Raw genomic sequence first — 121,080 nt, forward strand, 5'->3', positions numbered from 1 at the left:
CTGGTGTGTGTTATAGTCTAAAAGTGAAAGTGGAGATAAAAACACTATTTCTCAACCGCTTACTTGAGTAGTTTCAACTGCTGGCAAAGTTATCTTAAATATATTAATAATGTCTCCTCTGCTTGTAACTCTTAAGCCTCCTAGAAGCCCTCACCCTTTCTCCGAACAGTTTCTCCTCCAGGAGCTTTCTTAATCTTTTACCAAGGGTTTATTCATTAAAGGAGACATATTCCACTCATATTCAGGTTCATAACTTTAATTTGTGTTATTACTTGAAAACAACACATCTCTTTCCGTATATGGTTCATTGCTGCAGCTCCTCTGTTCAGCCTCTGTCTGAAACACTTAATTCAGCTCCTGTCTGTTTAAAGCCCCCCCTCCCGATAAAACCCAGTCTGCTCTAATTGGCCCACTCTGTTGTTATTCAAAGTGTGGGACTCCACTCTGGCTTTGGCCTTGTCAGGGTGGTGTGCCAGAGGAGCTGCTTGGCATGCGTCATGCCAATAAGGGGCATTATCATGTCACATGACATCCCGTTGATACAGAAGTATTGGCCAGACTATCGTAAAGGTAAAAGCTGAAAAAGCATATTATTTCACATTTAAGAGTTGTTTTTTATAAAAAAAATATGTAAAGATAAATAAATGATGATTAGTGGTACAAGGTACCATGTAGCTTAACTACACAATGACAGATAGTACTTGGGTTTCCTTATAAAGGGTTATATTTAAGACAACAGCTATATTTATTGTATTTCATATTCATAGTAAGATGTTTACAGTAGGTATTGTATATTTACTTTGTTTACATTCTTATGCAACAGATTTTCTAACTTTTTTAAGGTGTGTTGATTCAACTTTAGACCGTGTAGTCTGTGTAGTGCTGTTGAATCATATTGTATTTAACTAAGACATGTTTTATTTTGATTCCCTTCAATGACAAAAAATTGAAAGCACATGCTTTATTTAAAGTGAAAGTGTTTTCATTTTTAAAGTAACAATGCTGCGGAATAAGTGGTTCAAATGTGTGTTGGATTAACTCCCCACTTGTAAAAGAAATGATAAATAAAAATAAATACAAAGCAGTGTAGAGATGTTTCCCTCAGCTTCTCGTTTTCTTCTCGAGGACATTTTGACTTCTTACTGTAGGAAAAGCAGAGGTATTGAACTGAAAATGACTCATGATCTATTTGCTGTTACAGTTTCAGGGTCCTGGTGCACACGGGTTCACTAACACACTGAACACTCACAGAACACTCACCAGATGGAACAGCCAGAACCACGGCTCCATTTTCCTACCAGGACAAGTCAAAATGGCTGCTGTGAAAAAGCCCCATGGAAAACATCTGGGACGTTCCCTGACTGGACTTCATCGCTGTGTGAATTTTGTCGATGAGTAATATTTTCTTGAGACATGGTTTCAAGACAAATATTTGACTGAAAAGAAATAAAAAGTCATGATGAAAATATGCAACAATGTCAACAAAAATATACTGAATGAAATTGTGAAAAATAAACCAAACGATAAATGAACTATCCATCCATCCATATCTACACCGCTAATCCTGTTAGGGTCGCAGGGGGGCCAGAGACAATCCCTGCTGACATCGGGCGAGAGGGGGGGTACACCCTGGACCACCCAGGTCGCCAGCGAATCACTGTAACATTCACACCTACAGAGAATTTAAAGTTTCGGGATGGGCTCTAAGGCCATTGGGTAGTGTGCTCAAAGAAATACAGCATGGGGGGGAATCATAATTCTTAAGCTAAATCGCAACTCAAATTCTTGCAGAACTACATTTGAATGTTGAGGTTTTAATGAAGAAGCAGTGGCCATTCTTAATTTCTGCTCATTTAGTCTCTGATGCAGGAATTTTATCTTTGCTCATGTCTTTGCTTTTTATTCGTGTTATCTAAATAACACTAATCATTTGACCCATTGTTTGCCATATTGGAATTGGAAGAATTTATTACAATAAGAATCTATAAACAAAATGATACCCAACCCTGGGCCCGGATCTAGAAGTGGGCAGGGCTGGGCAATGCCCACCCAAATTTCTACTCTACCCACCCAATTGGTCAGAATTTCCTGATTTCGGAATTGCTGGTTGGACATAGGGCTTCATTTCAATAAACTATTACCTGATAAAAATGTATCTTCATTTGAATGATCCGATATTAATTCATAAAAAGGACACTCAGGTCCCATGGGGGAAAGTAAGTTTTATTTTTGGTGCTGCCTTCAGGTTCTAATACAAAGATGACAACCAAGCCAAAATCTCCAGGTGTTCAGTCACAGTTACTAAAGCAAACTGGGCCGTTGAACATGTCTTTTAACATATTTTAAATCAATTACACCTGTAATTAAAAATAATCTTCAGTGTTGTGTTTGATTGCAGTGTCGTCCCATTACAGCTTCCTGAGTGGAACTCATCACCTGCATGTGTGCTACCGCAAGGCTTAAACAAGTTTGATGGAACAAGTCTGTGGTTGGCACATGTAAAAAAACATAATTAAATAATAATATTTATTATTATTAGGTGTCCAATAATAATAATAATAATTATTATTATTATCATACCAGGGCTTGGTTGAATTTCCTATTGTGACACATTCTTTAAAACTTGGAAAAACTTCCACTGTTTGAAAATACAAAAGGTTAATTTAGCTGTTTGAATAACAAGTATTATCTTGTATTCCAGTGACATGGTGTCTAAGGTTAAACTAATGCAACAAAAGAAGAAGCCAAGAAAAAGAAGCAAAAAAACTTGTCAAACTAATGAAAAACAAATCTACTAAATAAAATGTGAGCATAACAATCATATTCACACCTCATCTCATTGTGGGAGAATAGAGGAAAATGTGCTAATACAGTTTTTATATTGTGACTGCTGCTGCAGTGTAAATCCTTCTGGAAACACATCACTGTTGTAACAGTGTAAATTGCCTTTAGGAAGCTCTCGGCCTCATTGAAGGTCTTAAAACAATGGATTAATGTCTGTTCAGAGAATATATCAGAGTTTTGCCAAAAAAACATGAGCCAGCGTAGATGAAGTCTTTTCTCTCAGCCCATAAAATCAGTTAGATTGATGTGGTGGCTGATCTGCCAAGAGGAAGCCAGTCGCTCTAACACTCTCCTCCACAGACTTTAGCTGACCTGACCTGACGTGTCTCTGAGCTGTTGTGCATCCCCTCTACATTCGACCACGGTAACAGAAACAACACATCGTCACAGGAGGGAACAGATGTCGAACAACTTTATTGTCCAATTACTCCGCCATGGCAGGCATCCTGAACGGTGGTCCCAGGGAGATTTATCGAGACAGGCCCATCCACGCTAAACTAAGGAAGTTTAATGAGGAGCAAGGACAGGGGAGTGAGGTGGACACCTGTGTCTTTTGTCTTGTGTCCAAAACAAACAGAAATATTGTGATAACGAGAGATCTGATTCATCGAGAGGAAAGATGGATGTAGACACAGGTACACGCTCTGTGCTTGTTGACCTTACATTTCAGGATCAAACTGACAAGAGGGAAACATTTACTGTAAGTGGCTTTATTCTAAAGGAACATCGCACATCAACAGCCAAGATAATTAATGGCATGTTATTACTAATAATTCTACTATCTTAACTATTCGTGCGCCCTTCAAATTTCCATTTTTCTGAGAACTATCCCTTTAATTAAATGGAAGAATATACTTTACTTCAGACTGGACAGAGGCGGAAGTTGTTCTTCTACTACGACTGCTTCACGATATAACATTGTAAACACAATGCATTCTGATTGGTTAGATGTGTACATGTCGCAAGCAAAACCGTGGAAAAATTTACCTTGGCCTTAAAAAATAGATGCAGCAATATCGCAAAAGTCCCTTGTTGATGTAAAATTGGGGGAAAAAAACATGTCCAGTGTGCAAAGGCTCAACCTTTCTGTTCTGGAACTTGCGATCTCTTAAAGGATGATGCCTCATCCACAGAGATGGAGGGGTCGCTGAAAATGTTGGGGAGTAGCAATATGTCACCTATGGGTGATCTTTGGACTGATATGTAACTATGCAAATGACTGCATTGATCTGGGTGTGTTGCTTTGGAAAGTTATCATAGTGGCATTTATTTCATGCAGCAGTTTGCAGATGAACAGCAGAGCTTTGCCTTTCCTATAACAAAATAATCTGACAGGTTTCTCAGCTTGCATGGATTTGCAGCATTTTTGATGCAAGGAGCCATCTTGAGGCAGGTGCTGATGTGCCAAAGTATTAGTATTACTGTATTTTTAAGATCTTTTCTAAACTACACCTGAACAAGATGCTCCTCATTCCTCATTTTAATGAAGGTATCATTCTGATCTTCTGATCTGATCCTCTAAAATGGCACACAGGCTAAAATTGTGACTTTAAGTCTTGTCAAATTATGACTTTTTCTCGTAAAAATTACGGCTTTATTCTCAAAATCTCAGATTGTTTTTGCTCTGATTCTCTGTAGTACCTCTGCATTGGCACCAGTGCTGCCCTGACAGAATAGCCTCATTCAAATGAATTATAGCACTCACATATCGCGTTGCAGGCTTCAAGGAAAACAGAGTTCATTCACTTTAAATGGGCTGCGGTCAAGCATTCTTGAACTACATAGTGGTTCCAGTGCTTTCCTTTGCTAATGCTGTGTGCAGTAGAGATTGAGAAAAGCGTATCAAACGGCTGTGCAGGCAATCAAATCCTGTTTGCTCGTGTGCAGGTGTTGTATAATGAAATCATGTCAATGCATAACATGAAAGCCAGCTATGTTGTGTGTCCCAAATGGGAAACTGATTAGTTGTTGATTTATGATGATCATGTCAGCATCTGGTGCCAGGCACACCCACTGTCAGGCTTTAAAGCAAGGCATATGTGTGAGTGCTCAGTTCTGGAGCTGCATTTTTTCCAACAAGGCTTATTGTTCTCAACTCAGCATTGCTCGTCACCGCTCTCATCAAAATACAAATATTACATAATATCTTTGGCAAGAAATGTTCATCCCTAAAATAGTCCCACAATTTGACAATAAGACTTAACTCCACACTGACATGGTTTTAGCATTTAGATATTTAAAATCCTCACACTCGATTTTACAGAGGCCACGATATATTAGTAGTGTTCATTTTTAAGTTTATTTTTCAATTAAAAGAAGACTGCTGACAGGACAGGGACACTACAGGGGCCAGTTAGATTTCAGCTGGGGCCGGAGCCCCTCGACGCGCCCCTGGATCCACCCCTGCCAACAGGTATCCACAGGCCTCTTGATGTCAGTTAATGGCAGTCAGCCACTAAAGCTTAAATACATTGTAAAACTTTAACATAAACTGATATATTACATAAGTGTGATTACAAAGATAGGGTCTTATTATTGTACTGTCAAGTCTGGATCAGGGAATAGTAACAAATAATGCACAGGGCTTTGAAGGGTCAGAATGTGTTTGTTTGCATGTTTTTGAAAGAAATGACGCACAAGTGCTGGTATTGAAATGCTATTCTGTCTTGAAGCCATTAACACAGGCTGCAAAGCTGAAAATACAGAACTGCATCCAAGATCAACATAGCATTTGACTTTGTTTTTTAAGTCTTGAGTCCAACAGTATGTGATCCATATGGTGAAAGCTCTCATCTGCTTTTACTAAAATCATATGACTGAAACATTCAAGACACACATAGAGGCATGCTGGGCTTATCTTGGTCAGCTGCCGTCACTGATGTGCTGTCAGTGGGACGTGCCAACAAAGTGCTCTGTAGCACCACGTCTCTTCTTCACTGTACCCTGCTGTTGTCTGTTTTGCCCTTCACTAATTTCTCCATTAAACTCTCAAACAGCTTGATTATCACCTAGGGAAGTGCAAACAGATTAGCTGCCTTATTGTTACTAGTGCACTGCTCGTTTTAAACCTGCCAGTTTGGAATGGACTGTTTGCATCCTAGTTTTCTCTCTGAAACTGTAGAAGTGAGCTGCACTCATTCAGCCATGGCAAGTAAAGACAGGCCTTTGTACTACATCTATACAAATATTTGGGGCATGCGCGTGCCGGTGTTACAAGACATGTGTCCAACTGGACATGTGAATTTCTGCAGATTGTTTGAATAATAGCTTGTCTCCTATGCATATAAACAGTTGTATCATCGCAAAATGCAGAATGCAAATGCACAACAGCTGTTAGCAAAGACAACAGGGTCAGCAACAATTGTAATTGATTATCCATGTTGTACTCTGCACTGGTAGCTGAGCATAATGCTGGCTGTCTTGTCTGGAAGGGGGAAATGTTATAGTAGCCTGAAGAATCGGAACAGGTTATGTTGTGACCGAAAAGACTCAATCCGCAAGCTGTTGTGAGTGTACTGTATATGTCATCATTTCCAAACGCCTCTGTTTCTGCCCATTCAGACCAAAACACATCCCCAGAGTTTTCAAACTAAAACAGGGCCAGCAGCGTTTCCAAACGTCTCCATCTCTGAAACTCTGGAGTAGTGTGGACAGCGAGGTGACGCATGTTCAAATAAAAACATAGTAATTTGTATTTGTATGTAGCCTCTGTCCACAGAACCCTGAAACCCTGCTGCACCTGTTTATCCTAAGTTTAATGAAGGTCGAATCAGTACGCAGCTAGAATCAAGTGTCTTTACTTACCTTGATATGTGCCAGCCACTGCTGCTATACAGTACCGGTTGCCTGTTAATTCAAAATGTATTAATATTGAACATAACACGTGTCCACCAAATTACAAACTGCACTGCCTTGGGTTCTTAACAATGCACATGCCCAGTCTGGAGCTGATAAAAGGAACGGGATGACTGGATTTGGTAGATCGAAGATACTGTGAGTGGTGCAACCATTTTTCACTCTAGACCACTGTACTTTCAAATGGACACACACACACACACACACACATTTAAGCATGTAACCAGAACAAGCTGTTTTCCATTGCTCCTGCACATGCCAGCAGATCATTATTTTGTTTGGATGTTGGCCCTGTCACATGTGTGTCACACTCTTGATGCTTCATCCTCTGCAGCATGAGTTCATGATTCATGATTAATTGCTCCCAGTGCACACAAGGGGTCATTAGGTGTAGGATTAATAAAATATTCGAAGTGGTTTTCGGAACACTAAATCAGCGCTCGGGCTCAGGACGATGGTTGAGAAGGATGCTGAGATATCATCTGGCATATCAACTGGTTTGAATCTCTGGTTTGTGACTGTTTCGTGCAGCCTGGAAGATGAGATTCATGTGGGCAAAACCAAGACCAAGTGAAAGCATATGGATCATGGGAGGACAATGTAATGGTTATTTCTTATGTCTTTCAGTCATATAGTGACAAAAATGCAAGACTACACACAAAAATCAGTTTTTCTCTTCAGCATTTAACTGAAATGAATGAAGAGGTTGGAGGATCAATGTTGATCAATGGGACACATTTTCCTTTCAAAATATCAGAATCTTAATCTTTATATGAATAAAGAATGATCCTCCATTCTGCCTTTAACACTGCATCATGTCACACGGGGCTAAATGTCCCCCTGCTCCTGTGACTCACAGCCTCACAAATTCATGACACTGACGACATCAGTCAACACCCAGTTACTGCTGGTGACACAAGACGTCACTCTGAGAGTCAAAGGTCAAGCAGCAGGAATTAATAATTGCTGACATGTATTAGAGACACGCGGCCGATGACTCGACATCGTTGGCCCTTATGACGTCTATTCATGGGCATGAATCACAGCACAGTGGCACATCATACGCCAGCGGGTCTGGCCTTTGGAGAGCCTGAAATCCTCTTGAGTCCTGGGAACACAAGCAAAGCTGATCATTCATCTTATTGTGAAAATGTAAAAAGCCAATGCTTGCTAGAATTGATGGTAATTAAATGCAACAGGAAACTGTGAGAGTCTAGAGCTCAAACATTGGGGAGCGTTGAGCCAGTGCGTTCACTATGTCCTGTTTGAAAAACTGAGAGGGTTATTTTTGCCATGAATCTCCATTACTGTGTACCAACCCAAACAATGTTGACCGACCAAATGCTTTATAGCTTTAGGTTAAAGAGACACTGGTGTTGGGATAGACAAATACCATCTGCCTGATGGGGTCTGCCTGGGTCTGCCCAATATGCTCTCAGGCAATGTTTTAATAAATAATGATGATGCACATACTTGCGTTTGCATGTGTTTGATACATTAACACATTCCTGCCAATGGTTTCACACTATTGCTCTCATCACATGGCATCATCAGGAGGAAATAAGTGTCTGATTTTTGCAGAATTACTGCAAGTTAGTAAATGGATGTAAATTATCCAGGATTTAAAATATTTAATAAATGCTAAATAAACAGTTTTATGAGGACGGAAATACAAAGAACACTTTTGTTGGACCTCAAGTCAGTGACAGGCACTGAATATGGACTTGACTTTTGTTTGTTTGAAAACTCTTCAGATCATCTTTTATTTTATACAGCATTGCATTTAGTTGGTTTTTGCCAACGTTGGGGCAGCAGCAGAGTCATGAAACGAACAAATCTGTAAAATAATCAGAAATTGTGGAAACATTTAGAGAAATATATGAAGGATGAATAAAGTAGAAATGTATTGCTTTGGCCTTTCCTCAAAGGGCCAAGCTGAGGCTAAGTAATCTGTTTCTGCAGCTTTATTTATGGCAGCTGTGGCTGAGTGGTAGAGCGGTCGTCCCAGTGATCCCAGTCTTCCTCATCTGCATGCCGAACTGTCCTTGGGCAAGATGCTAAACCCCGAATTGCCCCTCATAGAAAAAAGGGCTGCCCAAAGAAGCACTGTATGAATGTGTGTGTGAATGGGTGAATGGCAAACTGTACTGTAAAGTGGTCATCAAGACTGGAAAACCACGATATAAAAACAAACCATGAACCATTTACTTTTACCTTTAACCAGAGGTGAGAGAAGACCTGCCTGTACGGTGCCTATGATGGGTTGAGGTTTGGCAAGAAGAGAGATGAGTGGTTAAAGTCGAGTAAAAACATCAGGGCAGTGAGAAAAAGCAAAGCAATATAAGAAAGAATACGAAAAATAATGGAAACAAATTGAATAAATGACTTTGTATGTATTAAATAAACAACTCATCAAACAGAAGAAAATGTTTAATTTACATGCAAAAAAAAAAAATATATATATTTAAAAATAGATACATGAATATGTACAGAAAAAAGGAACAAATAAACATGAAAATAAATAAAAATGCTTGTAATTATTCTTTCAAATGTTGCTATTAGTTGTTACATGTCCACATGTATTTGCTCTATTATCTATCTTTATCTATATTTCCAGGTGGGGTTGATGAGAACAGGAAGAGTACAACACAATCAGGCTGCAGGCTACAATGATCTGCACGATGCTAAAACAGCTGAGGGTTACTTTCTGTGTTGGGTGATTATTCTCTGTTGGTTGGTCACTATGACCCCTTTCAGACATGGTCATTAGATGAATCGATCCCAAATGTGTTCAGTTCAGCCCTTAAAAATACAACAAGATGAAAAATGAACATCGTAAAAAAAGAATTCGCAGAAAATCTGTTCCGTATGTTGTTAAATCAAAAAGTGTGTATTTTTTTGGGAGAGGCACATTGTGTGAACACAGCTGATAAGAAAAGTGTTAGTTCATATTAAAGTCAAGTAAAACATCATAAATCAATCCTAAGAAATCACAATCTTGTAGTGGGGCTGCATTTATCATGAAAATCCCATTGGAAGTTTGGAATATATGTGTGCGACGAAAAAATTGTCATTACCCTCCACATATGTTCGGTCTGTAAAATCTACAGTGCAACCTTTTTGTTGAACTCCATGGAAAAACATCAATTGTAATGAGGGGTTACATCAGCGCGGGGTGGATGTTTTTTCCTTCACATGGCGACCCAATTTATGGTCGAATTCTGAGGTTAAAATCACAGAGAAAGTGAAGACGCAGCTGTCAGTCCGGTTCAGACAGGACAACATGGATGGAATGAGGAACACACAGGGTGGTATGGCAATTGAGGTTTGACTATAGCGTCGTCTTGGACGGCTGCCTGCATATTTGATCGTACCCGGAGGGCCGGGCTGTGCGAGGTACATTTTGAACAGTGTGAGTGGGAAAAGCTACCGTATGTACGTCAGAGCAGATTATTACATTCAAATAAACGTTTTCTTCTTGTTTGGACCTGCATGCCTCATAACACAAGTACAACATACAGAGGATGTAGCACATAGTTATTGTGTATGGTGAAAACAAGAGAAGTGAGCTATATACATTTTCATATGATACGTATAATCTTGGGGATCTTGGCAATGGGGTGAAATGATAGGGTGCACTTCTGTACAAAAGAGGACGGAAGATGATACCGAAGCCTCTCATATAATGCCGTGCAGTTTTTACTCATCCAGACATCGTGGAAAACGGACGAGCCACAGTCGGCTCTTCGCCACAGATGGATCTTCGCTCCATCTGTGGAGGAAGACACAAAATGGCAGAGTCTCGGGGCGTGGCGGGCTACGTGTAGGTCAGTGTCCACACCAGCAACACATGTGATTATGACTGACCTGAGTAAATATTTGACTTTGCCAAATGGGAATCAAGGATGAAGGCAGGATTAAAAACCAACCATGTGTAATTACATCAATGCCATGCCCTTTGAAGCTGTATTACGGCTGAGGTCACATGAGGACATGTCCTCCTGTAACTACCAGGAAAGCATGCTGCTATTCAAGGTCTCGTAACAGGAAACATACAATAATTTAACTGGGGTAAGGAGTCCACAGAGTCTGCATGCAACACAGTGCAGCAGCATTGGCTGGTGTTCATCTCCGAACATCTGCGAATTAACAACCAGGAGCTACAGCACGGCATTCTGTGTCTGTCGTCCAGATTAATAGAAGTGAAAGATGCAGAAGGGTATTCACCTCCTGTTTGTTCTCATGCATGTTACTACGGTATCAGCAAGAGAAACATATAAAGATTACAATTACAAACTAGTGCTCCCGGGCTATTAACATGCTAAGTGACCACATGACAACAATCCTTCCTGCTCATCCCTGGTTACCTGGGAGTTTTAGAATCAAATTTAAGATTTTACTGCTTGTTTTCAAAGCCTTGAAAGTTCAGACTCTTGCCGTTATCTGTGTATCTGTGATCTTTTGAATCTCTTTTAAGGCCCAATCCCATTTCACCCCTTGACCCTACCCCCTTAGCCCTTCCCCTTCGTTTTGCACATTCACGTGTAGGGGTCGGCTGTCCCAATAACTGTTGGGACGGAGGGGTAGGCCTAAGGCGTAAGGCTCTATACCCCTCCAAACGCTGATTTTTCAGACCCTCACTTCGAACGTAGGGGTACCCAGAATGCCTTGCGAATCACCGGCAAGCTGGGAGAGAGACACACAAATGAAGTATTTTCTCCATTAATAGGGATTAAAAAATTACGACAATGATTGTAATATCTTAGTATATCATTTCAATGTATTATGGTCATTTTTTTCACAACAACCTTAAAACAAAAGATTGCAACTTTTGTAAAGCACTTGCTATAGGTGCTATATAAATAAAGTCATCATCATTATTAATATTGTAATTATTAAGTCTCGTGCACATGATCTGGATTTGGGAAAATGGTTTAATAAAAAAAAAAACTGAAAATCATAAGATTGGAGACTGATTTCACACAAGGGAAGGCCAGTTTAAGAATGTAACAATGAGGATTTGATAATAGAAGTAGATTTTCATGTAATTTATACTTTAGGTCACGGATTTGGCGTCTGTGGTCTGAACTTTCCCCCAGTCCCAGACCTCACAGGTTAATCATCTTGCCAAGAATTTATGTTGAATTGTAGGTTTTTCTCAGGGAGGTTCTCTTCAGTTGACAACTCTACACTCCTCAGCTGCAAGGATCAGATCCTAATCTAAGCTACAAATTCTTACAACCCTACAGCGCTTTCCTGGATCTTACCTGTGCTCTTAATCAGGCCGGCAGCTTTGTATATAGCAGGAATCAATCAGTGGAAACTATGAGAGTTTTCGGGAAGGGAGCCACACATAAATATAAGAAAAGTCGTGGGAAAGAAACGCTATAAAACTAAGTTTTACAGTATGTGGGAATTTTGACTAACTAACTTTTAACATACTGGTAAACAAGTATATTGCTTTTGCAAACAAGAATAATTTTCACTCTCACCACTGACTATATACAAGACACAATGTGATGCCTTGGTTCCAATGTTATTTTACTATCTGTGCTTCTTCCAGCACTTATGGCTATGGCTCACAAGCTAGACTAATATGCACAAGCATTTACCCCCCTCACCATACACACACACACACACACACACACACACACACACACACACACACACACACACACACACACACACACACACACACACACACACACACACACACACACACACACACACACACACACACACGTCATATGGTGACATCGCGAACCGGTGTAACAGGCCATAGTATACCCCCAGTCCGGACTATACCTGGGGTTAAAGGGGCCTAGGCTAGATTATACCCCGGGTATATTATGGCCTAGGCCAATTCATACCCCTCAGGCCAGATTATACCCCCATGATATCAGTAGTGTTGAGTGATATACACAAGAATTACTTAATTTTTCAACATTTTATTGGGGGTTCAGCTTTGTCAGGTAAGTTAAGTAAGAAAGCTAACTGACTTCAATCTTAAAACTCTAAAACATAGACTTTTATTACTTCAACCAGAAAAACAGAAAAAATATTAGACTTCCACAAAGATCAAAGATTACTACGTCCTGAAACTTCAACTTCTAAGACTAGCAAGTCCTCGCTACAATATAAATGTTCAAAGTTAAACACTGATAACAACATCAAAATGATCATGCTTGTTTTCAAGATAAAGTGCATGTTCTGTTGATGACTGCAGATTGAAGCTGGGGTATACTCTGGCCTGGAGGGGTATAGTATGGCCTAGGCTATTTTACACCCCCGGGTATAGTTTGGCCTAGGACAGTTTATCCCCGGGGTATACTCTGGCCTGGGCCAAAGTATACCCAGGTTTAATCTGGGCGGGGGTTAATTTGGCCTGTTACACCTGTATTAGATTGGGAGCAAGTTTTTTTATTTATATATTAATTATCAAAAAATAAAAGCCTACTAAAATGCCTGAGGGGGCTGGACTGGGGCTGCATAGATTTGTGACAGGCCTATAGCCCACCCTCGCCCCGGTGCACGAGCTTGGTTGCACATTCTCAAAGTGTAGCCTGCTCCTGCTAGCTTTTCCAGGATTACCAACCCTAACTCTAAAAGTGCAGCAAACATTCAAATTAAAAAGAAACCTGCAGATCATTCGATGTCATTTTCTTTGATCAAACTGACTAAGCTGTAAGATAAGACACACACTTGGAGGAAGTTTGAAGACAAGTTAAGGACAGAGGAGAGAGTGCATAGATAAAGAGTTGCAGGATAAAAATGTGGAGTGGTTCAGCTGCATTTAGCCATGTTTCAAACAGGGTGTGTAGAGATGAGAAACAGCCCTCAGCTAAAGTAACCCTGGTGAGTGGGTGGATAAGTACATGAATACAAAGAGAAACATAAATACATTGAAAACCAGACAGAGGAGATGGACAGGAGCTATAACAAGAAAGTAAGAATTAAGAAAGTAAGTAAGTAGGAAAAAAATCTAAATAAATCAATGGGTTTTATTCATGGTACACGTGTGAGTTTAGTTAGAAGGAAGCTCAAATAATGGCAGAAACAGTCCACTAGGCAAAAAGGGGGACATTAAATTACTTGCAGATCAAACTGATGATAAAGGTAAAATTAAGTGATGCAGAGAGCAGTGTTGCCAAAAAATAATCTGACCAGAAGTAACTATTGGCTCTCTGAAATGAAGCTGGAAGTCGCTAGATTGCGTAATGAGGTCACATGTTACGTAGATGTGTAGGGCTGCCATAGGATTAGGCATAGACGTTGTAAGGTGTTTTATTAGTGTTTTCTCATAATATTGTAATAGTAGATATATTACTTTACTTTTGTAATGATTGCAAACCCATGCATGAAGTTCACTGAAAAAGCCGGTACAGTACTGAGTGTAAAATACCGAAATGTCGATAGAAGTAGTTACCGGACTGTTGACTAAAATGATTAGTATATGTATGTTTTCCTATATGCCCAATTTTCTCTGTTCATACATATGGGCTGTATGTCCGATGTCCATTCATCCCCTATATAGTGAACAACCGCTAGTCATTCTCTATACAGTGCATGGGGCTGAATGGGCTTTTCGGACATAGCTACAGAGTGCTCGTACAGATTTTGGTTTTAGCCATGTGCACGGTGATAGGCATCATAGCATCACAGGTTTCAGGTCTGTGTCTGCCTGCAATGCACACTGGCCTCCAATCACATCACTGAGAGTGAGGTTAGAGGCACCAAAAAACTTAAATATGGAAAGAGGTTATGCAGCAGGTGAACACTGATAGAGCTTTCATGGCTGACTCCAGACTTAACATGATTTCCAATAAGACAGTGAATAAAGCTATTATGTAAAATAAACAAACTATAAAACTAACTATGAAAACCATGGTCCTGTACAACTGTGGCCCCATATCACAAATCTGTCCAGTAATCAACATCCTCTACCACCCATCAAAATGAACAAATAAATAAAACATTTAAGGATGCAATGCATCGCTGTGTAACGATGTAAAATCCCATTCACAATGACACGAAATAATGATTTGTAAATGTTTGAATTCTTACTCACTCACAAAGGAAGTGATAAATTTTGTTGAGCAAGTTATTGCAACTCACAGCTGTGACGAGGATTTCCTTCTAAGACGTGGCAGCTTCAGTGTGTTGCTGTAATGACAAAGCATCTCATAGGATCTTGCAGCTGTCTCTTTCATTACCTTAACAAAAGGCAATGGTGGAGGAAGTACTCAAAATTTTTATATAACCCTTGTGTTGTCCCTGCTTCCCCCGGCTGTTGGCCCCCTCACATAGCCCACCCCATATTAGGACGCACACGTAGCGCAATAGACAAGTGAGCAGCCCTTGCAGATGTATTTACCTAAATTAAATCTAGGTAAATACAGATACATGAATAATGTACATACTTAAAAACTAAGTAAATTTACATGTGTGACAAAAAGTCCCAATTTGCCATCACGTCCAAAGTGTCCCACATCTTCTGGCCACAGTAGACATAATTGTTTGTCTGTCCTATTGGAGACTTAGCTCTGTCTGTTTGGCTTTATAATGTCCACCCCTCCTCTCAAGCAAGTGAGCATGAGGAGTTCAGCAGGAGATTGTTCACACTGCAGAGGTGATGCTCTGTAATTTAGCAGGGCTAAATAAGGATCTCTTTAAGTCTCCGTTGCATTCTTTAACAGTTGTTTTACAGCCCAAAAAAGAGAGGACATCTGTCCTCTCTTTTTTGGGCTAAGCTGTTTGACTGTGGAAACAGTGGACTTGATGTTATATGTTAAAATCCATATGTCTCTGGAAAGTCTGTTCTACTGCCTGGTTCATTTTCACTCACCATGGATTCTGCATCTCGTGAAGACGGCTTTAGTTTGTTTCATCCCTTGTTTCACTGTATCACACAGCAGGCCAATCTCTGGATAGTTTGACTGGTAGTCCTTGATGACAAGGTAGTCTCTCCCTGCCAGCTGGAAGTGTTCCCACTGTTCTGTTCCCACTGTTCTCAACAGGTTGCTGTAGGCCACAATGCCTGCTGCACACTAGACAATTTTCAACCCATTTTTGATATGCTAATCGTGAGAACGCACACACTAGAGGATCCAGTCGAGGTGCAAGACCACACAAACAACTTCAGAGTAGCGATTCCAGAAACTTGGGAACTCAGAAACTTGCTTGAATTCTGAATTTAAAAAAAACATTGGGGCTGATTGATGGTATCATAGGCTGGTTGCGCTTGTTTGTGCAATGTTTAGCACAACCAACAGGACACCCTGATCAAACACTCATATTATTGCCACAATTCCCCAATTCTGTCCCCCTTTTCCACTGTCCACCTGGTACGTGAAACAAAAGTCTTATTTACAATGACGGAAGCCATTTTTCAATTTCAATCAAGTACACAACATCCGTCTGGAATCACTTCCTGGTCATCTTGCTCTCATCGTTGATTCCAGGTCTCTGCTCACTTTCCCAATTTCTCTACTACACCACTGGGTTGGAGTCTCGCCAATTTTTAATCATTAATATCATATTTACGATAAAAAATTGGGGGATTCCAAACAGATCTGTGACATTATGTTTGTATATTCCTCACACTGCAGGATCATTGGTCAAATAATCGGTGCAGATCAGCGTGGTACTGGCAACACGTGTGACAGGGACCCAAAATAAATGATCCTGTAGTGTCGGACCATTTCAAGAGGCCACTATGGTTATTGGTAACTGACATGACTTGCAGCACTGCATATGTGACTCAATGATTCTGGTCATGTGTGGCCAAAACATCATATCTGTTGCACCTGTCAACTGAGCGCATGGACAATCCATATCACATATCATATGACAATCTATTTATCTTCCATTTGGCCACCGACCAGTCAGTTCCTCTTTCAAGTTCTACAATGGCTGGGTCATCCTCTGGTCTCCTGGTGGGTGAAGTCTTTCTTTTACGAGCTGCAGCTCACGTTGCAGCTGCAACTGCTCCTAGTCCATCTTTTCAAGCGTCTTTTAATAGGAAGGCTGGGTAATTGAATTTCAACACTGGACCTTTAAAGAGACTGTTCTTAAGCTTTTCCTATTCTTTTCCCATTCCGATCACATATTAATGTTTCCTCTGCCACTCAGCTCCACTTTCCAGCAAGCTGCACAATGCCCTTGTGTTCAACGGCATATTGGGAATTAATCATCTCATGTACTTAACGAAGTCTAGCACACGTTTTTTTCTTTGAGTGATGGTATATTTGTCATTGCTCTCATTTATTCAGGGTGTGGCTGTATTGCCGTCCAGGTATTACATTTGACCCACCCCAAACTGGCACTTGCAGTTCCCCAAATGACCACATCATCCAGAAATACCCCCACAACTTCCACAAGACCAAAACGTTCGTACTGCCTTGTGAAAAGCTTCCGGAGCCAAGGCGATTCCAAAAGGCATACAAAGAAAACAATACTTGCCAATAGGAATGTTGAATGTGCACAGTTTTGCACTTTCCGCATCAATTTATTAACAGGAGGTGCTGCCCCTCTGACTTTGTTGGCAGTCTGATGTTCTTTTTCGATCCATTTAGTAAAATCTTGTTTTCCACTACAATGACAAGGCATGGAGTCTTACACTTTTCTTTCATCTTTCAATCTTTTCTCAGACTTTATTTTCGAGCCATTGTAATGTTTGTATAATTGGTTTAGCATTTATTTCAGCTGTATTTTGTACTAGTTTGGTAAGCAGCCGACACCCTGGAGCACATCCTTAGTTTCTTGGAGATGGATCAGGCACCTCTGTCCATGTGTTTTCCAGTAGTGTTTATTACATGAAAACACTCACCTCCCCGTGAACAGGTGGCGCTCATCAGTCTCTAAGGGGCGATTTTTGCGAAGTTTGTGCATTAAACACAGGCTAGAAAATGTTATTTGAAACACTCGTATGAACAAGACTTAAAGAAAAAAGGATAAACGTTTAAATGTTCTTGTGTGAGGTCTAATTGTGCCACTTTACATTCAGGAGGTATTTACTGACCACCAACATTTAATGTTATCTCTGGTGGCTAGATGCAATGGGTGCAATGTAACTGGTAGTAGCGAGCTAGCCAAAGAAGGCATCATTACTTGTAAACGTGGCGGGTTTAGAGGGACCAGACATATTCCTCTTCTTTTGAGTCAGGTAAGAGTGCGCATGGTTTCAGCTTTGGTGCAGCTGTGGCTCAGAAGTTGAAGAGGGTCATCCATTAAACATTGAGAGTCTAAACATATTTCAGGGACTGTACTTGAGCAAGATACTGAACCCCAAATTTCCCCCAACAGCTGTGCTGACAGTGTATGTAATAAAAAAAAGCTCTGTATGAATATGTGTGTAAATGGGTGAATGCGTCTTGTACTGTATAAAGTGCTTTGAACGGTCAATAAGACTAGAAAAGTGATGCATTTTATATTTACCATTTAGCTTCCAAAGAAGTAAAAGGTATTTGGGAATCACTCTTCAAAGTAGTTTAGACTCAAGGGAATCTATTCAACATCTCCTATGCAACCTTAACGCATCAGAGTCAGGTCAAACACAGCGAACAGAAAAAAATGAGATCTACTCATATGAAGACACCACACATCATTACTCTAAAGAAGAGGTAAAAAAAAACATGTGCAACAACTTCTCCCCAACAGAGATTTCACACAATGTTATTCATATGATCTTTCAGTCGAGTCAACATTTGCAAACAGCCTGCTCTCTCTCTCTCTAACATTCCTCTCTATGTATTTGTCCGTTTATTCAGCAGCGCCAACACAAATAAAAGGCATACACAGGAAAAACATAAATACAAAAGATGTAATAGAAATGAGGTGTCCAGTAAATGCACTGACCCATTTTATTTGGTGTTTTTTTTTCAATTCTTTCAACACCCAGATCATTGTACAGGCGAGCCTGGTCCAAACAATTTATCATCTTTCCTGTAGGATCTGAAACAAGCTGTTCTCATTCAAGTGGTATTAATACCAATAAGTCCAACTGGCAGTCATCTCCAGGGAAAGTGAGCCAAGTCTTCGTTTGGGGAAATGTCCCACACCAGAATTATTAGTTCTGTCAGAGTCGTTATAAAGGATTTAAGGACTTTGGTTCCGTTTTTATGTGCTTCTACATTTACATTTTTTATGTTTTTTCAGTGATTGATTTTTTTTTTATTGCAGGATTTTTTAATGATTTTAAACTGCTTTTATGTTTCGCTGTGATGGATTTTATTGCAGGCTTTTAAGTGTGTATTTTATGAGCCTTATTTCCTCCTGCTGGACATCAGACCACTTTCTCATAACTAATTACCTGCACCTGGTTCAGCGTTTACTTTCAATAGACAGGGTTTTAACCTAGGCAGAACGCAGAGTTTTGATGGACCAATGGCGTGGCTGGGAGGGAGGATCAGACCGTTGGAGATGGGAAGAAAATCAGTTGGAGGGAAACACAGGGACCAAGGCCAGAGTGGACATGCCAGTTACCAGAGGAAAGCACCCAGAGCTCCACAGCATGACGACAAAGAGTGGCGCTCTAGCCAGTTGTGTGAGTACTTCTGGGCATAAACAGTACTCTGGTGTGCATACAGGTATATGTGGGCTGGAAACTTAAAAACGCTCCACTATATGTATCCTACTGTCTCCAGGACACGTGGCAATCAGGCAGATTTGCGATAAAAGTCCAGGAAGTTCAGCATTTTTTTTAGACTCCCCGAACTAGATGACATTGTTAGATTATAAAATGACTTTTAACTCCAGGCCCTGATCGAAATACTCTAAGGCGTCAATGAATTCCATAAGTCTGAATCTCAGGAGTAGTTGGAGCAAGTAGTGGACTGGTATACGTGCTACAGCTTAGGCTAGAATGTATATGTTAGTCATCACAGCATATCCAAAATGATTGGCCACGGTGTTGATTAATGATGAGATGATGGCAATCCTAGTTTACATGCAAGTTTACTCGTGATCAGTATGTAAATCTGCTTGTATTAAGCAAAGTTAGCTAAGTTAGTGCTGGTTAAAATACTGTGGTGTAGCTTGCACATTTTAACACCGCAGCATGGTGCTAAAACATCATTAGGTAAAGTACCTCACTGTGAAGCTCAAATTACTGCTGAGTTCATCAGCAGCCAGAAAATGCTAAACAAAGGGACCATAATGGATTATTGACCTAGGGGGCTTTCACAACTACCTTGTTAGGTGTGGACCTTTGGACTTTTCAGTTTAGTTTAGGTGATGGCAACTGCACGTAGGTATCTCATACAAAAGTCTTAAGTCTGCTCCCTAAATTAAAATGTGAAATCAAAAGTAACCAGATCAAATGTAAACAATGTAACAAAGACATGGACCTTGGTTATGGTCTGGACTTTCAGGTGTGAAAACGAGTTACAGTTTGGACAGAAGGAATGATCAGTTAAAGGTTCTCATAGATGTAGTAATACAAATGTATGATTGTACGAGTGTTTCAGGCTTCATTGCTTTTTCACAAAATATTTGCTCTGGGTGTGGGGCTGGTCAGTGGCTGAGTGTCCGGGGCCGTGGCGAGAGAGAGACTAAGAGATGGAGTGTGTCTGTGGCGGGTCAGTGCCTTTGAAGAGAGATCAGAGCGAGTCCTGGACTAATTAACAGCATGTATACACCTACACATCTGGGCCGTGTTGACATCTGCTGCGTGGTGGGAAACAGAGGAGTGTCATGCTAGCAGGTGAGCTTTCACAAATTCACTAAATCATGGTTGAAAACACATGGAGAGCAAGATGTTTGAGGCAGCTGAGTTTTTTAAAGACACAAGACTTCAAATACAGTGTGCCGCTTCCATTTTAATACTGTAATTATAAACAGTCAAGGAAATGACACAGCTTTTGTTTTAAAAACTTTCCACTCTGAAATGGAAGATGAACGATCCGATGACTGAGTTCATCCCTGACAACTCTCTGTGAGAATATTAACCCCTTCTTAAAATTGACAATAAATTATCATATTTTTTTCAGACTCGTAAAGCTCACACAGTATTTTCTTCATTGGTTGGGATGGGACATCATCTTGTGTTTGCGGATCACTCCAGAGACCCTCCCTCTACACATATTTTATGTGTTCAAATATATATATATTTTTATATCCATGTCCGTTTGCAACCAGCAGGTAAACTTGGGTGGACCAAGGCCAAAGATTTCCAGCAAGAATAATGTTGCACTAGCAAGAGGTTTTCAAAGGTCCTCTTACTATAAAACCTAATATAAACATTCATGGTACCCAGGAGATGAATCCTTCTGACTTTGGTAATCCCCTGATTACCATTAGCTTCTCTTGGGTTATGTCTTTGTAAAAGGTCTCAACAACTATTGATAATAATGATAATAATAATAATGGCTTATATTTGTATAGCGCCATTCACGGGACCCAAGGACGCTTTACATATGTTTTGTTAGGACAAAACAGGAGAGAAAAGTAAAAAGTAATAAGACAAATACACAACAGGATAGAATTTAGCAGTAGGGTGGAGCATTGACAGAGCCCGAAGGCCTTTGAAAATGTAGAGTGATTCAGCGTTGCGTAGTTAAGCAGGTAGAGAGTTCCAGAGGGTGGGGGCTGCGACACAGAAGGCTCTGTATCCAAAAGTTGTAATTTGGTGTTGGGGATGGAGAGCAAACCTAAGTTTGAGGGCCGTAGCCTTCTGAGTGGAGTGTAGGGTTGGAGGAGGTTGGTTAGATATGGTGGGGCTAGAGTGTGAAGGCATTTGTAGGTGAGCAGGAGGAGTTTGTGGTTGATGCGGGCCTTTATCGGGAGCCAGTGGAGGTAAATGAGGGTTAGCGTGATGTGCTGCCAGGGTTTAGTGCGGGTGAGAACCCTGGCTGCGGAGTTCTGTACATATTGGAGTCGTTTGAGGATGTTGTCAGGTAAACTAAACAGGACTCCATTGCAGTAATTCAGGCGGGAGGTGATAAAGGCATGGATGAGGGTTTCTGCAACGGAGTCAGAGAGGGAAGGCCAGAGTCTGGAGATAATTTTGAGGTGAAAAAAGGCAGATTTTGTGAAAGATTTGATGTGGGATTTGAAGGAGAGCGTGGACTCGAGAATAACGCCCAGGTTGGGGACCTCTGAGGATATGGCGATGGAGCAGCCGTCGATGTTTAGGAGGAGATCTCCAACCTTCCGGAGCAGAGCCTTGGGGGCCACAACCATGAGCTCTGTCTTATTACTGTTTAGTTTAAGGAGGTTAGATGACATCCAGATTTTGATGATCTAGCTGTTCCAGTAAGGCCGAGGTGTTTGGTAGGCGGTTGAGGAGGATGGTATGGGAGACTGTGTCGAAGGCCGCAGAGAGGTCAAGGGGGATGAGGATACTGATGTGGCCGGAGTCAGCAGCCATGAGAAGGTCGTCGGTGATTTTGATGAGGGCTGCCTCTGTGCTGTGGTGGGGTCTCAAACCGGATTGAAGGGGTTCATAGAGCTCATGGTTCTATGTTGGGCGGCGATGGGTTATGATGACATTTGGTACATGTTGTCTTCACTATTTGTATTACTGCTACTTTGCCGTAGCATAGACCTAATGGGTACGCGTCTCCACTTCCTCCCATTGTACAAAAATTAAGCTAGAATATTGCAGATACAGGTGAAGCCATGTTGGTCTTTTGATGTCATTTGGGGCCAGAATCTGCACAGTAGTGATCGTGGAGTGGAGCTATGGTAAGAGCAAACTTACTGAAAATTTGAAAAGAAATTACAGAAACAATTATTTAAGTTGTACTTTGACGTTTTAGTTTTGTCCGTGTCCCATCTACTAAAATGAAGGTGACATGGTTTATGAGCTATACTGCAGCCAGCCACCAGGGGCGATCAAAATGGTTTGACTTCACTTTTGGGGAGCTGTCCTGTCATCGATCTTTAGTCTATTTCCCGTATTAACAATTCCAGATGGCAACTCTTCAGCATTTGTTTAAGAACTCAGGTGCTGGTTTATTCATGAGCCACATCGCAATGCACACATTTGCATCTCCCTTGAGATAATCGCGTTACTTTGTCTTCACATTTCAAAACCATTCCCAACTATTTCCTATCAGCTATTTCTGGGCTTTGGGTTTAGTTTTGATGAGCACATGTCAGCATGCTAACACACATGCTCAGCATCACAGCGTTGGCCTCCTCTTTGTGAGCCTGCTGACGTTAGCGTTAAAGTCAAAGCTATGATGTGCGTCACTACAGTCTCAGGCAGTTTAAAAAATTTGTGCACATCTGTTTTGGGTAGCCTTTCCAGAAATCTGTCTCAGTGAAGAGCTCTACCACCAACTATCTCCCTTTGTGTTTCCAATCACTTTCTACAGCAGAATAAACCTCAGCAAACCATGCAAATCTGAGGCAGCGAGATAGATGTACTTTGTCACAACATGAGGGATGAACCCGTGTTGACTCCCTGACAAATAGTTACTCATCTTGATTATTTGGCATGATCACCACAAGGTTTACACTGAATGAGCTTAGCAGTCGTTGCTTTCCTCCGGTGTCCTTTGCCGCACCCGCAGAGAACATGATTATATTTTTAGATCTAGTATTTCATGAACTCCTGTAGGAAAATTAAAAAAAGATACTGTATATGACATAATAATAATGAGTGATATGTGGTAAGTCTCTTTTGGTGTGGTGAGCCAAAGCTGGTGGAAATTCATGTGAAACTCCTCGCTGAAGAACAGTGAACTCTTGCAGCCACTGACACATTGTTTCTTTATTTTAACACTCTTATTTCAGTGTGAAATCTAAGACTTCACTTGGACTATAATTTACTTCCATTCAGTTTTCACAAAATAAAATTGATGTGAATTAATTTTACAAATTACAGTGCAGCAGAGTCCCCTTCTGCTTACTCATTTGTGAACCACAAGAGGAGTGAACGTGTTGAGACTTTGATTCAAGTTTCACCTTTTAAAGGAATATCAGCAGGGGGCCATGGGTAACGTCTGTCGGCCGTGCCCCCACTTCCTGCTGCAGCCTGCCTCCATGGAGGAAACAACCCAAAACCGTATTAAGCCACATCTTCCTCTTATCACCACTGCCACAGGGAGACAAACTGTTTGTTCCCAAAATGTCTATTATTACACTTCAAATCACCCGTGTCACCCATGATTAGGGGGAGCAAACACTTCTTTTCAAACTCTTCATTACCATCAGCCACAAAACTCATAATTTAAGCCATGATTTATTTTTATTTATGCAACCAACTGTTGCCAGAATCATTTGCTTAAACTAAATCCTTACCAGATATGGTACCACAGCTATTCCTACAGTGTGTAAAACCCTGCAGTACAACAACCAACTCCCTGTCACTGGAGGAAAATAAACAAGCTTTTAACTTCTGCATGAGCGGCTTGTTTTACAGTATCTCAAATTGAACTGGACCGAGTCAGTGCTGTGAAGACCTTGCCGGCTAGTGGCAGCCATTGTTTCCTCCATTGTTCTCCCTGGTGACTTAAATAAAGACAGTCTCCAAAGCCGCACAGCTCTAAATATGTATTTCTACTGTGCTAATTAGAGACTGTCTGTCACGCAGGCACTGAGCCCAGGACGAGGGATGGCTAAATATACCAAAACAAAAACAAAGCTTCCAAACGGAAAATTATAAACATTTAGACAGAAAGTCAGGGACAAAATTGCAAATGTAACTGGAAAGGTGACTTTTCGTGTGTGTTTGTTTTAGTGAAGGAGGAGCGCAGCAGCGACAGGAGTCACCAGTTTGGTCACAAGCTTTGTGAGTGAAGCCGTTATCATATATGAACGAGGCAACTCCCTTTGTCAGAGCCAGAGTTGCCCTTTCACACTAAAAGCCCACAAGGGGAAATGCTTCCGCCTAATAGTCAGTTCAGTTTAGGCAAGGGATGACGTCTAGGTAGCTGGAGCCCACATACTTGACATTGACCTAGTCTATCTACACATGGGCTTGAGGGAACTGGAAGGGTAAGGTTATTTAAATGATTCAGACATTTGTGTTTTTGTCTTTATTTCCTGTGGGTAATGTCTTGATAAGATCAGGGTTGTTGTGCATGTGGGAAATTAAGAATAATGACAGCGTGCAACAGGAATTATGAGGGATTTTAAAAGGTAATGCAATAAGAGGAAGCAGAGAAATAGGACACAAGCAAGCACTATTGTTTAAAAGTGGTTCAGTTTAAACGGTCAGTATCAGATTTTAGCCACACTAAAACATGACCTGGTTGCGGTTTCATGTAACTTGATTAAAAGATGAAGTCAATTTTCAGTGTGGAAAAAAGTGCAAGAAATATTCATCCATGTCTGTAAATTTGTGTCCCCATGAAGTACCATTGATGTATTTTTTGACAAATGGAGAAACATAGCAAGCTGTATAAACACAATGACATATCCTCACCTTTGCTATTGCAAACGTCTTCAGACACTCAGGTAAAATTGCTTCCATTGAGCATGAGCATTTTTTCAGAGTCACATACCTGATGAGTTTTAGTCCAATATTCAATCTGTGTTTGTTGTACTTTGGTCCCCACTAAATCCTCAGGGAAACGTGAAGCCAACTAGGTGCTCCATTTTCTTGACAAGCTGCTATCTGGATCCTCCCTCATCACGTTTCCTCTCAGTTCATCTTAAACACGGACCTTCCTCTCCACGGTGAGATATATTTAGAGTGCTTTACCTGTCACGGTCCCTGACAGAGGAAAGAATTCCTACATAACACACATGTATTATGAGATATTTCAAAGGGAAATTGTGAGGGAAAGTGGGTCTGTGAAATTCCCTTATGATGGATTTATCACTACAAACCACCGCCAGACTAAATTCAAATGGCACGCCTCGGAGGAAAGTTGGCGCTGTGTGTTAAAAGACATTCTTAGCAGGAGCATACCAAAGTATGTCTGGGGTCTAAAATGTTTTGGTCAAATAAACTTAATCTCCAAACTAACAAATTATTCAACTGAAACAACAAACCATGTAGTTTCCTCTGTGCAAACACTAACAGCCTACGCTAAATATATATGAGTGTCTCTCCTACACGCAAATACAGCAACAATCCTGACATCTCAGACTAGTCTGATGTTTTCTCAAACGGAGTCTTGTTCATTTTGGTCTCTAAATAGTAGCAGAAGGGTAATAATCTAATTTATTCCTCCAGAACAATTGGGTGTCGCAGGTCAGTCCACTGCCATAACTTTTACCGTCATGTCACCAGATCGTCTCCCTCCTGCACCAGTTCCAGCTTGGATAGGAGGGCTCTGACTCAGCCTCCAGGAAGGTGAAATGTTTTACTGTTCACACATTTCCCCCTCGCTGACCTCAATGACTCCGCTCTTCCCTCCCTGCAAAATAAGTGTTCCTTGAGATCCTTCAGCACCGCCGCTCGACGGCTCGTCTGACACATGTGGGAACCAACAGTGGATTTAATGCTTTGTGTCTACAAGGGTTTTCTGCACAGGGAGAGTGTCTCATCGGCTGAAGAATGGAAGACATGCCACAAGTCCCGACTGGCATGTTTGCATAGGGCAAATATGTGACCAGCAGAATGGTATATTTATGAGTTTGACTGGGAGGCTCACCAAGAGACCTGTTGATATCAAGCTGCGGTAATGGATTGGTGCGGTGGCAGTGGCACGCCACTGACTGACTAATCTTATAACGAACTTGCTGCAATAAATTCTATGCAGTGACGAGCGCTGGAAGTCATTTCATTCTCTCATAAAAAAAACAATGGGAGAGTAGCGCTGTCTGCAGAGTCTACAGCAGCACATGCATTACAGCAGATAACATAAAGAAAGATGTTTTGAAGAATAATATAAACTGAACTTCTCCCCCTTTGTAGATAACGTGTGGACTGATTAATGGAAAACTCTGACATGAGTCATGTTCTCCGAGGAAGCTCTTTATCTTGTGGAATGCTGAAAGATGCAGCGTTTGAATTGAAATCTCAGACGTTCAACTGAAATCAAAGCAGCATATTGCAGAGAGTGAGTAGTTTACACTAGTCCTTCTGGGTGGAGCACCACAGACGGACATCAAAGTGTGGGATGGAGATAAAGCACATCCACCCTATTTTTGTTTTTACCTTTCGAACTTTCCTCCGACCAGCTGCTGAGCAGAGTTGATACCAGATGACCACACACAGCAGATCATTTACTGAATGGGACTGTATGCAATGTAAAAGTAAACCATGTGAGACAAGCGCTCAGATGTCAGACGGCAGATGTCCATGCTGTCCGCTCTCATATTCGTATTGATTTAGGAAGCGAATATTTCCAATTATGTTGTGTCAAGTACTTTTAGTGACTTGTTACTTAGTTTTACAATCCGCTTCCTGAACCTCCACACTGGTTAGAGGATGAGGTCATACACTGGGATATACCCCCAATACAAAAGTTGAGCTCATCAATCACTCAGAGCTGAAACGGGGTAAAAAAAAAGCTGCACTATATTTTCTGGGGGAACCACAATCATGTGGTGGCAGTCACCAGCAGGATGGAAAAGAAGAATGCAGGAAAAAGTGATTGTGGCAGTTTCAGATTTAAAGCCACCATGTGTAGAATTTCAAAAATTCCAACTCTGGCTCTGCCCAGTGGTAAAGAAAAAAGATCAGGCCCGGGGAACTGAAATGAAGGGACTTAAAGGGACATACACAGAACCAAATGTCAAGGGGTTGCGTCAATCAGACACAATGAGAACACACTGTGTCTTTATACAGTGTCATTCTGGAGATGCTAAGTTTGAAATTCTTTGACCAGGGGGCCTGTTAAGGTTCAACTACATTTTATTAAATTCAAATTTGAGTTTTAGTTCAACAAGTAACTAACTGGAGGAGGCAAAAATACTAATTTATATTCATGACCTGAACCTACCAGCTGGATCTGCAGTGAGCAGCATAAAGACACTAAATGCTGTCAGCTTAAATGACGACTGTAACCTGCTCACTATTTTTCACAAGCGACTTGTTTTAAATATTTCATGAATTATGGTGCTAACAAGCTAAACAATATTCATACAACAATAATGACATTTTAACTCCAGGAACATTTTCAGGGAGACTGAAACTGGTTCTAGACTGTCAGCAATATTGTTTCAGTTGTCATTACTCTGTTGGTCCTACAAAGTGTTTTCTAAAGTGACATTAAATGAGGGTGGTCACTTTGACCAGTCAGGCCACATTTAGGATTAATGTGACACATCATCATGTCTTTGATGATAAGCATGATGGCGTCTGTAGAGAGAAAAGAAGTAGATGAGGAATGTTGCCATTTCCATGTTAAAATGTAAAGTCGAGCCAGTGTGTCAGTGATGAAAATGGCCAACATCAGGCATCACTACAGCAGCTGAGGACAGAAGCTCTTAGACAACACTCTTTGGTGGTGTGTTGGCTTCCAGCAAGGACCTTGTACAAGACCACATTCAGACAGAGACAATGTCCTGAAGGTAGGTTTTGGGGTGAGCGAGCTGATTGCTAAGAATCTGAAATCTCATTCAGAATGAGAATATGTGAAGGTGTGTGCGTTGTTGCTGCTGCAGAGCTACTAGAACCAGACAAAGCTAAATTGTTCCCAAGTGTGTGTTTGTCTTGAACGACCCCCACCCTGTTGCCTTAGCAACCATGGCACATGATTTTGGAGGAAAAAAAGCACTAAGTAACACTGCAAGAAATTTAAAAAAAATGTCTGTTATTAAACAGAAATGACAAATACAAACCAATCAGCCATTTTTTTGTGAGAAATTACTGCCAAATATGGGAAAGGGAGGCATTAAAGCCATTCCACGATTTGGGTGAAGAAGTGGTTTTGACTAAAAAAAGCTTTTCCCTCATAAACAATGCACTTCCCTTCAGAGAACATCAATATATAAACAGCCAAGTCTCATTTTAGCATTTGTTCAAACTACACATGGAGTTAACAGTGAACTATCTCCTGATTAAAACGGCCAGTGGTCATGTTTGTCATTTCAGTTGGCAAAGGTTGTAGCCAACACTGGCTAAGAATGAGAAGCCCGCTAATATTAACCAAATGTTTAACATTGCTCCTGATCAGTACAAGGAGACAAAAGATTTGATATGAGATTTGTTACCGTAGCAAATTAGAGTTTTTTGCCAACCAAGAACTGGATCCAAAATGGAACAGCCTGCTCCAAAGCATTGCGACATGGCAGCTACATAAACAGACACAGATTCTTAAGCTTGCTGACATATTTTAATATGTTATATTGGAAACTGCTAATACTTCCATAGGCAGTCAAAAATCATACTTATCAGGAACTGAAAAGTAAACTGTGTCCTCTGTGAGCAGACTCTTTGAACCCGAACCAATATTTGAAATTGGCTGTTGGCCGTCTGAAGACTGTTACCAGCTGTTAGCAACAGGTCAAAGTAAAAGTTCGGATTAAAAGCCAGCCGTCAAAGAGAGGCTGGAGACATGATAACTGTTCAAATGAGGACACAGACACATACTGTCAGTCTTTCCTCATAAGTCCAAAGTCCTTATCCTGATTTAGGGCCAATAAGTGACTGGGGACGTAGCTTGAGAGAGAAGTCACAACCTGCTTACTGTCTCATCACATTAACAATTGCTGCAAAAAGTCTTCTAATCCGATTGCCAATGTCACAAAAATTAACAAACATTGTTGCACACCACCACCTCCCTAATTCTGGAAGGTGTGGGGAGGTTTCAGCTGCCTGAGCATACTGAACCCTTTAGTCATGGAGGTAGTAGTCTTGCTTTGTTAATTTTGCTGCAACTGTAATATAATCGTGGTATCTCAACTTCCTGTAATTGGTCTGAAGGTGCAAACAATGAAAAGTGGTTTTAAACTGCATCAATCCAAACTATGGTTCTTTTGATCGAGACCAAATCTTTTGGTTGGACTACATTGTGGTGCGTTGGTCTGGACTGTAGTCTGAGGCCCCTTACACACCAGCTTGTTTGGTTTCAGACCTAACTGAAAAGTCCTTAAGTCCAGAACCAAACCAAACAAGGTGGGTGTGAAAGCGCCCTAAGAGATGGAGTGGGTGAGAATTCAGGGGAAAGCTAAGGCGGCCGAGAGAGCTCCACGCACTGCAAATTAAGAACACACATGCACATACAGAAACGTGCTGCACATAGCGAAAACAACAACGGGGATGTTTCCAGGGGACCCAAAGAAGCAGTCCAATGCTTTGTGAAGATATTGAAGTCTGCTACTCATCAGTGGTGATGAAACCTCATAAAGCATTGAACTACAGCCAGGTTCATCACTTTTTTCTCCTGTAAGTAGTGCACTGTCAAAGGCACATAAATTACGTTCTCCAGAGAACTGGATCTGTTTCCAATGTAAACAAAGCAATGATGACATAATCGCAGCAACAACTACGGTGTTTTCCTCACTAAAAACCTTTTGGTTCTACAAAAGTCACGTCCAAGTTTGAACTTTACAAACATCACGCTCCCTTCAAAGTCAGGCTTGTGCAGATGGTATGCATTTGTGTGGTATCAACTTCCACAGACAGTAATGTGTTGCTCCCACCAAGCTTGAGAATAGAAATGCTTTCCTTGCATAATGGGGAACAAAGTATCATCCCCAACTTAGTAACAGGCTCCCTGCTCTGCCATGGACGGTGTGAGTGTGTGAGTCTGACATGCAACGCTCCTTCAATTGGGGCTGGAAATTAATTCGTTGCCACACAAATTAGGGACACTTACGTCAGATGAGACTGAGCTACCCTCTGTGTCTAACAGGATGGCATTGGTACGCAAACACCCCGTCAAGCTGACAGCCAGGAAAAATGACCTCCGCTGGACCAGGAGTGTTTTTGCCTCTCTCCCCACCCTCTTTCCTTAGCAACCATTAGTCGTCCGCAACAGGCAGAATTAAAACCAAACCTTGTCTGATTTTTTTTTTATTCAGGAGTTAGTTGCGAATGTAGGAAGAGGAATTCATAATATCCAACTCATTTGTGTGTGAGGGGAAGGTCTGATCGTTAGCACAGGCATTCGTACATATGGTTTGTGTTTCAGTGCTTTGTGAGTGCTGTGTTTGAGTTCAAAGAAGTAGTGGACCACAGGTCGGAAACCCAAACAGTATACGCTGTGCAGTGAACTCGCTCTTATGGCATCACTGAACTAATCTACAGTACATGCTTTCTGTGTGACTGTGTGTGTGTGTGTGTGTGTGGGTGAACTCGTGAAAGCACATCGCTTGCAGGTAAATGTTTGATGGGGTAATGAAGCTTTGGATAAACGGAACAAAAACAGCCGGTGTTGTCCAGCCGCCCTCTGTGATTCCAGTTGGTAAACTGGAAAACTGTGTTTTTAAAGGCAGGTTTACATATCTTTTTTTAGAGTAAGAGTTCATAGACAGTAAATTAAAGGTATGCAAGATTTCACAGGGGGTTCACAGAGGTTTTAGTCCTGCCCTCAAGGCTAGAATTTGTATCACTATAGCATCATAATCCTGTTTTATATAAAACACAATGCACAGAATTGGCCACAATACAAGGAAATGATCATAAATTCCCTTTTGTTGGTCCAACAAGGGCTTAGCATCATATCTCCAGGAAGTAATAAAATATGATATCCTGTTTTGCATTAGCGTGCACCAACTCTGTGTTCCACCAACATCTGAAATCAGCAGTGAAGCCAGTGACATCTCCCTGGAAGGATAGACTATCTTCCATCAATATGGATCCATAAACTAAATAAAAAAACTTAAGATATAGCTTAGAATATTTGTTCATGTGTATATTACACATGAAACACAACACAACTGTCGCATCACCAGCTGTTTAACTTCCTGTCATGTTAGCTCTGCAGTAAACGCAATGTAACGGGAACTATACATTCAAATGATGGAAATGATTGACAGGGGAAGAACCAGCAGTCATTACTGCAGGTATGTCCAACACATATTTGGTAATGCAAATCTAAATTGTTAAAAGCTGTGGGTGTGATGTGGCACACAGCTCATTTGCTGTTTCCAGTGAAACAAGCAGTGTTTTTTCTTATCACTGCAAAAGGAACATGGTTCTCAGGAATGAGTTCCTGCTTCAATTACTGCACCAATGTAAGAAAAGGAAAAAACAAGCTTCAGTGACACTGAACTGAAATGAACTGATTCCTTATCCAACAAGCATTTTTCTGTTCACCACATTATTTATTTTACCATCACCATCACTTTCCACTTCGACCACAGTACAAACTATCCCAGACTGTACCTATTATAATTAACTATCAAAGGAAAATATCCAGTGGATGTTGAGTAAATACAATCAAAGCCACCCCAATGTGTAACGATGTTGTAAAACAGGCCCTGGCAACCATTAAAATGCACAGCGGGCCACATTACAGGCTAAATGGTTCTATAATCTTTAGTAATCTCCGGTTGTAGTTTGACATGCACCAGAGCGTCTTCACCCCCCGTAGCTTCGCAGCGTGACCTACCACCCCTGGTTTTTGCGTTTCATGTAAATATAGTGTGTAATGACACACTGTCAGCACACAGATGCTATTATGGCCTTCCTACCAGGCAGAGGTCATCTTTGCCACCCCGCCCAAAGGAGGGGCCGCCTCACCACCGTGGTTAAAGGCCCTGCTTTCACCCAGACCAAAATGACAGACGTGATTTTATCTTTGCATTTTGACCAGTGTTTGTGGTGCAGAGTGCTGAGAATTCTATCCGAAACTTTGTAAGGATTTAGAAGATGCTCGCTGATTAGTGGAATTGTTTCAGTTTAAAAAAAATGAAAGCTTTGGCCCTTAACTGCTGCTTCCAGATGCTGAAACTGCTCAGACGTCACGACAGGTGTCACAATGGTGAAGCCAGAGGGAATACAGCCTGTCTCAGCCGTTATGAGAACCACGGGGAGAGCGTTTGGCTCGAATTCAAGAATCTGTTACGTTTCAGCTTTGAACCAATCCAAGAAGACATTTGCAAATGTCTCCATTTGAAAGTCCACATGGTGATAGGCAGTGCATGCAACTGTCGACAGGGTCTGGTCAATGTCACCCTGAAATATCATAGTTCACTTCCTTCAGCGCTCCAAACATGTTTATTTCTACAAGCCACAAGTCAAAAATACATGCCGCCAAATGGTTTTATTTAGCAGTACAGTGTACTAGATGGATACACAAAGAAACACAAGTGATGCAGTTTTCTTGTAGTGCATACAAATCTGCTCCCATTTCTTTCCCTAATTGTTTACAAAGTGACACATTGGAAGCAGTCCTTCCACAACATGGGGAAATCGAGTGTGCCGTGGCACACATCTCGATGGCTATGAAAATATTTCCAAATACAAAGTAATTGCCAAAAGCACAAACTGAGTTATGCTCGTGATTTTATCAGAAGATTTTCCAGATGGCTATTATATTAAAACCATTGAACTCTCTGGTGCGCAGGTTCGCCTTTAAGCCATTGTGCTAAAGCATTTGTGCTATATTCTTTCTGTCTGTGGCCCGGGAGGAAGGATCGCTCTCCTGAAGTCCACTGATGGGTTGAGTTCTGCACAAATCAAAAGCAAACACTTTGAGGCATGACCTGCCACCCGTCAGTCGAGGTGCTTTGTCCCAACATACTCATGGGACTGGTCTAAAGAGTCTGTAAGAGCCTGAATGTCTGTGTGGCTGGAAGAGTCTGACAAAAGGTGGTATTGGCTTTAATTTCTTGTAACAAAGACATGTAACACTCATTTACCAAAAGCTATGAGGGGAATTAAGAGCCAGTTGAAAGCATTCAAGGGGAAGTCCACCTGGAAATGTCAGAGTTGTTTCAGCATTGGACAGCTTAATCCCATTTGTCAATTTGGAGTCTTAAATTTAGGACAGACTGTGGCCATAATGCAATCCAGACAGAAATGTAGGTTTTCCACAGCCAGCAAGTAACTGACCTGGGAAACAATGATGGCAGATTTTCTGATTCCCTGCTGTAACTTTACAATAAAACTTGGAAGCAGTTGTCATTTGATGGGAGTTTAGCTCCGGTAAACCTCTGTTAAAGCTGTTTTTAGCTTTACAGCCTGCAGCTTTATTCGGATTGTGGTTCCATTAGACAGCATCAGCCCTATTTCCTGTTGCCAGTCACAATGTGCTGATAAACCTATTGTACACGACCTATCCAGCACTGAAAGGACAGACAGGAAATCGACAAGCTGATGAATCGGTATATTGCAGCATTTAGCTACTCAACACTTTTTCCACTCTCAGGCGATTGTAGAGACAATTTTGTTTTTCTGTTCTGGAGATGTATGCAAATTAGTACATATTTAGTTGGATAATGCTTGGTTTATAATGGCTGGTATAGCTCAAGACTGCTGTAATTGATAATAGAATAAAAACAGATTTTTGCATCACTCTTTGACCAAAGCTTGCCACTTGTACACACAGAATATATTAATTGAGGCTTGCCAAGACATTTGCTGAACACATCAGAGGAGGTATTATTATTATTTTAAATGTGTTGATTCACTTTTCTAATGCCTGTCTGAGGTCAAACTGTACAGCCCTCTGTCCCCCTAAAGTCTGTAACTGTCAGTATATAATCATTGCATCTCATTATGGTTCTCTTCTGGAGGTCAACAGTTTTTAAACCTTAGTCTTTTCCCAACACACTTGCATTCCCTGCATACTCTAACTGTATGAGTGGCAGAGCCGTGTTGGATAGCGCCAGCATCTCCTAATGGAGGCACAGGCAGAAGTCCAATGTCTGCGCAAAGACAGAGGGTTCCAACAATGGCCCTGATTGATTCCATGTCTCAATAAAAGTTTTAATGGTAAAAGATAAAGTATAACAAGTAAAAAAATGATTAAAATAGAAAGGTCTTTAAATGTAAAAGCAGGACATAAGTTCAGACAGTGGCCTTGATGTAAAATTCCTCGGCTTTTCTACATTTTTAACAATTTTACATCTTAAATTCAAATTACTGTAACTTAAATGTTGTTTTGTTTTTTTCTCAGGACAGAATAGAGCAAGCAGCTGGCTAAACAATGACCACATAATGCAAAACGTGTGTTCAACAAGCTGTAAAGTAGGCCCTGGCATTGTAAAATCCACATTTTCGTCAAACAATTTAACAAATTTAGACTCTACCAGTTCAGGATATAAAGTAGCCGATTTATCTAAATCATATGAGCAGAAGTGTTGAACTGCTTTTTGCTGCCAAAAGGTCACAGTCAAATCCAAACACATTCAAAGAAATGCAAATCACCAGACCAAATGTTTTCAACAATTCTGATTTCATTTTATTTTACTTAAAAACCACAGGTCCATGGTATTAGTACAATGAGGTTAAGTGGATGTCAAACTAAATAAAGATTAGAGCACATTCAATCAAAAGTAACAGCACAGAAAGGCAGACAGTAACACATACCACCAAATAAGAGTTTCCCACAGTATTGAACTTTTACTTTCGAGGACATTAAATTATGTTGAAGCACACGTGGAGTTTAATAATATAGACCAGATCAAGTCATTTCCGTAGCAACTGAACGAGGTTCCATACTTCAGAGGTACTGTAACAGTCTTTCAGCAGGACACAGAAGGACATGGAGCCCATCTGGATACTGCTTCCTGATTTGATGGTCAACAAAATGTCTTTTCCTGGCTGCTCCCCACTGATTGGATGAATGAAGAGGAAAAGTGGGAGAGCGTGGAGTTCAGGGCTACCAGACGTCGGCTCTGGAAAAGGAGAGAGGTTCCTTAAGTCAAAGCAAATAACTTGGCGATCCACAGTGGAAGGCAGGTGATGAGGAACAGTAGAGCTGGATAGAGATACTGAGCAGTGAGAATAAGAGGGGACGTGATGGATACACTTTATTTTATTTCAGCTTTTTAGTAGTGGCTCCTCCCTCATTCATCAAGGCAACATTTTAGTGGCTGTAACTGATGATAAAAAAAGGATCAAGAGGGGATAATGCAACAGTTCTTGCTTCCCTAACCCTACTGTCCATGAGTCTCACATATTGATTCAGCACCACTGCAACAAATTAAAAACAATAGTCCTACCATCAATGAAATAGCAGCATTAGGTTACACAACACAATTGGCCATATCCATGACATGTAGGCCCTGTTAACACCTGGCACTAGGGGTGTGTGATATTAGGAAAACGTTGTTTAATATCGCAATGACGATATGACTTGCGACAAATTAACATAAAAAGGCCCTGGCTATGGACGCAGAGACCACAGACAGCTCCACAGCAGGGAGAAGGCGCACAGCCCAGTCACAGCGCCACCAAGTCCGGGACAGACTCCAGGGAGCCGTACACAGCTCCACTTAGTCCACTTAGTACACTTACAGTGTTAATGTGGGTCTTTTCTTACATGTTTGGAACGTGAAAAGTACATTTTTTACAGTCTTTAGCGGCTCTGTCAGTAATTGGGTTAGGGTTAGGGGGTTTTGACTCATTAATAAAAGAATCGATCATTATGTGATGATCAATGTTGATATCGTGGCGACAAACAAATCAACTTTTAAACTATAGCAGCAAACATGAGCACTAGAAGTTTCCACAGTATAATTTAGTCGGAGGAGGCGGAGCGACATTTGACGGAGCCGCACCGCTCCGTCAAAACTCTGTTTTCAAATTCTGTTTTCTCTCTATTCCCTTCTTCTTATTTTCTTCCGACAATGATTCACTGACGGAAAAACCCTTCAATGATCTGAATGTCTTTAATTTATCATCTAAAGCGGCCAATTATATATTGACATGCAGAGCGTAAATGCGTGGCGCATGGATCATCATTATCGATAATACTCGATAACATGAGCTCGCACATCGTTAAAACAACAATTAAGATATTATCGTAGACTATATATATATATCGCACACCCCTACCTGGCACTAAAATAAGTTGTAGGTGGTCTGATTACAAATGGCCAGCTTTGAATACAGATGCGAGTACGTCCAAAACCGATGCTTCAGAATCGTCAGAACAATCAAGCGTCACAACGAGGGGCTTTATTGTCAAGGGAGCATGTCCACACAGAGTAAACACACTTGATCACATTAAAAGGCTTTTACTGTTGAGTGATATCAGCATTTTGCTGTTGGGTTTCCAATGCCTGGTGCGGTCTATTGCTAATGTACAGAACAAGAAACAGTCAATCTGCATTGTAAGGACTAATCAACAGGCTTGTTGATGCAACACATGCAAGTGGCTTCAGTGTTTCCAACATCTTTACTGAAAAATCAAAACATTTTGGTAAACGAACCAAAGAAGTGAATCCACAAACTAATCAGCATGTTGATACTGAAGATAAAAGATACAGTGGGAACCTCTTACAGTGATCATGTTTGTGCCAGGCCAAATTGATTACTATAAACAAATTATTTAAACAGCAAATCCCACTGACTGGACCTTTAATGCTCCAGTCATGTTTCAAAACCTGCATCTGGGTAGCAAGCTTGCTAAGCAAAGCAACGTAAACCTTGTCAAACATAAGTGAACCTGGAAAGATTAGTTTGATGGACTATTTGAATATGTGTACATGGGATTTAAAAGGGGCATTCCATGGATTTTATACTTTTTGCTGGTCTTGGTTAGCACCATCATGAAGTTGAGATTTGAAATCTACACACGTGACTTGTGAAGAAAATATTCACGAATCAGAGGTGTGAAGTTTAAAGAATGTGAACATTAGGCGAACAACTTAAGATGTAATCAAGTTGCATTATGGGAAATTAGGGCTCCAGTGTTTTTGGAACTTTACCTACATTTGGGACTACAAGTTGAGAAACCAACCTCTCTCTCTAGTCCACTAACTGCATGTAGTATTTAATTGCTGGAGTGTTGCCTCCATTTCTTTTAGTTTTAAGGCTCCCACACAATATGTAATTTTATGCTTAACACAAATGTACCATGTGAGATAGAAATCTCTCTTGTTTAATAGAGTTTGATTTCAATTAATCGTGATACTTTGTGTTAAAAGGTCCCTTGAATGTGCATTTTTGCCTGTGATGTATATAAGAATAAACTACATGTCTAGTGGTTGGGTAGGAGAAAAAGATTAAATGGAATGATGTTTTCTCTCTAATGACAGTTCTTTGTTACTGACAGAAGGTCATATTTAAGTCACCTTTTCAGGTCTTTATTACTACATGACTGGAATAAATAAAACTGATTATAATCCTGTTGGTGACAGGCTTTAATATACACTAAAGTGAATGAAAAATGACCCTTCAGAAATTAGCTTCAAAAGGAAGCTGTCGGATCTTTGTACCTGACAGGGGTTCAAAAGTTGATCATCTTCTTGATAGCTTCAAAGCACTTCCACTTGTCTGGGATGTAGAAGGGTTCAAAGATGTGGGGGAAGGGCGTGTCATAACCACAAACCCTACTGATGGGAGCCTCCAGGTTAAGGAAGCACTCCTCCTGTAAAGAGAGAAAAAAATAAATAACACAGATGAGCATTAATTCTCTCATTATGCTGTCAGTGCTCAAACATAATTCATTCAGGCAGGGAAGCCATCCTAACATGTTCAGACTGTGACTCTTCTGATACATATTTGGCTGACAGCAGGGACTCTATATGGGCTGTAGCATGTAACACCAGTAATGCGAACGAGTGATCAGGAAAACAGAAACGGTGCAGTCAAAATACGATCTGTAGTCAGAGAAATCTTAACTCAAGGTCCCGTTTTTTGACATTTTTAAGGAGACAAGGAAGACGCATACATAAGTTTGGGGAAAGCTTGCAAGATGTTTTGTGAAATTAATGTTTCCATTAATGTTTCCACGTTCAAGAATGACTTTTCACCCTCTGTAGAATATTAGTCTTTTAATAAATTAGTGATGTAACAGGGTAAAACCAACCAGGTATTGTGTTGGATATGAAGGAAGGAAAATATACAGTGATGAGTGGATAAAAAAAATTATTGCTGTTTGTTTCCGTGCAGATTTAAATTCATCTAAAATTACAGGCCTGCACAGGCTGTTTTGATAAGCCAATTTTGACGAATCACCACAAACTATCACGCACAGACACTTCCTTGGCTCCGTCTTACGAGATCTGTCCCAAAACTAACAACAGCGTTCTTCTTGGCCACCCACAGCAAACCCTCTTACTCACAGAACTACACACAACTAATTCACCCTTTCTCACTGCTTGTGCATACCCTCAGTTTACTAAAACTATTAACAGTGGATATGATATTTACTGCTCAAGTGCAGAATAGTTGTTTTAAAAGTGGCCTAACAGCTTGACAACATTATATTTATTGCCATACCTGATTTATAAGCTGAAAGAAAACATGGTTCATTTAGGCTCCTTGAAGACGGCCAGTGCTCAGGCAATTTGGCCTCAGTGCAAAACAAGCCATGGCACGTGTCTCTATATTGGCTTTTGACCTCTTCCCATGGAGACATAGCAGAATGAAGTTGGCCAAAACACTCCAAATGGGACAAACCCCCCGATGAGTTAAATGAACGCACTTGGACGCATGCACAAAGATTAGCAGAAACAAACCTGAAGTACCCTCTTTCAGATCATGCTGACCTACAAAAAACTCAAGCAACCAAACGTAGCACTGAACCCTCTGTGGGCATTGCCTGTTCATGCATGCATGTCTGACAAAGAACACACTTTCACCTGTTGCCTGTGACACTGACAGCATCACAAACTCAGCCATCCATGTAATCCCACATTATGAACCCACTATTTGGTTGCCAAGGAATAGTATAGCGTTTGGCAGGGCAGGGCTTGCATGTTTCACACTATGTTTTTATTTTTCTTATAAAACATCTGGCAGAGTCCAGGGGACTGTCAGACTTGATGAGGAGGCCTTTTGTGCTTTTATAGCCTGTAAAAATACAACACAACAAGAGAAAACGAGAAAGAGAGAGACTGCAGCAGAAGCCCGCTCCTCTGTATGTCTGAGGAGCTGAAATGGTACAGACAGAGTGCTCCAGCCTGAACGTCAGCTCCTGGATTAATACTCAACTAAAGTGACTGCCAAGTTGAAAGACAAATGCGGAATCATATGAGACTGGACATATGAAGCCTTTAATGTAACAGCTAAACTGGAAAAATATCAAACGTAAGAGATTGAAAATTGGGAATAGTTCTATGGTAACAACGGAAGGACATGGAAGCAGGGTGGAATGACTTGAAGTGATGGCATGATTTATGTTGACCAGTTTTCTACGACAATCAATCAACAGTGGAAATTAACCCAGTCAATGGAACAAGAATTACTTGACAAATTCTACTCTTTTATCCCCATGAATCTTGCTCTCACATTTGTTGTATAAGTTGTCAAGTATGTCTGAATAGCATTTATTATTTAGTACACTGGGGAAAAACAACAAATGCAGAAACCCCCTGTTCAGCTACTTCCGCCAAAAGTGTTTGGATAATTGAATTAAAAGATTAGGGAGGTGATTTTGGAGATAAATGGATTAAAGCTGTCACTTGTTTTTTTTTTATATTTGAACTCCTTTCAAACAAGAGAAAACATTAAATATTAAAACTTAAACAAATAATGCAAATTCAAAATGTACACCCTGAGTGCAAAGTTAAACGTGGGATATGTTTGCAGTAATTCATTTCATTTGAACTTGACTAAACAGCCTTAGAGGAGACCAGTCATCAAGTGTGTTACATCAGTTAGTGAAGCAAAGCCAGCGAATGAGGGTCAGCCCAGCAGTCATGGATTCTATTATTTTGGTGCCAGTAAGAATGAAACCCAAACCCAGGGGAAGTCCCACCTGATTTGCTGCACAGGGCTCAGCGCTACTGGCACTGTTATCTGCCTGGCAGCTTGACCGACTGGCAGTCTGCTCCAACCGCCTAATTAACTGTGATCAGCTTTAATAAATGGCCACTGAATGAAGACATCTCCACTTTATTTCATTGATCTGTTTTCTCATTCCCCCGTAGTATTCAGAATAACCTCAACTCAAAAATTGTATCCAACAGGATCCTGACAACAGTCACTGTACTACTGGTGACGCGAGGGACTAATTGTACTACGCTACATAGGTGCATATGCAATTAAATACTAATCCTATATGCATGAGCTCACTATAACAGTCCAGTCTTGTTTTAAAGATTATTTAAACATCATTAACGCATGCCATAACGGGCACCTAGCTCACAAAGGTAACAGTTTTGTCTTAGGCAAAGTTCAGTCTCATTCAGTGGAAAAGTAAAAACTTGGGAGAGTCACATTTAAACAAGTGTACTTGAATAGACCTGGAGCAGATCTAGATGCAGATGATTTGACTGAGCCACAAGAGGGTTTTCTCTTGTCAGATTTAAATGAACAAAATCAAAGCATTTACATGAATTCTTTCTTTCTTTGCACACTTGACTGAAAAGCTTATTTCCAAGCACTTATTTGACAGCAGATGCCGTGAAGGAGCTTTTGTCAAAGGTATTTATAAAATGGCCCATCTGTGCAGGCACTGAAGAGGTGTGATCCAAAGTGATTCCACATGGTATCTTGCTTTTCTTTTCACCATTCAGTAAATGACAATGTGATTACTCGTGTCAACTGAGATTAGAACCTCAAGCTCTTCTCTCTGCTGAACGTCTGACATGTCAGACAGTACCAGGGAGTTTGCTCTTTTGTCTAGATCCCATCTGTAATCTCCTCTAAATACATTTACTGGAAGCAGAAGGAAAGTACAGTGGTCTGACTGCCTGCCTGCCACCACAGCTGGACAGAGCATGGCCACACAACTCAGATTGCATTCAAATCAATGTTTATCTTTTGGGAAGTGCATCATTATATGTAATACTTGAATGTCAGGATAAAGATATATGGCATGGCAGTAACAAAAATCTTGCATCCTTCAGTTGCTCAGAATTTAAAAATACAGAACAGCGGGGGCTTTGACTCGCAGTGATGATATTGTTTCTCATGTCACACAAAAAAAACTTTGTCAGAAACCCAGCCAGAGGTAGAAAAGTGCCACTAGTACAGTCTACGAACAAGGCCTCCAAACCAGCTTGATTTAAACAGGTAAAAGTAAATTCATGTTTATAGACTATGACAATGGACGGAAAAATGTATTCTAAAATGTAAGCCTACACCAAATTACTAAACAAGTAGGTTGTTCTATCCCAAGTGTATCTTTGTTAACCTGCAAAGGTTCAGCATTAAATATAATCACAGCTGAACCTGACAAAGCTTAGCTAGTTCATCTTTGACGATAGCTGAGCCAAAACTGACAATGTATAGCTGAATCTGATTGTGGAGTCAAGCCTAACAAACCGATGATGCATTGTCCTTAAAGTTACACCAATTTTCTTTCTATTGTCCTAGGAGTGTCTCGCTTGAACTAATGGCTGCACTGGCCCACACAATTTCCAGTGGCACTGCTCCATTTCGTCTGTTTCAGCCTTATCCATAAGCTTCCAGAAGAAATTCTCAAACACTGACGAAATGCAGAGTGTACAGACAGAGCGCTCCATCTGTTTCATATATGTATTTTACTTTGAGCATAAATGAGCCTTGACTGTTTCACAGAAAAGTTAAAGCATCTTGCTTAATTGCAATCAAATAAATTAGCAGTGAGGCTAGCATCAATGAAATAAATGTAGAAACTTAACAATGGATTACATACATACATTGTTTACTTTGAGTCAAGTTTTGTGGATGGCGGACTTAAGCACTTAAAATAAAGACTACCATACAGTGGAATAATCACTGAATGCAAATACATAGGGAAGAGGGAATTAGTGAAAAATACTGACTATGAATTACATCAAATTTAGGGTTGGATTTCAGGAAAAACCTTAATGTAACTTGAAGACAAAGTTGTCTCTTCATTTCTCATACAGTAAATAATCTTTTATGGTTTGTGATGAGCTGTCATGGTGCAGCTAGTGAATAAGTTAAACTGACATTAAAAGTAACAGATGACGTGTCATTGACTTCTAGTGAGAAATGACACCCTGCAGTTATATGAAGGGAAGAAATGGCTAATGAGAGAGTCAGGCTTTAGGCTATTAGACAACTGGTAGGATCGAGCAACAGCATCCTTTTAAAGAAGCCTTCCTGTAAAAACACTGTCCTTTGAAGGTAATTTACTGTATCCTCAAAATGGAGAAAAACACGGGGTGGGTGTATGTGTATGTGTGATGCCCCAGGCCTTGGGACTACCCTGATTTTAATTCAGTAAAGCCTGACAAGTAACCAGTGGTCTAAATCTGATTCAGAGGGCATTTGTGGCAGATAAAGTTTAATCCTACATCCTCAGATAACACCAGCTGGACCTGAGCGGAGTCTGTGGTCCTTGTACCATGTCTCACAACAGTAACACAACTCAGCAGGAAATGCTGGGCAAGATATTTGATTCTGTTGGTTAAGATTACACACAAATAATTGAAAGCACTGCTAGTGGAAGTAGAGGAAGACCATCTAAGGGCCCCACAGGCAATTCTGAGATCCCCTGAGGGACAGTGGTTTATGACTCAATACAGTGTAATGTATAATTGTGTAGAAAATAGATTGTATTCAAGACATCTTTAATACTCCTGAAAAGTTATCTAGACCTGTTTTAACGGTTCATGGCAGACAATAGTTGTTATCATAGACAGTGGTCAAAATTATACATTTCATTATTTCCATCACAACCAGCAGACATAAATATTGAATTTCTCTGAAACCAAATTGATTGATTGTAGTGCAGTTTCTCGTTGCTTGTAGATTTCAGTGAAGAAGAGAGTGATTCACCACTTCTCTCTGTGCATCCAGAAGGTCCGTGAAAGCACTGTCTTTAGTCACATCTCATTTTGCCCTACTCTGTCCTATTCAGTCATGAGCCAAACACTAGGGGAAGGGCCAGCCAATGACACATTACCATGTCATGAAGGCCACAGCCAAAGTTGGATAAAGGAAACTTTGCCAAACTCCCCTCTGCTCTTAATACAAAAGAGAAAATATCATCTTTAAATGGATCTTTCTAGAAGGCCCCGAGGTGGATAGGTAGTCCACTCTCTCCAGAAATAATAGACTGGGCTTTTCACGACACTCCCAGACAAGAGTCTAGACTAAACACCCTTTACTGGGAACCAGTTTATCTTTTTGTCCCTTGATTGCCTACAAGGCCACACTAGTAAACAAGGTGTGGTACAAGTTAAGACCTTAAACATCCACACTGGAGGATGATCTGCACTGGTCTCACTCCAATATCTTGAAAGCCAGGATGTTATTCTACTGGCTGAGGACACGTGACTCAATCTTTCTGCTAAAAGCTGTATTTGTATTTTTAGCAGTTTATCATCTTATTATCAAGACCAAGTAGGACTGTACAGTAATTTAATTAAAATATCCATTTTCTAAAGCCTCATTCTTTCTCATGACAACATTTCATCTGCATTTTAGTCAGAACATTAATGACATCAAACCAAGCACTAATGATTTCACCTCAAGCTACATAAACAAATGAGAATATGGGAATGATAGCACAGATGTTCAGACAAGTTTCTCTGGGACTACATTTGTAGTTTTGCACTTGGTTGTACACACAGTGGGACACGAAGCGGTTCTGTAACAAATGAAAAAAAGAGGGCTCACGAGAGAAGTCCAAATCCAGCTTATGATCCTGCCTTCAATCCTCTTTCTTCGCTTGTCTTTTACTCAAACAATTGCCAAACTAAATAAAAATATAGGTATCATTTCCAGATTGGGGATGACTCTGCAATCATCTAATGATGAGGTAGAGAGTCAAATGGTAGGAGAATGTTCATTGACTTGCGGGACACCTACTTCTCTTACCTTCCCATAAACCTAGGTGTTTTTCTTCAGAAGGCTTAGATATTATAATATTAAGACACTGTTGAAAATGTTTTATATTTATTTTATTGACTCAATTCCGAAGTTAGCTTGTATCAGTTGGTTTGGTAACCTTAAAAAAAAAAAAAAAGATATATACATATGCTGGGAAAAAATTACGAAGGTAGGCGGGAAAGTCATTGGTTTGAATCTAAACATCTCTGCCATCTGTATCAGGTGTGAGCCATACAGAAAGCACAGCTCATCTTGTTGGACTCCAAGCATCCTTTACACACCAAATTTACTTTGCTTCCCTCAGGCCAGAAGTTTGGCATCTCTAGAGGTGACGCAAACAGAAATATGAGTTCTTCTATTCTGTCAGCTATTGGCTTTTTAAAAGGGGACCAATTATGCTTTTCCTTATTTTCTGTTCTAAATATAATATTACAATGTCAGATGTTAATAATAAACATTGCCAAAGTTTCAAATAATGAGGTAAACGTGTGTAAAAGTAATCCTTGTGAGAAAAAAGTTCAGACTTCTCTGTAGGCAAAGTTCCAGTGGTTTTCTGCTACTTTGGCGATGAGCTGAGTTTAGCTCGTCACAGATTTCTTCATAACATCATCCACTCCAAGTAAAGCTCCAACGCAGACCATTGGTCTTCTGAGAAAATGTATTTACATGTTCTGTCTCAGAACAGTGTGCTTGAATAGCACAGTAGGCATTTAATATGCTGCGACATACAAATAAAAGAATGAGGCAGTGCTCAAAAGAACTGGGTGCCCGTTCCATTTGCAGGGCTCCACATGTTCAGCCAAATCAGAAGACAGACGGCTTTTAAGGAGCCTGGAGCTAATATTGCCCATTTCAGTCAGAGGCTGAAATAAGGAGCTTCATAACAGACAGGTTAGGTAAATAAGGACTTGTAAACTAACTGTGAATTGTGAATCATGCAAAGCTACTCTAGTGGAACACTAGAATAGGAGATCTCCTTAAGGCAAAACGAAAACCAAAAACAAATAAAAGAGAGACCATTTATAGACCAAATAATCAAATAATAGCCAATCAAGAATAATCAATAATGAAAATAGTTGTTGGTTGCAGCAATAATTAATCTCTATGGTGATTTTTGGGGCTGCAGTTTGTGCTGATGTTACATTGAATTGATTATTAAAATTATACTTTTTATGTATTTTTACCTCATTGAAATTGTTGAGGAAAAATACTTTTATCTACATAGAAATATTATTCAATACAGTAATGTTTGAAAATGGCTCCATAAAGAATTGTGACAGAAAATCCAGGTTTTTTTTTACCTGGCTGGGATTTTTATTTAAAATTATTAAGATTATTGTTTTATAATTTCGAAATATGTAACCAAGCCTATAGCACATTCTAGGTATTGTAGTTATTATTGCATTTAATTCACTTAGGTCGTGACCTCACTCTGCTATTGAATTAAAACAATGCTCCCGGAAACACTCTTGAGTATCAACCACTCATCCACTGCAGAAGTAAAAAATATACTTTTAAGTTTTGTTTTAGCTCGCTCTTTTGCAACTTATGGTGGTTTCTGTCAGCTTGACTTCACAGTGGTTGTAATGGATTCCAATGGTGACCCAGATTCATGGTGAGAAAAAACAATCAAAACCACCACAAAACCCTCTCAAATCACTTAAAGGGGACATAGCATGCAAATTCCACTTTGTTAGTGCTTCTACAGGTTAATGTGGGTATCTGGCATGTCTACCAACCCAAAAACTCTGGGAAAAAACACTCGCGCGTTTTGTTATAGTTCCTCTAAGTCAGAAACGTCATGCTTGAGCGACTCGATTGCGCTTCCTGGGTTTTGTGTCGTAACAAGGAACTGGAAGTCTCCCTACATGGTCTTGGTCTTCATAGCCCCCCCACCCCTCTCTTTCTCTCTCTGTCTGTCTGCTTGTGTGCTTGTAGTGGATGGGCAGAGGGGGACATTTAATTATGTGATTGGGAAAATTAAAACTCCAGGACAACAAGGGGAATACAAAGTATGGGATGCATATTTGATAATTTATATCATATAAAATATGTAATTTATATCGTTTAAAATCATGGGGGGAGAGGGGAGGGGGAGCTGGCTCATTAGCATTTAAAGGAACAGGCACTCAAAACAGGTCACTCTGTGGAGGGCTGTTTTATACAGGGTAAAAAGGGTGCTGTTTTATATGATCCTTGTGGTATTTTGACCAAAGTATGTTACAGACATTTCATTAAGACCCCAAGGAACCATATCAACTTGTGGTAAAATGGGCATGCTATGTCCCCTTTAAGCAGCATAATCCACTTCTCTGCTGTCTATTCATATGCATTGTATTTTTGTTTTCTTTTGGTCAAAACATGTCTGTGCACAAAACTCACATTTAAGTTAATTTGCAATGTTTTAAGTGTTGATAGGACTTAACACATCTTATTTCACAACTTGACTACAATGACTTGTTAAAAAAAAACACTCAATCCTTTGGAGTTTGCTGTTTGCAACAAGCAGCTACTGATGTGAACCAGGCCTCATAAAAAGATCTCAAAGGAGAGTAGAGTTGTTAATTTGAGTAAAACTGGATAATCATCCAAAAAAAGTTCACAGTCAAACTCTAGAAATGGACATGATTATCTCTACCAAGAAGGTTATGTGCTCACCCCTGCTACGTTTGTTTGTTTGTTTGTTGTATTGTTTGTCTTTAAGCAAGTTAACACAAAAGCTAGTGGAAAGATTAACATAAAACTTGGTGGAAGGATGCAAAATGGGTCAGGGAGAGCGGATTCAGAATTTGTTTTATCACTTTCTTTAACATTGTGAAATTTTGACATTCTCACTGGTTTCCCAGGGAATAATTCATAGATCTTGCTGAAAAAAACTAATTTTGTGGACTGATATCTACGAGTGTGTTAAATTTGTTCCAACTTTATTGAATTTAAAAGGGACTGTTTGGCCTTGGGAGAAGTATGGGCTCTACCAAGTGCCATTGTAGTTTATTGCTGTGGATTCTATCCCTAGAAATAGGCGTCCAAAGATCACTGAGGCATGAAACCAGAGTAACAGCTTAGGAATCATTAGAGCTAGCAAACATCTCTGTTGATGAGTCCAAAACATGCAATCCATGGCACGTGGTGTTGTCTGTAGCAGAATATTAAGAAGGAAGCTTGCTGCATTTGTTTCGGGGGGAAAACATTTTTTTATATATTTTTGGGAGACATTTTAGGCCTTTATTGGTCAGGACAGAGAGAGTTTAGTGGCTAAAGGGGGTCAGAGCCAATGGGGGACAACATGCAGCAAAGGTCCACTGGTTTAGAATGGAACCCAGGTAGTTTGCAAGCGCACCATCATGAACAGCTCAACATTCTCCTAATTAGAAAATCTTTTGTGGACTGAGGAAACTACGTTCAAATTATTTAAGAAGTTAAATTAGTTCCTAAGTTTATAACGGACAACATCAGGGTGGCTTTCCGCCAGGTGAAGCTCAGTTAAAGCTGGAAAGCAAAAAACTACCCTAGGACTGAAGTGAATCTACTATAAAATAACTTCAAATAAAGTAAAAGTCCACAGTTTTGGAGAAGCATAACCCAGTAGAGATGCTGTGGAATGAGCTCAGACAGCCATTCCCACCAGATGTCCTAATGTTAAGCAGCTCTGTAGGAAGACTGGTCCAAAATTTCTCCTGAATGTTGTGCAGATGTGATCTATAGATATTGGAAGAGCTTGTCTGAGGTTGTTGCAAAGGGTTCACTTGGTAATGTACTTGATTATATTATACCATATTATACCTGCTTGTGTGTCATTAGCTTGTGTTTGTGAATACCTCTACCAATTCAAGGTTCAGATAATCTCTTATCCCTTATATCATATTTAAAGCTGATCCCCTCTGAAGTCCAGACATTTGATCTTCATTTAATTTAAGATGTTTTAAGACTTTTGAAGGATCAGTGGGGACCCTAGTAATAAAGTGTTGTGTTCAACAGTGTGACAGAGGCCTGTGGGTCATGTTGTATCCCTTTAAAACACGATCAGCAACCATTCCAAATGTTTCTTTCCAACAAGTGCATCCAAGTTACTCGAGGCCATGTGAAAACAGCAGATCAAAGCAATCAGTGAACACACCAACAACTTACATCACCCATACACAATGTGAAAACATTGAAATGAGCGGGATGAATCACTGGCCCATTTCAGTCCTCACTGGCAGTGGGAGAGAGCAACATCTGACCGACAGTAAGTGGGGAGAGGACTGATCGATTTTACTGCTTCAACTCTGATTTCATGCACATTAACGAGGAAACAGCAGCAGGTAACACATACATACAATTAGTCCAATGACTTTTGAGGAGGGGCAGATAAAGGGGGGAGTTGTCATTGTTGAAATAAATGGCTTATTGAGCCGAGTGGAATTCACTGCTGAGGGTCTCGCATGGAGAAAACACCCCACATAATTATCTCACCATGCAAAAATAGATGTAATTAGTATGATGGGGGGAGAAGGACTTTTCATTTAGTCACGCATCACACACTTAGCTCAGAATGTGTCATCTGCTCTCTCTGGCACGTCTCAGTTACAGTGTCCAGGCCTCCCATTCCCAGCAACAAGCAATATTTCTTAAACCTTATATGGGTAGTTAGACTCTCAGTCTCAACAGTCTCTCGTAACTTGGATAAACTAAACACCCTCAGTACAGGTTTAGAGATAAGCGTTGAAAATGAAGCTGCCTCTCAGTCAAATCCAATGACTCCTCTTCATGAACCCCTACAACTAGAGGATTTTTTCACTTGATTTCATACTCCATTTAGTTTAGAGGCTTTTAGCCATTTCACTTTTCAGAAGTTCGACCACTCAGTAATTCCATCAATTATTATGTCAGTGGCATTATACCTGTTGTGGGATAGTGTTTATTTAGAATAAAGGTGTTATGCAATTCAAATTATATATTTTGTTTTTCAGCACAGTACATAACTGTGTTGATGAAACATTCTCTACACAATGTTAAAACACGTATACATGCAAATCAATAAAACTAATATGAATGGGGTTGGTCGATGCTTTTAATATTCATCTTGCCTTTATTTGGAATAATCATGGTATAAGTTACAATAATGCTTTCAAGGATGTAAGCAGGAATATTGCACTGCCATGTATTAAGTTAATTCAGTGTGCTCAGCTACATCTTCAGCCTTGTTTTTTAAGCATATTTTGGCCGGTTTGGATCATGAAAGGATGTGGTGAATGAGCAGTTTTCGTTTGCATATTTGTGAATGCACAGATAAAGATACTAAAGAAAACTGATGATTACGATAAAAGATCTAAATCTTTTTCTTTAATTTCTAAGAGAAACCAGGGCCTTGGAAAATCATACCAAATCTAACAGTGTTTGTATTATGTCTCTGTGTTTAGATTTGGTGGAGAAGAAGAGGAGTGTGGTTTTTGGGACTAATTACATAAGTCTATAGCATATTAGGAATTGTCAGTGTTTTGAGTGTCGCAATCCCTCCTAAAACAAACCCAATTTGATGAATATTTCATTTATACAAAGCTTACAAAAAGATGTTTCATTGGTTTAGAACTGCTGAGTTGCTCACAATGCGCAAAAGGGGAATAGTGAATTAAATGATTGTCTTGTCTCGGCATCACATCCTACCTCTAACATGTAAGCCCCAATGTCCTACCCTGTAAGATATTACTGCAGCTGAAAACAGATTGGCAGATATGAGTGCTTCTTATGGGGTAGCATAAAGCATCTGCTGCTAGGGGCATTTAGTGAAAGGCTATTTAAGCTTTATTAGAAAGTGGGGCTTTTATTGAAAAGAACACTGCTGCCTATTAAGACTTGTAGCTTTGAAGACCACCTCCTGCCTCTGGGAGCTGCAGGGCTCAATAAAATCTCATCAAAAACAGTATGTTCTCACACACACACACACACACGCACTCACCTGCACAGTAGAGCTGATTTCAGCTGCAAAGCCTCCGGTTATTGGCGCCTCGTGGCTGATGAGCAAACGACCAGTTTTCACCACCGACTAAAAAAAAAAAAAAAAATACAATGATGGGAGAAGGTTCAGAGTTTTATAGTATAAAACTCACAGAAGCAAGGCTGAAATTTATTCTGGATTATTTGCTAGTTGCAAGTTTGTGCATATTGTAGATGTATTTGTGTGTGTTGTGGAGCATTGTAGACATGATAACTTATTGTAGTATGTGGTCAAGAGCTGGGTGTTACTAATAAGAGTGGTTCAAATATTGCCACCTATGGTATGGCATGTCTGCTGTCTTCTCTAAGTGTGTGTCTGTGTGTGCGTGTGCACGCGTGTGTGTTTGTGTGTGAAAAATGCATATAAGAACAATGGTATGAGCTGCAGGGCTGATTTAGGTGGGTACGCAAGGCCAACCATAAAATCATAGATATTAGAGGTCTCCACCTCTTATGCATTTGGGTTTTCTGGAACCTAACATTATTGCAGAAGGATTCGTCCCTTCCAACCATTCCAATCTACCACTGAATAAAACCAAGAGTCAACTATCATCTCATCCACTTGCCACTGGTCCATACCAAAGCTACTTCTGTCTTGTCTTTCCTTTACCCACTTGTTTTATTTCTATCAGTTCTGAAACTCAATCATTATGAATAGCAATGCACATGTTGTTGTCTCCATTATTCTGAGAATTTTAAGTATTTACTCTGATTTGAAATAAACGTGTACAGATTTACAGTAAATGAGTGAAATCTCCATTGAAATAGTGACACTACACAATACACTCTTCATTTAAACATCACATGCCTCTCTGTTCCCTCAAAGCCACAAACCAAACACCCATCCTAACAAGATAAATTAACATAACATGTCCATATGGCACTGTTAATTACACCTGAGCTTTTTTCCCTCCGACAGGACCACATAGTATCAAACACTGTATTTCTGGGCCTTCGTTCTGATGATTAAAAAGCTAATATTTACATTGCTGAGGTCCTGGTTTTGGCTGTGAAGCACTAAATAACTGTGGCAAACTGTACCACCCTCACTCGCTGGTACTGAGAGCTAAATGAGGCTGCATCTACACAAATAAAATAAAATGAATATATTTTATATATTTACTGTTTATATAATCTTTTTCTAGTCCTGATGACCACTCACAGTGCTTTCCATTAAGTTTTGCCATTCACCACATTCATAGGGTGTATCTATGTGCCCCACTTTATCCTACACACAAACACTTACTGTCAGCACAGCTGTGAGAGGCAATTTGGGATTCAATACCTTGCCCAAGGACACTTTAGTATGCAGAATAGGGGAGACTGGGATCAAACCACTGACCCTCTGGTTAGTGGATGACCTGCACCAGGTAGGGATGAGAGCCACACACTACAGTAATGCTCTTTAAAAAAAAACAGACTCAACAGTTGCAACAAGCTTTTGCCCACATATTTAGCAGTCTTTGACCAGTTGAGGTGACTGAGTTTTCTGCAAAATCCATTGGTTATATGACACCGTCTTCAGGAATGTGGAAGATAATGACAACACTGGAAGACAGCAACAACAGTTGGCAATCTGCACAGTGAGGACGAATGGAGTGAGAGGTTGAGATTAGGGCGATGTCTTGATATGACATGTTGCTGTTAGGTTCGCCTTAGTGAGATGACTCATACAGGTCCTTTGAATAAACAGAGCTGCTGAGCAATCTCCTACCCCGCCCTGATGCTGAACCCAATCCTCATTTTACATGCACACTCTACACACATCATTAAGCCTGAGTTATCTTCCAATTGACACTGTGACACCAACATTGGCCTGATCTCCTTGTTGGTCATCTCGCTAAGGGGAGATCCATCATAGTACTTGTAGCATCACGAGTACATTCTTCAGATGCTTTTGACACAAAAAGGAGCCTGACACTGTCTTAACAATAGTGTGAAATAGAATTTCTGACTCGGTGGCCTGAGGAAAACTTGTGACCTACTTAATAGACCTAATAGTCCAAAATCCTTGCCGCTTCAACATATGACTGTTACTTGCAAAGTGTTCACTAGCTGGCATGAGCTTATTGAATGGTCTATTCCAGAAGCAGAGCTTCATGCCATATGACAATCAAGAGTTGCGGCAGGAGGGGGCATACATTATGACATCACCATAATACTTATCGGATAGAGATGTTGACTGAACTTTTGGCTTTCAGTAGTTTTGGGCGGGCATAAATTATTTCTGTTAAACGAATGACAATTTTGCTTTTCAGATTTACTCTGGTAATCTCAAGTATCAAAAAACATGTCTGAACTGAGTCATGTATTTATACCCAAAGAGAAGATGTGGTATGATCAGAAACAGTTGGAGGACATCCGGTATTTGCCAATATATGACCTGATGAAATAGTGTTAATTGAATGTATCACTCACATACTCTTTCCAAGAGTAGTATAACATTTCCCAAAGGATCAAGCTCAATTATGTGATAATGATTTGACCATTTTCCAAAGCTTTGCAAGGTAACCTTTACTTACTGATAGAGCAGAAACAAACATTTTTAATTCAGTAAAAAGTTTCAATAGCAAAAGACATACTCAAGTTGTTTTTACATCTCTGGCAGGAGACTGTGACAGGATGCTAAGTAATATGTAGTAATTGTGGCTGTAGCCTTTAACCCATTTGTTTCCGGTTGTTGGATGGGATTTCAAGAGACAGAAACATCCACTCTGATCATGTGGTTTGACCCTTTACTCTAAAGTCATCCAATCCTCTTATTTTCCCATGAGCGCCACCTCTCATGTTGGTAAAGTTTGGACTAAATTAGGGTAAAGCAGTTACTTTTAAGACAGTGGTGGAGCTACAGGAAGTGGATTGGACAGAGCAGGAAGATGATCAGTTAGATGCATCCAAGCGGGTAAATCATTTGTCTTGAGTAAGTAAACATGTCATGAATCTTTTCATATAGCCTCTGGAAGACATGCTGGCAGGGCAATCTCTTCGTTATGTTACATCATGGAAATGTGCCTGATGAGTTTATTACTGGGTGGCTTGTGTCCCTTGAATCAAAGAGCATCCTTTTGCCAAAATAAGAGCAGTGAAAAAATAACAGACTATGCACAAGTATTAAAAGGATGTAGGGTAATGAGTGATGAAAACAGATAGATGATATGCGTGTACAGAAAATAGTGAGGCTGCTAATCCCATAAATATGGGACAGAATATACTACCTGTGTTGATTAAAATTTATAATTCTACAGTGTTTATGTATTATATTTATCACACTTTCAAGTTTTTATCAGTCCTCTGTACTGCACAATATTCTTGGACTAAGTCAAACATAAATTTTGAATGTTTACTAACACTGTCCAGCTTCTCTGAAAAGCCAGCAATCTCCAAGGAAGTCAGGCTATAAATTAGTCAACTCGTCCTTTACTACAAAAAATTTCCCAGACAATAATTACACGAGCTGAGCTTGATTTACAGTAAGTGCCAGCTTGGACACTGTGGCATCACCCCAACAACACCGGTTGTATTTCAGCAGAAGGTGGACACTTGCCAACAAGACGCTGAGTAGATAAACTTGTAATTGCTTTTTACACCATCTGAATTTATGATGAAAATTTGAGACCATACTGTAGCAGTTGGCTTGAGTCCACAATGCTATTAGATTTGACCGTTTTCCTATTTTATAGAGTATATGAGTCAATCACTATACTGTATTCATAAAGCCAGTGTCTTACTTCATAATATTGTAGCTTGATACATCCTGCTCCCTGCACTGGCCCTGGCCCAAAGTCAAAACTATGGCTCCTGGTTGGTGGCGGTTGGTGGTAGCTGGGCAGGGCAACAGCTCTGGTGGCTGCAGCTTTACTACTCATTGTGCTGCAGGACTGTCATTAGATACTGGAGTAATTCCACTGGCTGCAGAGGAAATGTCATGTTTACTGCCATTCCCATACACACCCAAACCTAATGAGCAGCATGGAGCTCGTCCTCCTGCATTCACTCCATCCTCACAACGTAAGTCTGTGTTCACCTACATCAGGCTCTATTCTACCTGTCTTTCCATTGTTCAATGTGGATAATCTCGTACTTGTCACCTTTTTATCCTATTCTGCCTTCATGAAGTCATGCTGCACACACACCACAGCCATATGCACGTGTATATAGTTTGTCCAAGTGCACACCCACACATTTGAACACACACGGCTTTTCACACACTGCCTCTTCAAGATTGATGAACAATTTATGACAGTGATGGTGAGTTACTCTTACAGGTTACCTCCTGCTGCTGATGCTGTTGTGGTATTTTGGCATCATAAGTGTTAAGGTCCAGAAAAACAGTGGCATTATATATGCAGTATGTTACGAAAGAGCACTGACTCAATCTTAACGGACAGTGTGGAGACTATGGAGATGAGAAGTGAATAAAAACAGTCCATATTTGGAGCTAAACTGGGATGCGGTTTGACTGCTGCAGAATCACATAATGTGCTTTTAAAGTTTTCAAAAACACATGGGGGAGTCTTTCCAGGAGAAGTTGCCAACATTTATTTGTTGGATCTGTATTTTTAAGCCACCAAATTGGTCTCAGATTATTTTAAAATAGTGATGACAAAAACTAAATCTGCTGTGCTTCTACTGTCTGTATATACACAAACATACACACTAGTCTGTAAGTTACATCTTTCCATATAGTATGCCTTCCCTTTCCTGAGGCAGTCCATCAAAATGCGACAGGAAGAGAAAGTTTAGTTCTGTGCCGCCACCGCGGAGTCGTCCTTGCCACTGGACCCGCTGGCAAGCCTCCCTTCCTTCGACCCTGTAATTGCGTGGCTACCACAGGGTCCTAACTCATGCGCCACCATGTGATCTCAGTGACAAATGAGAGCCGGGATGAGGCTTGACTACTTGCTTGGGCCTTTAAAGTGGCACTCAGCGACTAGCGGGGCGGAGTGAGTGATTGGCATGAGAGAAGGAGGGCGGGAGGAAACACCAACAGGGTTACACTTGCTCACTCTTCCGGTGCCATGCAATCTCTTGCTCCTTCGCTCTCTCACGGTAGAGAGAGGGAAAGTGAGAACTGGAGAGGAAGAGAGAGGGGTAAAGGAGCACAAGAATGAAAGAGCCAAGGAGAAAGTGTAGAACAGCAGCCTCTGCGCTGGGCGGAGGGCCAAGCCATCCTCCAGAGAAGCCAGTACACCACAGGAGACCTCAGGCAGAAATAACTCCCAACACCCCATAAAGACCCATTAAAACCAATTCAACTCAATTACTCCCTGACACACACAAACACACTCTACCCTTCTACCCAGAATCCACACTGTAAGGCAGCCTGTGCATCAGTGTGTACACACAGACATGTGACTGCTACTGTATACACTGATGACAGCTCCTTGTGAACATCCCACAAGTTGCTGCATATACGAGCAAACACTAAAGCCCTTAAAGCCAACTTCTAGTGGGGGGTTACTACTCAGCAGGATAACCTGTATAAAGTGAAATTATGTAGTATTTGAGGTAAATAGATAGGCTTGGGATGGAAAACATGTTAAACACTAAGTTAGTCGCAATGAAAGAACCATGGTAGTCTGCAACGTCTGGTTAGACCATGCAACTTTTCTATTTGCAAAGTACAAGCAGTGGGCAGAAAAGAAGGACATATACTGACAAAATCAATGCAGCAGCTTCACAATTAAACTATCACTGGCATTCAGAGTCATGTGTGGATGTAGCTCAACTAGAGGTGAAAAGAATAACAATCAGTAGAGTGCATACCTCCACCAAGACCCAACATTCCTATTATGAAACCACATTTAAATTCACAAGGTGTGTATTGTTATTAGGATCTGCACCAACTCCCCGATATTAGTCCCCTAAACATGTCTGATCAAGATCCATGAATTATCTGAATAATCAAGGACAATGTTAAAATAAACCTTCACAAACTGATAATGCAGAATTTTCTGTTAAAGACTCCTATGGAATGAGTAGTGTTACAATCATATTGTGAAATGTTTTAGCAAAGAACATTATTATGGTTTCACTACACGTCTGTAATGAGTGATCACTATACTCAAAACAGTCAAATCATCTTGGTAACTAAGCTGAAAAAAGAAATAACCCAGAGCTGAATATGGGACAACGGTTAATTTCATTGTGTTGAGGTTTTATGGATATAAAGACAAGGATGGTACTCCATAAATAATAAAGTTCAACACCACACATTTCACTAAAACTTAAAAGTCACCACAAAATACAAAAGTATGTGAGGAAGCTATGAAGAGGAAAAACCTAACACAAACCACCTGCTACAGCACTTTACTTAACTCCTCAACAGGAAACTGAGTTAGTGTTTCCTGGTATGGTGATATTTTGACAGCAGCTGAGGACAGTCACAGATGCGACTGCATCTGGCTCCTATCAATACTGTGTATAAGGACAGTTTGAAGAAAATATCCAATAAACATCATGCACATGCCCTGTGTATGCGATTGGTCACATGATATGTTTTAAGCATTGCTAATATGGACTAAAACATGATTGAAACTGATATGTGGCCAAAACAATGTTTTAATTTGAAACCAATGTTTTCAAACAAAAGCATTGTAGTGTGGATGTAACCTTAGATGATTCTTTTTGTTTGAATTTTTTTGTTTTGACTTTGTTGACGTTTGCAGACTCATTTGGTAAAAATTATGAAAACTAAAAAATAAGCTTTATTTATTCTGCCATGACATAATTTCCTTTATTAATGTCACTCAGGGTGGCATGATTTTTGTTTTCAAAGTTCCAACAATAGCAACATGAGCCGTTGAACATGATGCTCACAGCAAATTCCCCCGTTGTGGGACTCATAAAATGATTATTTTAGGATTATCTGACAACTGCTTTACTTCATGACTGTTAGGGTTGGGTACCGAACTCTGTACTTTTAAGGGTATCAACCAAATTACATCGGTGTTATGGAGGTTTTCTGGAAGCTGGAACTCAGGCAGCAGCTGATGTCTTATGCAGAAGATTTTAATGTAGACTTGATGCATCAAGGAGGGTGGAACAATATACAAATGCTAACAGAGTAACATGAGCAATAATCACCCCCAAGTCTGAAGATGTCTTCCACAGTAGCCCCATATATCTTACTCTACTTGCGTCACCCATTCTAACAGCACATCCATGAATGGCTAGAATTGCTCTCACAGTTTTTTACTGGCTCTGTCAGTAATTTACCGCTCCTCTCTGTGTCTCTATATCATTCGCGCTGCGCACTGCCAACACAGTCGAGCCAAACCAAACGCGCCATGCCATCTCCTCCGAATCTCCATACATTGACTAAGTTTACAAATTCTGTTGGTTTTAACCAGGCTTAGTTTACACGTGTCCGACCCCACTGTTGGTGTGTGTCAGCGCGAGAGACGATGCCTCAAGTTCTGGGACTATCATACAGAAGCTACACAATTCTTTTATAGTAAGAGAGAGAGCGATGAATTTTGCCTGGGACAAACGTGATCACTATAATCGGTTTCCACTGTACTGGAATGTTGTAGCGAGGTGGAGGAGGCACGTAATTTGATAGAGGTAGCCGACTCACAATTCTCTACGTAGGAAAAACCCTGTTCCGAATTGTTTTTGTTATACACAGAGTAAAATACTTAAAGTACAGATGAGTACCTGTACCAAATGGTACCCAACCCCAATGACCGTGTATTATGCGTCATTACTCAAATCTGAGTCATGGAAGGAGTGCTGAAGTTATAGGGCCACTTGTTGTGAATTTGCTTCAAGTCCAACATGGAAACTTTAATAAATAGTGTCTGTGGCCCTTGCAGGACTGAAATAAACATCATTCAGACAAAATGAAATGATTGGCTAGCGAACCTGTCCGTCATTAACTGACCTGACTGCTTACACCCACCCTCCCGAAGCAGAGACAATGGTGAGAGGTAAACAAGTGAGTCACGGAAAAAGTTGGCTTCTAGATGAGGAAAATATTGTATTACTTTTTGGTTTGGTTTAAGCTGATGTAACTGACTTGAGCATTTTTAAAAAGGACCAGGAGAATCTCTGAGCGACTGCATGTGACCTCAGATGTTCTGCCTTTTCCACTCAGTCCAGCTATTGGCCTCCTGACTGACCTTGATGAGCTCAATCTGCCCATATCTCTGGCCAACGTTCCTGAACTAAACTGTCCTCTCCAGTGGAAAACTGATGAACTGGCCCATGGAAGTAACAACCGTCGAATCTGAAGTGCCTTATGGAGTTGGAGAGTTTGTTTCATAAAAAAATTAAACTGCCATACTTATCATCGGGAACCAAAATTGTTAATTAAACAATGACAGCATGAGAAGAAAAAAAAAGGAAATTGTGATTTTCTTGCCTCATTTTGCAGCCATTTTCAACAGTCTGTGGTAATTATCTCATCTGCTTAATCTGTATGGATGACAGCCTGGAGGTGAGTGACATGGTACACTGATCTGTGGTGACAACTGATTAGTCTGGCCCTTTCAAAAATTACAGATTAACCTTGGCTAATTCACAAAGCTCCTTTATTCTGAACATCTATCAGAAATGTGAGCCTTCATTATTCTTTGGCTATGTCTGGGTGTGGATTTACCAGATTTTAAACCATATTTCTCCCGTGAGTGACACCAGGAAGAATTTGAGAAAACTCCTGTGCCTAGTTGTGGAATTTGAGCGGGAGCTATTGCCAGGAGGAAGGATGGAAAAGGAGTCAGTAGCAGGAGACACTAGTGCTGTTTTAGTGCCCCAAAACCCCTTGACTCCAGTTTTTAACTGGCTCCCCCTGGCCCCACATGTTTTCTTCCTTTCTCTCAACATCGTCTTGCTGTTTGGGTCTACAGAGCGCACTGTTAACACTGTAATTACAGATGTGGGCTACAATAATAAGAATGCGGGGAGTGGGGCCCAACCTCTGGCCACTTTTTTCCTGTGCCATTTTATTTTACTTTGATTGTTTCCAGTGTGTATGTGTGACGGCGGGCCAAAGACATCAGAAGCTTTGTGGTGGGCAAAAGAGCAGAAACTTGCAAAGACCCGTCGGTTGAAAGGGAAACACAGGAATGAGCCTGGTTTGTTCTGAACACGCTCCAGGCCACAGAGTCAGATAAAAGCAGAGTCTGCTCGCCACTGAGCTGCATGTCAAATCTGGACCGGTATCGCCAAGGCAAGGAAACAAAAGCATTAATATAGATCCAGACAAACAATATCTGAACTAAATATAATATTCAGGGAAAAGTTCAGTTAAAGAAAAAAAAAAAATTGGAATCTCCAACAATGAATGAAAGCCAAATTGTCAAGAGGTTTGACACCTGCTGTTACATGTTTTTCAACATATAATTTTTCTGCACATCCACAGAATCCTGTACATTAATAATGTTCTCAACTGTTGAGTTTGCACACGTTGGACAAGCAGCTAGCTTTGAAAGTAGGGCCGGGGCGATGTAATCGACGTCATAGATTATGTAAATGCAGCGATTGTGTCCAAGCATCGTAAGGAAGGTGGCTACACCTCGTCAAAGCATGGATTCACCCGAAGAGTAAGCTGAAGCAGAAAAAATTATGAAGAAATGATCATCAAAAGCATAAGTCATCAATAGGGAGACCGCGGTCCGGAACACTGTTCTATACGGACCCAGACCTATTATTACATTTTGACGGAGCGTTTCTATTTTAACCTGCACAACTTTCTCGTATTTACGGTAGTCTTATTTTAACCTGTGCTGCTTTTTTGTCTTTAAGGTAGTAAATCCTGGCCGCACAGGGTCGAGTTTACTTCTCTCACTGAACAAGGGAAAGTGGGAACAAAAAAAAGGATTGTTAGAGCTGTTTATTTGTTGAGATTGTTTATATGTGGAATGTAGTTAAGAAAAAAGGGGAAACTCAAACTACATCTTATTTATTTTTTCTAAAATTAGGCACTTTATTTTAAGATGCCTTTTTCAAAAGGCATCTTAAAATAGTTCATAAATGCAAACCTTATTTGACTTTAAACGATAAAATTATTATTTTATTACTATTTCATTATTAGAGTTCCCTCCAGTTCAATGTGAAAATTAATAAACATTGTTTAAATACTATTGAATTGTACTTATACCATCACCGAGGGTAAAAGCAGAAAATGATAAAAGGCTAAAATCATGAATTATGTCTTTGGTCTACTAACTACTTAAGTCAGAAATATGTTATCTAACATAAGTGGCAAACATTAAAATGGTTTATAATGCTCATAATCTTTTATAGGCTCACATTAAAAATGATCTATTTCATAGTTAGCATATATTATTTGCTTTAATACTATTATTTTGACTGGTAGAAATTGTCTGGTATTATTTCATCAGACAGACCCTGCTTACATATCGGTAACCTTTTTATGTACCATTACAACCAACTACTGTCTGTACAGTTTTTCCCTCTGCCTTGCTCTCATTTAAATACAGTGGAAACAAGCTTCTTGTTTAAAATGCCCATCATCTGGAGCCAATCTGTTGGTAGCCGTAAATTGCTGCTCAAAATTCTGATAATGAAAAGCTCAAGGCTCATCTTTTAAACTGGGAAATGAAGCAAAGGGGATAGGCCATCATTTCTGCTCTCAGTTATGCAGTTCGCTTTAACGGAAACACACGTATGAGCTGATGAAAAAACGCCAGGGGAATCATCTGAAAATGAAAAGTGATGTTGCCTGGTTCAAATTAAACTGTGAAGTGTGGCCATGTCTCTGCAGAGGAGCAGAGATGTATCTGGTGGCAGGGTACAACAAAGTGAAGAAGTTTCAAGGCTGGGTTTGAGCATCATCAGTGCAGTGACAACTTAAACAAAAACTGCTGTGCTTTGTTGACATGCAACAGGCAAATGAGGATCAAGCAAACATGCTTTTCAAGCAGACTTGATTCAACAAATTTCCATGTGGCAGCTCAGAAACCTGCTTTGATGGACCAACGCCACGCGCTTCACAGCTCTACATCATTATAGCTGAAGCATAAGGATAATTAGGCTGCAGACTTCTTAAGTGGTGGGATGGGGAATGTGTCCAGACATTTTTTTAATATAAATTTGTCACTTTTCTCTGGCTTAAAAATGTCCCGCTATCCACCACACAGAAAATAAGTTTTAAATTATGGAATGTTAATAAGCTGATGTCACCATCATCATCATTATCATTTACTGTGTGACTGAGCTCAGGGTCTCTTGTGAACAGACTCAAACTCTCACTGTTTAATATGGAATTAAAATTAAAACTGCCACTGCCAGACGTGGCAAAACAATCTTGTGTTAAAACTTAGAAAACGGAAAATCCCCTGGCAAATTCATGCCGTGAGTAAAAATGATGAGCTAAAAACTGAATAATTTCAATGATCAATTTGATATTAGGAGCAAATTTTCCAAAACATGTTTAGAAGAGGCTGACGAGTGGGGCTAGGGGGGGAAATCAGAGCATCAAGGTGACTTGTTTTGTTTTCCCACTGAAAGCCACAGCCAAACTCCTTTTGAAGACATATATATTAAAGTTAGTGTTTAAATGGCTTCAGAGTTTGTTTTTATTCATTATCAGGAGACCGTTTCCGTTTGAGGCAGCCAGAATCACTTTTGCATAAACAGACAAAATAAAATATTTTATAAAGTATCATGTCTTTAATGATAATGTTCCATATTAATGTTTGGTGGAAATTTAGGAAAATGTTCCATTGTGCTGCTCTGCTTAAGTCTCTTCATTGCAAAGTCAAATGACATATTATTCACCCTATATAATTATGGTACGTAGTATTAAAAACAATAACCGCAAATGTCTAGATGAGAACCACATGCTCGAGTTAACACTAAGCAGAAAACACTGGTGTCCCCATTTGCTTCCATGCTACCAAGCGTACCGTGAGTCCAACTTCTCTATATCTACGTGCCGTCTTTCACTCAGGACGCACGTTACAGCTTGAAACCATTAAGAAAGAGTCAGGGGGGTGAGCGAAGCCTTGATAAGGAGGTCTTATCTGTACAGTGACTCCACAGACTCCAGAGCACTCAGAACACGCAGACACTGCAACCTGCATCACTTCCAAGAACCACAACAGATGCAGCTGCACATACCTGCTGAAGCACCCCATGAACCCCTTACACTCACACAAATTCGGTCTTTGCTTTTTCAACTTACACATTTTATTTATATTCCGTAAGACTTGAGATATTGGTGCACATAAAGTCCCTAAGTGACTCCTCCTGCATATGTTTTTGAGAGTTGAACAGGTTCAGCCAAATTGGTTGCATCACTACGAGGGCTGCGATCCAGGCAGCGCTGCAGTCACACAGACTTCAGCTGGAACACAGGCCAAGAGACACATCTATTGAGGGAGAAAGTTTACACACATTTAAGTGAACACAATGAACTGGGGGGAAAACGGTTACCAGACACACCAGGGACCTACAGGCCATCTCAAAGCATCAGAGTTGGCACTGCTCCTACATATTCATACACTGAAGCTGCTTAAGCAAATCAAGATGTCCCATGAACAATTTTAAAACTTTGGCATGGTTTTACGCAATTTGTCTGATGAGATATAAAACTGCTTGACATGTCGTAACCCTGACAGGTTTGAACAATGGTTGCAACCCACACTCCAAGAGGCTGGTGGCAATTCTCATTAACTCCAATTCTGGTCATAAGGACTTGGGGATTATATTTATCATAAATACAGACTAAATATGATTCTATGCATCATACTCAAACTCAGTATCTTCACAATAAGATAACAAATTGTTGTTTTAAAACTAAACTGTTTTTGCAGACCACATTCATTGCTGTAGTGTGGTACAGAGAAACTCACTGAAAGTCACGTTGCCACAGTGTTCCTCACATAGAGCAGCGTTTCCCACAGAATTAATCTTTATATATAGCGGGGTAGTGGGGGGTGGACACACGTTCCAACGTTGCTCTCAGACACAACAGATTCTGAGGGACAGGTACACAGACTAAGGGCACAGTCACACAAAGCAGTGGCAAATCAAACACTTCTGATCTGTGCAAGTGAGGGGGCAAATTAAACATTTGCTTCATGTGACGAAGCAAATCTGCAGAGGTTTTGTATGGATTTCAAAAATAAGTTTTTGCGTGAGAGAAAACGGCATTGCATGCCACTTGTATGTAGTCGCACAACTGCAGCTGAAAAGATCAGGTCTGACTGTCTGCATTGACAGTAGCAACTTCATGGATGATAGTACAAGCAAGCACGAGGCAACACACCCTGTAAATAGAGCTGCAAAAAGCTAGAAAATGCAGCAACAGACCAAAACATCAAGATAGAGAAATCTTATGTTGTTATAAGAAATGTTGATTTTTAAAGTGTGGAATGCAGGACAAATTATAATATGGTGGGCTGCCAAAGTCTACATAATTAATGTAAAACACTGTAGAGACATTGACTGTCACTTTAAACCATCTTTGTATAAAAACTCATGAATGTTACATGTTACCTCATAAAACACCCATGCGGCTAGAAAGTGATGCATGCTGGGTAAACAAAGCTCTGCCCAGCTGAGAGACAGCAGAGAGGTGAATTATGCTGGAGGAAGGATTTGAGAAGGTTTTATTGACGTTTTAATATTTTCTCAGCTGTGGAAAATCGCTACCATGAGGTGTGAATGTTTGATACCCAAAAGAATGAATTTGGACGCAGTACAACTTTAGGTCTTTTATATGAGCATATGGAAGCTCATATACTAGCACAGACTTGCGAGGAGTACACGTTCTGACTTACTCCCTGAGGTTGAATATTGAATGAAAAATCTCTGGGATGATTCCAATAACAGAATGTGAGGAAATCAAAAGTAAGTTGACGGACAAAAAATTGTCGGATCAGACCTTGTGCTCAACGATTAAGATACCAACACAACAGAGTCTATACAACAGCTTTTTTCACCCAAAAGATATCAGCACTCCTTATAGTACCAGCCTCTCAACCCAATGCATCTTGTGGATTTACCTTTTTGTAAAATAGTTTGTAATTGCCTTTATCAAGACATCATCATATTCATTGCTCTCTTTGAGTGCTGTAAAACATTAATCGCAGGAACAACGTTGAGGAAAAAATGTGTCCGTTTGCATATTTTGGTAAAATTGAAATTGGGGAATCTTACATGTCTCAAATTAGCAAGACAGGCCTGCTTGGAAAGGCAGTTATGCAAGTGTTGCTCAGTTAAAGGCAACAAGGGGAAAAAAAGGCCCATTGTGGAGGCCAATGAGGGTACAGGGTAAACAAGCTCCTGCCTAAAATACCTGTGTGTGTGTCACTGTGGGAAGTATCATCTCCAATCATGGTTAAAAAAACAAATGACTATGAACCAGCCCTGGCAAACCATTTCGATTATTCACTGGCCAGATCTTGAGCATGGAAAACCTGAGAATAAGGCTGAATCACCAGCAATGGACTAATACAATAATGGGAGCAGAGATTTTTTTACAATGCTGACTGGACATTCCAAAGCCAAGTCAAACAAATGTGGAAGTGTGCAAAAACAGAGTTACATGTTGTGTGAGAAAGTTTAGCTAAAATAGGCAATAAAAGCCATTAAACAAGTTTGGTGGCATAAAGCAGCCTACTCAGTGACGGATGAAACAGCTGTTTGTCAGCATGTGCTCCAAACATGAGCATCTGTACATTCTACATCTCCAAATACTCTGACCAAACACGACAAAGCATTTCCACGGCCAGCCATTTTAGTCATCCATTAAAGCAACACTGTAACTTGGAACAGCGCCCTCTGCAGCCACACGTGATGATTAATTCTGATGGGATCTGTGACCGAGAGAGTAGGTGGTTTATGTGTACAGAAACCACAACTCTAACCTGGTCCCACCCAAATATTCATCATGATTCATGGCTTCCTAAACCAGGAGACCTACTGCTATAAGAAATACACCAAACGCTGTTAGGGTTTCTGATGTTTTAAAAGTTTTTTCATTGAATATTGTAGATAAACTCAGATTTTGTATTACTTTTAATTGATCTATATTTGGCCTTCCTCTTAAACTTGCTGGGTCTAATTGTGAAAATTTAAACTGCGACTATCAGTCAGCTATGCACTCACAGGAGATTGTACTTAGTCACAAAGGTTGCAATAACTTTTGCATTTATGGTGAGAAGTGGGAGTGAAAGCGGTGCCATTCTCTCTATTCCAAGTCAGTTTACACTTCAGACTTTGGAGGATGCTACTTGAAGGTAATAAAAGCTGCATATTTTACTGGTACGCTTGAGACAGTGTGAAAAAATCTAATACCCACAGTTTTCTGTCCTAAATTTCTACACATGATTCCTTTTGTCAAAAACCGGTTTAGATCCAAGTTGCCAGAATGGATCCCACAGAAAACAATAAGATGGCATGGTCCTCCAGAGCACTGCCGTAATGGTATCTTATGATAAAAGACACTTCAATCTTAGCTTAACACATAAAACATGCACATGTATCCTACACACATCCTTGACTGAAAGATATGCAAGGTACATGTGACTCATGGGACATGAAACCCTTTAATTGGCTGCCAGCGGCCGGATGTGTGTCTGCAGCTAAGCTCACTGTCTGCACACTGACTGTATCTGATGGCCAGTTAATAAGAGCTACAAAAGGCTTTAGGGGGACGTGTGCATGCTGGAAAAAGCTAGACACCAGGTGTACAATCTTTTGAATTAAGGAGTTGACACAATGTCTTTGCCAACTCCCTCTCCACAGATAAGATTAACACTGGACCCAAATATCTGTTTATCAGAGGGTAACCCCTGACAAGGGCTCAACCAACTCTAAACCATTTATCTAGTACAAAAAAACAACACAAAATCATAAGCAGTGATGAAAATATAACCAAGGTAACGGCCAATACATTAGGATTATACTGTGCTGTCATCAGTTATGAGGAAATACTTGTGCTGATCTTATAAATGTGCATTTCATTTTTTTTGCCTTTTGTATCTAAATAGTGTACAGAAAAACCTGCTCCAAGGTAAAGATGGTACCTCAATATAACAATATTTGTACCACTTGATTTATTGCTGGAAAATACATATGAAAAACAAATCAGTGGGTGTATTATATTTTTAGGACAATACAATTATTGTTATTCACAAGATTAGGTATTCTTCTGTAAATTGCATATCACATGGCCTTTCACATACACTTGCATGTGCCAGTGTAAACTGGAGGCAGATTGTCTACTCTGTAGTTGGTTGCTTAGCTGTAGAAAATACTACAAATGAGCAGAAAAGGTGAAAAAAAAGACAAGGGATATATTTTCTTGGACCTATGCTGAGATGGAACAGTTACTGAAGGTAAATGTTAGCAATGCTTTACATTCACTACTGGTCAGTCAGGACTGATAAGACCCAATCAGACATATGTGAGTGTCTATGTCATCATCTCCAAAAGCCACCGTTTGTCCATCCGGAATAAAACTAAACCCTGGAGTTTTCAAAAGTAAACCAGGTTTCAGTTCAAGGAGCTCGAAAACTTTGTAGTGTGAACACTGGGCATAAACATAAGAAATGTTACGTGTTTGAAAACTAAAACTAAATTTTACTTTCTCTAATACTCAACCTTGTATCATAGTCAGGGCAATGCAATATATTTCTTTTGTGGGATCAAATATATTACATGATGTCTAAAATCTGTTAAAAGTTGAATATCATAAATCTCTGGATTTGCAACTTTGCCTTTTTATTGCCTCTGTGAGGATTTTGTGCTTTTCTGTTCGAAATATCATTGTAAATTCAAAATCCTGTTTCAAACTGCTGGTAATGTAAAAACATTTGAAAACCTTGGGCTAAATGAACTAGATGCAACCTTTTGGGAGCTAGATATTTGATCAATTCATAAAACATAAATGACAGATTAATCAGTAGCAAAAATTATTTTTTTTGCATCCCTGAAATGGTGCTTCATATATAATTTAAAGTACTTCTGCATGGGTGGGTTCCAGTGTGAAGAAAAACCCTAATGTCTGAGCACCAGCAGAGCTGCAGCCACAGAACCATCTAGAAGTAATGCCAGCACAGAGCAGCTGTGCAGCACCCAGTACTTAGGCCACCACTGCGCTGGGTTATTGAGGACAACCAGGGCAGTGATTCCATTCTACGCAGTTGTGTCTATTCTCCACATTGTTGCAGAATATTCTACATTAAAGGTGCTTCCAGCTGCTTTTTCATGTTGATTTAATAAGGATTTTCATAATTTCTGAGAAATTAATCGAAGTGGTTTATGCTGTTATGAGTATTTATACTTGTGTGCTGGTGCATCTGCACCGCTCTGCAGTCACATTGCCAAAACTCTATTTGGCAGTGGGGTTTCTATGTTACTGTGATGTAGAACTATGGTAACTTAAACTGAGTTTAACAACAGCTACTACTACTACTGAAAAAGGGACAAACATATGATTTAATATAAATAATCACGCTAAAGTTTGAGTTTATTAGTATTTGTGTGACTGACATTTTGGGTCTCCTGTCTGGTTTTGATTGGGCCAGGTTTGGAAAAGGCAATTAGAACAAGAAAGAGCTGCATAACCTTTCAAACGATGCTGTACCTGACAATAAGCACATGGCTGCACAACCACAGCAGTGAATCTCAACGTAGCTGTGCCTCAGCCATCTGCAATATTAGGTGCTATAGAAAATCAACGTATGGAGATGAGGAAGTTAATCGAAGATACCATGCACTCCATTACTCCCCGCTTGGACTCTCTTATATGCTCTAGAGAGGGCCTACCAGGAGCTATAGGCAACAAACAGCGTTCTGAATGACTTGGATGACCACTCAAGACGGTTAAATTTGAAGTTTGTGGGAGTCCCGGAAGGTGCGGAGAAGGGGCATCCAATGGTATGATGATGAAAACATGCTGACATGTTTTTTTTATTTTTATCAAAACATATCAAATCTGCCTGGGAGACAGATCTTGGTGTGGAGTTGACTGATGAGATGTGGAGGGAAGGGAAAGAAAGGATCGTTTCGGGCTCGGTTAATGCCAGGTTACAGTTGATTCAATTTAAAATCATGCATTCATTAGATTATTCTAAAGAAAAAAATTATAAAATGTATCCTAATGTATCTGATATTTGTGAAAACTCTTCAAAAAGGCACTCTAGGCCACACCTTTTGGCTTTGTTCTAAGATTGTCCACTTTTGAAAGGATAGTTCTACAGATTGAACCTGATGCACTGGTTGGTATGATGACAATAATAATCAGTGATTGGAAGTGACCAGTGCTCCGTTTCTGTATCCTTGAGAGAAAGGGTAATATGATTATAATATCTGTTTTTCTCAATGGCATGACTATTATTAAAAGAGAAAATGAGAAAAGTCTTAGCATTTTTTGCAAGTTTGCGTGAAAACCAATTAATCTGATTATTAAATTGTTTATTTTGATGTTGCTTCTATCATATGGTAAATTGGCACAAATAGCACACTAAGAAAACCTTAGAGAACTCAAAAAGCATTTGTAACAAATTAATATGTATATTAATTCTGTAGAGGTGGCAGCAACACAAGGCAATGCTCAGGCCAAGTGCTGCAACACATGTCTACTTTTGGACACTAAAGGTCATCTCAGCATTTTGCCATCAGCACTAAAGGAAAACGACAAGATATTGTGTGAATGTTTTCTGCACCACCCCGATGACACCTTTGTGTTGACGAGTCTTATATAAGTAAACCAGCACTGTAGCAGTCATTTATTTGGTGCCTTCACTGAGATTTGATAATCACTTTATTAAAAAGAGACTTTCTGTGGTCAGCCAGCAGAACACAACAGGAAAATTATGTTCTCAATGGAGACATACAGGGGAGAGAAAAAAAAAAACACTGTTGGGATACCAGTGTATCAGTGTAATGCAACAGTGCCAAATATGGTGTGTGTGTGTGAGTGTGAGTGGCGAAATTGGTTTATCGGTTTCACAGACATTTAAGGGGGCATCTGGTTTGAGGAAATGACAAGGAGAGATGTTGTTGACGAGTACGAGTTGGCAGGCCTGGCATTAGACCCACTTAGCACAGCACATAAACACACTATTCAATTTCATGGCAGTTATTGTAATGGAGCACTACTTCAAAAAAAGGAAGACGACTTTCACTTCAGAAGTCCCCAATTTAAACCAACAATCTGTAACTGTAACTGACTGCTGCTCACTTCAGGTTGCACGTGTTCAGTGCCAGAACAATACTACAGTCTCTTCAGTTCCAAAAGACTCCCTCTTAAATGACTACCCTCCTACCGCAGTTGCATCCTGTGCTTTAACTGTTGGTTATTAAGTTTGCTTGGCGGCAGGCGCATTGGAGTGTTCACTGACAAAAGGCAAATGTTAAACAGAGGAGCATGAATGCAAAAATAAAGATGTATCTGCTTAGAAGGCAGCATGTGACATCTTCAAGAACCATTTAAGAAGCAGTGTTCCGTAAATGGAGAGGATGCGTACACTTGGTTCACCTCCTGCTGAGAAGCTCCTTGCGATCTTTGGTTTTCATTTCAAAAGCGCTTTTCAGAACATCTGACTCTCCTGCTGGTTTAGTCTTCTATACACAAACACGTTTGGTGACCAGGAGGGAATCTCTCTCTGCCACGATTCCCCAAACTGTCTAAGACTGTCCTCCTTCCATCATTTCAAGCTAAATAAAGATGGGATATCCACTGGAAAGCACCTCTTTTCTGAAAGCCCTACCAGATGAAATATTGTTTTTGGTGAGTGCCATTGCCTGTATAAGACTTGGGCAACACACAAACACATATTCAAGGTTTACTAGCAGTGGAAGGAATCCTGTTTATCAGGCCCCAAAGAGAACCACACCGACCAGAGGAACATTGCCTCATATCGCACCAAAATACACACATCTACAGTAGGAAGATGATTCCATTGAACAACAGCTCTTCAGTGGCAACAGTATTCAAGACAAGTGATGTGTCTTTTTGGAGATTAGAATGCAGATATTCTGCATATCCCCAAAAGATTGAGACTGGCTCGAAAAACATTGTATATTGAGAGAATATTAGAGAAAGGTCTAGTGTGCAGGATTTTGTGGGATCTTTTGGCAGAAATCGAATATAATATCCATAATTATCTGGTTTATCAGTATTGAGTAATCTGGACCTATATAAGAATTGTTGTGTTTTTGTTAACTTCCCTAGAGTCCACCATGTTTTTCCACCATGTTTCTACAGTAGCCCAGAATGGATAAAACCAAACACGAACTTTTTCAAGGGCTGTTAGTGTGTTTATTTTACTCAAAGGCACCGTTAGTTCTCCTACGTGATTGGAAGAGGAAGGTGAGGCAAGGGGTTTTCAGTTGGTTCTAGCAGTGAGGCTAGATAACACTAATCCCTACACAATGGACCTTTAAATAGATAACAGGATGTGCCACAATAAAATAAATGTATCAGTTTCTTAGAGAATGAGACCCTGCTTTATGTCAGTTTAACTGGTGACTGGGTTACCTTGCAAATAGTTTCTACATCCCAGGGAAGGATGGTCTGTAGATCGATGAGCTCACATGACACTCCCAGTTTCTCTTGGGCCAAGTTGGCCACCTCGCGCATCACATGGATCTAAGTGGAAAAAGAAAAGGAAAAATTACTCAAAATGCACAATACTGGCATTGCTTCACATCGAGTATTGCATTTGAATAACAAAATTGACACATTTGCTTTAGTTTTGCCATTTCAACACTGTGAAATTCAACCTAATCGCTGAAGGAATATGTCACATACCACTTGGGCAAATAAGCCTTGAGCAGCTGGACCTAGGTAAAGGCATAACATCTGCCCACAACCCCAAAAAATAAAAGAGTTGCTGCACAGCACTACAATTTATTACATAAACCATACACTCACTGAGCACTTTATTACAAACACCTGCACATATCAAAATAAGCCACCCAGATGGGAGCAGTGCAATTGATAAAACCCTGCAGATACAGGTCAGGAGTTTCAGTTAATATATACATCAAAAAACAATATATGGGAAAATGTGATCTCAATAACGGCATGATTGTTAGTACTAGACAGGCCAGTTTGAGTATTTCTGACATGGCTGTTCACAGTAAGGGGACCCCTTAAGGAAGGGCCCTGGCTTCGATCCTCTTCACCCTCTACACTGACCACTTCACTCCTGTCCCCTGCAAAAGTTGTCTGAGGACTCTGCAATCGTCTGCCTCATCACAGATGAGGAGAACAGGGAGTATAGAGAACTAATGCAAAACTTTGTGGACTGGTGTCTGCTGGTGCTGGATTTCTGCAAGGGTAGACCATCCTCCCCAATACTGGTGAAGATCCAGGGAATGGACATTGAGATGTTGACATCTGATCAATAAACTGGACTGAGGTCCCTGCAGGTCACCATCACAGCACTGGGCGGTTCCTTCAGTGAGAGACTGATCCACCTAAAGTTTCTGAAGGAGAGGTGTTGCAGGTCGTTCCTTCCTATTGCTGTCAGACTGTACAACTAGTGCTTCTCTCAGGGCAATTTTTTAGACTCGCATGACAAATCACATGACTAATAAAGGAATATGTTGTCTTATCTTGTCTATCTTATCTCAACTGTTAATCTCCTATACAACAATCTTCTGCAGTTTACTCAGAATGGTGTGAAAGACAAAATAATATCCAGTGAGCTGCAGTAATGCAGACAGGAACACTTTTTGATGAGGTCAGAGGAGAATGGGCAGACTATGGGCTGACAGGAATGCGACGGTAACTTAGATAATCTCTTTACAGCATCTCAACACACATGTCAAATCACGAGCTGGGTGGGCTACAACAGCAGAGACCACTCAGGTTCCACTCCTGTGATCCAAGAGGAGAAACCTGAGGCTGCAGTGGGCGCAGGCTCATTGACAGTTGAAGACTGTAAAAACATAACCTGGTCTGTTGAATCTGGACTTCTGCTGAGGCACATTGATGGTATGTTCAGAATTTGGCATCAACAGCATGAATCCATGGATTCCATGGTGAGGCAATGGCATCGGGAATGTTATCTTGGCACATCTTGTGCCCGTTGATACCAAAGAACCACAGCCTTTCAGATTATTGCTTAACATCTTCATCCTTTTACTTAACTAAAAATTGTACTTTATATCTGATGGCTACCTCCTGCAGGATAATGCTCCATGTCAAACCAAGAGTCATCTCAAACTGGTTTTATGGACGAAACAATTTGATAAACTTCGGCGCCGTCCACAGTCCCCAGATCTGAATCTAAAAGAAAACACTTGTGATGTTGAAAATGGGAGATTGGCAGCATGAATGTTAAATCAGATAACAGATAAATCACATGTCGACATGGAGCAGAATCTCAAAGGAACATTTCAACATCTTCTGGAACCAATGACATGAAGAACAGACAGTTTCAGGAACAAAGAGAGGAACTAGTGAAAGGGAATGTTATTATGGTTCCTAATAAAGTGCTCAGTAAATTAACACACATGGAAGCTGTAAAAGACAATTCATCACTACTTATAATAATCTAAGAATTGTTCCCTGTTAGTTTTTCCTATGGACACAGCATGTTATCCATCAGTGACTACAATAGACTGTATATAAAGATGGACATTATCCACTTCCTCACACTATCCAGAAATGAAGCCCAAATATCCAAAATATGAACGCTGCCATCTTTGAGCATTTGGAGCTGGAGTCTGCGCAGTAGGGATCAGGGGATGGAGCCTCAGCAGCGCAGTTCCACCAATACACATGCTCAACCAATGGAGTCAATCTCAGCTGCCAAGACATTTTCCCCTGTTTTTATGGCATCAAATAACTACAAATCAAACTTACAAGAAAAAAACGTGTATGTGTACTTTGACTTGTTTGTAGTACTAGTTTGGTCCATGTCCCATCCACCATCAGAGAGGGGGCGGGGTTTATGTCCTACTCTGCAGCCAGCCAACAGGTGGCAATTGAGACACTTATGGGGAGCAGTCATGTCGTCCATCTATAACAATAGTCTATGGAGCCTCCTAAGCAGAACTCAAGTTTATTGAGTGTGTTTACTGATGGGCATCACTGGCTGCTTATTAATAAGCATTGCTGTGATAAATCTTCATCATCAACTAGAGGAGACAGTTGTCAGAAGACAAGAAAGTTCTTAAGATACAGTCCCTGGCCTCAACCTCACAAGTTAATAACTTCAATAACTGAAAAAGATTTATTTAAAAATGATGCTGCCATTACATAATTACCTGCATGCATATACAATAGACTTTTCTAAGGGAATAAAACATTAATAAAGAGGAGGAAAATAAAACTTCCTCTGTTTGAGTGGTCTGAAATTTGTACTGTGAGGACTGGGCTTGGCTCCTTTTACTCTGAGCAAGTTGTTTTCTTTTCTCTCATCTGCAAAGGCCTGACACACAAGGGGAGTAATGAGGTGGGAAAGAAGAGTGCCACTTCAAAAAAAGGAGAGCCATGCTTTCCACTACTTTACTGGATCCTCTTTCTTCTCTGTCTCCCCTTCAACAATAATAGTGGCTTTGATGGAGACGTTTTGCCCTTAACGCTCTCCGAGATCCCTCCCATTCACCAGGTACATTACAGCCCGGATAAGCCTGTTTAAGTGTCTGGGCACAATCGAAGGTGGGGATGACTCCTGGTGAGTTACAGGCACATTCATATGGAGCTGCGAAAAAAAAAATCTCTTGGATGAAAAGAAAGGCAATAATGGAACGTGTGCAGCAGACATGTAGTGTTAACGTGTGGAGAGCCAAGAACAGCCTAGATGTTGTAGAGATGTCTGAGCTGATACAGCCAAAGACTGCAGGTTGAGAGACCCTGCTGGGACAGAGGGGGCTTGTGATGGACTTAAAGTTAATCCACGGCTTGCCTCTGCGTCTTTAAACATCTTTTCTCGAGGCAAGATTGAACTCCTTTTTTTCCTGTGGTCATGAAAAATGATCCAAAGGGAGATGACAACTTGGAACTGCTCAGATCACCCACAGAGTGTGTGTTAATGATGCATGAGTAAGGATCACCAACCTGTGTCCCCCAGGCTACCAGAGTGACATCACTTCCTTCCTGTAAGACCTCAGCCTGCGACAGTGGGATTGTGTAGGACTCCACCGGAACCTGCTCCACTGAGGAATCACACACACATTTAAAAACATTAACATTCATAAATATTAATGTCACGGTGTTCAAACAAACTGCATGTGATCTCACATGAAAAATCTTTAATGGTAGATTCTGCACACATTCAATCCTGCTTTTACTATGTACCCTGTGGTTTTCATGTAAAATACTCCAAACTGAGCGTACCTCTTAATACTAGACTAGATGACAAAGTGGTGAAATGATAGCCGGTCAAAGAACGTAAATTTAGACTCTAGAAAATTTTAACTGGCCTATTTTCAAATGCCTTTTCACGCTTTTTCCAGGACCTCATCCCTCACCAGTGTACTTTCATCAGCACAATCGAGTGCATGATCTAATAGATTCTGCCAGTTACAAGCTCAGAGCTCTGACTTATCCTGACAACTAAATATTGGTGGGGTGGGATGGGATGGGATATCACTCAGAAAAAGGGCCACATAAACAGAGCAGCGCTCCAAAAAAAGGGGGGCCTTGCAGTCAGCCTCTAAATGAACTCTTTGCAGTCCAAGACAAAGTGCATATAAGTGCGTGGTTTGATTAATTGTTAAAAATGTCTTGGAAAACTGAAGCACAGTCATGGAAATCATTACAATTATTTGCAATATTTATGCTGCACAGACAACATATAATCACATGAGTTCACTTGTAATTGTCTTTGAATCTAATTCCCTATTATGGCTTTGGCTGAAAAAAGGCTAGAGCACAGGATCTTAAAGGATTCTTACATGGCACCACATGAAGTCAAAATCACAATTAGTAAGTAATTACACTCTGCAAAGACCTTTCTGGAAACCTTGACTCCAATGATCATTTCCAAAAATTGAGAGGTCGTAGAGGAAAATAAAACAGCTCCATGTCTCGATGGCTTACTATGTTAAAACAACATAAAGGTTTTGGGTGAATCATATGCAGCTCCTGGTTTAGGCTTCCAGACGAGACAGAAAATAGGCCACATGGGTGGAATAATAGCACTTTTTGGAATGTTAGAATTAAATTATGAAAACTAGGTTATGGTTTAATAAGTGGAATCTCAGTCCCTACAAAACCATATGACCATGATGATAGAAACGTGTGGCTTTTATCCTTTTCCGTACGAGAAAAGAGGGCCGCTACAATCAAAAACATGACTTCATAGAATCCAGGCGGATATCATTAGAGGCATGTGGACCTGGCACTAGAGCCGGCTCGCTCTTCGCCTTCAGGAAATCAAAATAACTCCTGAAACACGACCATGAGTAAACACTGTGCAAGATGGGTGAGCGGGTTTTCATACATCTGTCAAAACATACAGCATTAACAACGAGATAACCAGAAACAAAAAAGTTTCACAATGAGATAATGAGAATGGAAACATAAAGTAAATGCATTCATTTTAAATTAAAACCTGGACTTGATTGTTCGACCCGAGGTTTTAAATTAAAACCTGGACTTGATTGTTCGACCCATATCTTGTCACAGCCCCTTAAAACTGTATCCAATATATTAAATTATTCCAATTGGAAATGCTGCAGAAAATAGTAGAGTGACTTCTCTAAAATGCAGCATATAACTGATGTACTGAACTGATCTCATCACTGCCCCAAAGGGCTAAACAACAAATACAAATGTCAACTGAGGAACAACACAAACAAAAGCAAAGCAAAGAACCACATCAGTTTGAGTCATGACACTTCATATTCATAATGATTTTCTCTGACACATTGTAACACACATGATCACAATGGGACCAGTATAAGTAAACTCATTCTTTCACAGCAGCAGAAGCCAACATAGCTTTGATAGATTATTAGACCACAGCTGTGAGGTATGAAAGACATCAATAATGATAATACAAGAAAGTTTGCATCAAGTATCTGCTTTTATGTTTGGTTTTGTATATTCCATGTCTACACAAGACATTACAAATTATAGTGGGCACAACCCTGTAAAATTGACAGTGTTCACCAAAACCGCCAATCACTGTTCTTTGTCTTAATTGGCATAATTGTGCTATCCCATAATCTGAGGGTTTTGGGTTTTTTAAACTAGGGTAGACCGATTATGATTATCAGGGTAGATATTTTTAGATTATCTGTCTATCTATCTAACCCCTTATCTTATTGCGGATAATATCAATTTACTTTAAAATGCGCTACTTTGGCTTCGATCCAGGTGCCTAGGGTTAGGGGTGGTCTCGAGTAATGTCCCGCCCACAGCACTATCTGATTTGTTAGACGTCACGCCTATCAACACTGAATGTGTATAAATCACAGTATTTCCTTGTGTAAAAGTAGTAACCCTAACACCAGAAACACTGTAGTGCTTTTATTTTGAAACGGGAAGTGTTGAAAATATTTATGCTTGAATATATCCAACAGATAAGCATTAAAACTATGGTGGAAAATCCTTTTCACAGTACATTCTGCTGTGAACAGCTCGTGTTACGAGGGGGAAACTCTGCTTTCTGCACCACTATCTGGTGCTGTTGAATTGGGAATACCGATCAAACTGAAATTTCAGTACAAAGTTTTACTAGTTTTATTTATCTGTACTTTATTTTAATAAACTTTAGGCAGCTATTTTTTATATTTGTTGATTCATTTATTTAAATTTTCAGTTAACTTCAAAAGAATCCCTACACTTTATATTTTCAAATAATGTTCAAAAGTTCTCTTTTATTTTGACATATACTTAAAAGGCATTTCAACAAAGTTTTGTGTTGGAGTTTCTGTTATTCTAAATTTTGACACCTAGATAAATTGTTACTGCAAATGTATATCATCTCCTTGATTACTAATAATCGGTATCTGCCCTGATAAAAAAACATATTGGTCGATTCCTAATATAGACTTGATATATAAAGCTGCTACAAAGTCAGTAAACTGTGGGTGACAATTCAAACTTGTTTCTAGCCTGTATTTTTTTATATTTTGGGCAAATTAGCCATTGGCAGTATCCATGTGCACTGTACCCACTGATATGCAGAGAACTATCACTGAATTACACGATCACTGAGGAAAGAAAAAAGATTTGACCAATAGCAGGCCTGCTTGAGAGGGCTGACCTGTGAGGGAATGTAGAGCCAGAAAGTCCAACATGTATGAAGCTACAATGGGCCATGATCAGACCTGACAATAACAAGTTGACAGCACTAACTAGAAGTGGTAGGTCTGAACACACCAAAATCACATCGAGGAAGCGTTAAAGAGCCCATTACACACACATATATATATATTATCTAAGATCTCATTTCATTGTACAGCTGTGAGCAGCACATTAAATCGCCTGCCAACTTGTGCTTGTCAACATCTCTATTTGTCATTTCCTCCAAAGATGCCCCCTTAAATGTCTGTGGAACATTTCCCCACAACACACACACCAATCTATCATAGTAAAAATTCTACAAACAACAATGCTTTTGGCCCTTGGTTTGAGTTTATTTGATAAAAGAGAAGGGAAGTGAGATCCAGACACAATTGGTCACTCTAGAACAGTGGTCACCAACCTTTTCAACAACAAGATCCCTTTCCAAACGTAAGCCGAGATCTACCACCCTGATATCTTCCAAAAAACCGACTTCAAATTTATTATTTTTGCAATTTCTGTTAAAGGCTAAATGTACGAGCATAAATATACACAAAGAAAGGCAGCTATGCAACTTTATCTATTCAATGCCCAATATTCACATTAATATCAATTCATATTTACAGCATCTGTTCATTGCACAATATTTAGCTTCTCAATTCAATAATATGTTCTGCAGAGGAGCTGCTACTGCGGAACAATGTTTTTACATAGTCTTTGCCTTGAATATGACAATAAATAAATATTTCCTTGTATAAAAGCAGTCCTGTTTACTCAAATAAATACAAGTACTATACAGTATGAAGCCGTGCATCTTCTGCTACTGCAACTATTTCACACTATTTCAAGTGAACTGATTTATTTTGAAACACATACAGGAAGTGTTGCAACCATTTGTGTTTGTGACATAAACTCAACAGGTGAAAGATCACACGCTGTGCCAGTGTGAACAACAGACAAACGACACACAGCTGGTCTCAGTTATCAAGGAGGTTAAAGCAATAGGTTTTATTCGGAGAGAGAAAATACATGTCGCCGCTTGTTAGTATAGTTAGCATGGCTACAATAGCTTTTTGATGGTTTGTATTTTGCAGTAGTCATAAAGCTTGTATAATCAAATTTCTCATGGATATGTGAAGATAACTTAAGACCTTAATATTTTACTATGATGTGACGAACCAGGGCTTCACAGTTCTGGAAAGGTGGTGAAAAAAAAGTTAGTGTGGAGGTCTGCTCCCTATGAGCTGATGAATGGGTTTATTACCAGACTACACTGTAAAATGGAAAAAGTTTTGGACAGTGATCCCTAACCTTTTTCCATAATTGAAACAATCTCAACAGTCAGCTGTTACATTTCACAATCTCATCTGGCCCTAATCAACGGCTCTTATCAATGCAGGAAACAAACAATTGCTTTGAGGCTGCTAGTGCCAGTCTCTTCTGGTTCTGTCTTTCTTTACTATAATGAGCTTGTACATCATCTTCAAGGAATATAAAGGTTGGAGGCCTTTTTCCACAGCAGCCTGTCCAACCAATCCACACTGAACACTGGTGCTCCCTCCACACAGTGAGGGGAGGGGGAGCAGACTCAGCTCAGCACTGTCAACATTTCACACCCCATTTAGACGGTCTGCTTCACACTTGTGATCCTGCTGATCACGCTCACATTGTTTGCAGTCAGGCATATTGTTCGTTTGTCTTGCCTCGCACTTCTAAAAGGCAGAAAATTTGCTTTGAATAAAGAAACCAGGCAGGCAGACAGTGGGCCAGTGAGGCACAATGCCGAAGGAGGCGTCTGAATGACACTTTTTACCACAATAATTTTTATTAGTTGGACAGTTATTTGCGTTCTTCCACAAAGCAGGGATACATGTGGTACGTCTGCTAGAAAGCACCACAAATTACCAGGAGGCAAGTGAACGTGACACAGAACGGGCTATTCTGAACAGGTGGGGCACTCCAACCACCCAGGAAAAAAACTGAATCTTGTTGCTAAAAGAAAGGCTAGTTCTACTGTTAAAGAGAATCATAACTTGTTCTTTTAATATGTTTGACTGAATTCGTATTTTCAGCATATATTTATATATTTACTGAAAAACTTGCAACGGCTCTGGACTTCCGGTTTGCAACAGCATGGAGTAGAAGCAACAAGTTGGTGGTCCTGCCTACTTTTCATATTTCACCCCTTTATCCCTCAATTCCCCAACCAAATTGTTCCTTATTTAAATCTTTTCGGCTACACTATTGACGCTTGCCTCCAAATGGCTTCGAAAAGTAGCAGATACGGGAAAACAGACGACGCCGCAACAGCTAGCTTAACAGTTGAGGCTATCTCCACGCTACTGGACCAGCAACGTGAGGCACTAGCCACAGAACTCAGGACCTCCTTCAACGTGCTCAAAATGAAATTTGACCAAGTCCAGTTCACGGCCGAGGATCACCGTCAGCATCTCTTGAGCTCGCTTCATGTTCCTACTGTATTGTATATATTCTTTCAGAGTCACAGAAGAAAAGTGAAATGGCACCGTTTTCCCTCCCTGGTAAGGTTATGTTTCCAGCAAAGCTGAAATGTTAACCCAGGGGTGCTTTCTTTTTAGTTTTTTTTCATATGACAATAACGGAGCTGAAGATGATGTGTAGAGAGACAGGAAGATGTATTTTTGGTATACACCATCCTGGGGGGTCTTTACAAGCCTTGGTCTTACATTGTTCGCTCTCGATTTATTACTTGCCTTATGTTTCCATTCTATGACTTATGCAGGGAGTTTTGCTATTGCTTTTGTTTACCAACCTACATTTTCAGTTAAGGAGAATGGTTAGCCCCCTAAATTTTTTTAAGCTGGAACATCAAGGGTTTAAATCACCCTACTACTGCTATCAAACATCAAGAAATTCAAAGTTTCAATTGCCTTTTTACAAGAAACTCATATCTCATGTCGCGGTGGGCGGGGCAGCACTTTTAGTCCACCTTCCAGGTCAAGGCTAGGGGGGTCTCAATCCTCATAAACCAAAATGTTCCCTTTGAACATCACAGTGTGATATCGGATATAAGTGGTCGTTTTATCATTGTCCCGGGTAAACCGTATAATACAGGAGTGCTGCTCGCTAACGTGTGCGCCCCCAATGCAGATGATTTTGAACATCTCTTCTCTTCATTGCCGGATCATCGTTCTCGGTGGGAATCTTAACTGCTGGTTGGATCCATTGCGAGATCGCCCCATACCTAACCCTGGAACTGGAGTAAATCTGCTTCACTTATTGAGTCCTTCCTATCCAATTATGGCATTTGTGACATGTGGCGCTGCCTCCATCCAAGCAGAAGAGAGTATTCCTTTTTCTCTCACGTTCATCATACCTACTCCAGGATTGATTAGTTTTTTATTGACACTGATTTGCTCACACTTGCCCACTCTACAAATTTGTAAAAGAGCAGATAAAATCCTTTTGTCTCACAAATACTTCTCATGAAACCTCCAGCTTTATTCTTTGGGATACTTTGAAAACCTTTCTTAGGGGACTGATTATTTCCTACTCCGTGAATTTGAAAAGGAAGGCCGGAAAAAGGTTCCGGGCCATCAAGACCAAAACCCATAACATAACTTATTGTTCTTTCTGTATATATTGTGGTTTTATGTCCGATTGTTGTTTTTATGTCCAAATGCACCAACCACACCAAGGCAATTTCCTGTATGTGTAAATATACTTGGCAATAAAAATAATTCTGATTCTGATTCTGATAAAAAGCGTCTCGATTTGACTAAGCATATTAACGAATTAGACCTGCAATATGCTCACGCTAAAGACACAGAGTTATAAAAATAAGTGAGTGGAATTACAAACTGAATTTGACCTCCTTTCTACACACCCAATTGAACACCAGCTTCTGAGGAGCAAGGGTCTATTTTACATGGTGAAAAATCTGGTAAGCTGTTGGCTAAGCAGCTGAGAGGATTTAAGGCAAAACAGTTGATCACAAAAATTGCAAGGGAGGATGGAAGCATCTCCTCTGACCACACCGAAATGAATTACACATCAGGGATTTTTAATTCCAGACTATAGTCCTCTGAATTCCATAATGATAACAATTTGATGGAGTATTTCTTAAACCAACTGAACATTCCCACACTCTCTCCTGACAACAAAACGAGACTAGATTAACCTATATCACAAATTGAAACAGCTGCAGCTATCTCTTCATGCAATCTGGATAAATCCCCAGCACCCGATGGATTTCCTGTAGAATTTTTTTAATTATTTTCTTCCCTGATTTCCCCTCAACTAAGTTTAGTTCTGTCAGATTCATTTCAACAAGGTACACTTCCACCATAATTTTACGAAGCAAGTATCACGCTCATCGCAAAGCAAGGCAAAGATCTGACTGATTGCTCCTCTTATAGGCCCATATCCTTGTTAATGCCAAGATTTTGGCAAAAGTTTTGGCCCACAGATTGGAGAACATAGTACAATCAATTGTATCAGAGAATCAAACTGGCTTTGTCAAAAAAACGCTACTCATACTTTAATACACGCCGCCTGTTTAATATTTTGTACTCAACCTCCAATGCAATTCCTGAGTGTGTCATCTCCTAGGATGCTGAAAAGGCATTTGACCGTGTGGAGTGGAAGTACTTATTCACCATATTAGAAAAATCTTTGGGTCTAATTTCATCACTTGGATAAAATTATTATATCTGTGCCCTAAGGCTTCAATCCTCACAAACTCTCAGCAGACGCGGCCTTTCGACCTGCAGCAGAGCACTCGTCAAGGCTGCCCCTTAAGCCCATTACTTTTCGATTTGGTCATAGAGCTACTAGCAATCGTATTCCGTAGTAACCAAGACATTTCAGGGATTTTGGAGTGGAGTGAAGTGGAGTTGAACATATGCAGACGATCCTTTGCACTTTATATCAAGCCCAGCTACTTCTTTGCCTGCCATGCTGTCAATACTCGCCCAATTTTCAGGATATAAACTAAATCTGCACAAAAGTGAACTTTTCCCTGTGAATGATGAGGCACTCGCATTGGAGTATACTACCCTTCCCTTTAAAGGGGACATAGCATGCCCATTATACCACAAGTTGATATGGTTCCTTGGGGTCTTAATGAAATGTCTGTAACATACTTTGGTCAAAATACCAATAGGATCATTTAAAACAGCACCCTTTTTACCCTGTATAAAACAGCCCTCCACAGAGTGACCTGTTTTGAGTGCCTGTTCCTTTAAATGCTAATGAGCTAGCTCCCCCCTCCCCCCATGATTTTAAATGATATAAATTACATATTTTATGATATAAATTATCAAATATGCATCCCATACTTTGTATTCCCCTTCTGTTGTCCTGGAGTTTTAATTTTCCCAATCACATAATTAAATGTCCCCTCTGCCCATCCACTACAAGCACACAAGCAGACAGACAGAGAGAGAAAGAGAGAGGGGGGCTATGAAGACCATCATTTACCCCGAACCCCGACATTCAACGGGTACAACAACAAGCGGAGAAAGCAGAATCGCGGGCTGACCTTATATATACAGTCTATGGGGCTGACCAGCGCGGAGAAATGCTCGTCCGTGTGAACAGCCAGCGGCTGCGCGCTGAGAACGGCGCTGCGCTGCCTCGCTGCGGCGCTTCCGCGTCGGTGTTACAGTAGCGCTGAACACTGCGGAAGTCTTCCACACTGCTGGCTGTGTGGCGCTGACACAAATTCCAGCTCACGCACGGGAGAGCAAGCGGTCGCGCCCGAGCAGCTGCTGCAGCCTCCCAGTCCCAACGATCCAGACAAATGCCACATGTGAGTGAATCGCGGGCTGACCAGCGGAGAAATGCGAGTCCCGTGTGAACAGCCAGGCGGCTGCGTGCTTGGGAACCGCGCTGCGCTCAGCCTCAGTGTAAACCCGCGTGGGGTGTTTACGACACTTAAAAACCCAGGAAGCTCAATCGAGTCGCACAAGCATGACGTTTCTGACTTAGAGGAACCATAACAAAACGCGTGAGTGTTTTTTTCCCAGAGTTTTTGGGTTGGTAGACATGCCAGATACCCACATTAACCTGTAGAAGCACTAACAAAGTGGAATTTGCATGCTATGTCCCCTTTAAGATAGCGGAAAAAGGCTTTACTTACCTTGGCATTACGGTCACAAGAAAACACGTCTTTTTAGAGAAAATCTATTTTAGAATTGCTTGGAATCTCATCCCCTCTCCCTCCAGACAACTTTATTGGTAACCCGGTTGCTAGACATGCAGTGACAGTGTAGGCTCAGTTCAGATAACATTTTGGTTTTCATGGTTTTTCCTCTCTCAAGCCTATTCTATTCAATCACTTTTTCCAACCGTCATTACTTGACTAGGCATAGAATTGAAAGGAAATGTGCTATATTGTGATATGTATTGTTACCTGAATATGAAATCTCTTATTGAGATAAGAGATTTTGGAAATATCATACAGCCCGAAGAGGAACAAAAAAAAAGGCTCTAATTACATGTTGACCCCAACTCTTTAGTGTCAATCCCTATCGTACCTGCAGCTCTGTACAGGATCTTGGGCTCAAAGAAGATACACGGATTCTGGTCAGTGATGCAGGAGAGGAGCAGCCCCTTGGCCTGCACTGGACCACGTGGTATTACAACCTGAGGAATACAAGAAACAAGTCATTTGGTCAACATGTGCATACTGCAGAAAAATATACAGTCCCATTGTGATTTTTATAAATGTTTATTAATTACAACAATTTTTTTTGCCATTGTATGGTTTTAAGTTCAAAACTTGGGTATGCTGACAAAACTGGACCTCAGATGGAGCTAAAAGTGCTGATAGTATGCGCTAAGATTAACATTTATCAGGCTGACCTTTGCTGAGAGACAACATGTTTATTGCTCTCAGCTGGGGTTACTCACAGTGGATCAACTGTGGCTGTAAACCATACAGACATTTATGTGTTTTTACACATCATTTTCTTAGTCACATCCTGAGAGCTTGTTAAAATGTGATATGCTCCTTTGCGAAATCATTGACGTCCACAACCTGGTTTGTTCGAGCTAAGTGCTTTAACTTTGCCGAGTTGGAGCAGAAAACAGCTGTGCTTCCACTTCCTGGATTGGATTGTCATCATGCAGGTTATAAATGCTGCCCACTAGAGGACTGTGGCAGTTGACCATGCCCCGGGGCTCTCACCACAGCAGCCAGAGACAAACCATTCGGGTTTTAACATTCTTTATTAATCCAAAAACAAACTCGCAAACTCTAAACATAAAGTCCCAGCACTTCCTGCTGGGGTCTGGCTTTGCAGCTCAGTGTCTCTCGTTTGTCTGCGATCCTCCGCGTCTCTGTCCAGAGTGTCTGTCCTCTGTGCGTGTCTCTCATGTGCTTCCTCCCAGGCAGCTTCCCTGCTCCCTTTTCAACCTGAGGATCAACCAGCTAACAGCTCTCACCTGCGCTGTCTGATCCTCTCTTACAGGTGGAGGTGCTCTCCTAGCTACCTCCACAAGGACATAAAGTTGAATCCCTCTCAATTTCTATAGGTTGCAGCACTTAGGTATCTTTTGAGTAGTAAATAGTGTTATGTGGAGCTCTGATGTTATTTGGAGATTGCATTCACAATGACAGGACTGTGTCAATAGGTCTGTCACTTTATGAGGAAAAAATTATAGTTTGACTTATGATCCAGCAGAGAGAACTTTGAAAATTCCCCTTCAGCAAAGCTGGAGGAGGACAGAACTGAGCAAAGCCATGATCGGATGATGACTGTACTGAAGCATCTGAAAAATAGTTGACAATTTTTCCAACTGTGGTGAAGGACCAAAAACACTCATATCAACGAAGATTTGCCCCAACTGCATGGTCCAGATTAGAAAGTAGTTTGATAAAAACAACTACTAGACCGAGAAGCTAGTCAAATTTACAACTTTGTGTGTGGGCCTAGGTTTTTCTCATACCCATCCTCAGCAAAATGTTATCACAGATAATATAGGCAAGATTCATGAGAGAACACATGGAAACTATGAAGACTATACTGAAGGCTTGGGGTTGTTTAACAATATAGGCAGTGAAAGTAGTTCCAGTGAATTGTGTGCTAGTTAAAAATGTGTCCTCACTTGACTTTTTGAAAAAAAATTACAGCCCGAGTCAACTGGCTTACATCATTGTTTTATGAAACCTCTGTTCACACTGTGCAGAGTCAAATATCAGGCTGACATTTAAAGACCTACAGACTCAAAAGTGAAGTTTTCATTAGGACTGAGGGAGAAACTGAGAAAAGGACACATTTAGAAATTGAACATCCTTAGTGTGACCACACTTACTTTCTCTGTGATCACTCCAGAGCTTTTCTATAGGCGCCGGCTGCCTGCCAAAGATCTGATGACTCGCTGAAGTTCAGCTGGATACTGCTCCACATCGTTGTGGAAAACCCTGTCACTCATTTTAGATGATGTATAACCAATGACACAGCCCAGCTGTTGTCATTAACCTGGATTTATGTTTATTTTGTCAAAAGACATTGCAATCATAAAGTAATAATTTGCTCATCTGGCTTTCTGTCAAACTTACCCAGATGTGGGGTTTGAGGAAGTTGTTTTGTTTACCTACTGAAAAGAGGGTTAAAAGAAGAGATTCTGGATATTTTAAATTTAAAAAAATCCAAAAAATCAAATGTTTCACAGTGGACAAAAGTTTTTCATTTGATAACCACTCTCTCACTTGAAAATAGAGTTTTAAAATATCTGGAGAAGAACAGAATTGGGCACATTTCTCAATGGCAGGACAAGGAGTTTGGAAGGGAAGGTCGAGTTGAGAATACTAACAAGAAGTTGTAGTGAATACTGCATAACTACATGCCTCAGAAAAGAGATCTAAGACCCCTTTCTTTTTTAATTCTGTATATAAACAGGATGAGTAGTGAGGAGCCAAATTACTGCTGCCAGCCAACAAAGAAATATGTGGTGGTGGAGGCTATCTTGGGAATAATTTTTCCTTGCGGGATTAGATACTAGTTTTCCTTTAACCAGCCTCCTTTTTTCCTCGTATCTTCTCCAGTGATGCTGACTACAAGGAATTTCAATTTCCAGTTCTCAAAAAGCACACTTGTAAAACTCTGAAGCCCAAGTTTTTTTTAACTGCATTATTTTGTGGATAATGGGAGGTAATAAAAGATGAATACACAATAAATATATCATAATATCTATTGTACTGTGTTACACTGTACAGTATTGTACAAACCATCTAATTATTATTATATTATTGTTATTTTCTTGTTTTGTCATCATAACTATTATTATTATAATTAGGAGTAACATTCTATTGTACTCTACTGCAGTCATAATATAGATATTTAATATGCATCTTATATATCCTGAACCATATTGATGTATTGTTTCCCATTTATTACATCACATAAATTCACCCTACAGTATAGTTTCATTATCTAGATTGTGGTGGCCTGCCACAATTTCCAAAATAAGTTGTTTTTTAAAAAAAACACTTCTCATAATAGCATTAGAGACCTTTAACTTGGTGTGTGCATTGCTATTTGCCATGTGCTTGCTCGCTACTGCATGTTTGCGCTACTGTGAGCTGTGCTCATGATATGGTCCATAACGTTGTTACTGTCCATGCAGACAGTCAGACCGCATAGCTGCAGTTGTGGCATCAATGTAGTTCTCTCTCTCATGAGAGAATTTATTTTTCACTCTTTAGTCTGTGTACCTATTACTCTGAATCTATGTGCGTGAGTGACTGTCATACACATGCATGCCTGTTACTGCCATAGATTTGATTAATTCTGTGGGAATCGCTGGGATATGTGGTCTGCACGATCAAGGATGCATAATAGCTTCACTGAAGATAAACCAGGTTAAATTAAGAAAAAGTTTTGTAACTTCAATCTGCACTATAGACTGTATATAACATCTCTGCACACCACCTCCAGCACAAAAACAACACAAAAGTGACAGTGTAGTGTAGGCCTGTTTAAGGAGGATTCACTAATGAAAAGGGATAATTCTGAAGACGGCTCCAAAGCATTTCCACCGGCGAAGCTAACAGCCCATTCCAAACTGGCCCTGCACTACTATAACTTATAATAAATATGGCCTGCACACATGTTATCGGTCCATTTCATAAACCGTACTTTTGAATATGTCTTGGGGTGAGACGTGACACTGCAAAAGTGCTCAAACAAGAAAGACTGGGAAAGAAATACAAGTGAGAATCTCAATTGAACTGCATGTCTGACCTTGACGCCGGGGCAGTGGGCGAAGAAGGCCTCTGGGCTTTGAGAGTGGTAAAGTGATCCATGGCCCACACACCCCCACGGAGCCCGAATGGTGAGGCTGCCGCAGTCGAACAGGTTGCCAGAACGGTAGCGGTACTTGGCTGCTTCATTGACTATCTGGAAAGAGACCAAAGTGATTCAGGTTAATAAGAACAATGCAGAAGGTTTCTATGTGCAAAAAGACAATAAAAACATTGTAACATCATAGAGTGAAGTTTCAGTGTTTCCCATTAAATATCTATCTTTTTATTTGTCCCACCACATCTTCGAAATGAACCAATTTTCTTGATTATAATTCTTAAAATAACATAACAGATATCCAATTTGGTGTGTGCAGCTCCATTTGCAGCATGCTCGTCAGCTCTATTATGCTACGGCCAATTATGTTTCAACATCCACACAGTCCTCATACTTTCAGCTGCAGTTGTGGCATGAAAATGCAGTTATTCTATCACACAAGACCTTCTTTTTCACTCTGCAGTCTGTGTTCATGTTTCTTGGAATTTGTTGCCTGTGAGAGTGACCTACGTGCACGTTCACCCCAGTTACCACTATAGATTTAAATAATTCTGTGGAAAATGCTAGGTTTTATGAGTATAGTGATTTAACCATTAGTCAAGTTGAATTATTAAGAAATAATCACAGATTTATTTTAGCTACTTCTACAGTTTCTGATACTAGACTTTCCTCCCTGAAACCCAGGTAGGCTGTTAATTCAGGTTTTATTTTTCTGTAAGGTCAGTTTGGACGGCATTATTTTAAGTGAGAGCACAGAAAGAGAGAGGGGGAGCCCACTCAAGGCCTGACACCAGATTAAAAGCACCGTATCCAAAGCATCGCAGCAGCAGTCTGTTAGAAACCAGCTGCATTATCACAAACATTCTGTTTTATGTTACATTGATGTAGCAGGGACTCACATTCATCTTGAGAATACACAGAATGACACTAGTGTCAACAAGTATGTATGGTGCAGCAGTGCTACCCACTGTCGTGCTTAGTCTGTTGATGCCACATTAATCTTCCTTCGTTCTGTCAGTTGCTACGGAAATTCTCCAGTTTCTTCAGCCAGCTGAGCCTACTAGTAAAAACTAGGGGGCCGGCCCTCACTGTAAATGACCTAAATAACATGTTTTTCATTATAATGTATTTTATAGATATATTCTGAATTCTGTGTTCATTTTGTCCAAACAGATGCACTGTTGGAATCTGATGCATATATTTTGAAATGGTGTTGACGGTAGGAGAAATAGTATACTTTCATTTTGAAAAAGGTAGTTCCGGTAAACAAAAGATGATCAATAAAATGGCAGGTGTGCCTCGCAAATGAATGGAAAACATTACTTTTAGTTTGTTTAGCAACTGGCTGATAAGGGCACAAGGTTTGTGGATATTTTGTTTCTTATTGTCTTTAGTATAGACTGAATTCGAAATGCAACTTTGCAGTTTTGCTGCTCACTTGTATTATAACTCTATGCTCTGCATTAGTGCAAGGCATATCAACTTAGTATCAGAGCATAGCATAATGTATTAAGCATAACACTGTGGATTAGAGACATCTGTTGCAGCATTTTTCAGTTGGCAGCTTTGTTTACAACCTTTTACAGGCTGTTTTTGTCTTCAGCTGTTTAAATATGCTGTTTTTAGAACAGTTATGTTACTTTAGGTCACAATGCATGTTGATGGGATATCGTTTGTCTGAGGACTGACAAAAACATGGGTGTTTTTCCGCCCTTTAGTTTTTTCCATCCTTTTACTATTTAGGCATTTTCCAATACAGTTCTCATTATGTATTAGGTGATGCAAAGAGAAAGTATCATGTTGCCATGGAGTCTGCGAGTTAGTCAGGGGCCTTCTTTGCTAAAGGGAAAAAAAAAGGTGGCAATATGATGATCATATGGCATGCTGTGATTAGGTGCTCCTTTAAAAAAAACTTGGTCTTTGAGCTACCAGACAGAACAGGAAAAACTGATATAACTGGAAAACAAAACGTGTGCTGATTCTGCATGATTTCTGAAGATTCAACATGTTAAATGTAGGTCTTTAAGACCATTATTAATGCAGCTGAAGACCAATTTCACTTCCATACTGGTAACAAACAAACAAAAGCTAAATTTGAGTGTGTGTGTTGAACAGTTTTTTGGCTCCATTTTGTTAAAGCAGGATCAACACAAATCTTTCCCCAAAACACACTTAAAATTGAGACTGGGCTTAATGCTACTTATAAAAGTATCAGCTTCATTATCCAATCAATGTTCAAGAGATTTAAAATCAACATTTCAAGGCCTAAAATCTAGATTATTAGATTTGACTCTTTTTAAGAAACCTGATTCCTGCAATGCCTGTACGATGTCCGTGCATCCTTGTTTTTCCTGCGTTAGGACACTTAGCAGGAGGAGTGTGATTTCCTCAACTTGCTTCCCCATATTCCAACTCTGTATTTTATGAAATACCAGGAAAGTACAAGTGAGTGTGATCCATTGCTAAAAGACAAATTCCTCCTGGAGCACATTCAAAATTAAACATGAAGTTCTGGTCTTGTACCAACGCTGTAGTAGACTGACAGTGTGTCATTAGCCTTTTTTACGGCACACATTTGAACGTGTCTTATCAGGGAAAGCACAGGTGTAACTAATGGACCAAGGGAGCAAACTTTTACCTGGTCAAAAGCAGGATAGATGTAGTCAGCAAACTGGATCTCAGCAATGGCCGTGGCACCAGCGACGGCTGCACCAATACCAAATCCCACAATCCCCTGCTCACAGAGGGGAGTGTTGAAGACTCTGTCCTTGCCTGGAGAGAGAACAGAAGAGAGGAGTCAAAGAGAGATTAAGAAGCTGGAACACTAATAGGAAGGAAACTAATGACGATCCGTCTTTGTATCGACAGAAAACGCACTCTCACCTGAAAGTCTGGACGAAGGTTCATATCTTTTTTTAAACACAGCTTACATTTGATCTGGTTAGTTTTGTTTTCACATTGCAATTTAGCAAGATTAAGAGTTTTGACATAGGTACGTCTTGTTGTCATTACCTACGTGGGCTGCATCTACCTATACTTGACATTGATTGGTTTGTAGACCTCTGTGTGTTGTCCATTCAGCTATTGTATTTGCTAACTTCTTTGAATAAAGACCATAAAAAAAAGTTATCTTTCCATTTAAATGGAGAATATGTACGCTTCGTTGTAACTGTAATATCACTATTGTATTACTAGTTTGAAATCATTCAAACATTATATCGTTAGAGGACGCTTCTGCTTAATTTTCCACATCTACCGTTTAACGCTATCTAAACTTCCTGAAATTGGTCAGAAAGTTTGAATTCTTCAAATAAGGAGGAAGGAAACTAGTGGCTACTTATCTTTGAATCAACAGAAAACTTCAGTTTCAAAGTTTAAAGTGAGGTCAACGGAATGGGATTATTTATTTGGGACCACTTACCACCAATTGCAGAGGGTGTTTAAGGACGAGCAGGGTTTTTTGATAACAGAAGAAGGTCCATGCTGCACACTTACGCGATGAGATTGCAAAGAATACTCTCACTTAAAATGCCATGTGGTCCTAAAATAAATTAAGTGACAAGCGGATGACACCTCTTAGGCTGTAGCCAACCAAGCCTGTGATGTACACACAACCCTTATGAAGTCAAAACACACACACAGAACAATTTTTCATTCTCCACCCTATAACACAGCAAAGAACCACAAGAGTGGGTGTCCAAATTTGAACACAGTGTGTTATTTTTGCTTTCATCTTTGTGTATTTGCTAACCCAGTTTTATGCTGTTTGGGTTTTTTTTGTTGGTCTCAGCAGTGAAAACTGTGCCCTTGTGTACCCTGCTCTGTGCTCACAAAGTTCAATCAGCGACCACAGCACTGAAAACCCTCCGAGGAATGAACAATTAAGTGATCAAAATTTAGTGCCGTGCTACTCAGAATGAACCAGCGTCACACACGCGGTTCATGTGAAAGTGAGGGTAAATACAAACGAGCACTTAGTCAACTCATGACAAATAGTACAACCAATGGATGTTGCATACAACACAATGTTTAAGTGTGAAATTTACTGTTGACTTGATGTTTGTGCCTCAGTTGTTTACATGTTTGGGTAACCTTTATAGTCGGTGCCATGTGACACCAACTCTGCTTTAAGTGCAAAAATGGCTCAGCACATTAGTGAGAGGGAGAGTCGCTCACATCACAGAGTCAACATGTGCTGCGTTTTTCAGGGAAACACTCAGAAGTAGCCAGTAACCGGTGACGAATGCATCCGCCTTGTAATATAAAAGCCACTTATGTAGTGTGCAACCTGCATTAACCTCTGTTCTGTACAATGGCTGCGGGTGGCAAGAGGTGTGCAGGGCCCCTTTCAATGGTGAGGGGGATAAAAACAGCTTAGCATCCGTCACTGCACGCAAGGATGAGATGGAAAATAATGATCCCTCTACAAAAGGTCAACACGTCTGACGTCAATGAAAACAAAAGGCAAGGCCAGCTACTGTAGGATGGATTTGAGATTCCTCGCCAACAAAACCATAGAAAATAAGCCAAAACAAGAATAATCTGTCTATAAAAACATAAAAATAATTCAATTACTGTCGTTTTACGGTTTCTAAATTATGTTTTGTGTCACATTAATTTAGCTGAAGAGACAATGGTGTTTGCAGAGTGGTTGTTCACAGATTTACTGAAAAATTACATTGACCAAATTGGTGTATATATATTTGCAATAATCTAAAAGGTGTGTGTATGTGTGTTATAGTGCCTTATATTCACCCCCTTGGACTTTATTTGTTGACAATGAATTCAAATAGACTTAAATAGACTTTTCCATTTGATCAACACACATGCATAGTACTTGAAGGTGCAAATACCTTTTATTGTAACACAAACAATAAACAAAGTTGACATCTGTTGATGCATAAGTATTCACCCTGAGTCAATACTTAAACCCGCTGCAATTACAGCTGTCTTTGGGTATGTCTCTACAGCTTGCATCTAGAGATGAAATGTTTGTCCATTCTTCTTAGATGAAGCTCAGTCAGATTGATGGAACCGTCTGGACAGCAATTTTCAAGTCTTGCATGATTCTCAATTGGATTTATGGTACTGGCCATTTAAGACATTAACATGCTTGATCTAAACCTTCATTGTAGCTCTGGCTGTATGTTTGGGTCATTGTCTGCTGAAGATGAACCTCCGCCCAGTCTCAAGTCTTTGCAGACTGCATCAGATTATCTTCAGATTGCCTGTATTGGCTCCATCATCTTTCTCAATTCTGACCAGTTTCCCTGTACCTGTTGAAGAAAGCATCAGCATGATCTACACCACATGTTTCACTGTTGGATGGTGGGCTCAGGTGATGGCAGTGTTGTTCCCACAATAGTTTTGCATTGAGGCCAAGTTAAATTTGGTCTCTCTGACCAGACACCTTCTTCCACATGCTGTGTCTCATGGCTTGTGACCTTTGCTTGTCTTGTAGGTTTGCGTTGTGCCATATTCTTCCATTTTCTGATGATGGATTTTATGGTGTCGTGAGATGTTCAAGGCTTGGGATATTTTTATAACAACCCTGCTTCATATTCCCACAACTTATCCTGACCTGTTGGTGACTCCTGCAGACAGGTGGACCCTATTTACTAATTCTGTGACTCAAATGACTTGAAGGCAATTGATCGCACCAGATCTTTGTTAGGTTTCACAATAGGGGATACATCACTAACACTTTCAGAGTTTATTGTAAATCATTTGAAATCATGATATTCCACTTCCAAATGATGGACTATTTGTGTTGGTCAATTACATAAATCCAATGAAATAATTTAATCTGTGGTTATACCATGACAAATGTAGAAAAGTCAGGGGTGAATAATGCAGGCACTGTGTGTATATATATATATATATATATATATATATATATATATATATATATATATATATATATATATATATATATATACACACATATTATATATATATATATAATACATACATACATACATACATACATACATACATACATACATACATTTAGGAGTTATTAGGTTTAACCACTGATTTTCATTTAACCCAACACCAATCTAGGACATGCTCTCAGTCTGGTTTATATAGAAAACTAAACATGTCATTAATGTATTTTCTGCTACCAACACTGCAGCTTATTTCAAAGGGTAAATCATTATTAAATAATACAGGACAGAGACAGCTGGTGCATTCCTCTAAATGGGTTCATACTTAATTTGACAGAGATGTGTTAATAAAAATATACTATTTATCTGCTTCAGCGTCCTGATTTGGTGTTAGTTAGACGATGGGTTACTTTTATTATGTGAGAAAGACAGATTTACCCTTTAAAAAAGGCACAAATACCTAAACGAGTATATTAACATATAATGGAAACTAACAAACTGGGCCTGGAATGACACATAGACCTTATAACAAACTGATATAAACTAAAGTAATGAGAAAATCTGTTGAGAAAGATGATCAACCTGTAGGATTTTTAATGTAAATTACGCAATATTAAAAAAGTGGTTTCCAAAATGAATTTACAGCAATGAGCACTGCCACAAATCAGCAACCTATTGGATCAACTTTGTAAACCTTCACTTCTACAGTGGAGAAACAAGTGCAAACAGATCCTAATGATCCTCCAGATGAACAATGAACAGTGATATGGCAGGGCTCCAGAGTGCGTCCATTTTGGTCACACATGTGACCAAATATCTGTGAAGTGCGACTCAACATTTTCCTTGGTCGCACAGGTCCGGTACACACAGGCGCCAGGCTGGCCCCGCCCCCACTCACTCACACACGTGAAGTAGAGATGAGACAGAAGAGGAGCTGAATGAGGAAATGTATGTCATACAGACAAAACGGACGCTGTCAAATTGTTAGCACTGCTGCTTCAGGATCAGAGCAGAAGCAGCAGTTATTCGTGAGAGAGTCTCCTGTCTTAGTGTTCTCCCTCCACACTCCTGCTGACCTTCACTCACTTGACACTTTAACTAAACACACCAACACAAGTTATTAGGACCTGAACAGTACTGAAGTTTACTTTCTGTTTTGATTCGCTCGATTTTTCACGGGCCAAATAAACACACGTACACACGCTATGCTTTGGTGTTGTTGCCTGTGGTTTATGTTTCATGTATTTGGGTATTTTAATATTTTTTATTCTAATTCAAAATTTCAGACTGAATATTCTTTCGAATGAAGTCCATTGCTATTTGAAAAGGTGTACATTGATAATGCTATAATATTATCATTGCACCAGCAGTTTAAAATGGTTTCACATTGATGATAATAATATAATTTATCGCAATAATTTCTGGGACAAAACATCGTACAACAAAATTTGTTATTGTTACAGGCCTACCTGAATACCTTTTTAATAATGCAACAAGTTAGATGTTTCCCTGTTCAGTTTAAAGCTTTAGTTCACTGAGAATTTCTTTCATATCCAGGCAAAATTTGTATTGTAAACTGAAATATCCTACGAGATTCGATTTTCGAACAAATCAAATTGAAAATATGAAATTACCATTGCACATGGGAACTGTCAAGAAAAGGTTTAAAAGGTGTATTATTGCGGCACTAAAAGGCACAGTGAAAAATGTTGGGTGCATCTAAATTAGGAGCTGGTGCAGCTAAATGAAACCAATGTAAAAAGTTAGTCTGGAGCATGGCCTTGTTAGAGGAGGTGGTAAGATTGTTCAGTCCTATGCTGCCATCTAGTGGAAATATTCATGTAAAGCAGACCAGAGAACAGGTTGCTGACAGTTACAGACTCTGCAATGGCAACTCAGTGAATTTGGGGTGGTGGTGTGAGTGGGTGGTAGGGGTCAAAAGGTGAAAAAAAACATCTTACCATATTTGTCTCTCAGACCCACTGTGCATCGGAATACTCCACCGAAGGCAACATCTTCCCCAAAGATGACTGTAGATAAACACAAAACACAGTCTGTGATGAAGGTGCATGTTCCTCAACACAAAAGAACTGAATATGGAAAAATATTCAGTTAACAAAATTTATTAAGGAAAATCTGAAGTCCTGCCTATAGCTCTCTGATTGGCTCTCGACAGACTTGGCAAAGTGAACGAGCCGAGTAACTTATGTTTCCTGTTACTAGAGTTGTCAGGCGGGGCAGGAAGTTTGTTCCATAATACAAAACCCTTTTGTATTCGCATTTACATTTTTTTGAAACAATATTAAAAATTTTACTCAACTTAGAAACACAGGACTCTTTATTTAATGATCATACAGGTTGATGTTTTGACCTGGGGAGCACGTAACTGCCGCACTCACATGGTCAAAATAAATGATTAAATAAAATGTAGCATGTAGCATTTTGTACATTGTAGGGCTTGGCATCAAACCAGCCTCTGTGTGTACCTGTACTTCCAGTTGTACATGAGTGAGTGCTTGTGCCACCAATCACGATGATGAGGCCTAACTAAATAACCTGAGTCTCCCCCCCAGGCTGATAGATTCATGTTAATTTTAGAAAAACTGCTACAATGACAGCCATGATGACAAATGTGTTAATGGTCAGATTTTGATTGCGTCACTTTCAGCCTTTGCTCTTATTTTGTGTTTTTTGGACTACTTGACAAGGTTAACCATTTAGCTATGGCAAAAAGTTATCTTAGATTACAACTAGTTTATATTACAACCAGCTTGCATTTGTTTTAGGTTGTTTCTATTTTATCTATTCACCAAAATTTCCAAGAAGTGAACCATGTAGCATCTCACACCCTTAAAAGAAATGTCAGACCGAATCCAGGTGGGGGTGGTCAGTGATTTCCTTGTGCATATTCTGTAGAACACCGACACCATCGAGAACTGCACCAAGTCAGGTGATCACATGGTTCCATATGTTTTAACATTTAATTGCTCTGTTATCACCTTGATAAGTTTTCATCGCAATTTAAGGCAGATTTTGACGCAGTTTTGCAGGTCATTTTAAATCAGACAGATTTTAATTGTCCTCGCTTGTTGTTCAGTGTACAGGGGGGTGAGACAAGCCATCAGATGCTCTTCACCACTCGTTGGACAGTCAGATGAATTTCTGACTTGGCAGTACAGATCCCATCTGTCAGACACTCAACGCTGAGGTACATCCACTTGACGACATGAGACGTTTGACACAAAGGCAACTAAGGATTTATAGATGCAAACAGCTAATCACTACAGTAGGCCTACATCAGCATGTACCATGTTTGAAAGAATGGATGATAGTGAGGAAACCAGCCAGGAGGGTCACTGGTAATGACCACCGATGCTAATGATTTCACCTTTGGCTCAGATTAAAAAAAGATGTTTTGTAGTTTTGGCAAAAGTGGACAGCTTTCAGTCCTACAATATCCATGATCCGGTTACAGATGCTATAGAGAATAAGCCATCCAGAGGTGCAAATAAGAGCAGCAGTTAATTTTAAATGCTTTTTGCGTTGAATCTGCAAACAACATAATACCTGAATTGCAGAATGTACAAGGAGTAGACCAACAATACAGAAGCAAATTAATTTCAGCTACAGATATCATCTCAACAGGTCTGGACCTTCACATGTTAAACAAAGATCAATATAGTTTCTAATGCAGGTGTTCATCTTAATTGTTAATTAATCTACAACTATTTTGACAATAAATACATTTTCTGGATTGAGTTTGTGCAATATGAGGATTTGCTGCTTTCCTCTGGTCACACTAAACAACACATTAAATACCTGTAACCTCTGATTTATGAGGCCAACGTGAAGGACAGTTTTCCTGCAATATGTGATAATTTACAGACAAACACCTAGCATGACTTTCAGTTATGCATGACTTAGTGAAACAACAGGGTTGAAAAGTTCCACTTCTTCTCATAGGATCCTACCTGCTGTAGGATCGCTGGCGAGGGTGTTGTCCAAGGCACTTGTAACTGACTGGAACATGTTCATCTTCTGTGTTGGTCCTAAAAGTTTCAAAATGAATGAATAAATAAATAGAAGGAACACAACATTTTGAAGGACTTGACATGAGCTACAGCTCATAATCAATAACACAATCAGAAGTGACCGTACCAACTTGACAATGACTTAAAACAATGGATCAAACACATGTTACAATTGTTACAGCAAAGGAACAAGTAATAAATCATAATGACTGGTCTGGATTATCTTTTGGTCAAATGTGTGGGTGTGAGTGCTAACATCCAATTAAAATGTAGTGGAGGATAAAAGGTTAACTTATTTGGACCTGCCTCACACTAAGAGACATTTAATGGATACTGTGGAAGAAAATGATTTACATGATTTATTTCCTGGTACTTTCTTTAAGCACCCAGATCCAGTCCTTTATTCCCCTACGTGACACTAAGGTCTACGCTGAGACAAACTTTCTTCCTTTTGCATTAGTCATCAGGTACCTGTGGAAAAACACAGAATCAACTTTCCCAGGAAGCTGACCTGGGAGAAAACTTGCCTACATGTGTATTCAGTTTCCCAGAAGCGAGCAGTGAATAGAACTCATCTGAACCAGCACCAGAATTTGGACCTGAAGGAGTTCGTATTCTTCCACAACACCGTTTTCTAGTGAGAGTTATATATTTGAAGAAGTCCTGCTTTACTAACAAGGTATAACCGGGTCACGTGTTCAAACTGCTGCATACCAACATTTCAGTAAACAAACCTACTTTATCTCCGAGTCTACAGTAACAACCTTGTCTATTCCGGTTCGACCACTTAATGCAAACACCGCAAACACAACTCTGTCATTAAACCACAATATGTTCATAACGCGGTTGAGTCACAAGCCTTCATTATTGATAAACTACGGAAACTTCCAGTGCGAAACAACTCGCTCACGTCAACGGTAGCTAGCGTTAGCCGGCTAGCAGCTAGCCCCTCACCATGGTTTGTGGGGACGGGGTCAGGCTGGTAGGTGAAGTGCGCTGCGTGTCTCCTCTGTGTCTTCATGCGGGGGCTGCAGCTCGGTGACACCGTGAGCAGCGAGGCCCCGACAGAGCTGTGAGCCCCGCTGCCGGCCCCGAGGAGGGGCAGTTTCGAGTTAGAGCCTCGGAGGAAGAACCGTGCGGCAGCCGCCATGACTGTTGGTGTTGGTGTTTGAGAGCAGGAAGGACACATGAGTTAAAGTGCTGAGATCGTCTAGTGGAGTGTAAACACCACTCAGACTAAAATAAAAAAAACTATATTCGGGTACCAGGCTACTTCCGGGTTATTTGACCTGACACACTGTGTTATCTAGTAATACTTCAGTGCACATCCAGGTTTAATAGCATTGCATTCGCATTAAACACAATATATTCAGTTATATATCGTTTGCTATTTAAAACGTTATTAAAGTAATTAACACCAATATATATTATATTAGACTATGGAGATAACCTCATTTTTATCATGTAGAAATGTGAAAAATAGATGAATCCCAATGACTGTATAGAATGTCTTTAATGTCTGTGTTTTAACAGCTGATTTTGGCAAGGGGCTCCTTGTGGTACCCGGGACTAGCGTCGGAGTAAGACCTCCTGTTTGTTTCTCACCATACTATCCTCCACGAACAGACAAAGGCTGCGATTGGTCAAAAAGGAGGGCGGTGCGCGAGGCAAGGACACGATACACATGAATGCGCGTGCAGATAAAGCTTTGCGTGCGCGTCCCGCGTGATGGTTGTGTTCATGGTGAACTGTTCTCACACAGACACAATTCTAACCCTTAAACCAAAAAACGTATGAGGCTCTAGGATGAGAATGGTCTCCACAAAGATATCTGTACAAGAACCAACACACACGTCTCCATGACCTCAAGGGACACTTGATTGACTTCCAGATTTCCTGGGGACTTTCTATGATCTTAACAAGTGTATACTTCCTTAACTCTTGCCCTACCTTAAACTTAACCTAACCCTTATTCACCTTAAAATGTGATGATTTAAGTTACACGAACTTGCTTTTTGTCCCCATAAAGAAAACAAGTCCACATTATGTGACTGTGTTAAACAGATTTAGGTCCCCACAACATGAGTTGTTCCATAGACTTTCAAGGTTAAACTGAAGACATGTTTTCTCAGGCTTTTTTTTAATTAACTTTTCAGCATTTCTATTTTATGCTTATATTTCTTTTAATGTTTTCATTGCACAGCACCACCATCAACTCTGGCCGTTTTAAACATGCCTTATAAATAAACTTGCTGTAGCTAAATTAAAATGTCCAACCCTTGTTTGCTGACTGAAGCCAGACTGCGTGCACACTGCATGTCAGGTCTCTAAATTGTACCAAACCTGTTGCTGCGCCTCCTCTGGCCATTAAGAATACACAATACGACACAAGTGTGAAGCTGATTAGATGAACATACGCTCGATATGCATTCTAGATACTGACAGACAGATGTTTGTGGAATTAGTAGGTAAACGAAATAGAGAAAGAATTCAGGGAAGCCGATAAAATGTCGATTTCATCTTCTTTTTGTGTTATCGTCACTGGAGGCGACTTCTCATCAGCGCTTAACCTACATGTTTATTTAACTTGGAGGATTTATATCTAAAAGAGAAAACATGTTTATTTACTTACTGACGATTCATAAAATGCTTCTAACTGAAAGAAAGCAAACTTCTTGTAATGTTTGTTTCGCTGTTTTATGGCAGGCAATTAGATTCAGTAAATATTTTTTATCAATTCAACATATCCAGGTCTTTCACACATTTTTTGATTGCATTACATATTGTCGGTCACCAACCCCTTATATCAGCTGAGACAAATTAACCAACGACTCTGAAGGTTACAGCATATTTATCTACTGTCTGCTGCATTCTGACATTTATTGTCAGGGAACTTAAGTAAAAATGAAGAAAATAAAAATGAAGCTATATATTTTGGAAACATACAAATATGGATTAGTCAATTCCTACAAAAGAACATAGTATATACAGTAGTTAGTGGTAAACAAAAAAAAATGGAGAAAGGAAATGTAAATCTCCACTTCACACTTTCCAGGATAATTAGGTTGTTGACTTTGCACACTCTGCAACATCCAACCTTCTGCCGCTGTTGCACATCTTGGCCAAATTCTGTGAAAAGCAGAGAGCTCAATTATCATTACAGAAGCCAAAATATGTAGAACATAATTAGAAGTTCTGAGTCAAGCTCACGTTTGCAGCTCTTATGATGCTGTTTGGAGACTGGAGGGCTGCAAGGTCCATTAGGATCTTCTTCAGATCACTGTTACATGTAACTTCTGAAACAGGCCAGTTAAATACAGGTCAGTGTCTTGTAGTAAACAGCAAGTATAAAGACTGTGCTTTTGTTTATGAGTGAGAGTTTACCTGATTCAGAGGATGCTTGTGGCTTCAGCTGCAGGTACTGATGCTCCAACAGCTCTGCAATTGAGATTCGTTCTCTAGGATTTCGTACCAAGCACCTCTGAAACAAGCAGAAAACAAAGACAGTTTATTGACTTTTACGTTACATCAGCAACAATAAGAGTGTCTGCAGATTTCAACAACTTAAAGACCTATTGAGACCAAACGACTTCAATTCAAGACAAATGGTAAAATATGATAGATATGAAGCAATATAATGTCTGGGCCACACAGTGTGTGTGTGTGTGTGTGTGTGTGTGTGTGTGTGTGTGTGTGTGTGTGTGTGTGTGTGTGTGTGTGTGTGTGTGTGTGTGTGTAACGCATGCCTGCTGGTCTGCTGCGTCTCGCGGGTGTCTGTTGTTCACAGGGAGCTAGTCTTCTGCGTGTGTGCAGCTGAGCGGCTTCGTTAAACTGTCGGAACAACTGTATTTCTTCAAATTAAAGTAGGTCTATGTACACAACTAAATGCCAGGACTCTACAGCATTAAGTTGTGCATCTTCCAGTCCTGCAATATCAATAAAAACCTTTTTAAAACTATTGAATGGAGGAACAGAAACGAGTGATTTTACTTTGAAACATTAAGTGTTGCGAATATTTATGTTTGTAAAATGTTCAACTGATTGACATTGAAACTGGGGTTTAATGTCATTTTCACTGTCGATTTTGCTGTGAACTGCCCACGGACTGCAGACCCCGTCTCTGGAAGCGCAGCGCGACTCCCGCAGGAGACGTGCCTGAGACACTCTGCTCATGCGAGGAATGTGCAGTCGGTGTGGCCCGGGCACACATTTCCAGAATTACTTACTTTTCCCCATATTTGAAGATAAGGTGAAGTAGCCTGTTTAAGAATAACCCTCAAAACGCTGTGTTGTCTTGCTAACTACAGGCAGAGAGAGTAAGTATCCAGTGTTTCCCCTACCAATATATTAGGGGGGCGCCCCGCCCCGCCCCCCCAACGGCACCCCCCGCCCCCCCTGGAAGGTCAAGTAAATTTTTTTTTTTGAATATAGCACCAGATCTCAACATAAGTCATTTAAGGTTACCTTTCCTATAAAACAGGTCTATAGCTTGCTCTTTTATTAAACAAACTAAATGGCCTTATGTTATTTATCTTATTTACACGACGGCATGTCATTTCTGTCTCTACATGGTCGCGCGTTTAGATTTCTCCTCTGCTCTCGCGCACAGCGGAGTTCCATCGCGCACAGCGGAGTTCCATCGCGATGCACACACACACACACACGCGCACACACGCGCGCACACACACACACACACACACACTGAGAAACACATGAACATCATGATTCCTTTAAGTTTTTGTGTCCGTGTCCGCCGCCCCCAAAGCTGTAAACCTAGGGGAAACACTGGTTTCCATAGTATTTCCCACAGCCCAAGTTCCATACACTTTAGAGAAATATATACAGCACATCTTTAGTTACTGGTTGCTAATTGTTGCTAAAGACACATTTTCACATCCCACTAATACAGTGTAGTGTATGGTCTCTCACCTTCAACACATCCAGCAAATCCTTCTCTGAGATGTCAGGGAACTCGATCTTATGGGAAGGATCAATGATGGCGTGCAGCTTGGTAATCTGATTGGTGATGCTTTGGAATGGAGTCTTCCCATAAGTCATACAGTACAGGATACATCCGAGGGACCACACGTCACCTTTGGGGCTGATCTGTGGCACAAAAACAGACAATGTTTTATATTCATCCATTGTAATCATAGGTTCTTTCAAAGATTGGCAAAAGTGAGTAAAAAAAATACCTTTGAGCGTGCTTTTCCTGGCTGGGATGATGTGTCTTTAATGGCTTCAGGAGGCATATAGTTCAAAGTGCCTACCTGTATTTAACAAACAAACATGTGTTACACAGAGTGATCACCCGGGCTGTATAGTAATGCTAACATGCAAAACCCCGTTCAGACCTGGTACTGATATCTGTCAAGAGTGACGAAATCCCAAATGGTCAGCGTTTAATACAGATCTGAACACATCTGGAGATCTGATCACTCCAACCACATTTGGAGGTGGTGTTGGACACATGTGTACACATTATTTTCACTGTGTGAACACAAATGCGAACAGGGCTACACAAGGACCACCACCTCTCGGCGTTATACCATGTTTTAAGTCTAAATGTCCAAAGTTATCCTCCTGCCTGGTGCCATGTTCACGCACATGCACACACCCAAGGGGCACATGACGACATCAGCGATACTCAGCAGTAACTGCAGCTATGCAGCGATGCAACCGGCGTTTGTGCACGCACGACCGTGAACGTGGCTCTGGTGGAGGATATCACAGGACATTTAGGCAAAAACACGAGGTCAATTACGCAGTTTCGAGAGGAATTTGAATGTCGGAGTTTACAGACATTTGGATTACACCACATGAGCAGTATGGAGGCATCTTATGTTTTTTTCCCCATTTTTTTTTTACGTTTGAAGATGGAGTCACCAATGACTTCAATTGTTTTGGATTTGGCTGCAACGCTGTTTACACCTAAAACTGCACTCCTTCAGTGAACCATCCCTTTAAACCGGATTCACTGTGTAACGCATCATTAACACAAATCTTACTTGTGAATCCTTCATGATGCTTGTTACATCAGGCTGGATACTGTTTGCGATGCCAAAGTCAATCAGCTTCAGTGATGCGTTCACTATGACAAAGTTGGCTGGTTTCAAGTCACTGTGGACTATTCCTGCAAAGAAGATACAGATATTTGGAACAGTTAGGAATCAAGATCATTTCTGAGTCACTTCTCTAAAAGCTTTACTAGAAATACAAACCGTGCTTGTGGATAGTATGGACAGCCTCCAGCATGTTCTTCCAATAAAACTTCCTCTCCAGGGGATTCACAGTCTTGCGGTTTCGCAACCACGTGTTCAGATCCAAGTTTCCACACTCCATCAGCATGTAGATGTAGCTGTTGGTCATTTCACTGCAAACACACATACAATTCATTAGGACATCCATGGCAGAGATAATAACTGAGTCTGAAGAACTGACATCACCTTTAAAATCAGGTCTGGTGGCAGCAGTGTTATTGACAACAACATATTTTTCACATCCTCTACTGTGCATCTAATGAAAACCTCCATATTTCTGACCTCATTTTGACAGGGCCTAATTTCATTAATGATGTTTGTACAATTACAGATTATTCCACAGTTATATTTCATATTCCTGGAGTTATCATACGATACATTCATGTTTGCTTCAGTGTGTGTTCTAAAACTGCTCTTATCATGAATTGCTTCACATTGGTATCCTTTTTTGTTTTCATTTTAAGTAGCATTTTGCTGATGCAACACCACAACTTTTAAACTTATTTGATAATTCAACAGAAAGTTAATTGCCAATTATTTTGATGGTTGATTAATTATTAGACATTTCCAGCTTGTCAATTATGAAGATTTGATGCTTGTGTTTGACATAGATGATAGTAATCTGAATATGTTTGGGGATGATCATAAAGATAATTGGTCATTGCTGTCCTATAGTTTAGGTCTTCATGGTGATTCCTGTAAAATGCATGGATTATATATATTTTGGGGATTGGACATGTACTCACTAGTCATAGAGCTTGATAATTTGATCACTGTACTGCTGCAAGTGGTTCAGATGTTGAATCTCATTTTTATAACTCTCTATAGTCTGAGCGTCAGCCTCCTCCAGGTCGACATATTTTACAGCAAACAGCTGCTTCTTGTGATCGAGGACCTGGTAAACCTGGAAAGACAAGAAATTTAAAAAGTGTCAATCAAGGACAGATAAAATATTGTAAAACATCAAGGAAAATAAAATGTTGGAAAATCCAGTAATTAAATCTTTTTCTTTCCGAAAATCAATTCAATGATAATGTTTCACCTTGCTTGATCCACCACGTCCAATCATCTTGAGGATGAAGAACTGTTTGTCATTTATGGTAATGGTTTCATTTGACAGCGCAGTAAAGGAAGCCTGAAATGAGATTTAAATATGACATTACAGCTCAGAACAATTCCCCCAGGTAGCAACTGTTGGTGGTGAAATGTGATATTCCAGGTCTAACACATTTAATAACAGAAATAACAGGTAACAGTTAGGGCAGGGACATGCCGTACCTGTGGAGTTTGGAAACAGGTTGATTGGTTTAGAGGAGTGCATGGATGCTGAACAGGTCCGCCTCTGTGTGCTGCTGCTGCAGAGGAGAACACCTCAGGACCTCTCTTTACCACTGGAGTAATAAAGCTGAGGGGAAGAACCATGGAATAAGTGTGAGAGAAGACAGAGACAAATGTCTTGGACAATTAAAACATATGGAGTGTTACTGATGATACTCTGGGCAGACAGGCACCCAAGGTAAAAACCGTACCTGCTAGCAGCGGGGTTTCTGTAGCTGTTTGGAGTCTGGCAGACTGTCTGTGGGTTCAGTCTAGTTGGAAGTTGGAGGGAGGGAGTGGGAAACGACTCCAGTGCTCGAGGAACAGGTCTGGGGTCAGGTGGGGATGTACGTTTATCCTAAGAAGGAAACAATTTGGAATGATTCGATTAGTGCAAGAGTAAGATTGATGTAAGAACTAATGAAAAATAATAAAGATTCTAAAATTACTATTAATTTCCTTTTCATTGAAATAATTTAAATGTTTGGTGAGAATGCATAGCACAGGCAGCAGCAGTAGTTAAAGAACGTTATCAGACCTCTGGAGAAACATGCCGGTTGATGAGAGTTGGCAGCTTCCACTCTGATAAGGGCTCTTTGCTTGCAGGTTTAACCCATTCAACTGAGCGGTTCACAGGGACCCGGGCAGGAAGCTGAAGGTCCTGGTTTCCACCATGTGTAGAAATGCTTACTGGAACAACTGTTGGCAAATCTAAAAAATAAAACAGGACAAATTAGAAACACTTCTTTTGGAAACCATGTCCATCCCAGCGCTTTTTCCTTTTCAAAGAGTTTCTACCTGTGAGTTGTTCCTCCTCCTTGGTGGGCACTAGCTGTTTCTCCCCAGCTTTAAGGTTACGCATGGCCACCTGCAGGAGCTCAGCAGGCCTGGCATTTAACACCTGGGCTTTATGCAGAATTGAGGATGCTTTGATCACATTACCTTAAAATAAAGGGAGGAGAAGACAATGGGAATTAAACTTATTTGCAAGTAGGATGTCTTTACAAGAACTCACTTCTTTAACAAGCCAAGTGTGACCACGTTTACTATTGTACTGAGCCCTGTGACTCTAGCAAACCTTCAGCAACTTGCCATCAGTTTTAGTGTTGTTATGATCACTATAGCTAACAGTAATTCTACATGTATTCCAATGTGTGCATTTTCTGTCCCATGCATCAGATTTTTGGAAAGTAAACATTTGTGAAAATGTATCATACCTTGAGAGACCTCAAACTGGGCATGTGCTATATGGACAAAGGCAAAGCCTTTGCAGTTGGATCTCGCAACTATGAAGTGGTCCTGTGCTTCATCTGGGTCTTCAATCCTACAGAAAAAGAAATGTAATTTCAGATAATTGGCACATGCATCGATATACTTCATTTTAGAGATGTACCAGCATTAGACATCTGATACTGCATAAAATGCCAGGAACAGCATCTTTGAAGTATTAGTTTCACTCCCATAAAACTGCCATTTTCTTTTACTGAAATCCCTTCTTCGTCGTTCCAAAACAGCCGTTGTGCTTTACGGCCACTGGCAGTAAAGCACAACTGCTGTTATATCAGCTTAAACAGCACAACTGCTGTTTCAGCTGGGTATCGAAATCGGAAAATGGTATCGAATGTCTCTGGTTTTTGTTACACATTTCAGCAACAATGGTCATTTTGGGGAATTTGACCTTGGCGTATTGGGATTATAGTGTGTATACACTACAGTATGTATATTCCATGCATTTTGCCCAACCCTAACCACACTTGCAATGAAAAGCATTAGAGGTGCGATGCATTCCCTGCATGCACACACTGTATGTATCACAATCAGGTAATGTCGTGAAAACAATATCCTGCTCACAGACTAATGAAATGTCCCCAGTAAATGTCAAAACAAATCTCTAATGCAGATCAACAGTATTGAATCACCTACCCCTTCAGTTCTGCATATCTGACCAGTATTCTGGCGTAGAAGGCGTTTTTGTTGTATTGTCTAATCGGCAGCCTGGAGAAGACTTTAGAATAACAGTCCTTGAGTTTGTTGAGGAGGCTGATGTCTGTGTGCGGGTTCCCCCTTTTTTCAAGATTCTTTAGATATGTCCAACACGACTCAGGGCTATTTGTTTTCACGACTTGGTCAAAACTGTAAGTAACATCTGTCAGAGAAAAACAACACATTAACAAAACAGCAAAAATACCATATACACACATTGTTCACACAGCTTTAAAGGTTTCAGTGACTACTACAATCGGCACGGCATTCCATGTGGCAGATTTGCAAAGTTAATTAGTACCTTCCATTCTCGAGATGTCCTGTGTGCTGTGTGTGTGAAGGAGTGAGGTGGTAGAGTCCACAGATGCCTGGTCCACCCAAGGGCAATATTCTGGACTGACAGCTGGTGGCTAAGAACAGGAATAACAGATATTACACTTCTTTCTCCAGCTTAAATTGAACACTTCTGCTGAGCAGAGCACTGATAATATATCAAGTGCCAAGAGCTGATTCTGACATTGCATGAATCCAAACTACTGCAGCATGTTTATACTCACTTGAAGATTGACTAAATCTCCATCAACAGCATTTCTCTTTGATGATGACAACCCAAACACTGAGCTCATCTTGGAACCAGATGTTTGCCTAGGACAAAATTAAATTTAAATTAGATATCAGAAGCACATAAAACAGTTGAAAATATATACAACTTTCTATTTCACTTTTCACAGATGTTTAAAAAATATTTGGTGTTTGATTCAACTAATTAAATGACTTAAAACCTACAAAATGGTTTGTTTTCTCGATTACAGGTTTATAAATTAACATTTGGGTAACTTAGGGGTGATAGTGTAAGTAATTTTAAGTTTTCTAACTAGAAAGAGTGGTATATTTTAATTTATTGAAGCTGTTCCGTATGGCACTCAGACATAACCAAACTAAACCTGTATGAAAATATTATAAAAAATGTACCTGGACAAACTATTGGGGATGGATGCATCACTTCTCTTTGAGGGTTTCTCATATATATAGTCATCATAGTCGTCATTTTCTGGGATAGAGAATGGTACCACAGGAACTCTCCCTGGCTGCACACAGAAGAGGAGAACAAAAATTACGAATTTCAAGGACTATTTGGTTATTGTTTCTTTGGAAAACAATGCACAGTACAGTTTGTAATAATACAAGTTATAAGAGATGCAACTATTACCATGCCAACTGCTCTCTTGTGTTGATATCCAGATCTCCAGCCTGGTAGTTGTTCATCTGATGATCCCCCAAGGGACTCGGATCTGAAGTGCAGAGAACAACTTTGGATGTCACATTTCCTAAATCAAGCAGAAACTTACCATACACAGATAGCTGGGGTTTTAGTCTTACCCTGAACCAAAAATACTGGAGAGCTGCAAGTCGCCTGTCCCGTCTGATATTCTGCTCACTTTTGGGAATTCTGAGCCTGTTTTGACAGAATCAGAAACATTACAGTTGGGCAATACTAACGGAAAAGAAAACACAGCAAAATGTGAAAATCTGATTGGAAAAGCACAAAAAAAAGTTGGAAAGTCAATACATGATGTGATAGTTCTACATCATTAGTGCAAACTGAACCTCTGAATGGCTACACACCAGTAAAATAATCAACATGAATTAATACCCACGTGGTACATTTTCCTTCTCCTCTGAACACAAGACATGTGTTTTGCCTGTCTGCAAACTTTGCAAGGCAGCCTCCAGCAGTTCCTGTGGTTTGGCACCCACTTCAATAGCATTCTGCAGTATGTAAATGCCTCTCTTTGTGTTGCCTGGTGAAATGAATCAGCAGACACTGTAATAACCCAGACATCATAGAAATATATTTACTTGCACAAGAAGGACAAAAAGATGCATCTTTCTACCTTGCGAATGCTCAAAGTTTGCATGAGCAATGTGAACAAATGCAAAGTTCTGACTGTGAGATCTTGCTACATTGAAGTTGGCTTCTGCATCACTGACATCTTGAATCCTAATAAAAAGAGAAATAGACAAAAAAAAGGCAGATTAAATGCCCATCCTACTTTGTTATTATAAAAAAAATTCAAAGTGACCTAGTAAATAAGTGTTTCAAAGAGACTACAAAACAATTATATACACACAACATAAGAATATTTACACAAGGCGTTTAAAAATGAATCAAAATTTTCCAAGTCATTATTGCTATGATAAAATCTTGTCCATATTAAATAAAAGTGGAGGAGATTTTGTTACTTACGCTTTTAGCTCTGCAAATCTGACCAGCATCCTGGCATAGCTCTCATTCTGACAGTGTTTACCCAGCGGCATATTGGAAAATACTCTGGTATAAAAGTCAACGAGTCTAGTGAGATGGTTTTCATTTAGGTGAAGGTCCGCTTTCTTCTCCAGGTCCATTAAATATGAGAGACATGACTCAGGCGAGTTTGAGCCGATGACCTGATTGATATTGTCCGTGTCATCTGTGGCGAGAGCAAAGAGTCAGGAGTCAATGCAGTGCAGACACAAAGTGTGGATACTGAAGGATGTTACAGTGTAAGGACTGTGTGAAATACTATTACCTTCATTTAGGTACTTCTTCATTTTGTTGAGCTTCTCATAGAGCATGGCAAGCGGCTGCTTTTTGTCGTACGTCAGCTCCTCTTCCTCCATCTGAAAGCGAAGAGTGAGTGAATACACCATGTAGCCCAGTTAAAGACCTGTATCCACTCGTGTGAGACAATGATCGCAGATGACATAAACATAGATCAAACCAATGAGAATCGAATGGATCTTTACATTGTGAGAAACGGGGATCAGTCATACACTGGACTTTAAGCTCCTGCAAGTTACCCACCAAAACATTATGAGACATATTTCAGCATCAAAAGAGACGTAGAGATCATTGTTTATAAGTCAAGAAAACCATTGTACATTGATTGTACCGTTAAGTTTAAACGCAGCTTTATTGGCCACTTGTTCGTCATATTAGCTCCTCGAGATATTTGCTACTACTTTACTCTAAAGATCAATTTCCCTGACGGTATCTTACATGTTGTTTTAATGACACAACAAAATGGATGTACAAAGCTCCAACTTCATATGATAGGGTCGATACTTGCACAGCGTTCTTCCTTTGCCAAAGTGTTGACAAAGTCACTTAGCTCAGCTAGCTAGTTAGCCAACACGTAGCTCTGTTGTTAAGGAGGATAGGATCCCATGTGGGCCCCGCAAAAACCCGGTGAATTCAAACATGTGCATATAAGTGTATCAGCAATAAGATTAAAACATCGTATTTCCAATAGAAACGCCTCACCGTGTTTACGCTGTCATTAACTTCTTTTTCACTGAGGAGAAACGAAAGAGGCTCGACTTCAACTGGCAGTTTTCAAATATGCCACTTCCGTCCGAGTCCGGTTTTCATTGGGTACTCTGTGGCGATGACATGGTGCGTTCGCGTCACGAGCACGACTCTATAATGCAGTCATTGTTTTAAATGAATGACGGTCTAATCAAACGTAAATAATTAATTTGTCATTATGTATTTTCTTCATTTGCGATTACTCAAAGGGTTGGTTTGGTTTGTTAGAATTTTAATTTATATCAACAGAGTTCATTTTGCATAGAAATATGACGGAAGCAACACTTCCTGTTTGGCTGGGGGAATGAGACCTATTGAGAAAATATCAGGTAATATCTATCTAAATTATTATTATTATTATTATTATTATTATTATTATTATTATAAATATGTAATACTTGTGTACGAGCTATGGTTTATTTGATTGATTTATTATTTACAATGAGAAAATAATACAGGAGCAAACAAAAACTGTATCTGTTACTCCTCCGATTTCCTAAAAAAACCCTGAATGCAGCAGGTTTGCCAAGCACCAATCAAACGAGAGAAGAAGAACCACGCGCACGCAAGCACTTCCGTGTTCCTGCTGCTCCCAGCTCAAAGATGGCAGCCTCGGGACGGAGATGAGCGACGACAACATTTGACGAGTTCTGTCATGAAAGCGGACGCGGGTGTGCAGCCGTTACATGCGTGGTTTTGACAGGACAGTGGTATTGTTTGTCACGTCCAATGTGTCGTCCTACGAAGACAATCACAGGCTTCAGAAATACCATGTTTCCCATGGGGCTAAGCTAGCGAGCAACGATTAGCAAATAAATGAACGTGTCTCCTCTATCACACGAGAAGAAAGCAGTGACGGTCTATTGACATCTTGCACAGTGAGTAACGCTGCTTATTTATAACATAGCAAAGACGTGCAGAAGTTCCACATGAAGACATCTTTTAGCTTTCTTAATTTAGCTTAAATAATAGCAGTGCTCGTTTTCTATTCCCCGTTAGCCTGAGGTCGTGTTTGTGCTGCTTGTATAGTTGCATGTAATGTAGTTTATCTGTGATCATTACATCTGTTTACACACAAGCAGGGTAACAATTTAATAAGATGCTAATGTCATGGATCTCCAGATGAACTACAGGACAAGTTGTCACATAATGCTCATATACGTCAACACGTATCTTTAGGATTCACTCCTGGTCATCTGTTCTGACTTATTGGTTGCATCAATATTTATCCACTGGATACTTTCTTCACTAAACATCCTGGTAATTGGGGGCAAAACAAGACCTAGGTGTTTATCATTGTAACCAGCAGTGTTAAATGTTATCTCTGTTCTCTCCTTCCAGTCCAGTTTCATCATGGCCATCACTCAGTTCCGTCTCTTCAAGATCTGCACATGTCTAGCCAGTTTGTTGGCTTTCTTTAAGAGGTTAATATGCAGGTGAGCACAACTGAAAGCTTCATAAATACCATGTCCAGTACTCCTGATACATGCTGTTACTTCTATGGAAGTCTTTCCAATGTAATTCTACTTTCCCTTATTGGAAACATAAAAGGCCCTAACCATCCCTTTTCGGACATGAACTCCTGTCCACACACGTGCTACTGGACTTTCTCTAGAGATTGTCTGTCACATATGAACAATGCAGCAGAGATTTCCCCCTCAGACGCAATCACAAAAACACTGAAAGCTCTAGAGCATTCAGGTGAGGGCTGGTGCAGAGGATGGGCGTGATGTAGTGATTCCTCAGTGTAGTTTTTTACAGAACATTAAAACTGTCGTCAGCCCTTATCACCAAAGGTTCTTTGTTTTTTTTCTTTCTTTTAACTTTTGCATCTGGCACGTGTCATCCTCTGGGGCTGGCAAAAGAAACTCCAGAGCCTTTCACTTGGACATTTACGCTCTCACATACGCCAGCACTGGAGAATGTCAGGAGATTATCCAGAGTTCAGTGCATGTCTAAAAGCAGCTGAATGTACAAACACATACATCTTCTTCCAGTATTACATGCAAAACAAATGGAAAAGAGAGGAGACACATGCCAAAAAGTAAGAAAAATCCAAATTCCCCCCCAAAAATTCCAAATGATTTCACACTAACTCAACTACTGCATATTTATACATTAACTCGATGGGGAGCTTTTTTCCCCGGATAACTGGATCATTTATTAGTTTCATACACAAACAGCCGCCTGAATCTTTGCACGTCATCCATATTTGCAAAATCAATCTCTTTTTTTTATCTTACAAAACAGAAAAGCCACAGTTACAAAATGACATCATTTAGACAGCACTTTCGAAAGGCTCCCTTTTCTTCTAAATATCTGGTAAAGTACCCGATCTCCGCTGGACACAGAGATCTTTGCCTTTCCATCAGATTATATACAACATTGTTCTCTATTCCATTTTCAGTTTGTATCATTGCAGAAATATGCAGTTTCCATATATCGTCCGCCCAGTGTTCTCTAAACAAACAATAACAATGTTCTGTCAGTTGTTTCTTTGTACAATGTTGAGTTATTTCCTTTTGACTTTTTAATTTATTGTATAAGGAGTGGAAGGGGGCGCAAGCTCAGTGGTGATCAAATAACTCTCCCAACGACAGTGGATTTTTCATCATCAGGACCAAAACAGGTCAGTGATGCATCAATCAACAGCACCAGCTTTGAGCAATTCAGAGTCTAAGGTTCAGTGTTTGGAAATAATGTTATCGCCGGACACAATTTCAAAATTTACATATACTTACTAACACTTAAAACCTCCTGCTCTTGAATTCCAAAGAACAATTGAACTGTAAATTAGATTTTATGTTCCACTCTGCACAGCCAGAGATTGAAGAATGGAGCTCTTGGGATGAAGACGCTCCCACTAGTATTAAGATTGAAGGTGGCAACGGAAGCGTTTCCCCTCCACTCAACGATGGTGACGAAGAGCCCGACTTCTTCAAAGACATGGCCCCTACCATCAGGAAAACACAGAAGGTGCGTCTACAGCCATTGAGATGCACTGCTTATCTAGTGATTCGAGGTCTCGTCTTCTTCCTTTGCGAAAAAAGTCATGTACAGTAGGGTTGGGTGATATGCTTGTATTTTCCAATCGACCACTGTCAGCCCAACAAGCGCTGAGTGATGATATATTTGCCAGAGTGCACAGGGTTGCACACCAATGTAAATGAGTACACGCAGCCATGAAGAAAGATTTTCCTCATTTAAGAAAGCTATCGATCATTATGTGGTGATCATTGTTGATAATGTGGTGGTGGTTACAAACAAATCAACGTTTAAACTATAGTGTGTCAGAGACGTCATCTGAGTCTGCGTGTGTCAGCGCTAAAGAGAGAAAAGTGGGAGAGCGGCATCTGGATGAACTGAATTAATGAATGAATACATATGATTTAAAATAATATATAACAACTGCCAGTGCATAGGTTCATTAAACAGTTGAATAAGTTATCGGAGGCAGACCATTATATTGGCAAAATAAAATGACAAATCGCTCAATTGCCCCAAAAAACAACTTACGATGTTCTCAGCCAATCATAGATGATATATTCGACCAATCTCCCAACCCTAATGTACAGCTCATAATCCACTAGGGTCGTATTTTTTTTCACTCTAATGCCCTTTACTTGTATTTCCTCTTTATCAAACCTCGATTGAAATATCATGTAAGAAATAAATCAGCAAATCACACATCAACTGCCTTAATACTGAATTCATCAAGATTTACTTTGATATTCGGGGCATAGTTTGCCTTGCGATTCTTATAATATATTTAGATGTTATAATACACGAAAGCTTGGCATCATGTACAGAACATTGCATCAGCATAGTTGATAACAAATGTAATTACCTTGAATTTCGCCAGTTTTGAAAATAAAAATGACTACATCTGTGCATGTTATGGTACTCCAGTGCATCACAAAGTATCTTAGTCAATGTCATCACTCCTGTCTCTACGGTTTCACGCTGCAGATCCTGCTGAAGAAACGGGAGCCTCTGAACTACCTGGTGCCTGATGGCTCAGCAGGATTCTCCAGCAGACTGGCAGCCTCTCAGGATATGATGAACTTCAGTCCACCCTCCGTGAGTTACTGTTTACAACGTCTGAAGCTTCTGTTCCTCACACACCCAGCACTTGTGTCATTTTGGGTTGGCTGTGACCCAGCAGGTAGAAACTAACTAGAAGATCAGTGGTTTGATCCCTGGCTCCTCCAGTCTGCATTCTGAAGTGTCCTTGGGCAAGAACACTTAACCCCTAATTGCCCCTGACGTTTGTGCCGACAGTATGTGAATGATGTGTGATAGAAAGATCCCAGCATGTAACAGTGCTGTGTGAATGGCTTCTTCTGTAAAGTGCCACAAATGGTAGAAAAGCACTATATATATTACAATGTAAATACAGTCCATTTAGCATTTGGTCATTAAAAAGTTTAAAGGTATAGTTCACCAAGTAATGAAAATTCCCTAATTATCTACTCACTCACTCACTATGCAGATGGAGGGGTCGGTGCAGTGTTTGAGTCCACAAAACACTTTAGGAGTCTCAGGGGTAAACAGTGTTGCAGCAGAATCCAATACAATTGAAGAAATTAGTGAACAAAACTTGAGATGTAATAAATATACATAAAACAAAACGTGCTTCCATACTGCTCCTGTGGTGTCATCCAAGTGTCCGCAAGCCCCGACATTTATATTCGAGTCTAAACGAGGTGATTTACACTGTTTTAACCCAAAATCCACTGATATATTCCGACGAGGTGCATTCAAGGACCGTCGGAAATGTTAACGCCCGCTAGCTTAGCCACTTCTGGTTTACATTTAGGCTTAAAACACAGTGAAAATGACCTCGTTTCGAGTCGGATATGAATGTCAGGGCTTGCGGACACTTGGATGACACCAAAGGAGCGTGGAGTCATGTTTTTTTTAAAATTTTTTATTACGTCTGAAGTTTTGGTCACTAATTTCTTTAATTGTATTGGAGTCTGCTGCAACACTGTTTACCCTTCAGACTCCTAAAGTGTGTTGTAGATTCAAACACTTTACCTACCCCTCCATCAGCATAGTGGTGGATAATGAGGGACTTTTCATTTCTGGGTGAACTATCCCTTTAACACTGAGCAGATAAATATAATAGTGATTTCTCATATTAATGTATGAAAAAAAACTGAATGAAGGATGAGTAAATAGTAAAAGATTTATATAAACATATCCAGTTGCTAAGTTTATACAGGTTATATCCTCTCTAGGCTGCTAAGATTTAATCGATTTCTGTTTAAAATACAAGATGTTAAAAGGAACTGGAATGGAAAGGGAATGTAAAACATGTTGGCTAACTTGTTAGGCCTGTACACAGTTTTTTAAAGCTACATGAGGCAACATCTAAATGTTCGTAGTACACGCCTTTATCAGTCTAAATGCCTGTGAGCCATCTGATCTCTGTGTGATCATCATATCAGTTCAAATAAACTCTGGTAGTTTCATTGGTGGATATTGGTCTGCAAATGAAAAACATTCAAACTATCAGAGAATTAGGTTTTAACCACAAATATAATGAATTTAGTTAGAATTAATCAGAAAATACAATAGCAGCCATGTCAATTATATATTTCCAGTGACATTTTTGCTGTCAAGGGGTAAAGACACTAGAAAACTAAATATTTACTAGTAGAAATTCATCAGTGTGGACAGAACAGGTCTTGCATATGGTTTGGGACATCCAAAATAAAATTAATTAGTTTGCACTGTGTTCTTATTCAGGAATAAAAAGCTCTTGCAACAGAAATTTTTCCTGTCACATCTTCAGGGATAACTTTGAACACTTTACAGGGTGAGCTTGGAGAAATGGACAATTGGCAGGAGAACACAAACGCCTGGGAGGAAGAGTCTGATGCTGCCTGGGAAGCAGAGGAGGTGCTCAGGTAATATGTCAAAAATCCACCTGTAACTAGATCAGGGGTCGGCAACCTTTACTATCAAAAGAGCCATTTTGCCCCCTCTCCCGCAAAATACAATTCTTCTGGAGCCGCAAAAAATATTTGATAACACAGGTTATAAAGTTTTATAAATAGTTATACTCAGTGTTGTGCCAATTCACACTTAAAATGAACTAGTTCAAAGTTCAGTTTATACAGATTAAAATGATCTAGTTCAAGTTCATATTCAAATTTTATTCAAATTTTGAACTAAGTTCATGGCTCCAAAAATGAACTAATTCACATTCATTTGTTCCATTTTCTATTAGGATGATTTAGGTGTCAAACTTACGATCATATGTTTAGTTATTAATCAATGGTGTTGGATCATGTCTGTGTGTCACTCCGGTCATTTTATAACAGCAGGACTCAGTGATAAAATGACCGGAGTGACACACAGACATGATGAGCACAACATGTTGACGAGTCATTGACGCACTCACATTCATCAAATGAAAACTGATTTGTTCAGTTTACCGTTCACGAAAAATATGAACGTGTTCAATGAACGCCAACAACACTGTACAGGGAGCCACTGCAGAGGGGCTGAAGAGCTGCATGCGGCTCGCCGACCCCTGGCCTATATGAACCAGATAGAGGTGCACTGCACCCGTTTATCAGGATAATGTAGTTGGTCAAGTTCCTTATACATCCAGTATGCAACACTCAATTCTAAAAGGGGAACATTGCAAGAGAGGAAAGAGGAAACTCCTAAAACATAAAACTTCCCTAACAGACAGACAGAAAGCTGTAACTTTGCTGCTCTCAATGGCACTTTTCTGTTTGAGTAGTGTAGGTTCACAACATGGCCAGCAGGTGACAGTGTGTGCACATTTTTACTGCACCAGCACCAAGGAACAAGATTTCCCTTCTCCCAGCTGACCTTGCTTCTGTCAATGTGCTCTAATGTTACAGCCTCTAATCATGGATTTTTTTCTGCCTTCATTTCACAGACAACAGAAGATGGCTGAGAGAGAAAAGCGCACCATGGAGCAGCAAAGGAAGAAGATAGAGAAAGATGCTCAGAGGATGATGAAAAAGGATCAGAAGATTGCCGTCAAGCTCTCGTAACATTTTAGTGATGCTCAGGTTTGAGCCAAAGTGAGAAGGAGTGCAAAAAAGACTCAGTCTGTTAATTTATCTCTGAAGTCATCAAACAGACCAGGATTATCACCGTACACTACTCATCTGTTAGCAAAGCGTTCTCCTCCACCCTGTTTCCACCAGCAGCCATTTTAGTCCGCAGACGTGTACAATGCATTCCTCATTCTCCAGGGCAGATAAGGTCGAGGTTACTCTGGACTTCAAGTGAGATTTGTTTTTATACGATCCCGTACATTATAGCTTAAAGGATAGATGCAGCATTAGAAGGCAACATTAAAATTCTGATTACAATTGTTTGGTAGCATAGAAAACTGCTCTATTCTGTTTTTTCCCCCTGGAACGTCTGTAAATAAACTGGTACCTGTGCTACCTTTTCAATCTCAATTAAAATTATTTTTCTTTGTCTTAATTATAACCTAAAAGGACAAAGGAGTGTAATTACTTTTAATCATCACTGTATACCAGTGACATTCCTTGGTTTGCTTGATTAATGTGTTTTTATACTTATGTCTGTCATTGACTAAAAACAGATTTTTTTTTTCCCCCCCCTAATGAATGTTGCTTGATATGCTGTGCAGCCATTACTACACTGGAAATCTGCATTGAACTGAAGGCTGAGGATTTGCAATACGAGTGGATAAATGAATATAGACTAGAATCTAGCCCATGTTGTGCTGTGGGTTCCTATGGTAATCTAATGGCTTCTGATTTTCTGGACTAATTCTCCTCTGTCAGATATGGTTAGCTATGGAAAGTATCCCCTGATCATTGTATTTATCTGTTTTTTGTCGGGGAAGGGAACATTATTCTTAAATACACTCTTAATAAAACATGTCTTGCCATCTCAGTTTTATCTCAGACCAGTTACCGTGTTAAATATGAATGGAAAACAGTGTTGGAAAAATTGCTTCCACTGCTGCTGCGGATGCTGTTGTCATGGAAACAACAGCAAAGTATGGAGAAAGGCCTTTATAAATTTAAATGTGCATACATGATGGAGTGTGCCTGCGGTCCATGACTTTGAATAGGGTGAGGAAGACACGTATCTTTCCTAATGTTCCACTGAGGAAAGCTTTGGAAGCAGTGTGATCTCACACTTCTAACGAGACACTGAGTTAATGTTATCTATCAAATGATTTATTGACCTGCTCTGAGCTGCTGATTCTTGGAAAACAGGGCTGATTAGTGCATGATCAGGTTTAAGACTTTAATTGAAGTATTTATTTTAATGGAATTTGGCAAACTGTGGATTAGTGTTTTCTTTAAAAATGTTCCTTTTCCAACAGTTTCCAAAAGCATGTTGTTCTGTTTTGCCATTTTGCACTTTTAATTTTTCCAAAAAAGAATTACACAGAACTTGTTGCCTCTCATCTCCTTTTTTCCATTATGTCTGACATTGTGTTATAAAAAACAGTCATGGTTCAGGACACATACTCTGAAGCAATGAGTCCGCCAGCTCAATCAAGAAGGTCTGGCAGATTGTGTACCTGCTGTGTTCGTCCTACACAGGTTTTTAATAAAGATAATTTGGTTCATACCTCTTGAGGTGCGTAACTGTGGTCATGACTCTGTTTTCTGATCTGCGCTTTAAGAAATAGTTTGTCAAGCTGCAGTCCCGTTCTGATACGATGATTTTTCCTTCTGTATGATGTACGATCAATGACGCCTAAATTTCGATGATGTACAATAATTTTATAATTTTTTATCACATGTTTACGCATCTCTTCTCACATGACATCTTGAAGCCAATCATGCTTGTCAATGTCTATCAATTTTATTTATATAGCATATTTAAAACAACTTGGCTGACCAAAGTGCTTCACAAAGTGAAAGGTACTCAGTGCTCTAACTGGAGAGTGAATATGGAGTTCAGCTAGGTAAGGAGGCGCCAGCCCATTAAGAGTTTTAAAAGTTAACAAGAACATTTTTAAAACGATCCTGTGACGAACAGGAAGCCAGTGGAGGGAGTGCAACACAGGTGTAACATGGTCTCTCTTTTTCTTTCCTGTCAGGAGGTGAGCAGCAGGATTTTGGACGAGCTGCAGGCGTTGAATAGATGACTGGTCTAAGCCCAAATACAGTGGTCAAGTCGAGAACTTATTAAGGCACGGATCACCCTCTCTAGATCGTTAAGGGGGAGATAGTCTTTACCTTGGCTATAAGTCTCAACTGAAAGAAGCTAGACCAAACAACGGAGGAAATCTGCTTGTCACTGTCAAAATTAACACCAAGACTCTTCACAGAGGAGTGAATATTAGGGGCTAGAGGGTCAAGGGTGCCCACATCCAGCAGTTCAGGGTGTCCAAACACAATATCCTCAGTCTTGTTTTCATTTTGTTCAATGAAGATTAAGTTCATCCATTATTTAACGTTAGGTAACAGGGGCTGCAGTGAACTCTTAGTTATGACGAGGTGTCAAACCAGACTGGAACTTTTCATATACATTATTAACTAGAAATGTTTGCACACTTGTGCATTTCCCATAGGCAAGCTGGGCTGTCTGCATGTCAACTACATCTGCCTTTACTGTAGAACAGCACAACTGGGATAATGGGATTTTAAATAAAAAAAGATTCCAACATTCTCTCAAACCTGCTAAACTGTTCATTAGCCAAACATATTATAGGATATAATGCTAAGTAGCACAAACCATCATGCTAACTAAGATGGTGGATGATATACAAAACATGCTAACACAAGCATTTTAGTTTCATGGATGTTGCCTGGCTTGGGCTAGCTTAGCTTTGTCATTGTGACCATGTTAGCATGCTGATGTTAGCATTTAGCTGGGGTCACTGTTGGCATTGACTAAATCTGTCGCCACACTATAATCTCTGATGTCTTTAAACCTGGATTGATGGACGCTGTCATCTCTCATCTGACCCTCAACACAATGATGTCACTCTCAGTCTGTCTGGGGACACAAACGCCTGCCAAAACCTCTTAGAGGCCGACCTAGTTTCAAAAAGCGGAAAGCATGTCATCAGTGTTTTGGAGAGGGAACAGGATATGAGGCCAAAGAGCTGTCCTGACAGGCCACAGTACGTACTTACTTTACGAGACTGGTGTGTTAACAGACTTAACGCCATTGCTGCCCACTCATATTAATCTAGAATCCACTAAATTGTGTGGGGATTACAGCATCTGATGACTCATTGGTCTGTTTTATAAAGTCAAGAGATGGTGGTTATGCAACTTAAGATACGTCACCATATGGCAGAGTGGAAAAAGTAATGAAAGCAAAGAGGCCAAGTGCTACTTCATTTAGAATTAAAAAAGCTTGTTCTTTCATTTTCATTTAATGGCCGTTGATGTTATGCAATGACTAAAGAAAGCAAACTCGTACAGCT

The 121,080-nt window shown here is 40.1% G+C and overlaps 3 protein-coding genes and 1 long non-coding RNA gene across 4 annotated transcripts; 2 read left to right on the forward strand and 2 right to left on the reverse strand.

Annotated features, from left to right (window-relative positions):
* The first annotated feature begins 459 nt into the window (after positions 1-459).
* LOC118114013 lies at positions 460-1,532 on the forward strand. The gene is made up of 2 exons (XR_004697410.1): positions 460-570; positions 1,202-1,532. It is a non-coding gene; the product is annotated as an uncharacterized LOC118114013 (long non-coding RNA).
* A 33,338-nt stretch (positions 1,533-34,870) lies between these two features.
* On the reverse strand, positions 34,871-98,957 carry bckdhb (branched chain keto acid dehydrogenase E1 subunit beta). Its single transcript, XM_035163360.1, has 11 exons — positions 98,703-98,957; positions 97,689-97,766; positions 95,679-95,747; positions 90,468-90,601; positions 87,773-87,928; positions 84,062-84,170; positions 74,367-74,464; positions 70,833-70,943; positions 50,334-50,420; positions 37,879-38,030; positions 34,871-35,331 (listed from the first exon to the last, which is right to left on the reverse strand). Exons 1-10 carry the CDS (start codon positions 98,935-98,937, stop codon positions 37,890-37,892), a joined length of 1,218 nt encoding a protein of 405 aa, XP_035019251.1. The 5' UTR covers positions 98,938-98,957; the 3' UTR covers positions 34,871-35,331; positions 37,879-37,889.
* A 1,474-nt stretch (positions 98,958-100,431) lies between these two features.
* Positions 100,432-110,742, reverse strand: ttk (ttk protein kinase). The gene is made up of 25 exons (XM_035164050.2): positions 110,613-110,742; positions 109,879-109,969; positions 109,557-109,779; positions 109,204-109,310; positions 108,967-109,110; positions 108,689-108,764; positions 108,519-108,600; positions 108,281-108,396; positions 107,866-107,953; positions 107,610-107,718; positions 107,249-107,471; positions 106,543-106,649; positions 106,124-106,267; positions 105,864-106,036; positions 105,538-105,683; positions 105,287-105,413; positions 105,051-105,143; positions 104,755-104,912; positions 103,970-104,121; positions 103,757-103,881; positions 102,944-103,018; positions 102,678-102,854; positions 101,133-101,229; positions 100,959-101,044; positions 100,432-100,877 (listed from the first exon to the last, which is right to left on the reverse strand). The coding sequence occupies exons 2-25, from the start codon at positions 109,967-109,969 to the stop codon at positions 100,809-100,811; spliced, it is 2,988 nt and encodes a 995-aa protein (XP_035019941.2). The 5' UTR covers positions 110,613-110,742; the 3' UTR covers positions 100,432-100,808.
* A 451-nt stretch (positions 110,743-111,193) lies between these two features.
* ebag9 (estrogen receptor binding site associated antigen 9) lies at positions 111,194-119,284 on the forward strand. The gene is made up of 7 exons (XM_035164051.2): positions 111,194-111,535; positions 111,999-112,093; positions 113,205-113,286; positions 113,478-113,633; positions 114,627-114,737; positions 116,481-116,572; positions 117,580-119,284. The coding sequence occupies exons 2-7, from the start codon at positions 112,011-112,013 to the stop codon at positions 117,695-117,697; spliced, it is 642 nt and encodes a 213-aa protein (XP_035019942.1). The 5' UTR covers positions 111,194-111,535; positions 111,999-112,010; the 3' UTR covers positions 117,698-119,284.
* The last annotated feature ends 1,796 nt before the right edge of the window (positions 119,285-121,080 follow it).

This window comes from Hippoglossus stenolepis, chromosome 8, assembly GCF_022539355.2.
Source record: "Hippoglossus stenolepis isolate QCI-W04-F060 chromosome 8, HSTE1.2, whole genome shotgun sequence".
Taxonomy (NCBI): domain Eukaryota; kingdom Metazoa; phylum Chordata; class Actinopteri; order Pleuronectiformes; family Pleuronectidae; genus Hippoglossus; species Hippoglossus stenolepis.

What these genes read in the sequence shown, in the direction of transcription:
- bckdhb (XM_035163360.1), bottom strand. Translation starts at nt 98,937, where the DNA reads ATGTGTCCTTCCTGCTCTCAAACACCAACACCAACAGTCATGGCGGCT. An exon ending in TCTATCCTGCTTTTGACCAG is followed by an intron (nt 87,929 to 90,467) that starts GTAAAAGTTTGC and finishes GTCTCTTTCCAG; the next exon opens with ATAGTCAATGAAGCAGCCAA. An exon ending in AAATCAGCTCTACTGTGCAG is followed by an intron (nt 38,031 to 50,333) that starts GTGAGTGCGTGT and finishes CTCTCTTTACAG; the next exon opens with GAGGAGTGCTTCCTTAACCT.
- ttk (XM_035164050.2), bottom strand. Translation starts at nt 109,969, where the DNA reads ATGGAGGAAGAGGAGCTGACGTACGACAAAAAGCAGCCGCTTGCCATG. An exon ending in GAAGAAGTACCTAAATGAAG is followed by an intron (nt 109,780 to 109,878) that starts GTAATAGTATTT and finishes CTCTCGCCACAG; the next exon opens with ATGACACGGACAATATCAAT. An exon ending in GGAGAAGGAAAATGTACCAC is followed by an intron (nt 108,765 to 108,966) that starts GTGGGTATTAAT and finishes CTGTCAAAACAG; the next exon opens with GCTCAGAATTCCCAAAAGTG.
- ebag9 (XM_035164051.2), top strand. Translation starts at nt 112,011, where the DNA reads ATGGCCATCACTCAGTTCCGTCTCTTCAAGATCTGCACATGTCTAGCC. An exon ending in CATCATCAGGACCAAAACAG is followed by an intron (nt 113,287 to 113,477) that starts GTCAGTGATGCA and finishes CACTCTGCACAG; the next exon opens with CCAGAGATTGAAGAATGGAG. An exon ending in CCATCAGGAAAACACAGAAG is followed by an intron (nt 113,634 to 114,626) that starts GTGCGTCTACAG and finishes TTCACGCTGCAG; the next exon opens with ATCCTGCTGAAGAAACGGGA.